Below are 144179 nucleotides of genomic sequence, written 5' to 3'. Positions count from 1 at the left end.
AATGGAAAAAAGGCTACAGTACAAATATATTTAATATCCTAATAACGTAACAGAAAAAGCACTGTGTGGCATGTTAGAAAAGAATATAAGAATACTAATTCCATTTCTCTCCAAAAAAATACATTAATACAAATTAAGAGAACTTGAATAAAACTTGATAAAACTTGAATCAATCATAATAAACATAATAAGAAAAATGGAACAAACACTAGACCAACAGATCAAACCACATCAACCCACCAGGGCACATATCTATCTTGATGTTACAGTCTTATCCACCATTCGTTGCCTGGGTTTCAGATCCAAATAAGTATGGGTAGTTGCTATAGTGACAATATGCCACTTTTGGAACCAGGAGCTTAGTACTACTGAGTATTTATGAGCTTTATAACGTCAGTACTTCCTCCCACACTTTGAATCCGAATTCAGACATTATAACTTCATAAAACGCAATTTCATTCTGCTGTTTAGAAGTCAATTTTGTTGGTTTATCAAAAAGTTTATACTTTAGTATACATAAATGTCAAGAGAAATAATCTAACTTGTTAAATTAACATGTGAAGAATATACATTCCCAATAAATATTTGATTAATGTTAAAAGATGTTGCCTTAATAAAATAAACAAATTGTATCCCATCACTGGAATTTACTGTTTTATTATGGTAACTAGGCAAGAACCATCTTATTAATTCATGTCTTAGCTTATTTTCATTAATAATAGCATTGCTACCATTCTTTATTTAACATGAAAGTAAAAATAATTTTTAAAAAATGAAAAGCTTTTCAGGGCACCTGGATGGCTCAGTGGGTTAAAGCCTCTGCCTTGGGCTGGGGTCATGATCCCAGGGTCCTGGGATGGAGCCCCATATTGGGCTCTTGGCTCAGCAGGGAGTCTGCTTCCCTTCCTCTCTCTCTGCCTGCCTCTCTGCCTACCTGTGATCTCTGTCAATAAATAAAATCTTTAAAAATAATAATAAATGAATAAATAAATAATAAAAAATGAAAAGCTTTGGAGCACCTGGGTGGCTCAGTGGGTTGGGCCTCTGCCTTCAGCTCAAGTCATGATCTCAGGGTTCTGGGATGGAGCACCGCATTGGGCTCACTGCTCAGCGGGGAGCCTGCTTCCCCCCCTTCTCACTGCCTGCCCCTCTGCCCACTTGTGATCTCTGTCAAATAAATAAATACAATCTTTAAAAGAAAATGAAAAGCTTTTATTTTATAGCAGATTGATATATTTTTATTTCCTTTGGGAACAATGTCTAATAATTAAAAACTAAGTATCAATGGTATCTGAGAAAAATGCAGTTTCTAGCAAAATGCTAAGAATAAGGAAAAATAATCTCAATCAGAGGATATCTCAAGATCATCAGAAAATCAGAGCCCAGAAACTCTCATACATTGCTTCTGGGAAGGAAAATGATACATCCACTTTGGAAAACAGTTTGACAGTGTCTCAGAAAGTTTTACCTAGAACTACCATACAACCTACCATGCACTTTCCTAGGTATCTACCCAGGAGAAATGAAAACACATGTCCACAAAATACATTCAGAGAAATGTTATTCATAACAGCCGAAATCTGGGAACCAAATATCCATCAACTGGTGAATGGACAAATTTTATTTTTAAAGTGAGGGTTGGAGGAACGCCTGGGTGGCTCAGTTGGTTAAGCAGCTGCTTTGGCTCAGGTCATGATCCCAGCGTCCTGGAATGGAGTCCCACATGGGGCTCCTTGCTCAGCAGGGAGCCTGCTTCTCCCTCTGCCTCTGCCTACCTGTGCTCACTCTCTCTGACAAATGAAATAAAAACAAAACAAAAACAAAAACAAAAGGGGCGATACTATTCAGCAATAAAGAGTGAATTAACAACACATGCTACATCATGAATGAACCTCAAAAACATTATGCTAAGTGAAAGAAGACAAATCATATATTGTATGCTTCTATCAGTATGAAATGTTCAGAAAAGGAAATTTATAGAGACAGAAAGTGCACTTGTAGCTGTCTGAGGGTAACAGTGGTAATTAGCTGTAAATGGGCATGAGGTATCTTATTAAAAGGATGGAAATGTTCTAAAACTGACTTAGTGATGGCTGCACCATTTGTTAAAATTACTAAAAATCACTAACTTATATACTTCAAATGGGTGAATTTTATGATATGTAAAATATGTCTAAATTAAGTTTTGTCTTCTTTTCAAGTCAGAGAATATCAGAGCTGCAGGGAAACTTATCCAAACTCTCCATAGAGATGGAGAAAATACGGCCCAAATAAGTTAAGCAAATTGTTTAAATGTCACCTAGCTAGATCATAGCAAAACCAAAAAAACGATAAAAATCTAGCCTCATTCTCCAACCCAGTCCAATGTAGCATCTATTAAAAATGCTCAAGGAGTTTTATTATTATAATAATAATCACATAGAATTATTTGAAAGGTGCTCTAAAAGCATCAAATTTGTGAGGGGCGCCTGGGTGGCTCAGTGGGTTAAAGCCTCTGCTTTCGGCTCAGGTCATGATCTCAGGGTCCTGGGATCAAGCCCCACATCGGGCTTTCTGCTCAGCGGGGAGCCTGCTTCCCTCCTCTCTCTCTGCCTGCCTCTCTGTCCTCTCTCTGTCAAATAAATAAATAAAATCTTTAAAAAAAAAAATTGTGAATCAAAAATAACTAGGGACACTTGGGTAGATCAGTGGACTAAGCTTCTGACTCAAGTTTGCTCAGGTCCTGATGTCAGGGTTGAAATCAAGCCTCACGATGGCTCCCACTTAGCATGGAGTCCACTTGAGACTCTTTCCCTCTCCTTCAGCCCCTCCCCCTGCTCACACTGTCTCTCTTTAAAGAAGTAAATATTTAAAAAAAAAAAAAGTAAATATTTAAAAAAATAAATAACCAATTAAAATATACCAAAAATCAATGAGTACATGATATTCAAAAAAATAAATAAAAGCTAGAAAAACTCATTTGTTGCTCCTTGAGGTCCTAAAATTTACTTTCAAAATTGGTAATAAAAGAAAACTAAGCATTTTTTTTTCTAACTCTCCAACAGAAACTGTATTTTGGAGTAACTAAATGTTGCCAGTTTATGAAAGAAAGCTTCTACTATTCAGAAGAATGCAAATTAATAAATATAGATGAAATTAAAGAATTAGAAACTACCATTTTGTAACCCATAATAAAATTGTGATTCTGGCAAGAATTATCAATTATTAGTAAGGACGTTAAGTGAATGGTTGATAGGAGAGTTAGACATTTTTAGGAAGCCAAATAACACCTTAGAGATTAGTTTTAACGAGAAAAACAAAACATAAATTTAGGAGGGAGCTTAAGATGTCACCAACGTAATCAAACCTGTACCATTAATGTTAAGGTTTATTAGAAATTCAAGGACTAGAGAGGTAAGCTAAACACCAAGAGAAAATAGTCAAACAATTATAAAAGAGAAGATATTTTATGGGATAGTAAGTCTCCTCTCTTCAGCTAATCAGAGAGGAAAAAAAAAATGTGTCAGGGGATGACTATTCTAGATTAAAAGACTTGAAATACATAAAAACAAATGTCTTTAACTGGATTCTAGGTTGGATAAAACAGCTGTGACAGTCATTTGGGAGATAAATGGATAAATATGAAGACTTATTATATTGGATATTAGATACTAGATTACATTAAGGGGTTATTTAAAGTGTGGTAATATTTTTGTTATATAGTCAAGTACGGTTTTATGGAGATGTACAGTGAAGGTCTTAGTATTATCTAGAGGTCTATGGTTCATTTCAAAATACTTCAGTGAGTTTAAGAAATAAAAAAATTAAAATCCAAGTCTCAAATTCCTAAATTCACTGCTGCTCCCATAAGTGCTAATTATTCATAAGGTATAATAATTACACAGAACACCTGCAGGCAGAGGTTCAGAGAACTGACCTACCATGAATGATGGCTTTTTTTTTCCTTACAGGTACTTAGCTGATGAGAACTTACAGGTAACAACACAATATCGTTTGGTACATGCACACAGGCACCAAAAGCCGTCTTAAGCAGCATGAATGGAGAGTTTTTACCCACAAAGAGCTAAAAATATCTAGAACAGCTTCTCGATGTTCACTAAAAGAACAAGGCTTTTCCAAGATCATAGTGAAGGCTCTGAAGGGGCCAGCCTCACTAAGGCAATCCTCGATTATTACATAAAAATCACTTATTCCTTTCTGACTTCACCGTCCTTTACAATCAGTTAACTACTTCCCAAGTTGTGATCAAGTTAAGGACATTGTTTTAAAAATCCTTCTCTGAAATTACGGGCGCCAAACTAAGAAAACCTATACCATAACCATCAGCTTCTTTTCAACTAGTGCCTTTAAATCTCAGAACCGGGCACTCAGAGCCTCCCCCTGAAATCCCGGGGAAGAGGTTGATAGTCAACCCTCCGGAGATAGAACTCATTTGCCTTCACTTCCCTCTCTCCCTCAAAATCCAAAGGGTGGCGCTGTCCTCACTCCTTCCCCACAGACCAGGTGCGCGCAGAGGTCATTCGCACGGGCGGATCACTGAAGATGGTCCTCCTGCGGCCTCGGTCTGTGCTCTCGGCAGCCCAGCGCCGCACTTCTCATTTCCCCACACTGCCCGTCCGAGTTCGTCCGCCCGCTCCCTCTCCTTAGTGGCGCCCTCCCTCTCATAAACTCTTTAACAGTACTCTGGGCGGGTGGGTCCGCTCAGAAACGCCGCGCACGCCGACACTTTGGCTCTGAGTCCTCCGCCCAGCAACTGAGAAACTTCGAGACCCCTCGCACTGACCCGAGTTCCGCCACTGCCACCGCCTGAACGTTCAAATTAACTAACTGACTTACACATCTGAGGGGACTCAGCCGCCACTAAGAGATGGGATGAGCCGCCTAGCGCCGGCACCTACAGCACTTCCCGCCCCGCCCCGCCGGCCTGCGCGCGTCCAAAGTCACGTGCCGCGTCTCCCTTCCCTACCGGCAACCTGGCTCTCCTCTCTTCCGGAAGTCGCACTCCTCCTCTCAGGGCTCCTCCCACCACCGGTGACGTCAAACTCAGCTTCTACCACTGCTCTGCCTCCGCCTCTAAGCGCGGGGAGGTCTGCCGTTTCTTTACGATAAGTTCTGCCACTTTCTGGGCTCTAAACATTACAAGCGAGGGTTTTGAAGTTACTGAGTTTGTAGGCCTTGGACTCGCTTGAGTACAGTTTAGGGGGCCAGAAGCTGGCTATCTGGAAGCTACCCTTTCAGAGACCATCCCCCCTCTTAACAACTTCTGCTGCACTTGGTTCCGCCAAGACCCACGACGGTTCCGCCCCCTTCTTCCTTGTCATTGATGTTGTTGTTCTTGTCAGTGCCGCAGCCCCGACCGCCGGGAGCTCGAACCCGAGCCGGGGCCGCCCGGGTGGCGCGGTGGCGGCGGCAGCGGCTGCGGCTGCAGCAGCTGCGACGGCTGCGGGGGCTGCTCCGGGGACTGCGGGGGCGGTCGGGGGCTGGCAGCCGGCGGCGGGGCCGGATGGCTCTGTGCGGGCAGGCGGCAGGCGCCGCGTCGCTGCCCAGCGAGCTGATCGTGCACATCTTCTCCTTCCTGCCCGCGCCCGACCGGCTGCGGGCCTCAGCTTCCTGCTCGCACTGGCGGGAGTGCCTCTTCTACCCTGCTCTCTGGCCTCAGCTCCGCATCTGTCTCCGCGTCTCCCCTACTGAGCAGCCTCGGCTCGAATTCCTCATGCGTAAGTGCGGCTGGTTCGTGCGAGAGCTGCGTGTTGAGTTCGCGGCTGAGAATTACCTGAGCGGTGGCGGCGGCCCAGGCGACGGAGGCGGCGCGGACACCGGGACTGGCGGGGAAGAAGTCGAGGCCCTGCAACTCTCAGCCCGTTGGCTGGAAGTGCTACGCACCTACTTAGAGCTTCTGCTGTGTGTGCTGGTCAGCATCCGGAACAACAGGTAGGCTTATCATGGACCTTCCATCCATCCTCCTTTCCCCTGTCCCCTTCTTCCGGGCCTTCTTATCGCTTCCTACCTCGCACCCCGAAATAGATTCAGTGCGGATACGCCCGGCCAGATTTAGCGTTGCTTTCTTCAGTGACTGCGGGTGTCAGTTCCAACCCGGCGATTTCCTTGAGGTGGGAGGGCATAACGGGACCCATAATACTTTATAATCAGTGATGGACTTGGTGTTTGTCAGACACCACTCCTGGTGCCTTTCAAGCACTGTCTCGTTCATCCTCTCTGTGGCCATGGGATGGAGCCGACAGGCACCGTCTTTCTTCATCTTACAGATGAGAGAGCTGAAGCTTGGGGCAGGAGGAGGGGGGTGGGAGTTGAGCCCTGAGAGTCTTGAGAGAAACAAAATATAATCTGGTTTTACTGACTCTGAACCTGTCCACTCAGAATAGTTCGTGATGGGGGGAAGAAGTAGGTATGCTACTAGTATCTCATAGTTACAAGACTCTCCCTAAAAGAAATCTTTGACAGCCATTTTCTTCCGAGGAATAGTTTTCATTAACTGGGCCAGGCACGAAGAGTAGGAGTGTTTGTTAAAGGGGTGGGGGAAGAGCCTGATCATCGGGGTTGGAAGTCCCTCCCCTTGCACCTCCAGACTCAACTTGTCTCCAGTGATTCACCTAAAAGTAGCACAGTACAGTTTAGTGTTTGTGCTGGGCACAACGGGGGGTGCTGGGGGAACTGCCCAGTGTCTGCAAAGAGTAAGCACGTAACTTTGTTTTGCATTAGGACTTTATTGTAATTCTGGGACTAACGTCCTATGTTCTGACCTGTTGTCTTTATCAATATTGTCCTTTATTTGTCATCCTCTCCAAAATCCTATTAATTTAATTTTTTTGTATCTGGATGTTCTAACTAGCCTTACAATTGAACTGTTCGTCGGGGAAAAGTTCTAAAAGGAGAAACTTTTAATAATAGTTATTATTATATAGTAATTATTATATAGTAATAATAGTTGAGCAGTTTACAAGTACACTATCTTATTTGATCCTTTCAGTGACCCTGTGAGTTAGGCAAGGCACCTATTATCTCTATTTTATAGAAGGAAACTGACACTTAACAGGGTCAAGTGATGTACACATTGTCATACAGCATCATTTTTGTACAAGAGCAGTGTTTTTCCTTTTGCAATACATTGTGTTGAATATCATGCATTATATTGAACAGGGTTTAGAGAAGGTACTGATTTAATATAAATTCTGTTTCTGAATCAAAAGAGTGAGAGATAAGCATGTAGCTCCAAGTTGTACCTGGAGCACAGCTCCATCATTCCAATGGCCTGTGTATTTCCTGTTGAATATATGACTAGAGGACCAAATGACCCAGAGTTTAAAAGATTAAGAGTCACTGAGCCCTTAAACTACTGATGAGACCAAGAGTGGGAGTGAATTCAGTGAGTACTAATTAGATTTTTCTGTTCTGAGATCAGATGGTCCCTCTGAGCAACCATCCAAAAAAAAAAAAAAGAGCATGACTTTGGTCCAAGTACGAACAAGCCTTATAGAGTGCCTAGTCCCTTGTATGTGTTTTAATAACTGGTTGGTTGGATGGATAACGTTCTGTAGGCAAAATAGTGGTATATCACCTCTTTCCTTTGTGTATAATTCTTCTCTTCCTCCTTTCCTTACTCCTACCACTTTTTTTTTCAACTTTATTGAGGTATAAATAACAAGTGTATCTACCACTTTTATTAGCATCCCAGTCTACCTGTCTATAATGTCACCTTATGCCTGCCCATTTGGGTCAGCTATTACTTCTATACAAATACAACACACTGTTATCTCTGATTTTAAGGTTTTCTTGTCTTTTATAGTAGAGGTGGTACTGCTTTGGTAGCACATTCATTGTGTGTGTCTGAAATTAAAGTGTTATTATATGTATTCTAATTATTATATAATAATATATATAATAATTATAATTATTATATGTATTATAATATGTGTTATTATATGTATTATCTGTACTAGTGATACTTCAAAGGGTTTTTAAAATAGATTATATGTTTGTAAATAAGTTAATTTAACTTTTATTTTTGAAAATGTCTTGAGATATTCTAAGAATATTGAAAGTGCTACCATGAATATTAAAAACATAAGCGGGAGTAATTTTCTTTCAATTTTAACAAATTTAAAATGTTTTAGATCAAGTGGTTTATTTGGGAATTTTGTTAAAGCCTATACCTGTTACCTTCCATAAGCACTTAAACCATAGACTCAGGTTCAGTGAAAAAAAAAAACAATTTCATTTAGTGTTTTTTGGGTTTTCCAGAACCATTGAATTTACTAACTAATGAGAAAAATGAACATTAGATACTGTTTTTTTACACTGACAAATTAAATTTACGGTAATTTTAGTTTATGATTTCTGCCATTATGTCTAACTACTAAGGAGGGTATGAAACCTAACAGTTCACAAGCCTGAGGCTTCCAGGCTTTGTGGTAATTTCCTTTATATAATCTATACAACTCAAGACTGTTACTTTGTTGTGTTCCAAATATTTTCATGTCCCCCAGGAAAAGAACTAAAACTATAACCTTGGATTGTGGGAACTTTTCAACGGTACTCTTCCAAGAGAATAATCTTTAGTTTTTGCTTGATTCCTCGGTTTCATATGCACATGTACTCTTAGAATGACTGTAGCTTCTTTACAGATATGTTAGATGTTAGGAACAACTGATGAAGACCAAAAAGGTGCAGAAATGCCTCTCAAAGGACAAAACACAGTCCTCTAGGTTTCAGTTCCCTTCCTTACGGGAGGCTGCAATATCTGCCTGTATTATAAGAAACAGAAAGTAAGAACTGAAATGCAATAGATATTTCTCATTCAACTGTATTATAAGTTAAATAGGCTGAATTTCTTCTGCAATTGTTCCATAAGAAATTGTTCTTAAAAGTTCAAAACAACACATGTAAATACTCATTTTTAGGATTTAATTTGGTCGTTGAGTACTGCCTATTGAAATGCTGTATTTGACTACCTAAGAAAAATGAATTTGTGGATAATAAGATTTATGATAAGTTAATAGACTCAATCACTAAAAATACTTATTTTTTTCAAAGATTTTATATATTTATTTGTCAGAGAAATAAAGAACAAGCGGGAGAGTGGCAGCCTGAGGGAAAAGCAGGCTCCCCACCGAGCAAGGAATCCAATGTGGGACTCAATCCCAGGACCCTGGGATCATAACCTGAGTCAAGGGACCCTTAACGGACTAAGCCCCCAGGCGTCCCTTAAAATACTTATTTTTAAACAGCAGACATAGGTACATTGTCGTCATCCAGTTTATGCTTTTCTGGACTGTGTAAGTATTTTTACATTGAGCTTTATTGGATGAAATTCTAATTTGGGGACTGTATTTTTTTTTTTTTAAGATTTTATTTATTTGGCAGAGAGAGACACAGCGAGAAGGGGAACACAAGCAGTAGGAGAGGGAGAGGGAGAATGAGGCTTCCTGCTGAACAGGGAGCCCAATGCAGGGCTCAATCCCAGGACTCTGGAATCATGACCTGAGCTGAAAAGCAAACGTTTAACTCACTGAACCACCTCGGCACCCTGGGGGCTGTATTTTTATTAAAGAAAAATACTGCAATAGGCCAGAGAGATTTTGTACAAGGGAGATTTTCTTGTTAAAAATCTGGGCTACATCTCCCAGCTACATATATGTACATTGACTATTTCGTGGCTATGCCTGCTTACATAACCTCTCAGTAGTATAAGTTATATTAGTAATTCTTAGATTTTGTCTTATTGATTGTCCCGTGCAATGAAGAAAAGTCTTACCTTTTTATTATTTTCTCCGCATCAGTCTACTAAGATCCAAAAACAGATAAGGCCATTTAGAAATGCATCTTAAAATAGATTAAAAATTCTTTGGACTTTTCGTATTATTATCTAAGATGGTAGGAAGTGCCTGGAAGATGTTGTATTCAACAACTCGCAACCTTATTTTTCTTGAAATACCTTCCTCTCTCATAATGTAGTCAGTACATGTAATAATAGCATCTTTTGAGAGCTTTCATTATTTGTGTAAAAAGCCCATTTGGAGAAGAAATATTAAAATATATTTGGGCTCTAGGGCATGTGGGTGGCTCAGTTGGTTAAGCGGCTGCTTTCGGCTCAGGTCATGATCCAGGGTCCTGGGATCAAGCCCCGCATCAGGCTCCCTACTGAACAGGTACTCTGCTTTTCCCTTTCCCTCTGCCCCTCTCTCTGATCATGTGCACTCTGCCTCTCTCAAATAATAAAATCTTAAAAAAAAAAAAATCTACTGGGACCCTGACCAGTGTATACTATCCAAGAGGTGATTGCCCATAGAGAGGAAAGGTGAGATCATGCATATGCAACAGACTCCTTACCTTATATCTGACAATATAAAGTGGTTCCATAGGCCATTGAGAAAGGAGGAGATCCTAACCTGTTAAAGAAACTAACCTCCTGGAAGGGCTGCTGAGAAGAATTAGGGTTCTCTGTAGTCCATAGGTACATTCTTACAATGACTGAGAACTGATAGATGGAGAATATGAAATAAAACTCAGCAAAAGATTGGCAAAGTAAGATGTTATTTTTTCTGTGTTAAATGAAGCTGTGAAGTAGCTTTTGAGTGAAGTTATTAAATTATTTCCATTTTACTATGCTAGTTCTAAGGCAGCCTTGAAAGAACTCACCCAACTGGATTGATTTACTTAGGGCCTAAAATGATAGTTATAAAAAAAAAAATCTGTTTTTTTTCCTCCAAATATTAAGAGCCTACTATCTGCCAAACAGTGAAGACAAACTTCCCATTCTCATGGAGTCAGCGTTCTAGAGGGGAAGGAAAGAAACAAGTAAATAAATGAAAGAAAGATTATTTCAGTTGTGAAATAAAAGAGGACTATGTAATAGTGACTAGGTGGCAACATTAGAGTAGCAAGGGAAAACATGTATGAAAAGGACACTTGAGCTGCAATGTGAATGATACAAGTCACCCACCTAAAGATCTGAGCAAATACCATTTTAAGCAGGAAAACAAAACAAAACGCTAAACACCAAGGCCTTGGGCCAGACAAACTTTTGCCCCGTTGGAGCAGTAGGAAAGAAAGTATGGCAGGACCATGAGAATGAAAGTGGGAGGGGTGTCATGATGCTTTCTGAAATGTAGAAGGAGGAAGGAATGGGATTAGTTACGTGGGCTTATGGAAGTTTATGAAGTTTAAGCTACATTCTAAGAATAAATCACTGAAAAATATTTAAGGGCAAGAGTAATCTAACTTGCATTTTAAGACACTCAACTGTGGTTGCTATGTAAAAAAATGAATTATAAGGGAAGAAAAGAGGACACAGGGAAATTTGGGAAACTTTCAATAATCTAGACAGAGATGATGGTAGTTTAGAGTATGGTGGAAACAGTGGCGATAAAGAAAAGTGGATAGATTCAGAATATATTTTGGAAGTAGAGACAAAAGGACTTGCTGCTTAGATGTAGAGAAAAGGGAAAATCAAATATTTTTTCTCATTACTCCGTAAGAATCACTCAGTTTTCTTGCCATTAGTAATGTTAAGCATGTTCAATAAAAATCTTAAATGTCAGTCTTATTTAAATTTTTTTGTGTAATCTCTGGGATTGGAGAAGATAATGATGTTTCTTAGAAGGCAATTAAGTAAGTGAACTGTAAACCAAATGCTAGGAGATTGCTTTTAGTTACCAGATCCTAATAAAACTAATAAGGAATACTATGAGAAGCTGATGACTTATTTCTGATCCCAAAAATTCTGCTGTACAGTTTGGTAGCCACTAGTCATGCGTAGTTTTTGAATTTTTAATTTCTTAAATAAAATTAAAAATGTTAGTCACACTAGCCACATTTCAAGTACTCAATAGCCGAATATGGCTAGTGGCTTCCGTTAATAAACAGCATGGAACAGAATATTGCTGTCATGGCAGAGAGTTCTATTGGACAATATTTCTCTAAAGTGTTTGTTTTTATTTGTTTCATTTGGCTGTGGTAATTCATTAACATTTGTTAGAGTAAATATGTTATCAAAAGTGTTACGTAGATGTAGACACACTTGGTATTGAACATGGACTGAGAATAGAATTTACCTGAAAGAATTTCTTGCAATGATGTAGATTATTTTAGCTTTTCTCAGTTTAGAAAGTGAAAACATTACATTTTATGAGCTCCTTTACAGTACTGGGAAAGGTATTAACCTTTTTAGGAACATTCTTTTGAAGTACCAAGTTTTCATGTATGTACTTTTCCATAGGTAATTAGACTTGGCTGTATTAACTTTAGTTCAGGATGGCTATGTTTTGCATTTTTCCACTGATACTACTTAATACATCAAAGAAATAATTTTGGGTCATCTGAAATATAAGGAAACATGCCAAAGTTACTGCCACAGATAAAGTTCCCCAATTCTGAACCACAAAAGAGAGAACAAGGTCATTATGATCAAGATACCAAACTTTTGGGTCCCAGTTGTACTAAATGGTCCAGCAGAATCCCAGAAAAAGATGAAAGGTCTTTAGCCTTCTGTAGTTAGAACTTAAAGCATATTTCTTAGGTTCATAGGTGGTTAGTATTTTTTCAAAGAACTACCAAACTAACTCAATGAATACCACAGGCATACTTTGTTTTATTGTGCTCTGCTTGGCAGATAGGTTTATTTGCGAATTAACGTTTTGTGGCAACCCTGCATCAAGCAAATCTGTCAACACCGTTTTTCCGACAGTACTTGCTCACTTTGTATCTCTGTATTGTGTCTCATATTTTGGTAATTCCCACAGTATTTTAAACTTTTTCATTATTATTAGATTTGTTATGGTGATCTGCAGCCAATGATCTTTGATTTACTACTGTAATTATTTTGGGGTGCCACAAGCCATTTCCACATAGGATAGGAAATTTAATCAGTAAGTGTTGTGTTCTGACTGCTCCAATGACCAGCCATTCCTTCATTTCTTTCCTTTTCCTCATGCCTCTCTTAATCTCTGAGATACAACAATATTGAAATTAGGACAGTTAATAACTTTGAAATGGTCTCAAGTGACAGGAAGAGTCACATGTCTCTCACTTTAAATCAGAAGCTTAAAATGATGAACCTTAGTGAGGAAGGCATGTCAAAGGCCAAGACAGGCCGAAAGCTAGACCTCTTGTGCCAAATAGCCAAGTTGTGAATGCAAAAGAAATGTTCTCAAAGGAAATTAAAATTGCTGGGAACCTGGTGGCTCAGTCAGTTAAGCAGTTCCCTTTAGCTTAGGTCATGGTCCAGGGGTCCTGGGATCAGGCTCCAGAGTCAGGCTCTCTGCTCAGTGGGAGTCTGCTTCCACCTCTCCCTTAGCTCATGCTCACGCGTGCGCACTCTCTCTCTCTTTCTCTCTCTCAAAAAAGAACAAATAAATAAAATTAAATTAAAAAGTGCTACCCCAGAAAACACACAAATGATAACTGGAGCAGCCTTATTGCTAATATGGAGAAAGTTTTCGTGATCTGGATAGAAGATCAAACCAGCCACAACGTTCCATTAAGCCAAAGCCTAATCCAGAGCAAGGCCCCAACTCTCTTCAGTTCTGTGAAGGCTGAAAGAGGTGAGAAAGCTACAGAAAAAAGTTTGAAGTTAGCAGAAGTTGGTTCATGAGGTTTAAGGAAAGAAATTGTCTCCATAACATCAAGATACATGGTGAAGCAGCAGTTGCTGATGCAGAAGCAGTAGCAAAATATCCAGAAGATCTAGCTAAGATAATTAATGAAGATGGCTGAACTAAGCAACAGATTTTCAATATAGGCAAAACAGCCTACTGTTGGAAGAAGATACTATCTAGGACTTTCAAAGCTAGGGAGGAGAAATCAGTGCTTCACTTCAAAGCTACAAAAGACAGGTGGACTCTCTTATTAAGAGCTAGTGCAACTGGTGACTCTAAGTTGAAAACTGCTCAGGGGTGCCTGGGTGTCTCAGTCATTGGGTGTCTGCCTTTAGCTTGGGTCATGATTCCAGGGTCCTGAGATCAAGCCCTGCGTTGGGCTCCCTGCTTGGGGGGAAGCCTGCTTCTCCCTCTCCCACTCCCCCTGCTTGTTTCCCTCTCCTGCTGTCTCTTTCTGTGTCAAATAAATAAATCTTTTAAAAAAAAGAAAGAAAACAGTGCTCATTGACCATTCCCAAAATCATAGGACCCTTAAGAATTGGGTTAAATCTACTCTGCCTGTGCTCTGTAAGTGAAACAGCAAAGCCTGGATGACAGCACATCTGTTTACAGCATGGTAATATTTTGAATATTTTGAGCCCACTGTTTAGACCTAGTGCTCAGAAAAACAAAATCCTTTTAAAATATTGTAGCTTATGACAATGCACCTTTTCACCCGAGAGCTCTGATAGAGCTGTACAATGAAATCAATGTTGTTTTCATGACTGCTAGCACAGTATCCATTCTGTAGCCCATGGATCAAAGAGCAATTTTGACTTCTAAGTATTATTATTGAAGAATACATATTATGAGGCTATCGCTGTCATAAATCATGATTCCTATGATAATGTGGGCAAAGTAAATTGAAAACTTTCTGGAAAAGAATCACCATTCTAGATGTCATTAAGAACAGTCATAATTCACTTGAAGAAGTCAAAATACCAACATCAGAGGAGTTTGGAAGAAGATTCCAATCCTCCTGGGTGATTTTAAGGGGTTCAGGATTTCAATGGATGATTTTAAGGGGTTCGGGATTTCAGTAGTAACTGCAGAGGTGGTGGGAAAATAGCAAAAGAACTAGAAATAGAAGTGGAGCCTGAATATGTGACTGAATCACTGCAGTCTCATGATAAAACTTTAATGAATGAGGAGGTGCTTCTTACCAATGGGCAAAGAGAGTAGTTTCTTAAAATGGAATCTGTTTCTGATGAAGATGCTGTGATGATTATTGAAATGACAACAAAGGATTTGGAATATTACATAAACTTAGTTGATAAAGCAGCAGGCTGGTTTGAGAGGATTGACTCTGCTGTGGCTAAAATGCTATCAAACAGCCTTGCATGCTACAGAAAAATAATTTGTAAAAGGAAGAGTCAATTGATGTGGCAAACTTTATTGTCTTATTTTAAGAAATTGCCAAATCCACTCCATCTTTCAGCAACCACAGTCCTGATCAGTCAGCAGCCATCAACATGGAGGTAAGGCCCTCCACCAATTTTAAACAAATAAAATAAAAAGGTAAATGCTCAGTTGATGGATTTTTAGCAATAAAGTATTTTTTTAATTGAGTTAGGTACACTTAGATGTGATGCTATTGTACACTTGACAGACTACAATATAGTGTAAAACTAACTTGTATATGCACTTACTGGGATACCAAAAAATTCATTTTGACTTGGCTTTATTATAATATTTGCTTTATTGTGGTGATCTAGAACAAGACCCAGAAAGTCTCAGAGGTATGCTTATATGTGTATAGGTTTTTATAAAAGGCTACCAAAAGTTTAGATGGTTGTTTAATTCACAGGGGAGTTTTTATGCTAAAAAGCAAAAAGATAAATCTTTTTAGTGGAATTGTAATATACATATTTACAGTATACATGCTGCAAAACATACAACTTAAATATGTCTTTGAAAATTATATGTATATTGAAACTGTTGTTGAAAAGATAAGTGCACACAATCAGTTTGAGAAAAAGAAGGGAAGGAGCAGCCTTCTGTGTCTCTCTGGAAAGTGATTCCTAGAGTAAGTAGCAGCTCTACTGTGGGACTTTGACCAGGGGCATGCTTAAGTAAAATAGCAGGAAATGCCCTGGGTCGTAGAACACTGCCTACCACATAAAGGGAAAGATGAAGTAGTAATCAGTTGTAAGGATTTTGACGTTTACTGTGAGTGAGATGAGGAGCCATGAAAAAGTTTGGAACCAAGGAGTGACAGTTTCTAATATTTCAAAAGGAACATTCTAACCGAACAAACTAATGGTTTCCAGCGGGAAGGGGAATGGAAGGATGGGCAAAATGGGTAAAGGGGAATAGGAGATACAGGCTTCCAGTTGTGAAACGAATTAAGTCATAGTAATAGGCACAGCATAGGGAATATAGTCAGTAATACTGCAATAGCATTATGTGGTGACAGATGGTAGCTACACTTGCGGTAAGCATAGCATGATGTATAGGGAAGTTGAATCTATTTTGTACACTGGGAACTAATGTAACATTGTATGTCAACTGTACTCAAAGGATTAAAAAAAAAAGGAACATTCCAGATGCTGTTTTGGGAATAGTTTGTAGGGAATAGTTGTAGGACAAGCGAAGAAGCAACAGGCTGGGTCAGGAGGCCTTTGCAGTAATCCAGGCAAGGGATGATGTTGCTGTTGACTAGTATGGGAACAGTGAAAGTGATGAGTAGCCTGATTCTGTATTTTTATCTGGAGACCTTCTAGAAATAGAATGTACGTATAAAAAATTAGACAATTATTTAACTGATATTACAGTGCCCTCTTAATTACTCCCTAAATATGTCTAAAAGTATTTTTTCCATTGGCTATTTCTATTCATTTTGTTTTCCTTTTGTGTTAAAGATTTATACTTTTTTAAAAACATTTTATTTATTTATTTATTTGACAGAGAGAGAGCGCACAAGTAGGCAGAGAGATAGGTAGAAGGAGAAGAAGCAGCAGGCTCTCCGCTGAGCAGGGAGCCCAATGCAGGGCTCTATCCCAGGACCCTGGGATTATGACCTGAGCCGAGGGCAGCCGCTTAATCAACTGGGCCACACAGGGGCCCCGATTTATACTTTTTTTTAAAAAGAAAATACCTAGGGTTTGAACAGTTTGTTTTCTGAAAACATGGCTTATCTTTGCTATTTAGTGCCTTGTATCACAAAGTACTTTCAAACAGTGCCCTGTTCACATAGGCCTTATATAAATTTGTATCAGTTTGTTAAATAGCCCCCAGAAACTTCCTGGTCTTCCTTTCTGCAGACACTTGGAATTTTCCTTTCACTCTTTTCTCCTTCACTTCCTGCTTCATATAAACCCTTTACTTCTTTGAATATGCTTCAGTCTGGCCCATATATGAATTACGGCCTCAAAACGGTGGGACTAAGTGGAAAGGAAGAAGCAAGTAGTACTCTGCACAAGGATTCTTTGCTGCATATCATTGGTCTCATCACCTGTAACTGTAAGCCCGGATAAATCTGTTTTCCTACCCAGACATTCATCATGTGTACTCTTCTATTACATCTCTTCAGTGGACAAGGAACAGGGGAAGAAACAAGGGCAGAATTGAGCTACCTTTTATTTAGGTGTTGCTAGTTACTTCAAAAAAGACTCAGAATCTCACTCTTAGAAACCTCAAAGGGACAGTCTTGATTCAAGGCTAAGAAGAAAGGTCACCTGAGGCAAGAGACTTTGATCTTCCATGGCTTAGACTCACCTTTTCAAGCCATCACCCTTCTGATACCAAACTCCAGTTAGCGTCACCACAAGAGTCATGGGGCTGAGTAAGGTCCAGGCATATTGCCAGCACTGCAGAGAGCTAAGTAAATGTGTTCTTCACAATTCCTAAAATGCTAAACTAGTTTTCCCAGAAAAACAGCAGTATTAAACAACCATAAGATAGGTACCATTATTATTGCTATTTTACAGATGCTAAAACTGAACCACAGAATAGTTAAGTTAACTTGCCAGTTATACAGAGAAATGACTGCCTGGTTTTCTTATTTGTTTAATGAAATTTTCTAACACACACAAAAAAAATAGTTAAAATGGACAACCTATCACCCAGATTCAGTAATTTAAGGAATTTGTCACATGTGCATTGTTTTATCTTTACTGAAGTATTTTAAAACAAATCCAAGATACCAGAATCATTTTATACTATACACTTCAGTATAAAGCTCTGAAAATTATGTAGCTTTTTATATAAACACAGTGCTTTTAATATGCATTAACAAAGTTATTAATAATTCCTTCTTCTCATCCATTTTTTTTTAAATGAGTCCTTTTAAAACCTTTATTTCTATGCCAAGAGACTAAACCCATGGACTCTGGGAGCTTAACTGCCATAACTTTTCACATAACTTTTCACACTGACACATAATACATATTTTAGTATTTGAATGAACAAAGAGTAGGAGAGCAGTCTATAGGCTGAGTTTCTAAGTTGTAAGTACTTAATAATCTGACAGCTCTAGATCTAAAACTGATGGCTTTTTGAAATAGGATTAAAGAAGAATGCAGTGAGGTTGAAGAAATTCATTCTTTTTTGGCAGTAGTATAGCCTATTACATGGTTCAGGAGATTGATTATCAAACATTGTTTATGATTTTGTGCTTTCACAACATATGTAAGGTGTGTTTCAGAGGCACCTGGGTGGTTTAGTTAGTTAAGCATTTGCCTTCAGCTCAGGTTATAATTCCAGGGTCCTGGGATCAAGCCCTGCATCATGCTCCCTGCTCAGTGGGGAGTCTGCTTCTCCATCTTCCCTGCCCCTCCACGACTCATACACATACTCATATATGCCCTCTTTCCCTCTCTTTCTCTCAAATAAACAAAAAATCTTAAAAAAAAAGAAAAAGAGCTAAGATGTGTTGCAGAGGGACTAGTAATAGTAAGTAGGTTGTATTCTATTAATACTACCTTAGCAACAGAGCTAAACTAATTTGAAGAATTGAGATGACAGAAAACTTTGTAACCAACTGTAATGTTTTCCCAGTATGTTTTTATTACATACCTTTTGAGCAAGTACATGTTATGGACATTGTGCAGGAAAGAACCCTGTTTATCTCTTTAGTTCACTTGAAAAAGTAGGTCACAGATTTCATATTTAAGTAAAAGGATTTTGGCACAATTCCCTTGTTACTGGTATTATCTCATGGCCTCAAAATAAGGCATCTGTTTATTGTTATGGTTCAGTATATTCAATTCTAGTGTTGCCAGATGTTCTTTTCAGTCCCATTTTTACCATCTGAAACAATGGTGAGTCACCTGGAGGCTATATGCAGTTTTCTTGGCTTCACTATATTATCTATAATCCTATTTCAACACAATATATTTGAAAACTGCCATTGAGTTGTCAGTGTCCCCCCCTCCCCCAGAGGGAATCAACAGTAATTTAGAGGTTGCAGAAGAAAATATCAGCAATCTGGAAGACAGGATAATAGAAAGCACACAAGCCAAACATCAAAAAAGAGGGGGAAAAAATTTTTTTTTAATTAAAAAAATTTTTGGAACGAGTATCGATTGAGAGATCTCTTACACAAAATCAAGTCAACAAATGTTCACGTTATAGGGGTCTCAGAAGAAGAGAGAGAAAGGTGTAGAAAACATATTTGAAGAAATAGTATCTGAAAACTTTCCTAACCTAGGGAGAGAAATAGACATCCAAATCCAAGAAACAGAGTCCCAAACAAGATGAACCCAAGAAGGTCCACACCACAGCACATAATAATTGAAAAGTCAAAGGTTAAAGATAAAGAGAGAACCTAAAAACCCACTAGAGAGAAACACAAAGTTACTTAGAAAGGACAACCTATAAGAATATCAGCTGATTTTTTCAGCAGAAACTTTGCAAGCCAGAAGAGAGTGGCAAGTGCTAAAAAGAAAAACCTTCAACCAAGAATACTCTACCTGGCAAGATTAGCATTCATAATTGAAGGAGAAATAGTTTCCCAGAAAAGAAAAGATAAAGGAATTTATCACAACTAAACCAGCCTTGCAAGAAATGTTAAAGTGACTTCTTTAAGTGGAAAAGAAATGGCCATAATTAAACATAGGAAAAATGAATAAAAACACACAAAATATGACAATATATACATAAAAGTGGAGAAGGGAGTAAAAAGAGAAAATAAGGGGAAAAAATCTTTTTTTTCTCTTTTTAAGAACGTGTTTGAACTTAAAGGCCATCAGATTAATATGGACTGATATTTACATCAGATGACATATATGAACTTCATGGTAACCATTAACCCAAAACCTGTGATAGATACACCAAAAGTAAAGAGAAAGCCAAATAAAACACTGTAGATACTAATCAATCACAAAGAAAGAGAGCAAGAGAAGAAGAACAAAGAAGAACTACAAAAACAGTCAATAAACAAAGTTTTTAAGTGGCAATAAGTACATACCTATCAGTAATTACTTTAAATATAAATGGCCCAAATGCTCCAACCCAGGGACATAGAGTAGTGGAATGGATTAAAAAAACAAACAAACAAACAAACAAAAAAAGACCTATCTATATGCTACCTACAAGAGACTCACCTCAGACCTAATGATGCCTACAGACTAAATAAAAGTGAAGGGATGGAAAACACTGACCATGTAAATAAAGTGTAAAAAAGCTGGAGTAGCAACACTTATGTCAGACAAAACAGACTTTTTTTTAAGATTTTATTTATTTATTTGACAGACAGAGATCACAAGTAGGCAGAGAGGCAGGCAGAGAGAGGAAGCAGGCTCCCTGCTGAGCAGAGAGCCTGATTCGGGGCTCAATCCCAAGACCCTGGGATCATGACATGAGCTGAAGGCAGAGGCTTTAACTCACTGAGCCACCCAGGCACCCCCAAAACAGACTTTAAAATAAAGATTGTGGTAAGAAACAAAGAAGGGCATTACATAGTAATGAAGGAATCAATCTATCAAGAATCTTTAACAACTATAAATATCTGTGCACCTGATACTGGAGCACCTATATACATAAAGCAAATATTAATGAACATAAAGAGAGAAATTGATGTGATACAGTAAGAGAACATTTATACTCTACTTACATCAATGGATGGATCATTCAGACAAAAAAATAAGGAAATATCTTTGTTTTTGTTTTGTTTTAAAGATTTTATGTATTTATTTTAGAGAATGTGCATGAGTGGGAGGGGCAGAGGGAAAGGAAAAGAGAACCTCAAGCAGACTTTGAGCTGAGCGCAGATCTCATCTCATCTTATATGGAGCTTGGTCTTACAACCCTGAGATCATGACCTGAGCTGAAACCAAGAATTGAACACTTAACCAACTGCACCACCCAGGCACCCCTCAGGAAGTAAGGTCTTTGAATGACATATTGGACCAGCTGGACATAACAAATATATACAGAACATTCCACCCAAAAACAACAAAGTACACATTATTTTCAAGAGCAAATGGAACATTCTCAAGAATATATCACATATTGGGCCATAAAACAAGTCTCAATAAATTTAAGAAAATTGAAATCATATCATACCTTTTTTTCCAACACATCAGTATAAACCTAGAAATGAATCCCAAGAAAAAAAAGAACAAAACAGGAAAAACCACAAACACATGAAGACTAAACAACCAATGGGTCAATGAAACAATCAAAGAAGAAATCAAAAAAATACATGATTACAAATGAAGATGAAAACACAATGATCCAAAATCTTTGAGACACATCAAAAGCAGTTCTGTAGCAATACAGGCCTAAGAAATAAGAAACAAGAAAAAACTCAAAAGATCAATCTTACACCTAAAGGAACTAGAAAGAGGCGAACAAAACCCAAAGTGAATAGAAGAAAGGAAAAGGAAATAATAAAGGTCAGAGCAGATGTAAATGGCATAGAGACTTAAAAAAAAAAAAAAAAAAAAGGAAAAAAAACTCAATGAAACCAAGAGCTGGTTCTTTGAAAAAATAAACGAGATTGACAGACCCCTAACCAGATTCATTAAGAAACAAAGAGAAAAGACCTAAATAAATAAAATCAGAAATGAGAGAAAAATTAAAATAAAGAAATGAGAGAGGAAAAGTAACAACTCATACAACAGAAATATAAAAGATTATAAGTGAATAGTATAAACAATTATATGCCAACAAACCAGACAACCTAAAAGAAATGGATAAATTCCTAGAAACATAATCTTCCAATACTGAACCAGAAAGAAATAAAAAATCTGAGAGACTGATGACAAATAATGAAATTTAATCAGTATTCAAAACAACCAAAGAATAAAAGTCCAATCCACATGGATTCATAGGCAAATTCTACCAGACATTTTAAAAAGAGTTAATACCTATTCTCAAAGTACTTCCAAAAAAAAAAAAAAAAAGAGGAAGGAAAACTTCTAAATATATTCTATAAAGCCAGCATTACTCTAATACCAAACCTGTACAGACACCACAGAAAAAGAAAACTACAGCCCAGTATCCCTGACAAACCTAGGTGCAGATATTCTCAGCAAAATGTTAGCAAACTGCGTACAATGATACATTAAAAAGATCATTCAGCACAATCAGGTGAGATTCATTCTCAGGATGCAAAGATGGTTCAGTATTCACAATCAATCATCATCATAAACCACATCACAGAATGAAGGATAAAAGTCATATGGTCATTTCAGTAGAAAAAGATATTTGACAAAATTCAACGTCCATTCATGATTTAAAAAAAAAAAAACTTTCAACAAAACAGTGTTAGAGGGAACATACCTCAACATAATAAAGGCCATATATGAAAAGCCCATAGCTAACATCATCCTCGGTGGTGAAAAACTGAGAGCTTTCCCTCCAAGGTCAGGAAGAAGATAAAAGGTGTCCACTCTCACTGCTTTCTCCAACATAGTACTAAAAATCCTAGCCATAGCAATCAGACAAAAAAAAAAAAAAAAAAAAAAAAGAAATGAGGCATTCATATTGGTAAAGAACAAATTAAACTGTCAGTACTTGCAGGCAACATGACACTATGCATAGAAAATTCTAAAGATTCCATCAAAAAACTACTAGAAGTACTAAATGAATTGAGTAAAGGGGCAGGATATAAAGTTAATGCCCCAAAATTGGTAGAATTTCTATATACTAACAATGAAGTTGCAGAAAGAGAAATTTTTTTAAAAACAGCACCATTTATAGTTGCACCAGAAAGAATAAAATACATAGGAATTAACCAAAGAGGTGAAAGACCTATACTTTAAAAACTATAAAACAGTGATGAAAGAAATTGAAAATGACTCAAAGAAATGGAAAGATATTCCAAGCTCATGGATTAGAAGAATATCAATATGTTTTTACCCCAAAACAATCTACAGAGTTAATGCAACCCCTATCAAAACACCAACAGTATTTTTCACAGAACTAGAATAATACCAAAATCTGTATCAAACCACAAAAGACCCTGAATAGCCAAATCAGTCCTGAGAAAGAATAACAAAGCTGGAGGTATCACAATTCCAGATTTTAAGTTATAATACAAAGCTGTAGTAATTAAAGCAGTATGGTACTGGCACAAAAATAGATACCCATGAAAAACCCATAAATAAACCCACAATTATATGCTCAGTTAACCTTCAGCAAAGCAGGAAAGAATATCCAATGGGGAAAAGGTAGTCTTTTCAACAAGCAATGTTGGGAAAACTGGTCATCTACATGCAAAAGAATGAAACAGGACTATTTTCTTACACCAGTCACAAAAATAAACTCAAAATGAATTAAAAGACCTAAATGTGAAACCTGAAACCATAAAAATCCTAGAAGAGAACACAAGCAGTAATTTCTCTGACATTAGCCATAGCAACGTTTTTCTAGATGTGTCTCCTAAGGCAAGGGAATAAAGGCAAAAATAAACTATTGGGACTACATCAAAATAAAAAGCTATTGCACGGGTAGGGAAGCCATCAAGAAAACAAAAAGACAACCTACTGAATGGGAGAAGGTATTTCAAAATGATACATCTGATAAGGGGTTAATATCCAAAATATATAAAGAACTTAATAAAACTCAGCACACACACACACACACACACACACACACACACACACACACACACACACAAATCCAATTAAAAAATGGGCAGAGGACCTGAATAGAGATTTTTCCAAAGACATACAGATAGCCAAGACACATGAAAAGATGTTCAACATCACTAATCATTAGGGAAATGCAAATCAGAACTGCAATGAGATATTACCTCATACCTGTTAGAATGGCTAAAATCAAGACAAGAATGATAAGTGTTGGTGAGGATGTGGAGAAAAAGGAATCCTCTTGCACGATTGATGGGAATGTAAATTGGTACAGCCACTGTGGAAAACAGTGTGGAGGTTCCTCAAAATACTAAAAATACAAATACCATATGATCAAATAATTCCACTTTGGGTGTTTATCTTAGGAAGATATTTTTTTTTCTATTCATTCCCCTTTGTTTATTGCAGCACTATTTACAATAGCCAAGAATTTGAGGCATCAGAAGTGTCCAGCAATAAACAAATGGATAAGGAAAATGTGATGTGTGTGGGTACACAGTGAAGTATTTCACAGCCATAAAAAAGGAAGAGATCATACCATTTGAGACAACATGGATGAACCTAGGGATATCATGCTAAGTGAAATAAGTCAGACTGAGAAAGACAAATACCATGTGATTCTATTCATAAATGGAATCTAAAAGAAGTGCATGAGGAAACAAAAGGCAAAATCAGAACTGTAAATACAGATGGTTGCCAAAGGGGCTTGGGCATAATGGGTGAAGGGGAGAGAGAGATAAAAGTTTACATTTATGGAATGAGTAAATCACAGGGTTAAAAAGTACAGCATAAGGAATACAGTCAATGATATTTTAATAGTGATGTAATGGGACAGATAGTAGCTATACTTGTGGTAAACATAGCATAATGTATAAACTTGTCAAATCACTAAGTTGTACACCTGAAACTAATGTAACACTGTGTGTCACCTATACTCAGATAAATATATTTCTTTTGTGAATTCCCAAGTAATGTTTGTTTGTAAAATAGGATATTTGAAAAATACAAGAAAAATAAAGTAAAACAATTGACCGGCAAACATGATGTATCTTTTGCAAAACTGGAATAATAATCCATGTGTGGTATTGTACCTTTTTCCTTTAATATTATATCTTGTTCATTTTTCACATCATCAAAATTCTGTCATGCACTACAAAGGTAAAAATCTAGAATACTGACAATACCAAATACTGGCAAAGATGTGGAGTAGCAGGAACTCTTGTTGCTAGAGGGATGCAAAATGGTATGGCTACTATTTAAAAAAAAATGTTGACAGTTTCTTAAAAAACTAAACATACTCTTACCATACAATCCAGCATTTGTTCTACTTGGTATTTACTAAAAGGAGTTGAAAACATACTTCCACACAAAAACCTGCTCACAGATGGTTATAGTGTCTTTACTCATAATTTCCAAACTTTAGAAACAATCAAGATGTTGTTCAGTTGGTGAATGTATAAATTAACTTTAATACATCCAGACCGTGGAATATTTAGCATTAAAATGAAATGAGCTATTAAGGCATGAAAAGACATGGAGAAACATTAAGTGCGTATTACTAAGTGAAAGAAGGCAATCTGAAAAGTCTGTATCCTGTGTGGTTCCAACTGTTTGATATTCTAGGAAAGACAGAACTGAAGACAATAAAAAAAATCAGTGTTTGCAAGAGGTGGGGAGAAGAGAAAGACGAATAGGCAGAGCACAGAGGACTTTGAGAACAGTGAAAAACTCTGTACGATATGATAATGATGGATATGTGTCACTATACATTTGTCCAAACCTATAGAATGTACAACACTAAGAGTGAGCCCTAAGTTAGACTATGGACTTTGGGTGATTATGATGGGTCAGAGTAGGTTCATCCTTGCTAAAAAATGTACCATTCTCATGAGTGATGTTGATAATGGGAAAGGTTATACACATGTAGGGTAAGGAGGATATGGGAAGTCTGTACTTTCTGATCAGTTTTACTATGAATCTAAAATTTCTCTAAAAATAAATTTTAAAAGATAGGCATATGTGTGTTTAAAATTCTGCTCTAAAATATAACAGTATCAATAAAGTATCTTCTGGTTCCAGAGAAGTAAACTCCATAACCCAGAGGATGATTAGCCCTAAAATTGTTTATATTGCAGATACTTTGTGTATTCGTCCATAGCATGAAGAATTAGTTGGTTTTATTTGAAGGAAAAAATCAGATTTTAAAATGCCGGGATGTAATTATGACTGTACTCTTAATAAACAACAACAACAACAAAAATTTAAAAGTTTTACAAGATTTCCACCCATTTCCCAACTGGAGTCTGAAACAAATGACCCTCAACTTCAGTTATACTTCTTCACGTTTATAAATATTTTCATATGTAAAGGGCTCCTAGTCAGAAACCGAGAAGACTCTTCTTCATTACAAAAAAAAAAAGCCAATATTGTTAAAATGTCCATGCTGCTCAAAGCAGTTTACAGATTTAATGCAACCCCTATCAAAACACCAAAAGTATTTTTCACAGAATTAGAACAAATAATACTAAAATTTATGTGGAATCTTGAAAGACCCTGAAGAGCCAAAGCATTCGAGAAAGAATAACAAAGCTGGAAGTATCACAATCCCAGAAAAAAAGATAAACTACAGAACTGTAGTAATCCAAACAGTATGCTACAGGCACAGAAATAGACATGTAAATCAGTGGAACAGGACAGAGAGCCCAGAAATAAACCCATGATTTTAAGGTCAATTAATCTTCAACAAAGCACAAGGATATACAGTGGGGGAAAGACGGTCTCTTTGGCAAGTGATGCTGGGAAAACTGGACAGCTGCCTGCAAAAGAATGAAATTGGATCACTTTCTTACACCGTACACAAAAATAAACTCAAAATGGATTAAAGACCTAAGTGTAAAACCTGAAATCATAAATCTCCTAGAAGAAAACATGGACAGTAATTTCTTTTCAGCCACAGAAATAGTTTTCAAGGGGCTCCTGGGTGGCTCAGTGGGTTAAAGCCTCTGCCTTCGGCTCAGGTCTTGATCCCAGGGTCCTGGGATTGAGCTATGCATCAGGCTCTCTGCTCATTGAGGAGCCTGCTTCCCTGTCTCTCTCTCTCTCTCTCTCTCTCTGCCTGCCTCTCTGCCTACTTGTGATCACTTCTGTCAAATAAATTTAAAAATCTTAAAATATATATATTGTTTTGAATACGTCTTCTCAGGCAAGGCAAACAATAAACTATTGGGACTACACCCAAAAAAGCTCTTGCACAGTGAAAGAAACCATCAAAAAACAAAAAAGACAACCTCCGATAATGAGGATATTTTCAAATGATACATCTGATAAGGGGTTAATATTCAAAATATAAAAAGAACTTATTGAACTCAACACCAAATAACCCCAGATAATCTAATTGAAAAATGAACAGAGGACCTGACTAGACATTTCTGCAAAGAAGACATACAAGTGACTAACAGATACATGAAAGGATGCTGAAAGTCACTAATCCTCGGGGAAATGCAAATCAAATCCACAATGAGATAGTCACCTTACCCCTGTCGGAAAGGCTAGACTTAATAGGACAAGAAATAACGAGTGTTGGTGAGCATGTGGAGAAAGTGGAACCTTCTTGTACTGTTGGATGAAATTTCCTTAAAAAATTAAAAAACAGAATTACCATATGATCCAGTAATTCCACTACTGGGTATTTATCCAAAGAAAATGAAAACACAGATTCAAAAAGATACATGCCATCCCTGTGTTTATTGAAGCATTATGTACAATAACCGAGACATGTAAGTAACTCAAGTTCCCCATCAGTAGATGAGTGGATAAAGAAGTGATGCATACACACAGCCATAAAAAAATGGGATCTGACATTTGCAACAACATGGAGGGAACTAGAGGATGTAATGCAAAGTGAGAAGTCAGAAAGACCCATACCATGATTTCACTAATATGTGTTTTTAAGAAACAGAACAAATGAGCAAAATAAAAAGACAAAAAAACTCAGATTCTTAAATACAGAAAACAAACTGGCAGTTGCCAGAGGGCAAGTGGGTAGGGGAATTGGTGAAACTGATAAAGGGGATTAAGAGTGCATTTATTGTGATGAGCATAAGTAATATATAGAAATGTTGAATTGTTTTGTTATATACCTGGAACTCATATAACACTATGTTTTTTTTTTTAATTTTTAAAATTTATTTATTTGAGAGAGGGAGAGAGAGCATGAGAAGGGGAAGGGTCAGAGGGAGAAGCAGGGAGCCAGATGTAGGACTCCGTCCCAGAACTCCAGGATCATGACCTGAGCCTAAGGCAATCCTTTAACCAACAGAACCACCCAAGCCCCCTAACACTGTATGTTTATTATACTTCAGTAAATAAAATGGTTTTCTCAAATAAAAGTAGAAAATACTTAAGACTTCCATTATTATGTTAACCTTATATACTGAGTTATCTGTGAGAGAACCCAAGAAAGTAAATTTGCCCATTTGCTTAGATTTTTACATAGGTATTAATCAAGAGTTTACCAAAAAATACAGCCTGAAAATATAAAAGTAAATTGTCTTAGGGGCGCCTGGGTGGCTCAGTGGGTCAAAGCCTCTGCCTTCGGCTTGGGTCGTGATTCCAGGGTCCTGGGATGGAGCCCCACATCAGGCTCTCTGCTCAGCAGGGAGCCTGCTTCTCTTCCTCTCTCTCTGCCTGCCTCTCTGCCCATTTGTGATCTCTGTCTGTCAAATAAATAAATAAAATCTTTTAAAAATAAAAAAGTAAATTGTCTTACAAAATCCTAAATGAAGGGGAAGGTATGTGCTATGGTGAGTGCTTTGAAGTGTGTAAACCTGGAGATTCAGACCTGAGCCCCTGGGGCTAATAATACATTGTATGTTAATAAAAAATAAAAAATTATATTTTAAAAAATCCTAAATTAAGCTTATCTTGTGAGCTAATGTGAATATCAAAACAACAACAATATAACCACCTTAAAGTACTATATTTAAGAGGTCTTATTTTCTTTGAGGGGTTAACTGAGAAGACAATAGACAGTCCAGCATTTTTGTAAAGAAAAGGTATGGCTAGGATTTTTTGAGGATAATAAAATCTCATATATATATATATATATATATATATATATATATATATATAATCAAAGTTCTTTAAGAATTTCCAAAGTAAAACATTTTAATTTCCACCCAAAACTGGGAAACTCCTTAAGCTGAACATTTTTGTTGTGGTAGTGGTAATTGATAACTAACTGTGACATGGGTTGATTGAAAAGTGGCATTTATGATAGAAAAGTCCTTTTACTGGAATTTGAAGACTTACCAACAAAATTGACAAACACTCAGCACTTTAGGCTCAAAATAAATTAGGTATTGGTTCTAACATAAAAGTACTTAATTTTTCTTCTCCTTTTACCTACTTTTGTGGGCAAGATTTCAAATATGATTAAAGTATCACCATGTTTAGAAGAAGAAATTAGGTGTTGCTAATAGGATTTTGTCTTTTTAAATAAGTTAAAAACTTTTATTTCACACATAAGAAAATTCCAGTCAGTGGATTTTTCGCATTGCGGACACTTGATTTCTCACTTAGTGCTCTATCAACACTACTTTTATTTCTCCTGACCAACCCTTTAAAAATTTGGATAACATTATTCTTGCTGATTATAATGTTGTTTATGTTGATTGTCTCAATAAGTGACACTAAGTACTTCATTCAGACCAGTGTGGATAATACATGAAAAAAAGAATTATAAATACTTAAATATATGTGCCAAGCAAATGTAATATTTAACATTTTTGAGCATCATTACTTAACACTGTGAGCTTCACAATGAGCATTATTTGGTAAATAGTTTCCAGCTAGGGAAAGCTATTGGGCTGAGAAGGGTAAGTGTGACGCGGGACTTAAAATGAATGGATAAAATCTTTCATATACAATTTTGTAGTGGAATTGTCAAGTTCATTTTCAGGTAATATTATCTAATTATTTGATTACATACGGAAGCACAGAGTTGTGGTCTGAATGATAAGGAATTTTGAATGGCTTTGTACCTGAAGAAATTCAGTGCTGCTTGTCAATAAAATTTAAGTGCTTAAGAAAATGACATTATATGTTTATTAAAAAAAAAAAAATTTGGAAGGGGAGGCGATCCATAAGAGACTATGGACTCTGAAAAACAACCTGAGGGTTTTGAAGGGTCAGGGGTGGGAGGTTGGGGGAACAGGTGGTGGGTAATGGGGAGGGCACGTTTTGCATGGAGCACTGGGTGTTGTGCAAAAAGAATGAATACTGTTATGCTGAAAAAATAAATAAAATGGAAAAAAAAAGAAAATGACATTACAAGAATATCTTAGTGACAATTGAAAAGGAAAGCTGAGATAGAGAAAACTTTTATGTTCTAGATTCAGTAAATCTAAGTACCAGCTGTGAAACAAATTATTTGGGGCAATGTTTTATTAAACTCTACTTTTAATTTTATTTTTTTTTTTAAGATTTTATTTTTATTTATTTGACAGCGAGAGAGAGATCACAAGTAGGCAGAGGGAGAGAGAGAGGGAAGCAGGCTCCCTGCTGAGCAGAGATCCCGATATGGGACTCGATCCCAGGACTCTGAGATCATGACCCGAGCCGAAGGCAGCGGCCTAACCCACTGAGCCACCCAGGCGCCCTACTTTTAATTTTAAATGCTAGTAGCTATAATGAAGATATCATCACCATTATGCCAAGAATTGTAAAAATGTCAAAACTTTTTATTAATAGTCTTGGCTATTAGCCGTGATCGTGAAAGACCATTCTTCTGCTTTTGTTTTTTTAATTTATGAGGACTTTAGTATTCCATGACTAGGAGATAGGTGCATTTTATTTACCACATATAGTTCAGCAAAATTAAAATCACAGTTCATTAAGTGAACTCTGTTCCATTGTGGCACCTTGATAAGTAGAAGTCTTTGATATTATACTTAAGGAAGTCTGGGGACTAAATGGATTGAAGGAGTAGAAAAAAGAAGAGATTAGAAGACAAAAGAGAGGATAGATGTCTTGGAGAATGTGGATAATCTCTCTCCACTGTAGCAGAGACAGCACAATGCAGGAAAAAAGGAATTACCCAGACCTTGATGTCAGTGATGTAGATTGAAATATTTGGGAAAATTTAAAAAACAAACAAACAAAAAAAAAAACAGCATAGTATTCTTAAATTCTGCAGGCCTAACTTATAGTAAATAAGTGGAGAAAACTCGCCATTTAGAGGAAATATATAATCCATGGTTAATTTCATTTCCCCTGCCCATATGTTTTTCCATTCCTGTTTCTCTCAAGAGAATGAGAAAATGAAGATTCCCTCCTCCTAGGGTAGGACTTGGTTGTGAATCAGACATAGCTGGCAGGCTGCATAGGTCTGAGATAGAAACAGTGGGGATTAAATATGATGTCTTCAAAAGAAATGAGTTACAGTAAATAGAAAGAAATGACATCACGGGTGGAGAAAGGTGGCTTATTTGCTCTATTCATTCAAAATGGTTGTCCTCTTGATCATTTTACTTTTTTTCAGGTTGTTGGATTTGATTTGTATTTGAGTTAATGGGAGAAATGGGGGAAGACCGTGGGTTTGTCTATGTCTACTTTATATCTGTAACATATATTAGCAGTATAACCACAATGTGTTTGGAGTTGTAGGATTTTTGCTTAATTATGGATAACATTTTCTTAAGTCAACTCCTACTTTTTTATAGTTAAAAACTAGTCATTGGTCTTAGAGTTAGAAAGAAAGAAAGCTGAAAAATGGTGTGGACCTTCTATTAAGTATTTTAACCATAAGAGCAGTAGTATTAGCTGTATACCCTTAATTATATTTCTGCTGATGACAGTATGTTTTTAAATGAAGCTAACCAGCATACTAGAATATGCATATTATAGTCTTTAGAGCAGTACTGTCCAATAAAAATATAATATAGATTACACATGTAATTTAAATTTTTCTAGTAGTCACATTAAAAAATTAAAAAGAAATTATGAAATTAGTCTTACTATATTTAACCCAATTTATCCAAATATATATAACCAATATAAAAATTTAATGAGATTTTATATTTTTGTACTGTCTTCCAAATAATTTTTTATACTGAGAACACATAGGTGGGTAGTCAGAACTGACTTCCCAAGTATTAGTAGCTATATTTCCTATATTGAATGATGCAGATTTAGAATATGATAGGAAGAATATTACTACTATGATAATAATAATTTAGGTTGGTTCCCATCTATCATGGGTCCCTTAAAAAGTCTTTGTATTTGTGAAGATTTTTTTATCAATATCTTTTCATAAATAATAAATTTAAATACTTTTATGGGAGTATCTTGGTAGTAAATTTAGTGAAATATTTTCTGCTCACCTGGTATTTATCGTCTTACTAGTCTGTGGGAATCTATGAAGAAGTGATTCTAAGCCCTTTGAGGTGCTAATAACCTTTTACTTAGTCTTTTTTTCCCTTTAAGGCAGATTTTGTTCTGTTTCATAAAAGAACTCCTAATAGGAAAAACAAAGTATTGGAGGACATAATTACTTGGAATAGCTGTCAATATCATAAATTCATCTTTAATTTCCCTTTACAAAGAAGATCTATCCCGAAGATAACTGTGTTATTTTTTTTTTTTTATTGAAAACATTACCCTTAAAATAATGTCCCACATGATGTGATTATCTTTCCAAAATCTATCGCAGGCCCACCTCCCCTTTTGTATCCCTTTTGTATCCCATTATTCTCATTTAATTATGGTCTTGATTACAATTTGTATCTAGGTAACTCTTGAAATTACCTTCTCAAAGTATTCATTTGTTTAAAAAATACTCATTCAACACCTATCTTGTGCCAAAAAGTACTGCCAGGTTCTTAAAAGAAACAGGAGTTTACCCCTCTCATGAGAAAGGTAAGAAATCACAGTAAAGCATATTAGTTTAATAAAAGCATTTTACAAGGTGCCTGGGTGCCTCAGTCACTAAGTGTCTGCCTTGGGCTCAGATCATGATCCCAGAGTCCTGGGATCTAGGCCCACATCAGGTTCTCTGCTTGGTGGGAAGCCTGCTTCTCCCTCTCCCACTCCCCCTGCTTGTGTTTCCTCTTTCTCTGTGTCTCTCTCTGTCAAATACATAAATCTAAAAAAAATTGTGTTCTCTTGTGTTCTCTCTGTCAAATAAATAAAAATAAAAATCTTAATTAAAAAATAGTAGGTAGCCCAGTATAACTTCTTTTGAACCACATTTTGAAGGATCTCATTGTACCAAGCTAGCCATTTGCTTTTTTCTTGTAGCCAATAGGGTGTGATCTCTTAGGGATTTTTAATCAAGGCAATACTCAAGTTTGTGTACAGCTATGATCCAGGAGCATTTCTACCTGCCTAGGAACCTTTGGGAGATAGCTGTTTGTACCCTGGGCAGACACATTAACATTGGTCTAAATGGATCCTGAAGCAGCCCTGTGAACCACCTCCATCCCCACTCAGCCATGCTCTAGGGCAGTCTCATCTAGAAACCCAGCAGGTCGCATATCTGTCAGTGCCCCTGGAGACAGACCTGCAGAATGTGGTCCCAGCTCTGGACCCTGAAACAAGTCTGACACTCAGTTCTAGCCCCTCTCAGCTGCAATCCTGGGCACTCCTGCCCTTCCTGGGATCCACCCAGTGGCAGAACAGGGATCTGACAAAAACCACTCCTGCCCACACACCTAGTAATAGGCCAGCTGTCCGCGGAACTAATGACATTGTCCCAGCACCAGCCCTACTGACCAAGGACTCAGAGGCAATCCTTACCACTAGGACACCAGACAGGATCCACGCCTGCCCAGGTGCCTGGTAAGAGGTCCACAAACCATAGACCCCAATGCAGGCCCAGCAGCAGCCATGTGACCCGGCCTCCGTCCAGCTTGACTGTGGTCCTAGAGGCGATCTCATCCGTCTGGAGACCCAGTAGGAGGAGATCGTTAGCAGCAGAAACCTATCTATAAAAATTCAAAGAAGTGTTTGTTCCTCCAAATAAAAACACAAATTCAAAGCTACAAAGATCATTGAAAATCAGGTACACGTGGACCCACCAAAGGAAACTAATAAAGCTCCAGTAACCAACCCCAAGAAAATAGAAATCTATGAATTGCCTGCCAAATCATTCAAAGAAATCATCTCAAAAAAAGCTCAGTTACATGCAAGAGAACACAGACAACTAAATAAAATCAGGAAAACAATGCATGAACATCTTTCCATGGTCATTGAAATACTGATTTTCTGAACTGAGCATACAGCTTAATGTAAAACCTCAGTACTCATTCTGTAAAGCTTTTACTACTCCTGTATTATGTTGCTTTTCATTGTATGTTAAAGCAATCTGAAAGTACTTAATTGGATTTTAAATGAGTTATAAGGTGGAAACTTTTGTAGGTATCCCTTATACAGTTCTATTTTTAATATTTATATTTGTATATATTAGACAGTCATTTTAAATTGCTTTTTTTTGTAGGAACCTCCAGAAGTTTAGCCTTTTTGGAGACATAAGTGTTCTACAACAGCAAGGAAGTTTGTCAAATACATACCTCAGCAAGGTGGATCCTGATGGCAAAAAAATTAAACAGTAAGTTATATGGCTAGTGGAAGGGGGCTTATATTAATAATAATTTAAGTTCTTTCTGAGAAATTGTAAGACACAATCAGGAGAGTAATGATATTTTTCCCAAAAAATGTGTTCTGTAAACTGAAAGTGTTTTAACTATGAAATATCCTATTCCACATCATAAATCTTTAAGATAAATCAAAGACTTTGCTGGGTAATTATTGCTATTTAACAATGTTACTTCTCTCCTTGCCTTCATTGTAACATAAATTGTATATCATCACTCTTTTCTACCATAGTGGTACAAAATGCTGCTTTCATTGGTTGAAGAACTTATTTTTGGATGTCTAATACAGTTTATTCATTATATTTTAATGTGAATTTAAGTAGTATGTATGATAATGTTACTTGTGGGTTGAATTGAGAGAAAATGAATCTCAACATTCCATGCCATTTCATTGCCCAGTTTCAGAAGTCAGTGTTAAAAGATTAGCGCTAAATGTTAACAGGATCATTGTGGCATGTGTTTTCCATACAGAATTCAGCAGCTGTTTGAAGAAATACTGAGTAATAGTAGGCAACTGAAATGGCTGTCCTGTGGGTTTATGCTGGAAATAGTAACCCCAACATCACTGTCATCTCTCTCAAACTCTATTGCCAACACCATGGAGCACCTGAGCTTGCTAGACAACAATATTCCTGGTAACAGCACCCTTATCACCACAGTCGAACTGGAGCGATTCGTGAATCTGCGCTCACTTGCCCTGGATTTCTGTGACTTTACAGCTGAGATGGCAAGAGTCTTAACTGATAGCAACCATGTGCCTTTGCAGCGACTGTCCCTCCTGGTCCACAATGTTTCCGTGATGCACAAGTCTCTGGACAACATGCCAAATGATGAGCATTGGAAAGCCTTGTCACGAAAGAGCACCAGCCTTCGGGTCTACATAATGGCCTTTGATATCAAGAGTGAAGATATGTTAAAGATTCTGAAACCCAGTATACCACTAGAGAGGATTCATTTTGACAGCTACATCACTTGTGTTTCAGGAGCTATTGTTGATCTTATATCCAGGCAGTATGATAAGTTCCTCACTCATTTCATACTAATGAATGATGTGATTGACACGTCTGGTTTTCCAGATCTTAGTGACAACCGAAATGAAGATCCATTGGTTTTATTAGCGTGGAGGTGCACAAAGCTCTCTCTTCTGGCAATTCACGGTAGGTGATTTTTGTTCAGTTTGTTATTTATATCTAAAACATCTTAAACCAGCAAAAAGCACTGACATTTGTAGTGTTGAGTAATCTAACAAGTTGAAATGCAGGCTTTTATACTTTAAAAAATATATATATTTTATTTATTTATTGGGCAGAGATCACAAGTAGGCAGAGATGCAGGCAGAGAGAGAGGAGGAAGCAGGCTCCCCACAGAGCAGAGAGCCAGATGTGGGGCTCGATCCCAGAACCCTGGGATCATGACCTGAGCTGAAGGCAGAGGCTTTAATACACTGAGCCACCCAGGTACCCCGGCTTTTATATTTTTTAACTTATAAGATACACCACTTACAAGGAGAAGGTCATATTTGCACTCTAAGTGTTCTGAGCCACCCAGGTACCCCGGCTTTTATATTTTTTAACTTATAAGATACACCACTTACAAGGAGAAGGTCATATTTGCACTCTAAGTGTTTTGTTCCAGCTTCCGTGTTGGTTTTTTCTTCCACCATGGGATTGATGGTATTTCATGAGAGTGGCATTTGAAATTAATTTATCTAAGAAAAGTTACATATCTACTTGCAGTAGATACATTTCTTCCTCTTATCACAAGATCTCTTAAAAACATAATACAGAAGGAAGAGAAAGTATGATTTCTTGCTTGCTTGCTGCCTCATCTTCTAGATTCTAGATATTAACATATTAATTTGTATATTTTTTTAAGTGATGATTCCATTGATTGGGTATATGCCTTTTTCTTACTGGTGCCTTTCATCTTAATATTAACTATCCTCATTTAGAGAGAGTTTCTCTTCTGCAGAATACTTTACTTCCTTTTCTGGAACATGTAAGACATTTACAGCATACAAAATGGACTATTAGTTGTGTTTCCTTATTTTTTAAATATCTTTTAGCCGGCATTAGCGCAGGAAGGTATGTGTCTTGCTTTTCAAGTTTTGCTTTATAATTTGGCCAGTCATCAGAGATAGCAGCAGAGAAATGCATTTCAACTTTTATAAGATTCCTCAACACTATATATTAAAGATTAATTTCAGCCAATCTAAGCTCTTTTTTTCTTACAAGAAATACAAAATGTTACAATCAGCTAAAGCTCCTATATCCATTCCCCTTTATTCCTTCCCAAAGTTTATCCATGACTCTTTAATACTTTACATATTTTCTATTGGCAATTAACTGTTTAAAGTTTTGCTTCTTTCTTTCAGCATCTACCAATTCACCAGCCACAGTGATGTTGTTGGAAACAATAGCAAACTTAGTCTTTTTTTTTTTTTTTTGGAGCTAAACAATCATACTTCCTTTTCCAATCTCGGTATATTTTTAAAGGAAAAGGACCAAAGTGGTCAGTGAGATACAAGTTTGTGGAAAAGACTAACTTATCAAATAGAAAAAATAAATTACAAGGAAATGACAGTGCTTGTCTTTTATTTTGAAGGTTACACAGTGTGGGCGCACAACCTCATTGCCATTGCTCGTCTTCGTGGCTCTGATCTAAAAGTACTTGAAGTCACTGAAGAAAGCATTGATTTTGACCAAGGTGAACTGGCCGACCAGGATGTGGATCCAGTGCATAACCTTATTGAGCAGGTATCCCTGGGCCTGGGTCAACCTTGGCATGCGGTCATGGACATCGAATCACTCAGTGTCTTCACTGAACCGAATCGTCATTTTTACAGAGAGATGCAAAGCTTCAGCGAAGACATTTAGCTTTTTTTTAAATGTACAATTCCTGTGGTTACATATGCAAGTAGGGTCCTATTATGTTTTTTTTTTCAGTAGTGTGACTTAATCCCTTTGTGCTGTGTTTAATCAGTATTAGCTTTATAGAATTATATATGTATATTCTACTTCTTGATCAAAGAACGTAGTCGGGTATTGGTTTAGAAGTTCAAAGTGACAATGTGTAGGGCTTTCACGGTTAATGGACTTGTTATCAAACCTTAAGGATATACAACCGAAGGTTGTCTGAGGTTGCTGGCTAACTTTATTTTTCACTGAGTTACTCTGCCTTTTGATGTTTTTATTCTGTGTGTGTCAGAGTTCAGAGCTCAGGAGCCAAAATATTTTTATACATATACAGATATATATCCATAGCCTGGTGGATTTGTATGCAATGCACTGCATTCATGCTTGATAGCATTTCATTAATTTTTTTTGAAATGGAAGAAGGAAGGATAATATGATCCCAAATGAGTGATATTTAACAGAAAAGCCAAGACTTTAACTTTTATTACATATATAATAGTTGATATCACCAATTACCATTCTGAATTTTGTGTATTAGGTTAGAATACTGCTTAATCCTTTTTTTAAAAAATGCATTTACATAAACATGAATACTGTTAGACTTTTTTTTTAAACTGTATCTGACATAATTTTATTCATCAATTACATTATACATTCAAGTTAGCTTTTTAGCCCAGATTTCAAATAGTGGAGGAAGAAACTGTATTCCAGGGTAAAACCTCCTTAAAAGAAAATAAAAAAACAGAGCCGTAAACACACATGCTTGCAAACAGACATTAGTCGTGAAATCCCTAGCAACGAGTCACTGGATTTTTCTCTGTCAGCGCGCGTGTCAGCTGCCAAAGAATAGACTTAACTGAAGAAGTGCCCACATGCTGGCAGGGGCCGGCCCACTCTGGCCAGCCAGATACTGCTAGATTGTAATATTTAAGGTCGAATTTCGACCTGTGGTACACAGCTGTGCTGTGGCTCAGTCAGCAACCTCAGAACTCTGAAAAAACAAAACAAAAAAAAAGAAAAAAAAACCATGCACCTGTTTCACTGTGAATAGTGAATGTAAAGGAAAGAAAGGAAGAACTGAAAGCTTGTTCTATCACAGGTATGAGCTGCTATGATACATGAAGAACATTCCATGAAGTATGTTTTAAAACCTTGTTATATCTGAGAGGCTTTAAAAGCCGACTTAACTGTTTCAGGGCAACCGCGGTACAGACGTGGTCTCTGTGAGACTTCCACCTGACCCCAGTTTTAAGTGGTACGAATGTTGTGCATTTAATGTTAAAGGACAGTCTGCAATAATAAAGTAAGTAGCCAACGTGGGTGCCCAGCAGTGCTGAGACCTGGCTGCTCTATTGTAAGCTTTGGAAACACAATTTATGCAACAGATGTCCAGATATGATTCTATTTATGGAAAAAGTTTATATGTATTTTACAAATGGTTTTACCATCTTATATTAAAATGACCTTTTGACAGGTGTGCACTGTTTTGTCTCCAGTGAGCACATACCATGAGGATTTTATATGTACATCAGTAGTGTGAATCCACTGGCACAGTGTGTGTAAATGCCAGATGTGGTGAGATTTTATCTTATAAATGTGATCAGATAAAATAAATCCTGACAGAAACTGTAAGGAAACCAGCTGAATGTTTGACCTGATGACTGATGTTGTATGGTTTATGTTAAATGTATATTCTTTTAATCAATGAATAAAGCATTAAAAAGTGACCATTGTAATATATTTTATTGTATACAAAGCATGACAACTTTTAGTGTTAAACTGTAATAATCCTTTATAATCATGTTAGCTACTATTTTAGTCTGGTGCAGCAAAGCTTAAATTTGGCAATATTTCATAAAAAGTCCTAGGTTAGGGGCACCTGGGTGGTATAGTCAGTTAAGCATCTGACTCTTGATTTCGGCTGAGTTCATAATCTCACGGTCCTGGGATCGAGCCCGAGTTGGGCTCCATGCTCAGCAGGGAGTCTGCTTGAGATTCTCTCTCCCTCTCCCTATGCCCTTCCTCCCCCTGTTCACTCACTTTCTCTCTCTCAAATAAATAATTTTTTTTTCAAAAAAGTCTCAGTTTAAATAGTTTGAAGGGTTTTATGTGTTTTAACTAACTCTGGCAAAATACAAGCTTAAAAGCAAACAGTAGACTGGTTATTGCAAAATTCAAGTGTATTATGCATTAGAACATTATTGATATAGTAAAACATAATTTATAGGCTATAAGAACTTTCTACAATTCCTATACTGGATGCAAAAATACTTTAGTATGCCAGTATTAAATAGTTCATAAACTCCCATATTGCTTTAGTTTGGCTTTGTAATCTCTGTTCTTGGTTGTTGAGACAAAAGCTATCAGTTATAAGATAGAAAATGGCTCTTTTCCTTCATCTGTCTTTCCCTAATCATTGCAGACACTGACTCTTCTTCCAGACACTGCCTCCTCACCTTTAAATAATCTGGTATCCGGGGCGCCTGGGTGGCTCAGTGGGTTAAGCCGCTGCCTTCGGCTCAGGTCATGATCTCAGGGTCCTGGGATCGAGTCCCGCATCGGGGTCTCTGCTCAGCAGTGAGCCTGCTTCCTCTCTCTCTCTCTGCCTGCCTCTCTGTCTACTTGTGATCTCTCTCTCTGTCAAATAAATAAATAAATAAAATCTTAAAAATAAATAAATAAATAAATAAATAAATAATCTGGTATTCATCAGCTTCCTTGTTTCCTAGGCATATCTAACTCCTTTGGGTGAATCAACATGTTTGTTATGTAAAATACAAAAATAGTACCCAAAATGTATGAAAAAAGAAAGCCTATTAATGTGTGTGAATAGTATACAAATGACGGTTGGTACAGTAAAGCACTAAACTGGGAGGCTCAGCATCCGTTACACTCTAAGCTCTAACTCCAATGCTATAGAGCTTTAGCATTAGAGTCATCTGTAAAATGAGGAATTGGACTTGATTACCTAAAACTCTACTTTAGATTCAGTTTCCTCATCTGTAAAATGAGGGATTGGACTTGATTATCTAAAACTCTGATTCTTCCCTAAAAGTTTTAACTGTTGGCCTAACGGCTCAGAGACATACATAAGATCATCTTTGAAGAAATGTATTAAATAAAACATTTTCAAAACATAGCTCACTAAACTATATGAGGTTTACATAGCTAAAACTGCTTTCCCATTTCCCCCACCACCCTAGGAATAAAAAAGATAGGGAGTCAGTGAGGTGGATCTTGGGAAGGACAGACAGTGTGCTTATGGCTAAACACAGATTCAGAAACTAACTTGCTAGGGCCTTACAGCATGCATCAGATGGGATCTTTATGAAGCCAGTAACATAAAGTGATCCTAATGGAGTAACACACAAGCAGGGATGAATAATATACAACCATCAAACTCCATCATCTTTATCAAGGCTTCCCAACCTTTTCCATCCCCTGACATATACCGAAAATATTGTACAGCACACTGGTATAAACTGGAAAAAAAAAACTGTGCAGGGAGAAAATAATTGTTTTGTTTATTACATAACTGATGAGACAAAATGCAGAGAATTGGGGGAAATACTAAATTTATATAGAACTTTAAAATAAAATCTTGTCAGTTTTAACTGATAACCTCTTCAAATTTTTAACATTGCCACCAATGAGAAACACCCCACAAATAGGTGGTAATTTTTAAATTTTTCACAGCCATTCAAAAATTTATGCTGCTGAAATTATACTTAAGAAGTCTTAAAAAAAAAAAAACTAGAGCCGCCTGGGTGGTTTTTGTTGGTAAAGTGTCTGACTTCAGCTCAGGTCATGATATCAGGGTCCTGGGATCAAGTCCCATGTCGGGCTCCTTGCTCAGTGGGGAGCCTGCTTCTCCCTCTGCCTCTGTCTCTCCCCTTGCTTGTGCTCTTTTTTAAGTCTTTAAAAAAGGTAACATCTCTGAACAAAATGGTAAAGTTAATGTTGAGATTTCTTATAATGTGAATTAATTTCAAATTCAAGTGATTTTTCATTAAGGTATTTCAAAATCATGATGAAGCTCCCACACAACCCTGCTGCTAGTTTAGCCACCACTCAGAGCACACATCAGTCACCAACAGACAGAAATACCTGATTTCTGTGAAAGTAGTTTAGAAGCCTGCAGGGTGCCCTCCTCCTACCCCTCAGGTCCAAGCCCCTCACAGCCAACCAGCTACATCTGGAAATTCACACCTGGGCCTTCTTACCTGCTCCTTGGACACCTAGGACATACTTCTCTAACAGCTTCATAGACATTCCTTGCCTGTGATGGACAATGGAGTGTCTGCCTCTCACAGGTGAGTAGTGAGTGCCCACAGCTGCTGTGTGTGCAAGGCACAGGGTCAGACTAGGGTCCACTCTATCTGCGCTCCAAGAAGAAAATGAAAGCATCAGGAGGCACCCAGCCAGGGATCCTAGCCACCCCAGATTTTATTTGTCAGAGAGAGAGAGAAAGAGAGCCTAAGCAGAGGAAGCAGCAGGCAGAGGGAGAGGAAGAAGTGGACTCCCTGCTCACCAGATGCGGGACTCCATCCCAGGACCCTGGGATCTTGACCTGAGCCAAAGGCAGATGCTTAACCGATAGAGCCACCCAGGTATTCCTGTAATTTTTTTATTTTAGAAAGTTGTGTTCAAATTTTTTTCTCCTACATTTAGTTTTTATACAAGATAAATATGTAACTGATCAAAGATATGTCATTGGTCAGGAAAATACATTATCTTCAGAACATCTGTATACTCTAATGGAACATTTAATATGTTTTAGAAAAGTTTTCATAAAAGTTGGTTAAAAGAAGTCTGTGTTTAAAAAAATGGACTTTAGGGGTGCCTGGGTGGCCCACTCAGTTGAGTGTCCAACTCTTGGTTTCAGCTCAGGTCATTATCTCTGAGATTGAGCCCCGCATCAGGCTCCACTTTCAGTGCAGAGTCTGCTTGAGATTCTCTCCCTCTGCCCCTCCCCACCATGCTCTCTCTCTCTCTCAAAAATAAAAATAAAAAGGAATGAGCTTTAATCAGAAACATCCACTTCAGTGAAATTTTCTGAGAAAACACTAAATAAATTACCTAGGAAATACTATGATTGGCATGTGCTGAATTGTGTGCCAACCATTATTTTAATCATTTCACTAGAAAGTACTCTATTTAATCCTCACAGCAACCGTGTAGTATGTATCACCCCCATTTCACATATGAGGAAATGGAGGCACAGAAAGGTTAAGAATCTTGTCTAAGATCATAAAATTAGTCAATGGTAGAGCAAAATTTAAACCTAGGTGAAGGGACCCCAATATTATACGACTCCTACCACTCTTTTTTTTTTTTTTTAAAGATTTATTTATTTGACAGATAGAGATTACAAGTAGGCAGAGAGGCAGGCAGAGAGAGAGGAGGAAGCAGGCTCCCAGCTAAGCAAAGAGCCCGATGCGGGGCTCGATCCCAGCACCCCGGGATCATGACCTGAGCTGAAGGCAGAGGCTTTAACCCGCTGAGCCACCCAGGCGCCCCTCCTACCACTCTTAAATACTACAACTATACTATTATTTGACAGATAATTCGGTTTTCAACTTAGTTTTTCAAATATATAGACATCAAATTTTAAAGTCCATACTCTTCATGTATCAGTATTCTTGCTGTATTTCTTGAATTGTGTTAACTGCCCTTGGTATATTTCAGCAGGTGTGTGTGTATCACCAATTCTATTGAATCACAAAGCAATAGAATAATTCATGCAGGAGGTATAGGATAATTTATGTCTGGCACATACAACGTATGTGGTGTATATGTGTGAAAAGACACTGAAAATGTAAATGCACTATACAGTCTGTGTATAATTTTTATTTCACTCTTCTTTTTAAATAGAATAATTATACAGTTAATATACAGTTAGCCTTCGTACTAGCAAGAGACAGGTAGGATCACTACAAAATTAAAGCATTCACTACCTTGTAATTCTAATTATTTGTGGAAGCTAAGAACTTTACTTACCTGGGAATATGAATATACATATATCTATCTCTGTCTATATATATATACACACACACATTATCTTAGCTATGTTTGTGAACCAATTAAAGGCTAGTTGTAGGTTTTTTGTTTACATGTTATTAGTTGCAGACTCAATCATGTTTTCTACTGAATTAATAAAATCAACAGACTATTTTGATATCTTGCAGTTGAAGGGATCATCAAATTAACAGACCCAAATTTTTCAGACTCATTTCTTCAGATTAATATTGTTAAAATGTCCATACTACCCAGTGATCTACAGACCCAATGCAATTCCTAATCAAAATTCCAATGGTATTTTCCATACAAATAGAAAAAAAAATCCTAAAATTTCTATAGAACCACAAAAGACTCCAAAAGGCCAAAAGGAACTTGAGAAAGAACAAAGCTGGAAGCATCACACTTCCTGACTTCAAACTATTTTACCATGCTATAGTAATAAAATTAGTATAGTATTGGCATACAAATAAACAACATATTCCAATGGAATAGAGAACCCAGAAATAAATATATTCATATATGGCCTATTAATTTTCCTCAAAAGTACCAAGAATATACAGTGGGGAAAGGACAGTCTCTTCAAAAAATGGTGCCGGAAAACTGGATGTTACCATGCAAATGAAGAAAACTGGGCCTCTGTCTTGTACCATAGATAAAAATCAACTTGAAAATGGACTAATAACTTGAACATAATACACCTGAAATTATAAAACTCCTAGAAGAAAACAAAGTGGGGTAAGTTCCTTGACACCGGTCCTGCAGTATTTTAGATTTGACACCAAAGCAAAGGCAACAAAAGTAAAAATAAACAAGAAAAACTACATCAAACTAAAAAGCTTGTGCACAACAAAGGAAACCATTAACTAACAAAATGAAAAGACAACTTATGGAATGAGAGAAAATATTTGCAAACCAGCCATTTAATAAGGGGTTAGTATCCAAAATATATAAGGAACTCATACAACTCACTAGCAAAAAACCAAATAACCCAATTAAAAAATGGGCAGATTGGGGCGCCTGGGTGGCTCAGTGGGTTAAGCCTCTGTCTTCAGCTCAGGTCATGATCTCAGGGTCCTGGGATCGAGCCCCTCATCAGGCTCTCTGCTCAGCAGGGAGCCTGCTTCCTCCTCTCTCTCTCTGCCTGCCTCTCTGCCTACTTGTGATCTCTGTCAAATAAATAAATAAAATCTAAAAAAAAAAAAAAATGGGCAGAAGATCTGATAGACATTTCTCCAAAGAAGACATATAAGTGGCTAACAGATACATGAAAAGATCCTCAGCATCACTAACCATCAGGGAAATGCAAATCAAAACCACAATGAGATACCACATCTGTTATCCATTATCAAAAAATAGGTAACGAATGCTGGTGAAGATAAGGTAAATAGGGAACTTTGTACACTGCTGGTGGGAATGTAAACTGGTAGAACTGCTATGGAAAAATAACACAGAAGTTCCTCAAAATATAAAAGCAGAACTACTATATGATCCAGCAACCCACATCAAGAGTTTATTTTTCTAATGACTTTTCCATTTCTAGACATTTTATTTGATTCTCTACAATTACATCTTGGCCCTTTTTATACTCTTCTTTGTAAAGTCTTTCAGTCATTCTTTTCTCTCTCATGTTATTTTAAAATATACCATAAAATCACATTCAGATTCTTTTGCTCATTTATTTGGGTTGCTAACTTTCCTGTTGTGTCTATTGGTTTTCCCTCAGGGGCACACGTATTTTTTTATTGTGAGCTCAATTTGGGTAGAAAGTATAGGCCTCCACAAGTCATGGACAGTGAAAGTAACCCTACAGTGCAGCTTCTGTCAAGTCTTCGGAAGATTTTATATGCAGTCTGTAGTGCTCTTTTAAGAGTCCTAGCTTTTGAAGGAGTCTCTATACCCAATTAGACATCGAAACACTAGTCCTTAGGATTTATATCTGGTCCACTATATTAGTACAAGCCTTTCTCAGGTTTTAAAATCCCACCCCCCCCCACACACACAGATATTTCCCCTTTCTACACTCTAAGATCTCTCTTCTTAACTAAACACACCCTCAAATCATTTAATATTTACTAAGCTGATAACTGCCTACAGGCACATTTAGTGAATGACATCCAGAATAGAACAAAGTTATCAAAAAACTGCTTAGTCTAATTTGGATACTGGATGTCTTTTATATAAATCCTCAATTTATTCTAGTAACCTCATCATAATATTATGCTGCATACACACATGCTACATTCATTTAAAACTGATGGATCCTTGACATAGGAACTAATGCCAAAACAACTTCTGACATCTAAAGATGCTTCACATTTATCCTACATGAATTTTTGTTTACATTTTTCACACAAAAGTGAGTCAGTACTATACAGCAAGTTAGAAACCTTAAAAGTGAAAACAAAGATAAACAAACAAACAAAAAAAAACCCCAGCTCTCTAAGAAAAGAGGGGTAAGACTGTTCCTGTGTGTGACAGACCCTATTATTTCTGCCTGTCCAGCAATCCATACAGAATACTTCTAATAGAAAATTTATTCCTTGTAATTCAGATGGGAATTATCCCACCCAAACACAGGCCAAGAGCTCCTGATCCTATGTTCCAGCCACAATGGACTGGTTTGGAAATTGGATTTACTCTAAGCCAGAGAAATAAAAGCCATCTCTAGGAATCTTGCTGGAAATTTGAAAATAAGGGTTCTTTCCCTTTCTAAGATTTTAAGCACGAAATATACCAACCATGTAAATCTAAGATACCTCAACTACATGGACAGATAATATATCTGAGAATGAAACTGACAGAGAACAATGGAGCTAAGAGATTAGAAGAGAAAGACCACATTTTGGTCATATAATTAAAGCCACTAGATATAACTGAAATTCCTAGTTACACAAACCAGTATTATTCCACTGATTTTCTCAAACTGGGTTCAGCTGCTTTTCTGTCTTGCAAGCAAGAAACATAGTACAATGTAGTAAGCTTAACTGCTCTTTATAGACAGTTATCAAAGAGTTCCCATATTCCACACACACACAAAAATCTCTTTTGTAGCACTTCTATCAAATTCTTTCACAGTAGCTACTACCTGGGGGGAAAAAATCCGTTAGTTTGCAAAGCTTATAAGGCTAGATGCTTTTTTAAATAGATTCATGGTAAACCATGAACCATACCTATAGAAGCAGAATAATTATCAACTATACTCACAAAATTCTTTTGTAGCATCTCCCCATGTCTACGAATTGTCTGGCTTTAAAAAAGAAGTCTATTTTGTTTTCAACTAACCTGGTTCCAAAGAACGTGATTTCTTTTCCTCTTAACCTTCTGTCCCCAGTCCCAAATTCTGACCCCCGAATATATTTTAGGAATATAGCCCTAAAAAATTACCCTAAATCTAGAGGGGGAATGTGTATGTACAAAGCTATACTATCATACGTAATTCTTAAAAATTCCAAAAAAAATAAATATGTAAGAACAGCTTAAGCATTCAGCAAGAAAAGAACAATCAGGTAAATTATATTCACAAAAGGGAAGGTAAAATCATGAAAAATGAAGTTTACAGGGGCACCTGGGTGGCTCAGTCAAGTAGCATCTGACTCTTGGTTTTGGCGCAGGTCATGATCTCAGAGTCATGAGATTGAGCCCCACTGGGTGTGGAGCCTGCTTAATATTCTCTCTCCACCTCTCCCTTGGCCCTTCCCTACCCTCTCTCAAAAAAAAAAAAAGTTTACATCATTTATATTAGGAGATTACACTTAATATAAAATTAAAGACACACATAATTATTCTTTTTTTTTTAAACATTTTTTTTAAAGATTTTATTTATCCACTTGACAGAGAGAGAGATCACAAGTAGGCAGAGAGGCAGGCAGAGAGAGAGAGAGAGAGGAGGAAGCAGGCTCCCTGCGGAGCAGAGAGCCCGATGCGGGGCTCGATCCCAGGACCCTGAGACCATGACCTGAGCCGAAGGCAGCGGCTTAATCCACTGAGCCACCCAGGCGCCCCACACATAATTATTCTAATACAAAAGATATGTGAAGGATAAAAAGGCTAAAGGAAGCACAATCTAAATGCAAAAAGTCATTTATGTTTCTATGGTGACCCTGGATTTTCTTCGGCTTTTGACCATTTTCTAACTTTTCTTGTAGGACTGTGTATTATTTCTATTTAAAAAAATCAGAATACCAAAGTGGAGGGAAAAGTTATCCAACCAGGACCAAGAAGTACTCTTTCTTGAAATATCCAAGCCTACTGCCTATCAGTCCAAAATAATGCTCAGGTCATAATCTTGAAGTCTGCCCTCCTCCTTTAACTACCCTTTCAAATGGTGACAACAGCAATAACAAAAACTTCAGCTTCCAGGTAGCAGACTAAGCAGATGCTGGTCCCCTGCCCCCAAGGCCCCACTGAGATAAACATAAAGAAGAGCCAAGAGAAGTAAACCCCATAACGCTGAAAAGAATAAAAAAGGACACCAACAAATGAAGTTTCAAAATTTTCTGGGGGACAGAAGAACAGATTGGATTAGGTTGGAGGATAAAAGAAGTCGAGAAAGCTATGGCCTACAATCTGTTTCAGGAACTGGGAGTCAGCAGGCCTGGTAACAGTCCAAAACTTGGCTCAGAGCCAGTTAGTATATCATGTACAGAACTGAGGTGTGGATGTGAAAATAGGGAGACTACTTGAAGAACTGCAAGCAAAACAGCTCAAAGTTGGTGCCATCATTCCCCTGCCACAACCCCAAGCACAAGGCAGTGAGCCTGGTTCTGCCTCCAGCTAAAATACTGGAGAGATATTCCCTAAAGAAATTAAACTGTTTGGAAAAAGCAAAACTTCTAGCGTGAATGGTGGTATCCCAGATGAAGCCCTTCTCATTCTGGCATCTGGAAGGCCAACACCCAATCAGCCAACATCTTATGAGTCATCCTAAGGCAAAGCCTGTCAGTCACAGATTCTGTCTCAGTCCCCACCCTCCATCTCTCACCACCTGTGCGTCCCCCCAACACACACACACACACACACACACACACACACACACCCATCTCCCAGGAAGAAACCAAACAAGAAAACTATCCTTGTTACACAGAAAAAGGTATAAGCTAGAATCAGCTAACCAATTCATCTTCATTAAACATGAACAACTCAAGGTTGACCAAACATGTAAGGAGAGAAAGCCCAAGTTAATAATTATTAATCCTAGAGAAAACAGATAATTCAGAAAAACACTTTTAGAAACCACTAATTGGCTATGGAGAAATTAAAAATATTAGATCTTTAAAAAAAGGATAGGACCTATTAAAAAAGAATAAAATACAATAAAAAATGCTCTCAAAGATTAATGACTGCTAAAAACAAAAACATTAAAGTGAATGATTTAGAATATATAGTTGACAAAATTTTCCAGGGGGGAAAAAAGAGAGAGAGAAAGAGAGAGATGAAAAATATGAGAGGGACACCTGGATGGCTCAGTCAGTTAATTGTTTGCCTTCGGCTCAGGTCATGATCCCAGGGTACTGGGATCAAGTCCTGCATTGGGCTCCCTGCTCAGTGGGAATTCTGCTTCTCCCTCTGCCTGCTGCTCCCCCAGCTTGTGCTCCCACACACTCTCTCTCTTGCTCTCTGACAAATAAATAAATAAAATCTTAAAAAAATACGAAAGAAAAAGTAGATAAGGAACTTACCAAAGATTAAAAAAAAAAAAAAAAAAATTCCCAGAGTTTTAGGACGCCATAGTTTAAGTGCCTAATATGATGTGGTACCCGTCATATCCCACCTTCAAGAGAGAGGATGCCGCTCAGGGAAATACAAATCTAAACCACAATGAGCTATCACCTCACACCAGTCAGAATGGCTAAAATTAAGTGAGGAAACGACAGATGCTGGAGAGGATGCAGAGAAAGGGGAACGCTCCTACACTGTTGGTGGGAATGCAAGCTGGTGCAGCCACTCTGGAAAAAGCATGGAGGTTCCTCAAAATGTTGTAAATAGAGCTACCCTACGACCCAGCAATTGCACTACTGGGTATTTACCCTAAAGATACAAATGTAGTGATCTGAAGGGGCACGTGCACCCGAATGTTTATAGTAGCAATGTCCACAAGAGCCAAACTATGGAAAGAACCTAGATGTCCATCAACAGATGAATGGATAAAGAAGATGTGGATAGAGAAGATGTGAATGGATAAAGAAGATATTGTATTTTATTCAAAAGAAATGAAATTTTGCCATTTGTGACGACATGGATGGAACCAGAGGGTATTATGCTGAGCGAAATAGTCAATCAGAGAAAGACAATTATCAAATAATCTCCCTGATATAAGGAATTTGAGAGGCAACATGGGGGGTTTGAGGGGTAGGGAAGGAAAAAATGAAACAAGACTGGTTGGGAGGGAGACAAACCATAAGAGACTCTTAATCTCACAAAACAAACTGAGGGTTGCCGGGGGTAGGTGGGTAGGGATAGGGTGGCTGGGTTATGGACATTGGGGAGGGTATGTGCTATGGCAAGTGCTGTGAAGTTAGTCTGACGATTCACAGACCTGTACCTCTGGGGCTAATAATACATTACTTGTTTATAAAAAATTAAAAATTTAAAAAAAGAGAGAGAGGATGCTGAGTATAGTCAGCTGCCAGCTTCTAGCTGCTGCACCTTCAGCATTCATGCCAAGTCCAGGTTCTCCCTGGGGGTGCTCCCAGCCAAAGACAGAACATGGAAGGGTACTAGAGCAGAGCTGTTCCCACCCAATGAGGGACTCCTCTCACAGGCAATCTTTGCCCCGGGGAACGCCATGGCTCCAGCTCAGGCTTTCCTGGAGCTGCACCGTAATCAGATGCTCTGCCTACCCAACTCTTCTTTCCTTCCCTCTCTCCTATACACAGATGTCAATCTGAACCTCAGTCTGAAGATTCTCTCTACCTACTTTCGAACTCTCTCCCCTTAATCCTTCATAGGTGTTCTCCCTCAATAAATCTCTTCAAAATCTACTTCCATCTTGGAATCTGCTTCTCAGAGGACCTGGACTAACCAGAAATGAATGAAAAAGTCTCACATGTAGCTACATCTAACTACGATTTTTAGAAGACCAATGATGAAAAAACCCTAAAAATTTTTATAGGAAAAAATCAGGTTACCAACAAAGAGAACAGAATCAAATTCCCCTCAGACATCTCATCAGCAACAATGGATATTAAAAAACAATATATTGGGGGCACCTGGGTGGCTCAGTGGGTTAAAGTCTCTGCCTTCAGCTCAGGTCATGATCCCAGAGTCCTGGGATCAAGCCCCACATTGGGCTCTCTGCTCATCGGTGAGCCTGCTTCCTCCTCTTTCTCTCTGCCTGCCTTTCTGCCTACTTGTGATCTCTGTCAAATAAACAAATAAAATCTTTTAAAAAAACAATATATTGGCATTAGTTGTATTAAATTGATACTAAAAGCACAACATATTCAAAATTCTGACCTAGAATATCATACCCATATAAACTAATACCAAAAAAAGGACTGGGGATGCCTGGGTAGCTCAGCTGATTAAGTGTACAACTCGATCTCAGCTCAGGTCTTGATCTCACAGTTTTACTTATTTATGTTTTTTTAAAGATTTATTTATTTATTTATTTGACAGAGAGAGAGATCACAAGTAGATAGAGAGGCAGGCGGGGGGGGGGGGGGTGGTGGGAAGCAGGCTCCCTGCCGAGCAGAGAGCCGATGCAGGACTCGATCCCAGGACCCTGAGATCATGACCTGAGCGGAAGGCAGCGGCTTAACCCACTGAGCCACCCAGGTGCCCTTGATCTCACAGTTTTAAGTTCAAGTCCCACACTGGGCTCCATGCTTGGCATGAGATTACTTTAAAACGAGGGGGTAGGAGAGTAAAGGATTGGGATTTTAGGCATGGGGAGGATTCAGATTTTACATTCCCTAAATCCTTAAGGAAATAACTTGAGAGTGAACACCAATAAAACAAGACTTGAATTCTAAAAAACAAAAACAAAAAACCCCCAGCAAGATAGAAGCTCTATGAAACAAGAGAGTAATCCCAAGAAATCAGCAAAAGTGCAGGCTCTGTTCATTGGGCTAGAAACCAGCCAGTTAGTTTGCAACGGAAATACAAAGAACTCCAAGACTAAAGTGTTTAAAAGAAAGAATAAATAATATATCCAATAGAAAAGACATGAAGATTTTTTTCTTTTTAAGTAAGACATGATAATAGCAAATAATATTGGGGGTGGGGAGAAGTCACATTAGAAAAGTGGGAGGGAGAACTGTATACTTGGCCTAAGTATAAAGTTAAGCAAAATGTGTTGTTATATTATTTTAGGCTATTAGTGGTAGGGGAAAGAGAGTGAGCTTAAAAAAAGAAATCACTGATTGTCCTTGATACTTAAGAATATTCTCTTTAGGGGCATCTGGATGGCTCAGTCGGTTAAGCGTCTACCTTCAGCTCAGATCATGATCCTGGGCTCTTGGGATAGAGACCCAGGTCAGACTCTCTGCTCAGTGGGGAGTCACTTCTCCCTCTGCCCCTCCCCCTGCTCATGCTCTCTCACTCCCTTTCTCTCTCTCAAATAAAATCTTAAAAAATAAAATTTTAAAATCTTAAAAAAAAAAAGAAAGAATATTCTCTTTAGAGTGATGCAGAAATTATGATACTGGGATTCACAGAGAAGGATATGTAAATTTACTATATAATTTGGCCTGATAGTGAAAATATTTAAATAACAATAACAGTACAAATGCGCCTTATTGATTTTGAACTTTAGTTCAACTACGGACCAAGTATAGAAGATAGTTACACTTGTAGGCATAATATTATTATTAGCAACCTTGAAAACGTGATGTATAGCCAAGAGAAAATAGAATTTTCCCAGAGTAGGGGAAGAGGGGACAGGAATAAGGGGGAAAAATTTTTTTTTTTTTTTTTTTTTTTTAAAAGATTTTATTTATTTATTTGACAGAGAGAGATCACAAGTAGACAGAGAGGCAGGCAGAGAGAGAGAGGGGGAAGCAGGCTCCCGGCTGAGCAGAGAGCCCGACGCGGGACTCGATCCCAGGACCCTGAGATCATGACCCGAGCCGAAGGCAGCGGCCTAACCCACTGAGCCACCCAGGCGCCCCGGGAAAAATTTTTTTTAAGATTTTTCTTTTTTTGGTCAGAGAGAAAGAGGTGGGCAGAGGGAGAAACAGGCTCCCTGCTGAGCAAGGAGCCTGATGCAGGACTCAATTCCAGGATGCTGGGATCATGACCTGAGCTGAAGGCAGACACTTAACCGACTGAGACACCCAGCCTTCCCAAGGAAAAAATATTAACAAAGGTTTAAATATATAAAAATTACAAAGGTAACAAGAGCAAACATAATGTTTAAGTATCAAACATGAGGAAAGGAAAATGAGGATGGCAATAGTGTGTGTTAAGTCCTAATTTTTCATCTCAAAGAATCAACACACAAACTGATAAATTTAATCAATCAAGTTGATAAATCAAGGATTAGAGGTATAAGCATACCTTCTAAAATTCTAAAATCTTATCAGAATTAAAGAAATAAAAGAGAAACTAACTAGAAAGCATCACCGGAAATAAATAAATGTACAAAACTTGTTATTCATCCTAAAATGCTATTATTTGATTGATTCCCACTTGGTTATAGTTCTTTATTAAAAAAAATTTTTTTGTAAGCTAAGTATGTTCATTTGGAATCCCAAAGTATTTCAAACTATTCAGCCCATATCAAGTCTTTCTGTCTTCTGCTGTGCTCTCATTGACTGTTATCCTTGCTTCCTCTCTGATTCTGGCTTCTCACTTTATTACCGCTCTCTCTGAGGTTTGATTTGCCTTCACCACTCTCCTGTCTTCTGTCTTAAGTCAAAACAGGTCTCCTTCATCCTGGGGCAAAGAAAAGTTTCACTTGACTGGAATACTATCTGTTCACTGTTCTGTTTCTCTTCTTTCACTTTCCAAATTTCCAGCTTTAAAAAAGCAATCTATTTCCCCTAAAACCTGGCTTCTAATCACTAAGTATAATGGTGATTTTACAGTTCCCAATCTACATAATAGCTTATCCAAGCAATCCACTCCATGAAGTCCTTCTGTTCAACCTTCTCTCCTAATGTGAGGTAAGACTGGAGAAGGAGTAAGAATCCCTCACAAGAAGTGTTCCAGAGAATCTCTGCAGAAATGCTGGCAGGAAGCATTCCAGTTACAGTGCATGACTGCTTTGTTCAAGAATGTTTCATCTTCTGTCTTTTGGCACAGAGGACAAATTCCAAGTAAACAACTAAAAACAACAGACGTATTCTAAGACTTATTAGTTATACTTAATTATCTTTCCTTTCATAATCATATTAATGTATGAGAAGACTAATAACAATAGAATACAAGCCTGAGGAAACAAAGAAGGTTAAGGAAACGTTCTAAAGATATTGAGTCCAAATACAATATTCCTATAGCAAATTTCAACATTCCCCACTAAAAACAGTAAATATCTTGCAAATTGAGAAAAGCAAGCCAGATAGAAAACTGTCCAAAAGCTAGTAAATGAACTAAGAAGATCCAAACTCTGAAAAATTACCATTTAGACAATATCCTGGTTTTCTTTAAAATATAAGTCAATTAAAATATAATCAATATTGACTTTTAAGAGTGTATTAATTTGGGATGCTTGGGTGGCTCAGTTGGTTAAATGGCTGCCTTCAGCTCAGGTCATGATCCCAGCTTCCTAGGATCGAGTCCCACACTGGGGTCCTTGCTCAGCAGAGAGCCTGCTTCTCCCTCTGCCTCTGCCTGCCACTCTGTCTGCCTGTGCTCTCTCTCTCTCTCTGACAAATAAATAAATAAATAATAAATAAATAAAATAAAATCTTTAAAAAATCTTTAAAAAAAAAGAGTGTATTAATTTTGGCCATTCATGTCTACTTGCAAGAAAGAGAGCACAACCTTGGTAAGATAATCAAATGGGAAAAATTCATATAAAGCATTAGTTTTGAGCCTCAAAGCTATTGAGAAAAGTAAAAAACTAACTAATGGAGTCATATTTATGGAAAACTAGCTGATTTTATTATTATCAATACCAAACAAGTCTTTAAATCAATTAAAATTTATTTAATTAAGCATAAAGTTACCTTCACATTTGTCTACAACCATAGTAAATACAGTTCTTGGCAAAAAGTTCTTTTGAGTTTAAAACATCCCCAACTACAAGATGACATATATAAAACTCCCATTTGTTTATGTGATAGTGGATTTGTTAATCAAATTAAAATAATTATACTATCTAGAATAAAATAAAATGGAAATAATTTACTCATAAGATTCATATTTAAATCATCTTTATTTACAAAATACTATCCTGAGAGTTTTAATTCCATTAAGCTCTTATGTGAGCAAAAGTATAATAGGTTAAGTAACAGCCGTTACTTAAACTGAAAATAAGAGAGAAGTCAAAATTACTTTTGAAGAGAGATCAAAAATATGGTTAAGTTTCTTGCTGTGGTGCTGGATGTTCAGTAGTAGGCTCATTTGAAGGTGGAGTCAACCCTGATGGGAACTCATTTCTACTTTCAGCATGTGGGGGTGGTGGAAAAAATCCAGCTCTTGGGGGAAGATAATGAGGAAAAGCTCTCGGTGGATAGACATTTCTCACTGTTCAAAGAGATTGGTAAAAGACATTTTTTAACTTTAAGTACCTGTACTTCAGTTCTATTAAATGATTAGCTTATAACTTACAATACCTATCTTTCTATTCAAAAATTGACCCCAGAATAATTACTTGATCTAACAAATGAATTTTTACAACACTGAGTAAAAGCATATTCTCTTCAAATGCACATGATTGAAGGGAACATCATTAACTTTAGCCACAATTTTTGTCCTATGAAAACCTAACATCTTAATACTTTTCAAAAATTATTATTCCAAAATAGATAATAAAGCTTAAAAATTTTCATGTCATATAATTTCCCCAGATTTAAAATTCTGACTAGCAATTTCCAATTCTAATTTTATACTATCCTAAAACATTTAAAAGACTATCTTGAATTTCCCCCAAATTCATCTTAATTCACCTTAAACCTTAAACTAGAGGAGAAATAAGAGAAGAAATACCATGTCAGGCATATACTAGCCTTCTGCCTAGTGTTTGGTTTAACTATTTATTCTATAGAAACCTAGAGTTCTAAATGGCAATGTATAGATATAAAAGCAAAAAATTGTTTTTTTCTTATGTAAAACTATGAAAGAATTTCAATAAATTCAACAATTAGTCTAAACATGATGAACATATTTTAGGTTTTAAATAAGTAGGACTGTACAGGAACTACTTATGAAAAAAACTTTTAAAAATACTTTAGCCAGTAATTTCTTTTTTTTTTTTAGTGGTCCATGATTTATTGTTTATGTGTAACACCCAGTATTCCATGCAATACATGCCTTCTGTAACACCCACCACCTGGTCAACCCATCTGCCCCCACCCCAAACTGTCAGTTTTTTTTTTTTTCCATTTTATTTATTTTTTCAGTGTAACAGTATTCATTGTTTTTGCACAACACCCAGTGCTCCATGCAAAACGTGCCCTCCCCATTACCCACCACCTGTTCCCCCAACCTCCCACCCCTGACCCTTCAAATTTTAATGCTAAAATATAAGCTGTAATTATTTTTACTAATTGATACAGTAACCACTTTCTAATCAAATAAGATACAAATAATTTTAGACTTAATTTAAGACTGCTGCAAAAAAACCAATGATTTTCCCGATTACTGAAATACAAAAATAATTCCATATCACTAGGATGAATCATGTGGAAGCCTCATTACAGTCTACAAATGGCTGGCTGCCTTTCCAGTTTGGAAAAGTAATGGTATACTCACAGTGAGAAAAACTTACTATATGAATAAGAAGCAGAATTATATCTTTGATTTACTCTACAAAACACACACTAAGTTTAAAAAAAAAAAAAAAAAAACCAACGTACTTGCAAATGGAGGTGGCGGTGGGCCAGCAAAATCCCTTGGTGGAAAATAATCTCGAGGAGCTCCATACATGCTTCCTGGAGGAGGTGGAGGAAAAGGAGGACCTCTTCTCATGAATGGACCCCTTGGATCCATTGGAAATAATGGAGCCCTGAATGGAGCAAGAGGTGGAGGACCAAAGCCAGGGCCCATTGCTTCACTTTTGGTGGGGAGAGATGAATCAGGCACATTTAAATTCTGTAACAAATTCACATACAGCGGTCACTAAAACAACAGCAAAATTTGCAATAATCTTCCTGAAAAATCTTAGGTTTAGAAGAAAGCAGTCTATAATAATCTTAATAGTTTCTTCTGAAAGATTCTGTTTTCCACATCAGGTGGATTTTTGTGATCACAAATATTAACTGAAAAGAAAGTAATACTCTGGCTAAAGATAAAACACAAGAGTAGTCCAAGAGTACCAAAACATATATTCTTTTATCAAGTACATACTGAAAAACAGATGTTTGTTTGTATTTTCTTTTTTTTTTTTAAGATTTTATTTATTTATTTGAGAGAGAGACGGTGAGAGAGAACATGAGAAGGGAGAAGGTCAGAGGGAGAAGCAGACTCTCCGTGGAGCAGGGAGCCCAAATCGGAACTCGATTCCAGGACTCCAGGATCATGACCTGAGTCCAAGGCAGTTGCTTAACCAACTGAGCCACCCAGGAGCCCTATGCCTGTATTTTCAACATACAAAAAGTGACCAAAAGCAAAAATTATAAAGGTATTAACAAAAATATACTTTAAAAACATTCAAATAAAAATTGAAGGGGGAAATCCAAATTCCTGTTTAACTTTAGTAAACTAAATCAAGCCTTTAGTCTATAAGTTGTACTGTATCACCATAGTGTACAATCCAGAAAAGAAACAGCTATAATGCTCTATAGGGAGTGCATATATTTGTCAAAATGGGAGAAGCAGCTTTATATCAAGAACTAGATTGCCAGCTAAATTTCTCTTCTAATAAACCAAGAGTCTGGAAAGCTCCCGAACACATGGATAAAATTCCACTTTCAATACTCACACCAAGGTCGTCTTTGTTATCATTTCTACCGGATTCCATTTCTGAAGACATTGGCCCATCTAAACATAAAAGTTAAACCATGAAAAATACATGACTGATCACTCCATTCCTACCATATCTCCCAATCACAAGGGATTGTTGATATTTTCTCATTCTCCCATTAGTACATAAACCAGCCCGATACCAGCATCCTGCCTTGCAGCCACAGGAACAGCTTTAGGTCACTGGAAACTGTGGCACAATCAAAGTTCTGCAAAGGCAGGTGGCAGGAATTTCTGTGGCTTGTTCCTAGGCAACCCTGATGCAAGCACATCATTAGGAGACTTCTGGAAAGTGGCATCCCTCTCCCTTTTCCTTCTTTCCTTCCTTTCTTTTTGCCCTCCCTCCATTCTTCCTTCCTTTTCCTTTTCCTTCCTACTTTCCTAATTCTTCCATCAGGTAACATAGACTAGCATTTGAATTTAGCTACTGTTCAAAATAAATGTTCCTGGACTTTGTTTTCACCAAGAAGTGCTCAGTCCATGAGAAGGTAAATTCAAACAACCCTCTCTCTGACCACAACACTTATCCTTGCCTAGCTTTCTCATTTAGTTATTCTCACTACAGCTGTTCCTGTCACTGAAGCTTCCAGTCCTCTGGTCTCCCTCCATTTTCTTCAGGTTCCTCCTTTCTTCATTTCCACCCCTAATTAACTAGACTCCTACGTCCATCACTTCATCCAATCATCGATGTCCTTACCCAGTTGGCAATATTTCGACATGTACATGACAATATTCTAGCTCTATATTAATCCAACTCTCCACTTCCACTCTACCTATACCTGCAATTCAATACCTCTGCAAGTAAAACAAATCACAGATTTGTGTAGACAGAGCCCACTCCAAGCTGATGGATTTCCAGCCATACTTGCAGCTGCTCAATGACTAATCGTTCTGCATCTTCCAAACCACATTTCTCCTCATCAATTTTAAATCTCCATTCTCTTCAAACCTACTACACCAGTCACTTAGAAACTCCCTTAACTTTCTGTAACCAAACAAATAAATGTATCAGCAACCAAATTCATATGAGTTTTCCTCCTCTTATCATGGAGAAGGCTCCTTCTAGATGATCTATGACCCTGGTTCTGTGCTCTGAATCTCTCCCCTTCCTCTCTGTTGCTTCCCTCTTCCCTTTCTGTTAGACCCATTCTATCAGCAAGTCTCTTCCAACTACTACTTAAAAATGAGACAGAAAAAGAAAATTCCCCTACAGCTACCCCTCTCTTCTGTAATCAATACTTGTTCTATATATATTGTTCGGAATTCCTCTCATTTTGTCCTCATTTTACTGCAATCTATTTGCAACATTCACTACTCCACCGAAATTATTTTCCCCAACATCAAAAAAAAATCTTTTTTTTGCTAAACTAAAAGACAGTTTTAGTCCTTATTTTATATTATTTCTCACCATTATTGACCACTCTCTCACTCTCTAAATCCTCTCAGCCTTCAATTTTTGTGATGGTACCCTTCTCTATCTTCCCTTGCTAACCACTCCTTCTCAGTCTCTTTAGTGGGCTTCACTACCTCTGTCTATCATTAAATGATGGTCTCCATGGAGTTCCACCTCAGCCCCATTCTCCTTTCACTATCCCTTTGAGAAATCCCATCCACTCCTACACCTTTAATTTGATGTATATCAACTAATGACTTCCAGATGTGTGATTCAGATTGTTATTTCCCCTACTAGGACTTCAAAGCTTGAACTGCCTCTTTGAATATTCATGCAAGTGTATCACAGGTGCTGCTAATTTTGTAAGTTCAAAATGTAACTTATAATCTTTCCTGTTATATTTGCTCCTGTTCCTTGTTCTTTGTCTCAGAACGATGAATGGCCCAGATGCCATAGCCAGGAATCTAGGCATTAGCCAAGACTCCTTCTTACCCCACACTCCCAAATGCTTTCAATCCTAAATTCTCCCAATTCTCTTTTCTCTATGTCTGCTTACATCTATGTATCCCTATCCCCTCTGCTAAATCACTACCCTCTTATTGACGTAGATTCCTGTCACAGACTCCTAAAAAGTTACCGTGCCTCCAATCTTAACGGTTCCCTCCAATCTATTCACCATAACACAACCACAGTAATTTCTCTAAAATGCAGATCTGATTATTTCCTTCAATGTGTACCCATTCCCATTACCCTGTGAACAAGGTCCAAGTTTTGAACAGGTTTGCAAGGCCCTGAGAACTCTATGTACTGCTTAACCTTTTCACTATTTGCTTCAATACTCCCTGACTCACACTCCGTGTTGTAGCCATAATTTATCGGGACTTTGTAAGTTTTAATCTTTAAAACTCTTCTAGAACATTATTGCCTGATGGATATATAAGAAAGATATATCTGTATATATATAGAGAGAGATATATAGATACATATATATGAAAGATATATATATCTATATATATATGAAAGATATATATTTCTTTCTCCACATTTAATTATTAGCTTCTTATAGGCAGAAACTATACCTTATTATAATTATATTCTCTGCCATGTCACATAGGGCACCTTCTAAACAGTAGACACTTAAAAATTATCTACTTGGATAATTAGATACCAACAACAAAAAAGGACATGTAAGAAATGTTAAATAGCATTAGTTTAAAAATAGACATTCAATCACATATACACTGTCACTCCATAAAGTCTGAATTAATGGGGGAAAACAATTTCAAAATCCAAAATCCAAAGTTTAGAAAGAAATTATTTAATTAAAACTAATTATATTTAATCTAGGCCATAGATCTCCTTCTCTGCTTACTATTCGAAAAAGACCCCTTTTCTAAAATAATAAATATTTCAGCCAGATAATGCCTAAACCCCCCCCATTGTAATATATACCCTGTCCTTAAGAAACCTTTTACCAATAAATTATTTTACGTTTCTATTTGCTTTTAATCTTTTTAACATTACACTCTTCTGACTAATACACTGGATATATATATTTCCCAATTTTAGAGGGCTGCTGTGAGGTGGTTTAAGGAAAAGAGTGCCTGACAAATAGTAGGTTGCTCAATAAATGTTAGTTAAATCTATCTTGATATGTAATGTTTAAATAAGGTACTTGATTAAAGCAACAACAAAGCAAATTATTTTTCTTGTGGATTTTCACATGTCCATTCACACTAGCTTAACTTCCCTGATTACCAAGTAGGATATATGTAAGTGGACTGGAAAATTTTTAAAAATTAATCATGGAATAGAGTAAAATCAGACATCATAGCTAAATATAGTAAACCCATTACAATAATGCCCAAATCAACCATTAACACATATGCACATGCCATGGATACATACAATATAACAAGAAACAAACTAGAAAGTTTCAGGAAAGATTTTGGCATCAAGAGCTACCAAAGATGTCCAGTTATTAGTCCTTTTTTTCAGCTTCCAATTCTTTCATGTGTCACCATTATTAAAAAAATATACACATACACAGAAGTATTTCTTACCCACTTTATCCAAAGACGGCATATTAACACTTCTGAGTTCTGCTGGCCCAGATAATCTGCCAGAATTAGAATAAAATCTGTCTTGCCTTTGTGGAGGAAGAGCTGGATCAGGATATGGTTGGCCTAGAAAACAAGTTTGTAAAATATTTTCATTAGTATAAAAATAAATCATTTATTTAAGTTTAATAGATAGAATATAGACATCTCTCTTGCTTCCTAAAAAAACCGAACCATATTCTTGGTAGACAATAGTAAATAATTTGAGGAAATATCAAAGAAAGAAAAAAAGGAATATGATGTAAGTGTATCAGGAGATTTAGCAAAACAGACACTGATACAAGAAACAGTTAACAAAGCAGATATCATTCGGAGGTCATCAATGATCAAATTTTCAGTAACTTCAGTATTTTGGCAGTTAGCACCCCTCCAAAATTAAAGGGGAAGATCTTTCGCTCAACAGATGAACAGAAGGTTCACAATGCTCAGATTAAGGATGACTGGACAGACACAAATCTGGGCATGGACTGTGACTCAGGTGCTTCTGCAACCACCCTTCATTGTCCCCAGGGGTCACTTACAATGACAAAATTGTCATTCCTGGGTACTTGTAGAACTCATCATTCTTGAGAAAAATAAAGGTAGTCTATCTCATCTTTGACAGATGATGGCAGATTTTGACAGATTAGTTATGCATATGCCCAACTCCAAAAATAAGAGGAAAGTCAAAGGGGATAAACTGTGTGGCTCTTTCTTATCCATAGAAACATGGAAAAACAGCTGCAAACTGTCCTAAGCAGTGGTTCATAATGTGAACTCCACACGATGTTGGATATGTCATTCCTCATCTGACTCAGCCAGATGGGACCTTACTGACACACCTCTCCCACACAAAGCCAAGGAAACCACTCAGCATCAACCAGAGTTAATGGAAAGAATTATATTTAATGAGCTCCCAAGGGCCCAGGGGTGTGAATCAGGAAAGAAAGATCTGGGTGGATAGCCTCAGGCTCATTTCCTCCCTCTTTCAGAATCTTAGCAAAAAACTGTCTCAATGGGTCTGAATTATTAGCCCAATTAAAGGAAGACCAATACCAATGACTGAGATCTAAACTAAGTTTTCCCTTTCTTCTACAAACATGGGATTAATTAAATGGCAGAGCTGGGCAAGTGGATAAAGCGGGGAAGCCTGAAAACTTCCCAACTCTTTCTTAAGCAAGTCTCAAGATACCATACTATATCATTATTTTGCTTCTAAAATACATCCCCACAATATCAGCAACCTCAGAAATACAAAATCAAAAAGAAATAAAAAATTTTGCTACAAGCTTGCTATTTTATAAATCATATACCCATGATGCCCTCCACTGGCCAAAATAGTTTATTCCTGAAATCTACCAGGGCTTAATATGTACATGGCACTACTGATATAAAGTTGATTTTGATACAGTACACATTTTATAGTCTAATAGTGACAGAAATAAATACAATGTGGCCAATGCCTTACTAAAGAGGTATACAAATTATGAGTGGTGGCTTACTAAATTCTGACTGGAGGAATAAGAAATCATGGTGTTATGGAGGACGTAAAGCTCGCCCTGAGAGAAAAGGAAGGATGAACAAGTATTCTGGTCAAACTCAGATACACACACCGCACATGATGCAACAAGATAAAGCTATGTGGAAGGCACATGACCAATGTGACTGAAATACAGAAAATAAAGACAAATGGTTCCTTGTTTGCTTGCTTTCATACCTTTGTTTTCTACCATCCTTATAAGAGAAGACATGATTAAAAAGAAAGAATGGGAGAAAGAAAAGATCGGGGGGAAAAAATGAATAAAGGCTACAAATAAGTATACACAGCATTCTGAGGCAGTTTCATAAACTAAGAATTAGAATAAAATCCAAAATGCCTGGGTTAAACAAAAATATTATTTTTCTCTTTTCATTTCATAACAAATCTTGGACTGTAATAGCTCCCTGAGTACCTATTTTAATAATTCTGGATTCTGTCACACAACAGAAACAAAAGAGAATTATAAAGATGGATAAAGAACTAGAATTTTTTAGGATTAATACTGGCTAATAATCAAGTACAATAAACATCTTCCTTCACAACATGTTAATTCTAATAATTAAGGCATTTAAATGGAATGAAAAAGCAAAATTTCCAGAAAGTAGATGAAAGCAGCATGGATACAGATAGGTTAGGATTCTGCAATAAAGAGACCAATGGTATAGAAAGAATGCCTGAGAAACAGATGTATGCAAATATGGACATTTAATTTAAGATAAAGTGGTATTTCAAACTGATGAACCAATATATAGTATTGAAATAACTGTGTATTCAATGGGGGGAGGACTCCTCACACGAAACACTGAAATAGAAATAAAATCCAGATCTAAAACTTACAACAAAATTTTAAGTTCTTAGAAGAAAAGAGAATATCATTTTGATCTAGGAACAGGTCTTAAACAAAACAAAAATTCTACTAAAAAGGGATTAACTTACCTATAACAAAACTTGAAACTTATATATAACAATAACATGCATAATAACAAATTGAGAAAATATCTGGAAAAGACAAGATTAATATCCAAAATATACCAAGAATACTTATTGGGGCGCCTGGGTGGCACATTCAGTTGAGCATCTGACTCTTGGTTTTGGCTCAGGTCATAATCTCAGGGTCAGGAGATGGAGACCCGCATGGAGCTTGACACTCAGAGTAGAATGTGCTTATCCCTCTCCCTTCCCCTCTGCCCCTCACGCCACATTCTCTCTCTCTCTAATAAATAAATAAACAAAATCTTAAGAAAAAAAAGAATTCCTATTAAGCAAGAAATAAAATGGGCCAGGCAATTTACAGTAAATAAATATAGATAATATAAATTACCAATAAACAAGAAAAGATACTCAAGCTCACCAATCAAAGAACTATACATAAAAATGAGATAAAAATTTTACCTCATATCACCGGAGATAATTCAAAACAGTTTTACAACTGTTTTATAGAAATAACTACTGTAGTCAGTCTGTAGAAAAAACTACTGTAGAAATCAAGTACTGTAGAAATAACTACTCTCAAATATTTCATGCACAGCCACTCTTGAGGACAATATGACAGTATCTATTAAACTAAAAAATATGCTTATCCTATTATTCAGCAATTTCACTTCTTGGACTCATCTCTAAAGAATATATATGCGAGGGATGTTAACTTCAGCACTGTTAGTAATAGTGAAACACTGGAAACATCCTAAATGTTCAACAGAGGATAGTGGATAAATACATTGTGGTATGTTTATATACAGAATTACTATATAGCAATTAAGGTAATAAACTTTATATTAAAATGGGAAGAACTCAAGAACATGATGCTGATTAAAAAACTTGATAAAAGAGAAAAGTTAGATATATATTTATGTATTTTTTTAAATTATATATGGATCTAAGTTTACACACACTGGCCTCATGAGTAGTCACCTCTGCGAAAGAAGGATGCTAAGGGCTCCAGGAAAGGAAAGGAAATAGAATAGAGTTCAACTAATATATATAGTGTGCTACTTTTTTCCTTTTCTTGAGCAAAAGATAGAAATTTCGAGTTATAAGATAAATAAGTACTAAGGATATAATATATGGTATGGTGACTATTGCTAATGCTGCTGTATGACACATAGGAAAGCTGCTAAGAGAGATCCTAGAATTCTCATCACAAGGAAAACGTGTATATTTTTTTGGTACCTATATGAGATGATGGATGTTAACTTATTGTGGTAATAATTTCACAATATATATAAAGGCAAATCATTATGTTGTACACAAACTTACACAGTGATGTTTATTGATTATAGCTCAATAAAACTGGAAAAACATTAAAAATTTAAAAGTAATGAAATAAATACCTGAAGGCTCTGAGCATTAAAAAATAGATTTGGTAAAAGGGTGGGAACTTGGAAGAAGGTACCATTGTGGGGTGAATTTTCCATTTTTTATATCTTAGCCTGAAGGCAGACCACAGTCAACCTATAGCAGAGAGCAGTCAAACCTCATAGAAAATGCAGCTTGAAAAACCAAAGAAGAGAGTCCAGGAGAGCCAAAGAAGAGAGCCTAGATTCTGAGATTTTTGCCCCAAGTCAATGGCTAACCCTGAACCACATATGTATGAAGAAAGCTTAAAGCATTTTCAGCCAAGTCTAAAACAAAGCATTTTTAGCTAAGTCTAAAAACTGAACTGGTATTTGGACTGCTGTCTAGAGAAGAAAAAATCTAAGTTTGAGTTTGATCAACTTAACGTTTTATAAAACAAAACCTACGCTCTTCAGAGAAATACAGCAAAATCCAGAATCCCCGTAATTACTAGGATACAAACCAAATTACTCTATATAACAAGAAAATGTGACCCAGTTTAAAGAGAAAAGATGACCAACAGAGGCCATCCTTAAGATGACCCTGATGTTAGAATGATCATACAAGGTCTTGGAGCACCTGGGAGGCTCAGTCAGTTAAGCATCCGACTCTTGATGTCAGCTCAGACCATGATCTCAGGGTTGTGAGGTCAAGCCCTGTCAGACCCTGCACTCAGCCAGGAGTCTGCTTGGGATTCTCTCTCTCTCTCTCACTCTCCCTCTGTTCCCACCCCAACCCCACAGCCATGGGCATTTCACTAATAATAAATAAATCTTTAAAAAAACAAAGCCAAACAAACAAACAAAACAATTATACAAGGCCTTTAAAGCAGCTATTAAAAAACTATATTCAGGAGCACCTGGGTGGCACACTCAGTTAAATGTCTGACTCTTAGTTTCCACTCAGGTCATGATCTTGGGGTCCTGAGATCAAGCCCCGAGTCAGGCTCTCTACCAATAAATCTTTTTTAAAAAAAACTATACTTGGGGCGCCTGGGTGGCTCAGTGGGTTAAAGCCTCTGCCTTCGGCTCAGGTCATGATCCCAGGGTCCTGGGATCGAGCCCCGCATCGGGCTCTCTGCTTGGCAGGGAGCCTGTCTCCCCCTCTCTCTCTGTCTGCCTCTCTGCCTACTTGTGATCTCTGTCTGTCAAATAAATAAAATCTTTAAAAAAAAAAAAACTATACTCAATGAGATTCAGAAAATACTCATAATGAATAAAAAAAGAAGAAATCTCAGGAGAGATATCAAAAGTATAAAAAAGTGGGACGCCTGGGTGGCTCGGTTGGTTGAGCCGCTGCCTTCGGCTCAGGTCATGATCCTGGGGTCCTGGGATCGAGTCCCACATCTGGCTCCTTGCTCGGCAGGGAGCCTGCTTCCTCCTCTCTCTCTGCCTGCTTGTGTGTACTCTCTCTCTCTCTGACAAATAAATAAAATCTTTAAAAAAAAAAAAAAGTATAAAAAAGTGAAAATTCTAGAACTGAAAAGTACAGTATCTAAAACTTTTACTAAATGGGCTTAATATTAATAGCAGAATGGAGATGATAGAGGGAAGAGTTAGTAAACTTAAAGATAAATCAAGAGAAACTATTCAACCAAAAGAATAAAAGAAAAATTGGAAAAAATGAAAAGACTCAGTGATCTATGAAATAGTATCAAAAAGTCTAAAATTATAGATTTAAGGCAATTTTTAAAGGAAATGTAAAATATTTACTAATTTTATGAATGAACAACAACAAAGTCATTAGTGTCTGAACTCTAGTCTCTGCTATTTGCCTAGGTATTTTAACTTAAGACTGTCAGCTATTCTCTTCAAGAACTCAGTGTTCTTTCCAAATAATAAGGGCAATAAATAAATGAGTGGGGTTGGGGAGGGGGAAGATTAGTGGTTTTTAAATGCTCCTTAGAACCTCCAAGAGAGTTTTTTTAGACATACAGACCTTACCTCTGAAGTTCATGTTCAGAAGGCCCAATCTGAGGTGGGACCCAGACGTATCTGCATTTTCCTTGAAGTTTCCTAGGTTATTTCTGAAGATAAGTCAACTTTGAGCTACTACACTAGATTTTAATGAAGAGCTATGCAGTGCATTTGACAGGGACGCTTGGTACTAATAGCTTGTAAAGTCTCAAAGGAAAGTCCTCTATACAGATGTAGAGATATGATATCCACAAAAATCTTGTAACGAAGTCCTCTGAGAAAGGGACTGTGATTTATTATCTTTATTTTTATCACAGCAAAACTTTTTAATGAATATTAAAGGTATGAAAGATGTTGTATGCCACTCCCCTAAAAGATTCTTAAGTATGTACGTCACAGCAAAATAGATTTCCAAATATTAAAAAAAAATACTCAGCTTTGTCAGAATTATTTGGGTAGTCACTCAGTCGAGTATTTCCTGAGCAAATACTACATCCCTAGCATGGTGCTCAGTGCTGAGGCTATCGCAGTGAACAAAGTGACACAAATCTGTCTTAATGAAGCTGTATTTAGTGATCTCAAACAAAGCAAAACCACAGTATTGGCAGCCAACATGTCTTAGAACATACACATACTACTACAGTAAGGGCTGATTCTTGGAATTCAAGTTTTTTTCCTATAATACTCTTACTCACTCCAACTCCTCAGGAAGGAATCGGAAATAATATATATTTTTAAAATATAACTAATGTATACAAAGCAGGCATAGCTCACTACACATAACAGTGTCCCTGAAACACCATACCTAAATAAAATTTAGCTAACCAAGTAATTTTAATTACATTCCTTGGGAAAGTAAGAGCTATCAGAAAATAGCAGCTACCTGCCTTCCTTTGGGATATTCTTCTGTGACTCTTCCGGTAAACATATTTATTTTAGCAGTAAATCTAAGACATTTGTCCAATGAGAAAAGACAATTTTAGGGATCCCTCTTGTGTTCCCTCTTTCTTTAGGAGCTTTGTACTATAGTTCAATAAACTTTGCTTTACCGCCCACCAAAAAAAAAAGAAAAAGAAAAAGAAAAGACAATTTCAAGAAGGTGAACAGTATAATTGCAGAGAAGTGAAGGAATTTTTACATTTATGTTTATGAATGCATGCCAAAAAAAAAAAAAAAGAAGAAATAAAAACAAAAACCTCAAAACACAACATTCCCTAGAAGATATAAAACTAAATTCTTAGAAAGGCATGCTAAGATGATGATTGAGATTTTTTTCACTTTCCTAATTACACATTTCTCCATTGTTTAGATTTTAAGACTTATTTATTATTTATTTGAGAGACAGCGGGAAGGAGGAGCAGACAAAAAGGAGAGTGAATCTTAAGCAGACTTTGTGCTTAGCGTGGAGCCCAGTGAGGGGCTCAAACCCACAACCCTGAGATCATGACCTGCGCCCAAACCAAGAGTCTGAGGCTTAACTGACTGCACCACGCAGGCACCTCACAATTGTTTGGATTTTCTAAAATAAATATATATCCTTTCTGTGAGAAATAAAAACAATAAAGATATTCCACAGGAGGGCTGGAGGGGAGCAAAGAAGATTTCTGTAACCTGAACAATTATCCCTAATTATCACATTTGGAAATTTATGTTACTATTGTTTTCTAATATATATCGTGGTTTTTCTTAAGACAGGACGTACATGTACTCCTCTTTTCTTCCATTCCTCTATGTTGCACATACTGGTTGCCTTTCAAATATAAATAATTATACTCTTTCCATACCTGATGGTGGGATCATCATCCTACGATCCTGCTCCCATGGAGGTGAAAGGGATCCAGTGTCTGAAGGCGCTCTACGAGCATCAGTTAATCTATCACAGCTTGAGTCTCCTCTTTCATTGGTATTCTGATGGTCCAGAGGATTCCCTGGGCCTCTTAAGCCTAATTAAAGAAAAAAATACAATTCTGTTTCACCTAAAAAAGTATTATAAAACATATCGTCAAATGAAATCCAGGCACCTTGTAAAAAGTGAGAACAATGAGATTCCACCAAAGTTTCCCTAAGACACATTAGACTACAATTCTATCCTACCAAAGCCTAGGACAAAGTCTAGGACAATGAAGAAATAATAATTTTGCAATGTGTATAAACAAACAACTGTCTATTAAAGTCATTTAGAAATGTTACCACCATCATCATTTATACATAAAATCAATGGCTAAATTGTGAATTGTAAATACTAAGTCTGAAAAATAGGAGTATAAAGTAAATTGCAAAGTAGAGATTTCTATAACAGAATAGAATAAAATGGAATAAAATAATTATAAAATGAGGTTTTTGTTGCTTACACTAATATGCCAATAGTCAAAAAGAGCTTGATTCTTTTAAAGCTGTCATCCTAGACTCTATATACCTATTTCAATAATTCTACAACTACTCACAGTATTTTTTAGAACAACCCTTTTAGAAATGTACTCAGATTAACTTAAAAGCCACTCAAAAAACTGCATCTCAATGTTGAAACAGGACTCTACTTCTGTCCAAAAATGATTTTAACCAGTCTGATTACAAACTTTATACCCACCAGATAAATTTGGCTTTAAAGGGCTTTTAGCAATTTCTGAATATCAAATTCACCTTCAAAAAGAGCTCACAACTCTGAAGGCAAGTCTAAAACAAGAGTTTCAAAAACAACAGCACAGTTGGAATAAACACTTTGAACAAAGTAACACTAATTTGGATAAGGAAATCAGCATGCTTACATTTATAAAAGATCATCATCATTATAACGTTCCCTTATGATCACAAAAAGGACAGTACCTCAATTAATAACATGTTCAATTAAAATGGAAAAAAACAAATACACAGTTTTTTAAACACTAAATAACAAAATATGTTAATACTTTACTTATCTATCACTGAGGGGAGAATAAGATCTTCCCAAAATTATATTGCCCAGAAAACAAAAGCTTTTTCCTTTCAAGGAATACCAATTATTTAAAAAACAACAATAACAACTTTTTTATAGAAATCTAAAATGTTTTCCACATTTCAGTACACCTTTAAGAGACTAAAACAAATTTGACGTTTTCTTGGTAACCTGTTCAAATCAGTATAAGAATCCTTTTATATATAAAAAATATAATCTTTTAAGATTTTTTTATCTACTCCCTTTGTACAGTCAAGAGGTAAACTTTTATATTCAGAAGGTCAACTATCTCTTTTCCTTATACTTGTACATTCTATTAATTTCCCTCAATCTTCCCTTCCAGCCTATTCATCCTTCTTATAAGTTCATTAGAAGAAAAAGGCTGGAAAAACAGAAAATTAAATTGGTAAAAAATGAGCAAGAGTCAATTAGGCTGAGTTCATCTAGAGTGAAGCACAGATCTTTAAAGGAGACAAAGGCCTTCTTTTGATTGCTTCCTCTCAGAGGACCAAAGCATAGGCCAAATGACTACCAGGTGAAAAATTACAAACTTGAAAATGCTAAATGTTAAAATTTGCATTCAGACCAAAAGTTACATTAAGGTTACTCTAAAAAGAAATTATTTTCCTTATATTTCATCTTATTTGAACATGTATCTCACCCAAACTTTCAATTTTAAAAAGATAATAAAACAAAGGAAAAGGGCACTAGTCTTCCTTCTTTGATGGGTCACAGGAACTTTACTTCAAAGCAACTCTTTTAAGACCTACTGATAACTTACCTAAAACTTCTGTAGCTTTTCTAAAAAATAGCAAAACACCCTTGCAAATAATCTAAACACATCATTCCTTGAAAGTAATTAAAAAGGAAAGGAAAGTAATTTAAATAGGAGAGGAGAAATCAAAGGTAAATTTCACTCTTATTCCAAATATTCAATTGACTACAAGCAATCCTTGACTTATGTTACTCAACTTCCAGTGATTCACATTTGCAGTTTAGCCAATTATACCCTTATTTCTAGGGCACTGTTTGTCAGACAGCTGGCTGCAACCCATCGTGGTGCATAAAATCAACTTACTCTTAAGCAGCAATTTTTTTAATGAAATGGAATAGAAATGAATAGAAAGTATCAGAAAGCATAAAAAACATGTAAATGGTTTCTATTACATTTATTTTGATGGGTAATAAAATATGACCTAAAATATATTTCTTACTGTTCAAAGTTTAAAAAAAAAATTAGGGGGAAAATGAATTCTAGGGCATTTATTGCACACATGTGAATTTTGAAATTAGTCCCCTTCCTAAAGTGCTTAAGGCAAAGGTCTCCCAGGACTCCAAGTATCAGTCTGCAACTCACTCTTTCCCTAGGAGTTTTCAGTTCAAAGCCACGACAAGAAAAGCTTCTCTCTGAAATGTCTCCAGGCTGTGGGCCCAATCAATAGTAGGACTGGGAGGTAGAAGAGACCAGTGCTAAGTCTACCAAACTGAGGATAAGGAAAGATCATGTAAACAGGAGATGCAAAGGGAAAACATCCCCTAACCATAAAGTAGAAAATTCGTTTTCTCATTCTTTGAAGACAATCCCAAAGAAAAAGCTCCAAAAATATTTAAAATAATAGTAGGTTCAATAGGGAATTATAGCCTCCATGAGAGACTATTTTGATAAGCAGTATCCATTTCAATATATGAACTTTGGTAAGTTGAGTTTAGTTTGGTGTTTTGATTTAGTCAGAGTCAATATGCTAAAATCACTAATAAAAGGAGCAGAATGAGGGTCACAACACTGATGAAGAATGCTATCAGCTCTCATACAACATAGATGAGGCTAAAAACCTGAGACTTTTGATTTGGGAATAAACAGTATTTTCTAAATCTTTGCATTGTGCCACAATTCAAGGGAAAATTTTAAAGCAACCTGACAAAGTGAAGAAAGTATGGTAAAAGATCAAAAGAGGAAAAATCCAGGTACATAGGTAACACAAGGGTGAGTGCTAAAGTAAATGCAGAAAGACCAAGAACTAATGCATAGGTTTGAAATAGCTGCTGAGATTCTCAAAAACCCATACAGGTAGGTAACAAAGCAGACAATCTTGGGTCAGTTTCTCAAAGTATTAAGAAATCATTTAGGTCTCCTTTAAGACTCTCATCAAAACTTGGCCTATAAGATAGTACTTCTGAATTACTCCACTCTAAAAAGAAGGTTCTTTCACTTTCTGATTTTCTACAATAAAGATCATGATAATAAAGTAGAAAAAGAATTTGGAATTTCTACATTTTAATGTTTCATTAAAATACAATTTTATGCCAGGTTAGATTGTTATCATATTTTATGTGTTCTTTATAAAGTGCTATAATATACAGTTTTTAAGAAGCCGAATGATTTAAAGAGATACACATCAAGTGCTTGATCAAAATATAACCTATTATAATCCTGTTTCTAAGAGAAAAATATATTAAAATTAGATATCACAGAGCTCCTTTTCCAAACAAAAGTAACCCACAATAAGTGCAAGGAATGCCTGTATTTTCCCAAGGTTTATTTTAAAGATAAGTTGAGATGAAAATATAAAATAAGGAAGAAATCTAGAGTAATAAAGATGTTTAAACAATATACCTCTTCCTCCTCCCCCTGGAAGCAAAGGTGAGAGTCTGAGTGGACCCTCCAACAAAGTTGGAGGGGAGAGAAAAGCTCTCGTTTCAGATGAAGGTCGACCCAATGGTGAGGGACCATATGGGGAATGCTCTGGAATAATTAAAACAGCATATTTAAATTCATAGTTTCAATTAGCTACACTATAGATTAGAATTCCATTTCAACAATTTCCATCAGGTCACCCTATTGCCAATTTAAGTTTAATCCACTTCTTGAATACTAACTATGCCTTAGGTTTTGCTAATATGGGACAGAATTAAATATGGAACCCTAGGTTTTTAAAGTCTGTGTACCAAATAGATACACTAGTCAATAAAAACATTATCCTCTTGGTAACTAATACACTTAAATAACCATACACTACTAAGCAAAGGATAATGGTGATATTTGGTGATATTTTAGAGGTATAAGAGGATTTGGGGGCTATGAAGTTTGTTTGGTTTTGCTTTTAATGGCAGTTTGCTTCCGGATATTTTGGCTGGTGAGGGTTGTACTATAGAAGGGCTCAGTTTAAATTAGAGCCAGATAGGCTATCTTGGGCCATGAATTATTTGAGTAAAGCTCAGATCTTGGAAAGTAGAAATGCAAAATCCTCTGAAGCATCAGAAATTACTTCTGATTCATTGCCACTGAAAATTCAGATTATATTTATTCATCAAATAAATCACATTATAAATCAAATAACCAAGAGCCCTATCATTTTACAAACTTCACCACTCCCAAGTAATGATTACACTTCCAAAGATCAAAAGTCAAGAACATCAAAAAACAAGCTTAAGTGCCACCAAAATAATACTTTTTAAATATGTAAATGTTATTATTACAACAAAAGATCAAAGTCTTATTTAATTTTTCTGAAACTTCTGCATTAAATCCAGAAGAGAATTCCTTCTATATAATTCTCACCACTCCAAACTTTATTACTGTTTGAAATTAATAATAATCTGCTATTTTTTAATATAAAAATAAAATCTCATTTTAATGAAATTAGACTCTCAAAAGTGACTTATATACCTTCAAAATAGTTATTAAAATGGAATTCCACCTATATAAAGCTACCTTTATTTTCACTGCCTTAGATGCTTAATTCCAATTCAACCAAAAATTATTTTGAAAAATTTAAACTATTTGGAATAGTATGAGATCATTAAAAATGCTAAGTCTTTAATGAGTGGACAAAAATATTAAATACATCTTCCAAAGAACTGGTCCTCACTTGGAGGTAGTTAAAGCAAAGAATGCTCAGACTGTTTTCTCACCTTAACTGATTCTTTTAAATAACTAAAAATGACTGTTCTATTCTTATTTTTATAATTCAGGCAAATTCCAAAGAGAGTGAATATAAAAAGTCACAACATTATTCCATTTAAGCACTCCTTATTCATTCGCCCTTAAAATAATTACGATTATTTATTATAATAAATAATTATATAATTATTATAAAATAATTATGATTACCTGACTATGTGCCAAGCACTTTGCTTTGCAAGGAGCTCAATGTACTAAATAGACATCATCTTACAAATGCCCACTGAGAAATGGGGGCAGCAATTATTTACATTTTTGCTAGGGAAACAAAACTCAGAAACCTGGGAGATTGTGCCAGAACTCGGATTAGAATCCTGGTTCCAAAATCTAAAATATTTATAAATAGTAGTATTAATTTATACTAATATAAAAGGTTATGTGCAATATATACATATATATATGTATTTTAAACAAGGGTTTAAAAAAAAAAAGACTACCTCTGCCAAATGCTGTATTTGGAACATCAAGTGCATAAGGATCTTTTTCTAAAAGTTCAAATTTAAACTCTGTTTCAGTTAATCTGCAAATAAAGAACAAACATCTCTAAGTTACTCATCCAAGAAAAGCACCCACATTTCAAGAAAAATGCCACTACCAAGTACAAGGTACTTTTCACTACCTCAATATCTATCTACATAGAAAAAACAGTTCTTTAAAATTATTCTGATGAGTAATATATGTAATTGTCAAATAACTATATTGTACACCTGAAACTAATAGAACACTGTGTGTTAACTACATTGGAATTAAAATTTAAAAAAGAAACCAAAAGAGGGGTGCCTGTGTGGCTCAGTGGTTTAAAGCCTCTGCCTTCAGCTCAGGTCATGATCCTGAGGTCCTGGGATCGAGCCCCGCATCGGGTTCTCTGCTTGGCAGGGAGCTTGCCTCCCCTCCCTCCCCTGCCTGCCTCTCTGCCTACTTGTGATCTCTGTCTGTCCAATAAATAAATATTTAAAAAAAAAAAAAAAGAAAGAAGCCAAAACAAACAAACAAATATTCAGAAACAAAACACCTTTCTATAACCCCACTACTTATTCTGGGGTAACGGGCTTCTTTTTGCCTAATGATAGTGATGTTTTATTGAGTTTCAAAATCACTTTATTTTGTTCTGTTTTCAAAACTGAACTACAGTGGGGGCACCTTGGTGGCTCAGTCTTTAAGCATCTGCCCTTGGAGACTTGAGCCTTCTGCTCAGGTCCTGTGACCAAGCCCAGCATTGCATGGGGCGGGGGTGGGGGGGTGGTCCCTGCTCAGCGGGGAGGCCTGCTTCTCCTCTCCCACTCCTCCTGCTATGTTCCCTCTCTCATTGCTTCTCTCTCTGCCAAGTAAATAAATAAAATCATTTTTTAAAAAAGAAAAAACTAGACTACAGTGAATACTATAATCCCAGAACACAAATTTTAGAAATAGCAGGGCTTTCCAAGGTCAACCAGTTCAAATCTATCATTTTACAGCCAAGGAAACTGAGCAAAAAGTTTACATGATTTATTCAAAATGAAAGTGCAAGGATTAAAACACAGGGCTCCTAGTTCTGAGTCACTTCTGCTTTCCACTGTAATGTTACCCCTGATTCCAATCAGATCATAATAAAGGAATCCAGTGAACTCATCCTACTCTTTCATTCCTAAGCCTTTTATCTGAAAAATGTGACATCTTAAAAGAATCGTATTTCTAGTTTTTGATCATCGGATCTGAAATAAAACATTTAATCATGTAGTTTTAATTTCAGAGTAGAAAAGACAAGCAAAGAGACTAAGCTAATACTGGATAATGTTAATAGTACACTCTGGCAAGAAATTTTAGCGCCTGGGAAGACTATTACAATCCTCTTAGAAAAGTATTTATTCTTCTCTTCGATTATACATTATAAACTTTTATTCTCCCTTTCATTTTATTTGTAAAGCATTGTCATCCAATGAAAGAAAATCAGAGAATGAAACAATTAACATTTATTCTACCCATTCACCTACTTAAAGATGCCAGTACTCTGAAAATTACTATATCAGAAATTTGTCCTTTCTCTTTCCATCCCTTGTAAATGCCTCTTCCTACTCTGATTTAAAAAAAGAATTTTTTTAAGTTATACTTTTTACAGAAGAACAAGTGAACAGTTTACTTCTGTTAAAATAACTTCTCTAAGTGTTTCAAACAAAAGAATCTAGTAACTCATAGTAAAACTAATAAATATTTCACCATCAGATATGCTGGATTCATGCATATTTATCCCTACAAAAGCATTATATAATACATAACAATTTAAAAAAGTACGAACTAAAGCTTTAAAGTGTTCCCACAAAGATACTTACTTTTGTCTATTGTAAGCATTTTCTTTCCTCAAATCATTAAGAGCTCTTTCAGCGTTCCGAGCTGCCAACTTAAAGAAAATAATACACTTTTTATCTTTTTTTGAAAATACATCTTAAAACTAACACAAACAAATGTAAAATGAAAGATAAGTATTCATAAATATCATAATCACTTACATATCCATTTCAGAAAGTCAATGTAAAAATGTTTAATTTAGGTAATTTTTTAAAAGGGAATGAGTTTCCTATAACCAGAAGACATGAGTCTCAAGGCTAGAGTTTGATCATGTACTTGCCAATGAATGCTGTTATCTAAATGTGGAGACAAGGATCAGCACCATTTGGTGCTGTAAAATCCAAATAATATGACAAAAGCAATGTAAGAGGACCCAAGCTTAGGGTGATGGGAATGCAGACTCAGAATCATTAGGCACATGTACGCTGGCTATAATATCATAGACAGCTGTCTTTGGAGAGGAATCACTATCATTTAGTGAAACCATAAAGGTCTATAACAGTTTCACAGCATGCCCATATAGGATATTTTTTTAAATGGCTAAATATAATCAAAGTGTGCAGCATGTCTGTTCAGCACATAGCACTATAAAAATCAATTCCTACAGTCTTACATTTGTTTAGTGAAATTCTTATGTAATAAAAGGTTAGAAAATCAGAGTACATATGTTACATAAAATAAATTTGCACTTATAATAAATACCAAGAACATATAATATTCCTAAACAGTTTGTGGGCAAAGGTTAAACATGTATGGAATACTGCATGTTTTCCAGTCATTCTGTGAACTCTCCAGTTAAGAAGCAAGAACTTCTCCAGTTAAGAAGAATATCAGACCTGGCCAAACTAATGCAATCCACTTGGGCAAATGTATTTATCATGCAAAGGTAGGCAAATTAACTCAATTTATAACCATAACTTGTTATAAGTAAAAAGATCTATCAAATGTATTCACTTAAAATTATGAACTACACATTAAAACTGACATTAACTGGCCAAAGAATAAAGTATGTTAAATATTCCTCTCACACACACACACACAGACACAAAATAAAGCTTAACCATTTTAGCATTATTATCAAAAAGATTTCATATATAAATCACTTTCTAACATGTAAGCATATAATCAACTTTATACTAATAAAAAGAATATTACACCATAACAATTTTAGTTAATAAAATACCAATTCATTTAATAATGCAGAACCAAAGCCACTTCTAAATGTTTTCCACAAATTTAGTATAACTATTTACTCTTGATTTTAAGGCATAAGACAATGAAAAGTTAATGTCAAAAGTAAATTTTACTATGATTACAATGCTATCAATATGAAAGACAGATCTACAAAAAATATAAATATAAATCACTGATGCTAAATGATTACAGGCTTTTGAAAAGCTTACACTTCAAAGGTTAGGTAAAACTGTATTTCACTGAATGATCACACCGTATTCAGATATTAAATACTTAAACTACACATAAAAGCATCTATTAAGTGTAAGTATTAAGGGAAAAGAAACAGTCCCTATCTTAAGAAGTTTAAATCTGTGGTAAGGACAACTGTAAACAACCACAGTACTTGCCACAGAACACATAAAAGCAAAGTATTATGTGAGTTCAGAGGAAGAAAAGATTAAATCTAATGGGATGGAACAAAGAAATGTTCAAAGGAAAAAGTAACATCTGAAATTGTGAAATTATTTTTAATAGTAAGAAAGTAGAAACAAAGGAAACATTTATCAAATGGGAAAGGTTTATATAGATATAAAATATTCATAGAAAAATATCTATAATGTATTAAATAAGGCAGAATATAAAACAGTAATATATAGTATGTTTTCATTTTTTAAAACATACCTGTGATTTATGTCTAAATATATTTTTTTAGGTATAGAATAAATGAAAGTGATATTGCTGATTACTTCTTTGTACATCTTTTCTATATAGTCTGAACTTTTTATTCAGTAAGTATGCATTATTTTTATAAAATCTTAAAAAAAAAAAAAAATGAGGGATGCCTGGGTGGTTCGTTGGTTAAGCATCTGCCTTTCGGCTCAGGTCATGATGCCAGGCTCCTGGTATCCCAGGAGCCCTACATCGGTCTCCCTGCTCGTGGAGAGTCTGCTGCTTCCTCTCGCACTGTCCCTCTCCCTGCTTATATGTGCATCCTTTCTCTTTCTCTCTCAAATAAATAAAATCTTTAAAAAAAAAACAAAACACTTTTAAGACATAAAGGATATTTTTTGCATTTTTTATTTTATTTATTTGACAGAAAGAGCACAAGTTGGGGAGGGGCAAGCAGAGGAAGAGGGAGAAGTAGGCTCCCTGCTGAGCAGAGAGCCTGACATGGGGTTTGATCCCAGGACCCTGGGATCATGACCTGAGCCGAAGGTAGATGCTTAACACCTAACCAACTGAGCCACCCAGGTGCCCCTTTTTTGTATGTTTTAACATGAAGTCAATGTCATTATTTACTAAACAAGAAATGCAATGTACAATAACAGAAAAAGCTCAGACTTGGAATAAAAAAGGTCAAAATTTCAATCTCTACCCTTCACTCTTTGGTCATGTGACCTTGGGCTGTTTTCTCATCTGTAAAATTTGAATTATAATGCCTATTTTACAGTTCTTATGTGGACTGAATGAGTTATATATGCAAAATGCCTTTAAGTATAGTGCTTAGAACACAAGACACTAAAGTTTTTCTCATCTTTTTTTTTGTTTGTTTGTTTTTAAAGATTTTATTTATTTATTTGACAGAGAGAGAGATCACAAGTAGGCAGAGAGAGAGGAGGAAGCAGGCTCCCTGCAGAGCAGAGAGCCCAATGCGGGGCTCGATCCCAGAACCCTGAGATCATGACCTGAGCCAAAGGCAGCGGCTTAATCCACTGAGCCACCCAGGCGCCCCTCTCATCTTTTTTTTTTTAAGTTCTTCTCATCTTTAAAAAATTATCTGTTCTTAGTATTCAGAAAGAAAAAGGGAGTGGTGAAAAAGACTAAATTCATCTCCCAAGCCCAGCTTAATTCAGTAACAAAACTTCACTTGAACCCTCAGTACAAAATCTGAGAAATGGGAAGAGCCCTGATATTCAACATGTCTAATTTAGAATCTATGCTGGAATCTCCACTCCAAGAAATATCCACATCTAAGAAATATCTCCCAAGTTACAGTGCAACAGTGTAGTAACAGTTAACATGTACTGAGTGCTTATTATGTGTCAGGCACCTGGCTAACAGCCTTACATGAGTTATCTTACTTATTCATCATAATAACTCTATGAAATAGGTATTACTGCTATATCTTTCCTTACAGGTAAGGAAACAAGAATGGTTTTTACAGGTGATGGAACCAGGATCCCAACCATGACAGGCTGACTCCAGACTCCATGAGTTCACCCGCTGTGCAAACTGTCTCCCCTTGAAGACTCCTAGGACAAACGCCAGCTATTGTAACATTTCTACATGTTAGACGGATCATTCCTATGGTTAGTAAAACCTGCGTCCTTATCATTTCCTCACACAGTGCTCCTCTGGGAGCATCAACATGTCATTTCTCACAATAATCTTTTTCTTGATGTGTATCAAGTAATTCAACACTGAGAATCAGATACCCGAATTGTATGACTTTTACGACTAGAAGAGGCTTTTAATATCACTTAGTTCAATCTGTTGTTTCATAGATGAGTAAACACGCCCAGTAATTTAATTTGTCCACAAGTACTAGTGGCAATTCAGGGCCCTCAAACAATTAATCCATGAACATTACATCACCTCCCACAGACAAAAAATAAGATCCTTGCAAAGTAAAAGCAAAGAGGGAAAAATCAGATTTCTATGAATAACTGTGTTATAACAAAGTATTTAGTTCATAAAGAACATAATTTCAGGGGCGCCTGGGTGGCTCAGTTGTTAAGCATCTGCCTTTGGCTCAGGTCATGATCCCAGGATCCTGGGATCAAGCCTCATATCAGGATCCCTGCTCTGCGGGAAACCTGCTTCTCCCTCTCCCGCTTCCCCTGCTGTTTTCCCTCTCTCACTGTCTCTCTCTCTGTCAAATAAAGAAATTAAAAAAAACAAAACAAAACACATAATTTCACTACCAGTAAAATTAAAAGAAACTGATCTTATTTAATACTAACTTAATTTGCAGTGTGGAAGTGTACCTTTTAAACTGCTCATTTAAATTAGGAAAAAGAACAACGTGACAGAGAATTTGATACTTACCCAATTATCATGTGCTTTTTTCTCATAGGAAATAATCTGAAAAAGAAATTCATTAAAATACTACTGATTTTCTTAAATAAAAAATTTTGCATCTCCCACTATAATTTGGTACACAACTCATAAACTCAAAAATAACTCAAGCATCTCTGAAAAGCAACATTTTTAAAGCAAATTTTCATATACACATAAAAGTATTAAAGTCTTAAATTTAAAATTTTTTAATTTAAATTTTTAAATTTAATTTTTTAAAATTTATAACATTCTTAAAAAACTGAATGAGTTTTTGTCTAGTAAATTTCTTTTATGCAATAATCAACTACAATGAGTTACCAACTAAGAGATAATTAGCCCAAGTGAATATGAGAGCCCAACGTGGGTATATGTTTATTCAATCCACATTCCCAAAGAAGCAGGACACATGGCAATTTTAAACAAGGTCTCTTATTCCAGAAATTTGGCTCCCTATAAATGTCCCACAGACAGGTGCAAAACCTCAAAAGAGGTATACAACTTCTCTTTGATTGATATATTCCTGTATCAAAATTGATACAAATATCAAAATTGATATATTCCTGTATCAAAATAGAGATAAACAACTCAAACAAATCATAATTGTTTTAATTTACACACACACACACACACACACACACACACACATACACACACATACATACCTGCCCTTGATAAGAATGAATGGTTCTCTCCAGTTCTTCCTCAAGATCTTTGGCTCGCTTTCTATAAGAAATAATCATTCTACTATTAACATATACTAAGAAATGAGAAAATATACTATGTCCACTGAAAGTATCAATTAAAACACTTAAAGTGCTTTGTTTAATATAAAAAATAACTCCAGAACTCCACACATCAATTACCTTTAAGACTTCTAAAGCAGTATATTTTTCTTGACATAATTTTAACATTAATTGTGCTTTAAGAGTACTATTACTTGGGTTTACCTAAACCAATGGTCATGCAAGAATTTATATGGTATGTTGGTTTGTGTTTATTTTTATGCAGCATGACCTTGGAAGACTTATTCAGATATCTACAATCTTACCAGAATTCTAAGAAATTAGCTGTCTGTGTGAAGTAAAATGTTACTTACTACCTTTACACAACTAGTAAAATAATTTCTTCTTTTGGATAAAACCCAAGCTTATCCTTCTAACACAAAATGAAATATAAGAACTATCTGGAACCCTGCTAAATCTTGCCCCTTATTTTCTCTAGGTTTTCTATTATTTCCATGGAACTAATGATGAGTGAACCAAGGGAAAAACTAGACATATAAACACTTCTTCAGACCTTTAGTTGTGGTTCACTCTTTTTGAGGCAGACTTCTCGAATTCCCTAATATTGTACACATTCTTCCCCATTTGAACCACAAAGAAAAGACCCTGAAATTAATGGCTATTCATAAAGTTATTCACATTAACATAAAATAGGATTTCCCATGTTCAAGTCAACTAATGTGAGAGATTTAAAATCATACACACTGAAAGGAAAACATTTTTTTCCTTCTTATATTTTCTGTGTAATTGCATGACAGCAAGATATCCAAATGAAAAAATCATCAAAAAAATGTTGGGTTTATTTTTGGTTGCTTTGTTACTTTTTCTGATATTGGGTGTTTTGATACCCTCCCCACCTCAAAAAGAAAGGAGTAAAATATATTTGATACCTGTATGTCTCTAGCTCCTCAAATGCATGACTGATCTTTTCATCTGCTTTGGAAAGTTTCCCCTCTTTCTCCAATCTGTAATTTTCCTCTACTGTTAATTTCCTTAAAACAAAAAATATCTTTTTTTACAGTATGTTATAAGATAATCAAATATATCTTTTTAATTATATGGCAACTGGTGCGTCCCATAAAGCAATTTGCATAATACCACTAAAAACATCACATGCAAGAAAAAAAGTACCTGTGTAAATATTCCGGATGTGGAACTTAATATTATAAACTGAAATTATAAACCATCTTGTCTAATATAGTGCTACTAATATAAAAGTTTTAAGAGTTTTCTGTAAGACTTTATCATAAAAATAAGACCAAAGGTAAATATTAGTAAAGACTATCTGACTATATATTATTTATCAAGACTTATCATATAACACAACATACATTTATTAGACAAGAAGTCACCAAGTAATGAACTATAAATCAATAATTTTTAAATTGGTTATTAAGTCATTAACATAGTAATTGGGCTTCCAGGACAGTTCACATACACAAAACAAAAACAAAAACCACTTTTAAAGAATCCAAAGTAAATAAAAGTAGTAGTAATAGTTGTGCTTACTACTCCTAGTTCTTTTAATAATAATAGCTAACTTAGTGAGCCATTAGTATGTGCAAGAAATTGTTCTTAGACTCTTACACATATTATTACCATATATAATTATCACAATAGCTCTACAAGAACAGAAAGGAAGCACAGAGAAACTAAGTAAGTGAACCTAGGCATAGAGCTAGCAAGTAGTGACTCCATTTATACTATATTACTCATGTTGTTTCACATGATATCATCAGTAACAATGGTCCTTCAAGAAATGCTTATTGAACACCACAGGAAAACATTTTCATGTCCTAAATGTGAATGTCTCCCTTCTTCATGAACTTTGGGGAGGAACATGACGAACTACTGAAGAAATTCAACAGGGCAGGAATAAATGTTTTATATGCCACAAACTACATTACCAATTGCTAAGAAAGCCTCGCTAGGTCAATCCTTTCATAGCTGTTAGAAGAAAATAAAAGTCACCCCTTCAGAAGAAACATGAAAATTATAATGGGTTTGGAGATGGAAGGAGGTGTATTTTTACAGAATCTAGATTAAAAATGGTCAGAAATTCTCTGACACCTCTGATGCTGAGAAATAAAGTCTATGAACCTTCCCCCTTGAATTTGGGTAGACTCATTAATGATGGAAATTGCACTATAAAAGCTTGATGATTTGACAAAAAACAATCACATCTTATTTTGCATATTTAAAGCAACATAATGGGGCATCTGGGTGGGTTAAGCATTGATTATGGCTCAGGTCATGATCTCAAGCTTGTGAAATCGAGCCCCGCATCAGGCTCCACACTGGGCATGGGACCTGCTTAAGATTCTCTCTCTCCCTCTCCCTCTGCACACCCCTCTATGCTCATGTGCTCTCTCTCTCTCTAAAAATAAGTAAAATAAAAATCTGAAAAAAAGATTCTCTTCCTCTCTGCCACTCACTCTCTAGAAAAAAATATAATAATAAAGCAACATATCAAGTTTCTGTGTTACATTATTTCACTTCTCTCAAATATTAGACCTAGAAAAGTGCTAGCAATGTAATATTTCAATCACAGAAAACATCAATCGAGTATCTGGAAAATGACTGAATCTAAATCATACTGGTATGCAGGCAAAAAATTTAATTTAACATTTTACTAACACTATCAACTCTCTATATTCTACTCTAAAGAAAAAAGAGTGGCACAATTCACTGAACTTGAGTACTGAATATTTTAAGTATAAAAATGGAATATAGAGTATTTGGGGAATTCAAAACATTTCAGATTAATGAATGAAATCACAATGTCAACAATACACACAGAGCCAGGATTCTACTCAGCTTACCACCCTTGCTCTGAATATCTACAGAGAACGCCTTTCTCTTTGAAATTTTAAACATTACTCATTGAAATTCTATGATCAACCAATCAATCAAATTTTAAAAATACACTCAAATGTATTCCTTTAACCTCAGATAATCCCAATTTGGACAAAATGTCCAAATTTTACTCACAGTATCTTTCATCCTAACTTAAAATGAAGGGTCATCCATTCCTAAATTCACTGATGGAAACCATGAGTGTCCACTCTGTGGCTCTTCCATTTAGTCAAGTTTATTTCTCTTACATATCCTGAGCAGTCCCGAGTGGCCCAAAGGTACATGATAAACAGCAAGTTTTTAATTTTTGAATAGACTCCAAAGAATGACTGAAGTACACAGCTTGGCAATAACAGAGCTTAACAAATCCCCAGCATCCTGATGGCAGTGTAATGTTGGTAAATCTACCAACATTTCCAAATACATAAAGAAGAATCTCATTCCCATTAGTTACATTCTATAAGGTCACCACAAATCCTAAATTAGCAAATAACAAACCAGTGCTCTTAAGGGAATCAGAATTACGTTTCTGTATGCTCTAGTGATAGCATTTTCATTTACCAGTCAATACATAACCCTGTTTTATGTGTGTTGGTTTAAAGACACCTTATTTAACATCTGTTGTTAAATCTGACACTTGTACTTTCTCTGTAAGATATACCACAGCCTTTTTGCATTTAGGAACACTAAACTGCACTTCAGAAAATAGCGGGGGCCATTTTAAACCACTAAATCACCAACAAAAAGCACAATAATGTGGCACTATATATAATGTAAAAAGGACAACCATTGACAAAATTAGAGCTGAAATACAAAAGCAGACTGGGAACGTGCACATTGGACGATTCAAATTGTCAGCCATTCTGTGCATGTCTAAGAATGACCACTATAGCTCCATGAGTACTGGTCTGGGGTTAAAAGTAAGTTTTCACAAGTAGGTAAATTTGCAAATATAGAAACTAAGAATGATGAGATCAACTGTAATAACTTTCATTAAAGGGGCTTGAAATTAAATTAATTAAATCAAGTAAGATTTTATTTACTTTTATGAGGAAAAATATGTCTTATGGTGGTATTTGAAAATCTGGGCTCTCCAGATCAGTGTCTTCAACAGTCTCCTGTGTATCTATGCATTTAGGCATCAGTTGCCACATGCATAGAATCTTTCACTCTAATATATAAAGGTACTAAACATATTTATTCATATATTCAACAAATGTTTATTGAATAACTACCATGTGCCAGACAGAGTATTAGGCACCAAAAATACAGAAGAAAAGAGAATAAAGCAATTCTTTCATGGAGTTTACATTTGATGTTGTGAAGATTAAAAAAAAAAAAAAGACAATCATTCATCAGAAGACTATAAGGGCTATAAAGAAAAATAAAGCAAGACAAGAGGATAGGGATTGCAGGTATTATCTCAGGATAATCAGGGAAAGATTCTTTGAAGCAACATTTGAACCTAGACCCAGATGAAATGAAGGATTTAACCTTATACAGGGTAATACCAGTTCAAGGCAGAAAGAGCTAGTAGAAAAGGCCCTGAGGTACAGATGTGCTTGGCATACTAAAGATTATTGAGAAGGCCAGTGTGGCAGGAAGGTAATGAAGGAAAAAGAAAATGAATAAGCCAAAATTAAAGGCATAACCAGGAAAAAAAAACAAAAACAAAACTTGGCCAAAGTTCAGGTCTTACAGAGTCTTGTAGGCCACAGGCTTTGGATTAAATTCTAAGTGTCCTATGAAGGCACTTGGGAGTTTGCAAACAAGACAGAGACAATACCCATAATTTATGTTTTAGAAGGGGCATGCCACTGCAAACAAATGTGTAGGAAGTTACGTGGAAAGCAACTACTCATAAGGCTACTGCAATAAACCAGGCACTAATGATGATGGTTTAGATGAGACTCATAGTAGGAAACATATGAAAAATGGTCAGATTCAGAAGAAAAAGTGTTTCAAGATCAAATAACGTCCTTAAAAATAAACTGATGAGATATTACCCAATCATAAATTGAGCACTTTAAGTATCACATAAGGTGATTATGCACTATTTTTAAGCTATTTTACTTGCCAAACAGCAAACTTATCTATATAATTTTTATTACCTGTGAAGTGTCATTTCATTTTCTTGATATAATTCGGTCATCACTTTAAGTTTCTGCTGAAGCTTTTGATTCTCACTTTCAAATTGTATATTTTCTGACTGTAAAGATGCTTGTTCAGTCTGGAGATTTTCAAGATATTCTATAGAAAATTTTTAAAAATCACGATTAAAGGAGTAAATATTTGAGATGCACATTAACACTTCATAAAGATTAAAATTACCAAAAATAATAATTATTAATAAATAAAATTCTTTCCACAGAAAATGTATATTTTGTTCACCTAAATGCTTTTTTTTAGTATTTTAATTAAAGAACTAGAAAAACTGTTATGATTTTTTTTTAATACTCCAAGATTTCCCAAAATCTTCAATATTCTAATTCCAGCATCTAATTTTCAGTTAGGATGCCTAAAACCAATAAATCCTCAAGAAGGTTATGGAGATGAGAGTTCTAAAGAGAAATATTTTAGTTCAATATTTCCTCTGGGCACCTTTCAGTTGGTTAAGTGGATGCCTTGGCTCAGGTCATGATCCCAGGATCCTGGGATTGAGTCCCCTGTCCCACTCCCTGCTCAGCAGGGAGCCTGCTTCTTCCTCTGCTTGTTTTCCCCTGCTCGGGCTTTGTGAGTGTGTGCACACTTTCTCTCACAAAAATAAATTAAATCTTTAAAAAAAAAAACCATTTCCTGTGAAACTGCTTCTACATGATGAGCAATGGTATTTTTATCTAGTAAAAAGTTTACAAGTTAATACTTAACCTCTGGCCAGCCCTCCTTTTAAGCAAAATTTAGATATACGTTATAAGTCAGACCAGAAATTTCAATCTTCTGATAAGAAATGGTACAAAACCACCCTAGCTTAATCCAGATCAAGATTGGAGAGAAAAATAACAGTTTTAGCTTGTTTCAAATGCTAACCCACCTAAAAGAATTATCTATAAAACAAAAATTAACAATTTTAAGTAATTATGAGTGCTAGATAATTAGCACATTGTTATTAAAAACCTCATTTATCTTTCAACTTCGTAACTCCACCTCTGACCTTCTCTAAGATCGAGGTGCCATCTCCCAAAACACGTATATAAATCATCACCACAAATCTTTTTTGTTTAAGTAGATTCAACACCCAGTGTGGGGCTTGCACTCATGACTCTGTGATTAAGAGTCACATGTTCCACGAACTAAGCCAGGCAGGCGCCCCCACCACAAATCTTAATGCGAAACTTACTGCATGTAAAGAGGGCAGTTTCAAAAGTCACCAAATCATACTAACAAGCATTAAAATTTTAGCAATCGGGGCACCTGGGTGGCTCAGTGGGTTAAGCCTCTGCCTTTGGCTCAGGTCATGATCTCGGGGTCCTGGGATCGAGCCCCACATGGGGCTCTCTGCTCAGCAGGGAGCCTGCTTCCTCCTGTCTCTCTGCCTGCCTCTCTGCCTACTTATGATCTCTCTCTCTGTCAAATAAATAAAATCTTTTAAAAAAAAAATTTAGCAATCATATGTAATAGCATTCTAATTACTCTAAAGGCATATAATTATTCATCTATTAATCATATATATCAAAAGGAAAGTTTAAATATGCTAACATTAAATGATTTTAATGTGCACATGTCTTTCCACAGAAATTTTTAAATCTACATCACAAGAAAACTGTTGACCTAGGCTTTAAGCCAATGCGAAGAACAGTTATTTAACAGACATTAATGTTGGATACCATCTCTAGTAAAACTTGATCACAGGGATGATCTTTTAAAAGTTAACAGTTTTAATTTGCTACTTTTTAACATATAAAACCATATCACACATATAACACTGAAATCCAAGATAAGTGTGGTTTTACATTTTTTTAAATAATATCATTATTTTTATTTCATATGAATATGGAGGAAACTGATAATCAGGCTTTACCACCACAAGCAAAAAACTCAGTACTAATTTTCCACAAATCAGAAACAAAAGTAAAAGTTAAAAAAACAATCAAATTGGGCCTTTCTGTAATTGATTCAATTAACAGTACCATTCTGTATAAAAAGATACAGATAACCTACCTGTAAGCTCTTCTTTTGTCTTATCTACTTCAGATAATTGAATGTAAATTTGGTTTCTTTCTCCTTCTAGGGTTTTTAAAGAAGTATTTAACTTCAGAGAATGGAAGAAAGAAAAAAACAAAACATTAATCAGTTATACCAAAAAAGGAAAAACAAAAAATCTCAATATACCACCCCAACCTTTTGAAGTTCTTTTATCACTCTGATGAAATTGTCATCTAGAAAGCATTAACCAACAATGCAGCTTCCATCTTGAAAATTTAATAGTCATTAGTAGTTGTAAATGTCAGAACAGAGACAGAGAAGATCAATAACTGATCCTTAAAAAGTGGCTATTTTCATTATATTTACTTTCAACACAGAAGTTTTAATTAAAGCAACCTTCAAACTACATTACCAAGCCTTCACAAAGTTCAGTAAAGATCAAGATACCACTAGTACAATGGAAAAGAGAAGGGATAAACCAGAAGAAAGTGAACCTAGCATTTACTTCTCAAATTAGGATATGGGGCAACAGGAATATAGGAAAATACTGCTATCAGAGGAAGAAAAATGCTCAAAGATAGAAACATGAGAGAAAATACACTAAATATTTTTAATATATTCCTTATCCAAAAACATTAGTGTAGACTTTAAAAATCTATATTATGATACATTCTAAAAATTAACAATATGAATTTCTAAGCTTATTATAGAAAGAAAGAAGCAATTGATAAAGAAATCCTGATAACTTCTGAAAATTTAGATTGCTTCTATGGTGGTAACTATAAAATAGGCTTTTAAAATAATTACTAAGGACATACAGATTTAACCCAAGTTCTATTTCCTTCTCTATATTCTTTATATTTATGCAGTAATGCAAACCTTAGCAGCATGAACCAACGTCTTCAAAGCTCCTTTTGGTTGATTATCTATAGTAAAAAACAAAACAAAACAAAAACAATGAATTGGGGAAACAGTGCCACTCCAAAACAGACATCCAAGTGATTTTATTAGTTCATGCAACTAGAGCCTTATAATCACCCTTCTTGCTACAATAAAGAATATGATATAAGGCAGGATAGCCTTGGACATGCTCCCAAGAAGCTAAATAATAAGGCACTGAAAGTACCACAATTTCATTTAACGAGGTTCTTCACTACTCACTCCAAGAACAAATTTATAATAAGAAGGTTTCAACTATTCTTGAAATCTTTCAGCATATAAAATATAAGTGGAATTTTACTCCAAATTAAAAGGACATTAAACAAATTTGCATTTTCTCATTACAAAAGGAATTGCTTCTTGTAAGATAAAGCAGAATAAAACAAAGCACCTGTATTCACTTTAGGAACATAGTTTTCTTTCAGTGCATTAATGGTATCACCAAAGAAATTTCTAAAAAAAAAAAAAAAAAATCATACTTTCTGCTCCTTAATGTGTATTAACTATGCAGAGGGTAGAGGGAGAAAAAAGAGGACACAAAGGTCAGAAAAGTTACCACTGGGAGAAACTAGTAAAAGAGAAACAAAACATTCTGTACTCTTTTTGCAATTTCCAATGAATACAGTTACGTCAACAAAAAATTCTTTTTTCAAGTCAAAGAACTGGTTTGAAAATACAGTGAGCAGCTATAGCGAACCTAACTCCTAACTGAGTTTCCAGACCATAACCAGCAGTGGTGATAACAATTTGTGATGGACAGGATTAAAGTACTGAGCCATCTAATTAAAACATACAAACAAAAACCAATATCCTAAGGTATTCATATACATAACACTCATTTTTTAAACTACCCACCCATTCATCTGATTACCTGACATGACAGGGAAAAACAGGCACTGAAATTATCATGATGCAATGTGAAAATGTACAATATATAAAAAGAACATGGAGGAAAGAAGCTGTAAGTCTGTCTGAGGAGTTTGGAGAAATATTTACTAAAAAGGGAGTACTCTAACCGAAGCTTAATAATAAGGGATGGCAAGAGAGGGACAGAGTATTAGAGATAGATGAAGAAGATGTGCCAAAGCAGAATTGTATGAAGAACATGGTACACACAAAGAACAAATAGTCCAGTTAAGAAATGGGCAGAAGGGGCGCCTGGGTGGCTCAGTGGATTAAGCCGCTGCCTTCGGCTCAGGTCATGATCTCAGGGTCCTGGGATCGAGCCCCGCATCGGGCTCTCTGCTCCGCGGGGAGCCTGCTTCCTCCTCTCTCTCTGCCTGCCTCTCTGCCTACTTGTGATCTCTCTGTCAAATAAATAAATAAAATCTTTAAAAAAAAAAAAAAAAGAAATGGGCAGAAGACATGAACAGACACTTATCCAAGAAAACATCCAAATGGCCAACAGACGCATGAAAAAAATGCTCAATATCACTCAGCATCAGGGAAATACAAATCAAAACCACAATGAGATATACCACCTCATACTGGTCAGACAGCTAAAATTAACAAGTCAGGAAATGACAGAGGTTGGCAAGAATACGGAGAAAGGGAAACCATCTTACACTGTTCTTAGGAATGCAAACTGGTGTTAGCCACTCTGGAAAACAGTTTGGAGGCTCCTCAAAAAGTTGAAAATAGAGCTACCCTATAACCCAGCAATTGCACTACTGGGTATTTACACCAAAGATACAAATGTAGTGATCCAAAGGGGCACCTGCACCCCAAAGTTTATAGCAGCAATGTCCACAAAAACCAAACTATGGAAAGAGCCGAGATGTCCACTGACAGATGAATGGATAAAGAAGATGTGGGGTGTGTGTGTATATATATGTGAATATTACACAGCCATCAAAAAAATGAAATCTTGCCATTTGCAACAACATGGATGGAACTGGAGGGTATATAATACACTAAGCAAAATAAGTCAATCAGAGAATGACAATTATCATATGACCTCACTCATGTGTGAAATATAAGAAACAAAACAGGATCATAGGGGAAGGGAGGGAAAAATAAAACAAGATGAAATCATCGGCAGACAAACCATAAGAGACTCTTAATCATAGGAAACAAACTGAGGGTTGCTAGAAAGGAGGGGAGTGAAGGAATGGGGTATCTAGGTGGGGATGGACATTAGGAGGGCATGTGTTGTAACGAGCACTGGGTGTTATATAAAACTTATGAATCACTGAACTCTACCTCTGAAACTAATAATATATTTTATGTTAATTAATTGAATTTAAATTAAAAAAAAAAAAACCCTTGAAAGCCAAAAACAAAACAAAACAAAGACCATGGTGCACACAGGGAACTAAACGAAAATACAAGAGACTCATGATTTTTAGCAAAAGAGGATGAATCACACCTTGACACTCAATCGCATACCATTTTCTGATTCATTCATTTCCAAGTCCAAGTTATCATCATTTGTTATGTCTTCTCCCAGCACAGCAGTCCAATCTTTCATCTTTATCAGGCGCTCAGTCAGCGACTGGACGTTTAGTAAAAAAAGGGAGAAAAGAGAAGGAGGGTAATGTCTTTTGCTAACTGATTTACAACTTCTGAATGTGCAGTCACAGTTTAAAAATCAGTCTATATAGATAACAATACATGAGCCGTTATTCACCAGCTGATATTAAGATATGTTAATACCCTCAAAAACTGTAACATTTATTGACTATTAAACTCTACAAGTTATCATATGATCTCACTAATATGAGGAATTTGAGAAACAAGACAGAGGATTATATGGGAAAGGAAGGAAAAATAAAATAAGACCAAACCAGAGAGGGACACAAACCATAAAAGACTCTATCTCAGGAAACAAACTAAGAGTTGCTGGAGTGGAGAGGGGGCTGGGAGGGATGGGATGGCTGGGTGATGGACACTAGGGAGGGTATGTGCTATGGTGAGTGCTGTAAATTATGTAAGACTGATGAATCACAGACCTGTACCCCTGAAACAAATAATACATTATATGTTCATTAAAAAAAAACCTTACGAGTTAAAAACCAAACCTGTTTATTCCTACTTTTTAATGGTCTATTTTTGCTAAATACATCACATGACTATAAAGTAACAAAACATTTTCTTATAGGACATTCTTCACATGCCACAAATTAGAGTGGCCATTAATGAGTAAATTTTGTGTGAGGTCAACCAAATCTGCAAGTGGGACACATGATATATAAAAAGATCACAGATTTTACAGATCTGATTTTTTCAAGTTAATGACTACCTAAAGAGTTCAACTGAAATAAAGAAAAAAATATATATAACAGAATCTGAATTGCTATATTACAGGCTTTCCAACAGCCCTTTTTGAATTTTCTCAAATAAAGATTTTCTAGCATCATACATAATAAAATGACTGTACCATGTAATTCTATGGAAGGACCCACCTAAAAACCCATTCTGGTCTATAATTTCCACCCTCCAATCTCTTCCCCCTTGAGTGTTTCAGGCACAAATAACATGGCTTACAGCTTTGACTGAACTTGAGATTAGCATCTCATTCTTGTTTTGTTTAGGAAGAATCCCAAGTTCTTCAGTAGGGTAAGTTTAGGGAAAAAAATAAAACAATACACCAAATTATGCATACAACTCCTAAAGCTAGAATCTTCAAAACATTCTTAGTAACAACGTAAAGAGCCTAACTATGTAGGTTTCAAGATGGTAACCTCCACTTTACTGCATAGATTACAGAATGTTAGCTTTACATCTTATTACTTAATACTATTTACAGCTATTTACAGCTTGAAAGCACAAGATTTAAAAGAGCAGGCAAGAAAAAGGGCTACAATGAGGCAAACAAGGATAGGAAAAGGTGAACAAATACTACATAATATCAATTATTATATTCCTACCAGAGTCAAGTTTCAATTAGACTTATTTTTTTGAAAACTATTCATTCTCCATGAAAGTACATACACCAGCTAATCTAGGTATTACAGATATCCAGCCAGTACATATAATTTCATCTGTCTAATTTCTAAAATTCTTTCCAACTTCTTCTTAATAGAATTAGATATTATTAATATCTAATATATGATATATATTATAAAAGATATAATACATATTATTACATAATATATAATACATGTTACACATCTGTAAGTCTTCAAGAGGATTTGGGAGCAAGAATGACAATACTGGTACAAATTAAAATGAATGCCAAAGAAGTACACATGCTCAAATTTGACCAAATAATTATAAAAGTGAAAGCTGCTAAGACAAAATTTTCAAATTTCAAAATTAGTACAAAATTCCAGCTGACTCACAGTCACTAAAACCATCAAGGGGCACTTACCTTGATCTGATTTTCTTTATCACACAGAACTTGTTCTGCATCTACTTTAAAGTCTTCAAATGCTATTTTCTGTTTATTAAGTTGATTCACTTGTTCTTTCAATTCTTCAGCTTCTTGTAAAAGCTAAAGTTCAACCCCCCCCCCAAAAACAGCTCATTATTTTTCATACTTATGTGTAGAGGAATTTCTTTATATATTTAGATGTATCATTAATAGGTATTATACAACACAATGTGTTGCTGAGAAGGGAAGTAGGGAAGAATGAAAGAAGGAAAGAAGGGAATAAAGGGCAGGCTCCTGATTTCAAAGAATTTTCAAGAAAGACAATGTAAAATAAGAAACATTTAAACTTAAACACTGTTCAACTGATTTACATTATAAATTTATAACAAATAAAAGGCTTTTTGAAATATACATATATGTTAGATTTGGTCATTTCTTACCATCCCTTAAGTCCTATTTTTTTTTAAAAATCATGTGCTGTTTTATAGTTAAGATAACTAAACTTCCAGAGATACCATTAATCTGGAAGAGATTAAATTCTACATAATCAATCTTTTTTATGTACATGCTTTTATAGGAAATACTTTTTTAACATGACACAAAAGGTAAGTATAGTTATAAAACACAGATTTGACTATATAACACTTAGAAGCTTCACAAATCAAAAAGTAGCACAAAATCTAAAAACAAACAAGTAACTAGAAAGGAATTCTTATAACATATGCAACAATGACTAATAACCTTAACATGCAAAAAGATCTTAGAAGACAATAAAATAGGAAAAAAATGAATGAGCAAGCAATTCACAAAAGAAATGGCCCATATAAATATGAAAGTCCAAATTTATTAAATCTTTAAAACTCAATTCTATCAAACAGTAATTATTGGATTTCTCTATAAAACTAAGGCTTCATTAACATATTTCTCAGCACAAGAAAACAACTTTTTCTATACATGTATAACAGAATTAAGAGGACACCAACAGACTAAAAACAAATGATTGAAGACAAAATTTTAAATTTTTGATTAGGTGGACTCCAGTGAGTTACTAAAGAAACTGCATACCCAGGGGCGTCTGGATGGCTCAGTTGGTTAGGTACCTGCCTTCAGCTCAGGTCGTGATCCCAGAGTCCTGAGATGGAGCCCCACATAGGTGTCCCTCCTCACCATCTACTGCTCCTCCTACTCATGCTCACTCTCTCTAGCTTACTCCCTCTCTCAAATAAATAATGAATAATCTTAAAAAAAAAAGAAAAAAGAAAGAAACTGCATACCCAGCATGCAATCTTAAGAAGTTAGAGAAGGAGTGTTATTAGAACATGACATCAGTGAATATAGAATAGTTTATTTTAAAAACGTTTGTGATTAAAAAGGAATTACATGAAAGCAGGTTGAAAGAGTAAGACAATCTAGGGTTGCCTGGGTGGCACAGTTGATTGAGCATCTGACCCTTGATTTCCTCAGGTCATGAACTCCGGGTTGTGGACCAAACCTCGTGTCAGGCTCCACACTCAACGTGGAGTCTGCTTAAGTTTCTCTCTTCCTCTCCCTCTGCCCCTCCCAACCCCTCTCTCTCTAATAAATAATCTTTTAATAAAAAAGAAAAAAAGAAGACAACCTAGATGAAATTTTTTCAAGCTAGAAAAGGCCAGTTTTTATTATAACAGAGCAATTTTATACAAGGTTTACCACCACTTTCTCCTGAAATCTATTAAATTGAAAGTAAACCTACTAAAAGACTTAGGAAAAGGAAAAAAAGCAGCAGCACAAACCCACAAGGAAAAAGAAAATAGGCAATGAAAAAAAAGTAATTCTACAAGTACAAAGTAGAGGGGCATCTGGGTGGCCCAGCTGGTTGAGTGACTCTTGATTTCGGCTCCAGTCCTGATCTCTGGGACTGAGTCCTACATCACACTCCCCACTGGGCATGGAGCCTGCTTAAGATTTCTCTGTCTTCCCTCTAACCCTCCCTCCAACTCACTCTCTCTGGGAAAAAAAAAAAAATGTAGAAAGAGAATGAAGTATAGTAAAAGATTTAGCAGACCAGGGTCGCCTGGGTGGCTCAGTGGGTTAAGCCTCTCCCCTTGGCTCAGGTCATGATCTCAGGGTCCTGGGATCATGCCCACATTGGGCTCTCTACTCAGCAGGGAACCTGCTTCCCCCTCTCACTCTGCCTACTTGTGATCTCTCTCTCTCTCTGTCAAACAAATAAATAAAATATTAAAAAAAAAAAAAAAAAGATTTAGCAGACCAGCAAAGCTGAAATTTACTCAGAAGATGGGAAAGCCAAATTCAGGTTGATTTAATACAACACAAAATGCTCGTAATTTGGGGGCACTAATACTAGAGGTATAAGTGGGACTGAAAAGAGAAGGACTGCCTGAAAGTATGTACAAAAAAAGTTAGAAAGTCCCTCATGCTCTCCCTGCACATAAATAAATATACACACATACACACACATTCTTACTCTCCATTCATCCCTCCCTCCCACTCTCATCTTTCACATGCATGCACACATGCACACACACACATACTTACACATACATACACATCTGGCAAAGCTTAGGAAGTTATTCTCTAGAGAGGCAGAATATGAAACTCTCAGGCACATGCCCCAGGTGAAAGTGAGTAAAATATTGAAAACATACAAGTATTAAGTGAAAGATGACTTACTAAATAGTGACAAACCAACAACCCTTACCTCTCTAAGCTGCTCATCTCACTGTTGGCAAATGGGCTTCTACCTTCTCAAAATGAGAAGGTATCATCCCTATGGAAAATGGTCTTCAAATGCCAACAATTGGGGATCTTCCAACAAAACATCCTAGGCAGATTACCCTACAGAAGAGCCTCCCAATAACACACACAGAGCTTCCAATTAGACATGGAGAGTTTCACTATCAAATGAGCAGACTGCTGTGAATCACCTAATACTTGACTTTAAAAAGAAACTCTTAGATAAAAGACACAACCAAAACAGAAACTAAAGGAAACAAGACAACTCAGGGAACTGAAAAACACTTCAAAAAGAAAAAATAAAATAAAATAAAATCAGCAAGATAAGAACATGGCTTGCATAAATTAAGAAGAGGCATAAGCAAAACAAAAAGAACACTTAAAATTGAAAAATATAGAAGAATAAGTCAATAAAACTTCCATATAAACAAAGAAACCAAAGAGGACATCTTCAAATAATTATTGTATAATCATATAAAAATCCCCCCAAAAAGCAAGAAGTAATTTCTCAGAACTCAATCAAGAGCAAGAGTTTCTAAACTAAGAGTATCCAACAAAGGGGCACCTGGGTGGCTCAGTGGGTTAAAGCCTCTGCCTTCGGCTCAGGTCATGATCTCAGGGTCCTGGGATCAAGCCCCGCATCGGGTTCTCTGCTCAGCAGGGAGCCTGCTTCCTCCTCTCTCTCTGCCTGCCTCTCTGCCTACTTGTGATCTCTGTCTGTCAAATACATAAATAAAATCTTTAAAAAAAAAAAAGAAAGAGTATCCAACAAATGTATGAAAAAACACTACACATCATCATGACATTTTGGAGAAACAGAAACAATGAAAGATATTAAAAGCTTCCAGGGAGGAAAAGAGCAGATCACAAAGAAAGATCCAGTAATCCAAATAGTATGTAACTTCTCAAAAGCAGTATTGGAAAATGAACACAATGGATCAATAATGTCAGAATTTCAAGAAAAAAAAATATTTCAACTCAGAAGATATCCAAGCAAAATGAAGATGTTCTCAAGAAGATGTAAATTTTGGGGGTGCATGCGTGGCTCAGTGGGTTAAAGCCTCTGCCTTCGGCTCATGTCATGATCCCAGGGTTCTGGGATCGAGCCCCACATCGGGCTCTCTGCTCAGCGGGGAGCCTGCTTCTCCCTCTCTTTCTGCCTGTCTCTCTGCCTACTTGTGATCTGTGTCTGTCAAATAAATAAATAAAATCTTAAAAAAAAAGATGTAAAATTTTAAAAAGTTAGCATCTACATCTCTTTCTCAAGAAGCTTATCGAGAATTAACCACAAAAGAGCACATCTTAGATAGAGAAAATAAAAGATCCAACACAGAAGACAATGGGAGTGAAGTGAAATCTCGGGACAGCAGAAGCATTAACAGACCTAGAGAACAAGTTCCTATCAAACCAGGAGGATGGAAGACCCCAGGAAGGATTGCTTCAAGAAAAAAATAAAATAAAATCAGTATATTAACAAAGCACTTGAATGCATAAATAAGATATTCAGCATCTCCAGAAGACAGATATACAGACAAGTATATAGGAAACAAAACAATTACCCTAGAGCAAAGAAAATGTTGGGTAAAACAGAACATTTAGAGCACATCATGTGGCTCAGTTGTAAACATTTAAAAAAAAAAACCTGCAAATAATGTAATCAATGAAAAATTTTCTCACGGAAAAATTCTACTGCATTGGAAGAATAGTGAGACAGGAAATATATTTGGGTGTGTGAGAGTATCTATCTATCTATCTATCTATCTATCTATATAAAGAAGGAAAAGGTTAAAGCTAAATCCTCATTTGATCTACCACCAGAACTGCTTCTATCTTTAGGCCCCAGACCCATAGCTTCAACGATTCTCTTCCTTCCTTCAGTCCGGCTTTAAGGAGTTGGTACTAAATGCTATTTGCTGTGATTATTAAAATTTGCCCTGGATTACTTTAACTACCGGAAGAACAAGGTGCCAGGAGTATACAATTTGCACCCTATATAAAAGAGACACCAAAGGATATATGGGAGATAGTCCTGCTCTCCTGCTTCCCAGGAAAAGGCAAATCTTGCCCCTAGCATGGGTCAGTCATGAGTATGCCCAGAACATTTAAAATTATATATTCACAGTTTAAAAGTCCCTATAGAGTACAAACCTGTTTCTGGCTTTCCTGAAGTTGGGAATTTTCACTCAAAGCATCTTTTAGAGCTATCTTAAGTCGCTCTTCATTCATTTGAAATACTCTGAAGGTTGTTTTAGCCTAAGTAAAACACAATACATTAAGCTTATAAGAATTTATGTATTTATTTTTATTTATTTTAATGTATTAATTAAATTTTAAATTTATTTAAATTTAAATTTATTTAAATTTAAAATTAATATATTAATTTATTTAATACAATAGTTCTTTTTTACACATACTCCCTAAAACATGGAATTAAAGTAAAAAACACACCAATATTAATAGGAAAAGCAGTGTGGGGTAGCAGAAAAAAGGCCAGTTTAGAATCAGGGTCCAGACATGGCTCTGCCATGAACTTGTCATGTGGCCTTGGATAAAGGATTTAACCACTTATAATCTTTTATGTACTATGTAGAAAATTTTGTTAAATTTTTATTATCTGCCTCTCTTTTTAGAATTTAAACTATATGAGAGCTTTCCTGTCTATTTTGTCTACTAAAATTAAGTGCCAAGCACCTTCCAACAATGACCAGTACATAGCAAGAACTCAGTAAGTTTCTGTCCAATAAAAAAATGAACCTTCCTGAAGTACCTTCTACAAGGGACTATCTCAAATTCTAGTATTACATCTTCTTTTTTAAACATAAAACAGTAAAATTAAAATGATTTTCAAAAGCAACAGACCTTCTAGGCTAATTCAACTTACTTCAGCCATTTGTGATTTAAGAGAATTTGATTCATCTTCTAGGGACTGTATCCTTTTTGAAATATCCACCATCTGGAAAGACAACATCGATCAATAAATGAGTATTTATTTACTAAAATCTCTCCAGCTTCTAAGACACCACATACCTTAGCTATATTGTTAACCTAAATACATCTACTCAAAAAAAAAAATGAGGACTCTAAGAAAACTTGTCAGCCATATGCTTAGAAATTTTATATGAAAGACAGCAATAGTATTTCATCTCATCTTTAATATTTCATGATGTTTAAGCTATATAAGCTCAAGATTAAGTTCACTGACATATCTTACTAAATAATCACACACATTTAGATCTTCCTAATAACAGATTTTAAAATAAATGACAAATAAAGCAAAGTCAAAATGTTCTCAAAATACCTTTTGAATATAATAAAAAAAAACTACCATGTATGTGATTATTCAACTTTATTTATGTGAGCTACTTTATAGTGCACATAGAAAATCTCTCTAAAAATATGCAAGATACTTAACATGGTAATGGTACCCCTAACATATTAAAAAAAAAAAAAAAAAGCTAGTGAATCTTGAAAATTTTACTTTCTACTTAACAGCCTTCTGTAATTTTTGGATTTTTTTAGAATGCATGCAATACCTTACCTGATACCTTTTTTTTTTTAAAGTAGGCTTCATGTCCAGCACAGAGCTCAACACAAGGCTTGAATACATGACTCTGAGATCTCGACCAGAGCTGAGATCTGAGATCAAGAGTCGGACACTTAACTGAATGAGCCACCAGGCACCCCAATACCTATTAATTTCTTAAAATTCAGCAACCTTCCTTTTCCTACAGTCTCCTCATTTAACAAAAACCTTACCAATTCATCTTGTTCAGAATGTTTAGATTTCTCTTCTTCTAGTTGGTTTTCCAGAAGAAGTATTTCATCCTCAAGTTCAGATTTAGTCTTGTTCAGAGAATCATAGACCGTCTGAAAAAGGAAGCCAACTTTATAAGACAAGAATAGGACTTCTGGGTTATGATAAATCAGACAAGTATAATCAAACACATGTGTTATAAATCAAATAAATTTAGTTTACATATTTGTACATTTTTATACCATTTAAATAATAGCAATGCTAGCAGGGGTCAGCAAACTTTTTTCTCCAAAAAGCCAGAGAGTAAATATTTTAGGTTTTTAGGCCATGTAGTCTCCGTCCCAATATGCCTATGTAGTAAGAATGCAAAGACATGTAAATGAGCGAGCATGGCTGTGTTCCAATAAAATTTTATTTACAAAAACAGGTGGAGAAACCAAACAATTTGGTTAAAAATGGGCAGAGGACCTGAACAGACATTTCTCCAAAGAAGACATACAGATGGCCAAGAGACACATGAAAAAATCCTCAACATCATTCATCAAGGAAATGCAATTCAAAACCACAATAAGGTGTCATCTCACACCTGTCAAAATAGCTAAAATCAAAAAGACAAGAGGGACGCCTGGGTGGCTCAGTTGGTTAAGCAGCTGCCTTCGGCTCAGGTCATGATCCCAGCATCCTGGGATCGAGTCCCACATTGGGCTCCTTGCTCAGCGGGGAGCCTGCTTCTCCGTCTGCCCCTCTGTCTGTCTGTACGCTCTCTCTCTCTGACAAATAAATAAATAAAATCTTAAAAAAAAAAAGACAAGAGATAACAAGTGTTGGCAAGGATGTGGAGAAAAAGGAACTGTCATTCATTGCTGCTGGGAATATAAACTGGTACAGCCACTGTGGAAAGCAGTAGAAGTACTATATGATTCAATGATTCCACTACTTTTTATTAAAAAAAAAAACAAACACTAATCCAAAGAGATATATATATCTTATGTTTATTGAAGCATTATTTACAATAGCAAAAATAGGGAAGAAACATAACTGTTCAACGATGGATGAATGGATAAAGAAGAGATGGTATATATACACAACGGAATATTACATAGCCATAAAAAATGATGGTTTTTTTGTTTGTTTTGTTTTGTTGCCATTTGTGACAGTGTGGATGGACCTAGAGGGTATTTTGCTAAGTGAAACAAGTCAGACTGAGAAAGATAAATGTTAAATGATTGCACTCGTATGTGTAATCTAAAAAAACAAAACAAATAAACAAAAAGCAGAATCAGACCTAAAAATTTCGAAAATAAACTGATGGTTGCCACAGGAAAGATGGTGAGGGGGATGGGCAAAATGAGGGGTGAGCGGGAGATCAGGCTTCCAATTAATGGAATGAATTAAGTCATGGGAATAAGAGGTACAGCATAGGAAATACAGTCAATGAGACTGTAATAGCATTGTATGTTGACAGATGGTAGCTATACTTGTGGTGAGCAAAGCATAAAGTATAGAGATGTTCAATCACTATGCTGTATACCTGAAACTAATCTAACGTTTGTATCAACTGTAGTAAAAAACAAAACAAAAAAACAGGTGGAGAGAACATAGTTTGCCAACCTCTGCTTTAGAGCATTATAAAGGAAAAAAACGAGAAATAGGTCTGATTCAGTAAGATTAAAGACATAATAAAAAATAAACTCAAAAAATAATCAAGACTGCTTCATAATACTGTTCTGCATTGAATTATTTTCTGGGACCTTTTTAATTTTAAAGATTTTATTTACTCATTTGACAGAGAGAACAGTGAGAGCAGGAACACAAGCAGAGGGAGTAGGAAAGGGAGAAGCAGGCTTCCTGCCGAGCAAGGAGTCCAACATAGGGCTTGATCCGAGGAACCTGGGATCATGACCTGACCCAAAGGCAGCTGCTTAACAACTGAGCCACCCAGGTGCCCCTGGACCTTTTTCTTTTTTTCTTTTTTTTTTTTTAAAGATTTTATTTATTTATTTGACAGAGAGAGAGATCACAAGTAGGCAGAGAGGCAGGCAGAGAGAGAGGAGGAAGCAGGCTCCCTGCGGAGCAGAGAGCCCAATGCGGGGCTCGATCCCAGGACCCTGAGATCATGACCTGAGCCGAAGGCAGCAGCTTAATCCACTGAGCCACCCAAGCGCCCCAGACCTTTTTCATTTTAAATGATTAGTTACTGAATCATTCCAATTGGATTTTAAATACTGTAATAAACATACCTCTGATATTTGTGATCCTTCAACAAACTTGTTAAAAAAAAAAAACCAAAAGATTCAAAGAATTTTATAGAGACCAAAAAAAAAAAAAACAAACAAACAAGTACATACTATATTACAGTGGTTAAAAAACATGTTTATATGTATTTCCGAACTTCGGTTGTTTAATTATTTGAATTCCCTGACTTGAATCAAAATTACAGTTTAGATTTTATCTACTGATTCAACCATCAAATTTTTAAATTATATCATATATAGTTTATATTATGTCTACCAAGCTTAAAAATAAACATCACAAATTTTTTTAAATTATAAAAATCGGAGAAAAAGTTCTAAAATGTTCATTTAAATTTTCCTGCTAGATAATATAAATTCAATGTCTTAAGAATAAATTGGTGTGTTTTATTTTATCCACAATACTAACAAACTTGAGGGGCGCCTGGGTGGCTCAGTGGGTTAAAGCCACTGCCTTCGGCTTGGGTCATGATCCCAGGGTCCTGGGATCGAGCCCCACATCGGGCTCTCTGCTCCGCAGGGAGCCTGCTTCCTCCTCTCTCTCTGCCGCCTCTCTGCCTAGTTGTGATGATTTCTGTCAAATAAATAAAATATTTAAAAAAAAAAAATACTACCAAACTTGAGTAAATGCCTTTTTTGTCCAGTTTTTGCTCTTCTGTTACTAGGCTAGATGCCTTCTGTGATTTTTTTTTTTAAATCAAACTATTAAGTTACTGCTAGAAGAGGAGATAAAACAGAAGATCAGTAAATAAAACAATTTCAAACAAGTTCTTGAGGATATTATTAGGTAACAAATGAAGAAAGAAAAGATTAAGAAATTTATTCCATTTGGAATTCAATTTATAACTTCCTTTGGGCTCTACGGGAAATTCTGAGACATAATCTATAGCTTTTTTTCTTAATTTCTATTTTAATTCCAGTTAATATCCAGTGTTATAATAATAGACTTTCTGATGGTTACAGACATCAGTGATTGATAACAGCCGAGCTGGACTGTCTGAACACATATACCAAAAGTACAAAATCCATTGTTTTCTACTTTAGTATTTGTATGCTTCTGACAATACTTCCATCTCTAAATAATAACAAATAGCATTTACTCTAATCTATTATAGCTTAGCTAAATGACAAATTTTTATTATTTCCCTTATTACTAGCTATATCATACCTGGCTCAAGAGAGCTGACTATAAGTTATCTCTTCCAAACCCTACATGCAGTGACATCATGTTGGTACCTTGAAATTGGAAGTATTTACAAAACAGAACCAAGCAAATGCTACAAACAAGGATTCCTGCTTTTCAGTGAGCCAGCTATTAAACCTTTACCAGCACATCACTGCTTACAATATAAATCTTTGGTCTAATTCTAGTCAGCTCCTAATACAGTGGGGATGAAGTAAAGGCACATACTGCCACAATTTTCATAATTTATTCCTGCCAACTATTCCTAAATTTATGAAAATGAATCTTTCTATTTTTTCCTTTCTAGAGCAAAAAGAATCAAAAAAGGGAATGGTTACTTAATACATTTCATTCCCAAGAATGAAAAATAAGGAGCTTCTATAAGGCCCTAGGTTCCATAAACTGAATATGCCTCGCTCAAAACAAGTTAGCAAGCAAAGTTCAAATTTTTAAAAATATTTTATGTTACCTAATGTTCCATTTCCTATAATTAACTTTGTACCCCTAGGAATAAAAATACATTATACGTTTATTTAAAAAAAAAAGTTTTAACATCTAGAAATACTCTTTCACATTTCTTTTAAAATAATTTTGAGGAGATACATTTCCTTAAAGTTTATGATATCTAGCAAAAACCTTAATCCCAGCTTTTATAATTATAGATACTGTTTTTACCTCCAAACTTTGTGCTTCTGTTGACTCTTTCTCAAAACTGGCATCCTTTAAAGACGATTCTAAGTCTTCACACTGAAAGAAAGCAACACTGTAAGGAAAAATTCTACAAATTTTATTCTAAATTTATCTGGAGAGGTGTCTAAGATGCAGACAAAATCCATTTCCACATGTATGCTTAATTTACTTTGATTTACTTAGCTTTAAGTTCTTCAGATATGAACACTGTAATAGAGCCAGGGCAGCTAACATACCACAATACCCTAACCTGAGTAACAAATGACGGAACTTCACCTTTAAGACTAAGAGAACTGTCCCAAGTCTGCCTATTCATTAAAGAAAGAGAAATTAATACAAACTGGTGATTGGAACTTTTCACTTGTAATTCAAATCACAGAACAAATACAGCAAGCAGGCAATATAAAATCTTTAAACATGCAAAACAAAGAATATGAAACATACAATGCTATAAGATTTGGCAAAATACACTTAATTCAATGCCTTTTTTTTTTTTTTTAAAGTGATTAAGTGGAAAACTAGGCTATTTGGAAAAACCTTCTCGCCAGAACAAGAAGAGATGGACGGGGCGCCTAGGTGGCTCAGGTGGTTAGGTGTCTGCCTTCAACTTAGGACATAATCCTAGGGCCCTAGGTTTGAACCCCACAACAGGCTCCCAGCTCAGTGGGAGGCCTGCTTCTCCCCCCCTCACACTCCCCTTACTTGTGTTCCCTCTCTTGCTGTCTCTCTCTTTCTGTGTCAAATAAATAAATAAAATCTAAAAAAAAAAAAAAGAAGAAGAGATGGACAAAAACACACAGAAAAAAACAGGATATGTCGGAAGGCTTCAGACAGCTATCCACAGAATGAGATAGAAGAGGGAATTCTTAGAGAAGCAAGCCTAGCTTTTGACATTTCCTTCTCCCCGCCCAAAAGCAGAGGATGATAGGCCAAGAAACTGAGCAGAAACTAATACCAACCCACACTGGCTACCTTATAAGAAAGTCTAAACCAGAAACAGACCGATCCCTGAAGTAAGGCCCAAGTTCTAAACATTTTAATCTGTAATCAAAGTAATCTATGATTTCTGATGTCTTAACCTAGCTGCCTATGAGAAGCAACAGTAAACCCTCAAGGAGAAAAGATAACATCACTCACAGCTTCAAATTTTTCTCCAATATAACCTGGCACTGATGAACACAAGATCTGACTAAGAACCAAGAAAAAAATGAGCAGGAGGAACAGATTCTTGAAGAATACAAATATCGGGAATTTTCAGTCAGGGGCACCTGGGTGGCACAGTTGGTTAAGCTCCCCAGCTCTTAAATACGGCTCAGGTCATGATCTCAGAGTTTTGAGATCGAGCTCTGCCTTGGGTTCTACATTTAACACAAAGTCTGCTTAAGATTCTCTCTCTCTCGGGTGCCTGGGTGGCTCAGTGAGTTAAGACTCTGCCTTCAGCTCAAGTCATGATCTCAGGGTCCTGGGATCAAGCCCCGCATCGGGCTCCCTGCTCGGCGGGGAGCCTGCTTCCCCCTCTCTCTTTGCCTGCCTCTCTGCCTACTTGTGATCTCTGTCTGTCAAATAAGTAAATAAAATCTTAAAAAAAAAAAAAAAAAAAAAAAAAAGATCTCTCCCTCTCGAATAAATAAATTTTTTAAAAAAAGAATTTTCAATAAGACATTAAAATAAGGGTTAATATGGGACGCCTGGGTGGCTCAGTCAGTTATACGGCCGCCTTCAACTCAGGTCATGATCCCAGGGTCCTGGGATTGAGTCCCACGTCCAGCTCCTTGCTCAACATGGAACCTGCTTCTCTCTCTCCCTCTGCCTGTGCTCTCTCTCTCTCTCTGACAGATAAAATCTTAAAAAAGGAAAAAAAAATTGCCAACTTTAGCATGCAAAAAACATCATTACATAAAATGCACATTATATATTATCAGACAAACAAAAATTGAGAGAATTTATCAATAGTATACTCCACAAAAGGAGAGATTAGGATGGGGCACCTGGGTGGCTCAGTTGGTTAAGCCTCTGCCTTCAGCTCAAGTCATGACCGGGATCCAACCCCATGTAGGGCTCCCTGCTCAGCAGAGCAATCTGCTTCTCCCACTTCCTCACCCTCTCCTTTCCCTCTGCCCTGTTCTCTCTCTTACTCTCACTCACTCTCTCTCTCTCCTTTTTTTAAAAGGAAAGACTAGGGTATTCTTCAGAAGTAAGGAAAATCATCCCAGAAGGAAGCTGAAAATGAAGGAAAGAATAAATAGCAATGAAAATAATAAACATACGGGTAAATCCAAATAAATGGTCACGATTTCAAATAGTAATAAAATGACTTGGAAGTTTAAACAAATATAAAATCAAAATATAGTGCAATAGCACTTGCACAAAAAGGGACAGTGGAATTACAGTATTCTAAGATCTTTACATCATCCAGTAAGTAGTAACAGCATTCACTTATATTAGATTTTAGTAAGTTAAGGGTACATGTTGTAATTTCTAAGATAATCATTAAAAGAATACAATATAATCCATAAGTAACAAACCCACTGATCTAGAAACTATTGAACTAATAAAAAATAAACTATTTTAATAAAAAAAATAAGAGAGGAGAGAAAAAAGAACATGAAATAGGTGTCAAATAGAAATAGTTAAGATGATAGATTTAAGCCCTAATAAATTAGAAATTACATGGAATGCAAATGAAGTAATAGTCCATTAAATATAAAGATTTTTTAGACTAATTTAAAAAAGCAAAATCCAACTGTACACTATTTCTAAAAGAGACAACAGAAAAATAAGTACATAAAAAGGTTAAAAGTAGACTAATGGGAAAAGATCTACCATGCAAATACTTACCAAATAGCTACACTAATATCAGACAAAATCAAAAATTCCTAAAGATAAAACAGGGGTATTTCATAATGATAAAAGACTCAACCTAACCAGGAAGATTAAACAATTCCAAATCTGTAACCACCTAACATACCCTCAATATACAGAAAATTGACAAAATTATGAGAAAAACAAATGCATAATCATAATGGGAAACATACTTCGCTCAATAACCAATAGATAATATGAATTTTAAAAGTAACAAAAACTTAATTTTTATATCTATATACCAATAACTAGGGTAAACAAAAGTGGTATTACATCACAAGGGTAATGAATGTATGTATTTCTGTCATACATGAAACACTTACTAAAATCAATCTTATACCAAGTCATAAATTAGGTCTCAACAAAGAACAAAGGACTGAAATCATAGACCATGTACTCTGAATTAAATAGAATTAGGTAAAATTAAGCTAAAAATTAATTAAAAAGAAATTTTAAGAAATCTCTATTTATTAGGAAATTAATAAATACCCTACCAAATAACTAGTGTTTCTAAGAAGACAGCACAACAAAAATTTTAAAATATTTTATACTGAATGATCAAGAAAGCAGACATACCCAAACTGATGAGATGCTTTAATGAAAGCCAAAGTAAATTATAGCTTTAATGCAGAAAGTGTAAAGGAAGCATAAAGTAATACTCAATGATTTAAGTAACATCCCAAAAAAATGAACAAAAAAGAAGAGTAAAATAAAGCAAAGAAAAGTAGAGAAATAGAAGTAATAAAGAAATGAAATATAAAACAAAGTAAAAAGAATCAACGAAACCAAAAGATTGTTCTTGAAAGGCATTCAAAAGAGGCAACTGCGTGGCTCATTCAGTTAAGCATCTGCCTTCAGCTTAGGTCATGATTCCTGGGTCCTGGGATAGAGCCTCATGTAGGTTTCCATGCTCAGCAGGGGATCTGCTTCTCCCCTATCTCTGTCCCTCCCCAGCTTGTGCACATGTGCACACTCTCTCTCTCTCAAATAAATAAATAAAATCTCTAGGGCACCTGTGTGGCTCAGACAGTTAAGCTTCTGCCTTGGGCTCAGGTCATAATCCCAGAATCCTGGGATAGAGTCCCACATCAGGATCCCTGCTCAGCGGGGAGTCTGCTTCTCTGCCCCTCCCCTGACTGGTGCTTTCTCTCACTCATTCTTTCCCTCTCTCTCAAATAAATAAATAAAATATTTAAATAAATAAATAAAAACATTTAAATAAATAAATAAAGGCACTAAAAACATTGATAAAACACTGTCAACGCTGATAAAGGATAAAAAAGAGAGAGAAGTACAACCAACCAAGTATCAGGAATAAAAAGGTAGATACCTCACTAAAGGTCTCATAAATGTTTAGAAAATAACAGGAGAATAAACACTACTCCAGCAATGATCAAATAAAAGATAAAATTTTAAAAACTCATTTGTAATAGCATCAAAAAGAATAAAATATGTAGGATAAATTTAACCAAAAAAAATTGTAGGCCTTGTACTCTTTTTTGTTTAAGATTTTATTTTTAAGTAATCTCTACACTGAGTGTGGGGTTTGAACTTACAACACTGACATCACAAGTAGCATGTTCTACCAACTGACCAAGCCAAATGCCCCAAACCTTATACTCTAAAAACTACAAAACATTACTGAAATAGAGAAGACCCAAGCAAATGGAAAGACATCTCCTATTCATAGATCAGAGACTTAATATTGTTCAGACAGCAATATACCCCAAAATGATCTACAGATTCAACATAAGCCCTATCAAAATTGCAGCTAATCTGGGGTGCCTGCCTGGCTTCGGCAGTGGAGCATGTGACTCTTGATCTCAAGGGTCATGGGTTCAAGCCCCATGTTGGATGCAGAGATTACTTAAAAGTAAACATTTTTAAAAATTAAGATTTATTTATTTCGGTGGGGGAGGGAAAGCAGGGGGAGAAAGAGTCCCACGTCAACCCTGAGCTCAGTGTGGAGCCCGATGCAGGGCTCAATCCTACAAACCTCAGAACACGACCTAAGCTGAAACCAAGAGTCAGACACTCAACCAACTGTGTCACCTAGGCATCCCAAAAATAAAATCTTAAAAAAAAAAAAAAAAAAAAAAATAATAATAATAATAATAATTCCGGTTAATCTGTTTGCAGAAATTCCAAGCTGATTCCAAAATTCACAGAAAATACAAAGGACCCAGAATAATCAAAATGATCTTGAAATAAAGGAACAAAGTTAAAGGACTTATATTTCCCATCAAAAAGCTAACACTGATAAGACAGTGTGGAACTGGCATAAAGACAAACATAACAGCTAATCCAAAAATGAACCCTCACAACTATAGTCAACTGATTTTCAATAAAGGTGCCACAACAATTCAATGGGGGAAAGAACAAACCTTTCAACAAACATTGCTAGGAAAAACTGGATATCCACATGCCAAAGAATGAAGTTGGACCCACCCTTACCTCACACAATTTATAAAAAATTAATTCAAAACAGATCAAAGACCTAAACATAAAATCTAATCCCATAAAACTTTTTTTTTAAAGATTTTATTTATTTATTTGACAGAGATCACAAGTAGATAGAGAGGCAGGCAGAGAGAGAGAGAGAGGGGAAGCAGGCTCCCTGCTGAGCAGAGAGCCCGATGCAGAACTCGATCCCAGGACGCTGAGATCATGACCTGAGCCGAAGGCAGCGGCTTAACCCATTGAGCCACCCAGGCACCCTAATCCCATAAAACTTTTAAGAAGAAAATACAAGTGTAAATCTTTGGGAGCTTGTTTTAAGCAACCATTTCTTAGATACGACACCAAAAGTGTAAACAACAAAAAAAAAGTAGATAAACTGAGCATTATTAAAATTAAAAACTTTCAGAGACCCTTAGGTGGCTCAATCAATTAAATGTCTTCCTTCAGCTCAAGTCATGATCTCAGGGTCCTGACATAGAGCCCCACATCGACATCCCTGCTCAGTGGGAAGTCTGTTTCTCCCTCTCCCTCTGCCACTCCCCACTGCTAGTGTTCCCTGTCAAATAAATAAAATCTTTTAAAAAGAAAATTAAGGGGCGCCTGAGTGGCTCAGTTGTTAAGCGTCCGCCTTGGGCTCAGGTCATGATCCCAGGGTCCTGGAATCGAGCCCCACATTGGGCTCCCTGCTGGGCGGGAAGCCTGCTTCTCCCTCTTCTACTCCCCCTCTCTCTCACTGTGGCTCTCTCTGTCAAATGAATAAATAAAAATCTTAAAAAAAAAAAAAAAAAGAAAGAAAGAAAGAAAATTAAAACCTTTAATGCCCCAAAGATACTACCAAGAAAGTGAGGAGAAAGCCCACAGAAATGAGAGAAAATACTGGCAAATCAGATATTTAGAAGCTCGTATCTATAATATACAAGTTACAACTCAATAATAAAAAGGCAAATAACCCAATTTAAAAACAGGCAAAGGAAGTAAGGAGAGATTTCTCAGGAGAAGATAAATAAGTGGCCAATAGGCACATGAAAAGATAAATAATTACATGCAGACTAAGGAGAGGAGCCTCATAAGAAACCAAACCTGCCAACATTTTGATCTTAGACTATTAGCCTCCAGAACTATGAAAAAATTAATTTCTGTTGGTAAGCCAGCTGGTTTGTGGTATTTTGTTATGGCAGTCCTAGCAAACTTATACAAAGACTAAATGAGAAAAGTAAAACAAAGTTTCTAAAAGTAGCACAAAAGAATATCTTCAGGTCCTTGAGCAGTCAAAAGTTCTTAAATAAGAAACAAAAAAGCAGTCATCATAAAGACAAGATGGATGAATTAGAATAGGTTAAAATTAAGAACTTCTGCTTACCATTTGAAATAAAAAGGTAAACCACACAGTGGAGGAAAATATTTGCAGTACATATATCTGACAAAGGGTTCATGTTCAAATATAGAAAATATTCTACATATCGAAAAGCAAAAAGAGAGATGACACCTTCTCAAACATGAAAAAAAAAGCTAGAGCAGTCAACTTCACAAAAAAGAATATTCAAAATGACCAATAAACACATGAAAAAGTGCTTAACCTCATTATCAGGGAAATTGAAACCACAATGAGACACCATTATACACCTATCACAATGGTTAAAATTAATAAGATTGGTAATATGAAGAGCAACTGAACTCTCACACTTTATAAAGCATTAATAATCTTAAACATAACATTGAAGTACCTGCACTGAAGAGTATTAAGTCCTCTAACTCTAACATGAATGTTAACATTTTCAAAAATATCTTACCTCTTTTTGAACAAGGCTAAATTTTTCAAGTAGTTTACATTTTTCATCAATTAATGTAGAAAGTTCTACGGAAAGCTTATTCTCTCTTCCTGAAAAGAAAGTTCATATCATCATCATATGTAAATTGTTTTAAGTTTCAAAATTATAAATAATGATGAGATCTAGAAGAGAAAAAAGAGCTTACCCACGTAAAGCCGGCTTCTAACCTGAAACAAATTTTTAACAAAAATTTCATTAAGACAAATTCATATTCAAGTAAGACAAATACATATTAACTTCTACCAACTGAAAAATAACTGCTTTCTTATTGCCTTAGTATGAATATACATTATCTGAAAGTGTTCTTTTTCCAATGGGAAAAAATGTTACATATTAAAGTCTCTCTACTGAAGAATCACATTATTTATTAGCATATTAAAGGCTCTGAAATAACTCTACCTTAAAAACACCTGTTTCATTTCATTTATCCCACTGTTCATCAAATATATTTGGCCCTCAAACAATTTCAGGAAGCCCTTAGTACCATCTCCCCCACTGATAACACCCAAAATAACAGTTTGAGAAAATGTTACCATGGATTGAACTGAATATAAAATCTTTTTCTTCTTTAACCTCTTTCTCTCTCAAAAAATGAAGGAAAAATCCCATTTGAAAAGATAAGCAGGCTTAGAGGACTTAAATCAGCTACAGAAGATATATAGGGATAAATTTTTTTAAAGTTTTTAAGTTTTAAAGTTGAAGTACAGTAGAATCAGTATTGATATAGGACTATATTAGTGAATTGAATTATTGCATTGAGGACCTATCAAGAGGTAGTAAGAACCTATTAAAAAACTGAAAAACAAAAGTTAAGAGATATGGAAGGCAGAAGTAGAAAGGGCAATATCTAAAAACACAGTCCCAAAAGGAGAAAAATACAATGTAAAATGCAGACAGTATCTTCTAGGATTAAAAAAAAAAAAAAAAAAGATGAAAGACCTCATATTAAAAGATTCCAGAGAATTCTAAAACAGAAATAAGAAAAAACATTTAAGCCTAGACACATTATACTGAAATAAGAATATCAAATTAAGGGGCGCTTGGGTGGATCAGTAGGTTAAGCCTCTGCCTTTGGCTCAGGTCATGGTCTCAGGGTCCTGGGACGGAGTCCCACATCAGGCTCTCTGCTCAGTGAGGAGCCTGCTTCCCCCTCTCTCTCTACCTGCCTCTCTGACTACTTGTGATCTCTCTCTGTGTCAAATAAATAAATAAAATCTTTAAAATATATATATATATATAGAGAGAGAGAGAGAGATTCTAAAAGCTTCCACAGAGAACAGATCACTTATGAGTAACAGTCACACTGACATTAGACTTTTCAATAAGTAACATTAGACATAAAAAGACAAGGAACTAAGGGTTTAAAGTATTAAAAGGACAGACCTTTGGACCAAAAATGTTTATAGCAAACAAATTATGATTCCAATGTGGGAGCTTAATTCAAATATTCTCAAGCACTCAAAATAAAGTCTCAGAAGGTTTGCCATACAAAGATCTACACTAAAAACAACTCTGAAAGAAGTATTCAAATATGGGAAGAAGTAAATCTAGGCGACCCTGCAAGAATATGTCAATTAAGAGTAACCAAATATCTTGGTAATATTTTTGTTTTGTTGTAATATTTTGTTCGGCTCAGGTCTTGATACCAGAATCTTGGTATCGGGCTCCCTGCTCAGCAGAGCCTGCTTCTCCCTCTCCCTCTGTCCCTCCCCAGCACCCACCCCACCCCACCACCATTCATAATCTCTTTCTGTCTCTCTTGCGCTTGCTCTAAAATAAATAAAAACTTTTTAAAAGTAAATAAGCAGAGATCAAAATAAATAAATAAAATATAAATGTAAGGTTTTAATACTAGTGTAGTATACTTCTACAAAGAAAGTCTTTAAAATTTTTACACTTAAAAAATTCCTCTGAATTCACATTTTTAATAGCCACAAATTAACATGAGAAATGCACTTAACAATAAGCTAACTTCTTTCCTTAAAATAAAAGATATTAACTTTTTAATAGTTTTAAGATATTAACTAATTAATAAAAGATTAAAGTTTCTCATATTAACTGTTCAACCTTAAGACACATGAATATTCTCTTAGTACTGGTTACTTACCGACTGAAAACTTCTCCACAAAAACAAGAGAACAGCAAAAAATCCAAAAACACCTGCACATATCACCAATTCCCACGGAAAACCATAGGGATTTGGTCTCATATCTTCAGGCACTCCTGCCAAAACCTTCAAGACAAAAAAATTAACTTCTCAAAAATGCACATTTGATAAAAAGTATTGATTACAAACTGCTATACATGGAACGTGCTCCCCAAAATTCATATGTTGCAACCTAATCCCCAGTGTAATGGTATTTGGAAGTGGGGCTTTGGGGAGGTGATCATGAGAGTAGAGCCTTCACGCATGGTATTAGTGCCCTTATAAGAGGCCACAGAGACTTCCCTTGACCTTTCCACCATGTGAGGTAATAATGAGAAGAATGAACCAGGAAGTATGTCCTCACCAGACACAGGATCTGCAGCGCCTTGATCTTGGCCTTCTCAACCTCCAGAACTGAGAACAATGTTACTTGTTTAAGCCACCCAGTCTGTGGTGTTTGTATTATAGCAGCCCCCAGAAACTAAGACATAAGTAAGTACAAGTTTATGTGTAAACACTATTAACACTCTTTTCATGAAATGGGCTCCCAGACTACCAAACAGAAGGTATCGCAGTATATTTTTCAGGCAATTTTCAATCACCAAGTGATGAAAAATAGCACTATGGTAAAATGCAGTGACGTGCAAACTGGAGTTCTACAGAGACACCTCAGAGCTTCTGAGAGTAAGAGGCCAAAAGAAAAGAAAGAATCTGAGGTCAGGTCCTCTAAACCCGATATCGACCAGTTTAGGTTTTATGTGTAGAACAGTATACTGGATTCCATTTATGATTTCCCCCACAGTGAAGGGAAAAAATAGATCTGCAGCTTAAGAAAAAAAAAAGTTTGAAAACCACTGATGAAGCGTTGTGTTTGGAATCTGAGTATCTCTACCCTACTTCTGTGGCTCCCTTCTCTTACCTGTCATGAGAATACTGCTGCTTCAACATGCAGGGCAGGAACTCAGTAAAGGTAACTATTTCTATTAATCCTCCTTCAAAGACCATGATCCTGTAACCATGGCCTTTTCACACAACTTCTCTCCAGAGCAGGTCTTTGGTACAAAACAGCTTAAGGCTTTTACAGTTCCTCCTATATTTCATCTTTCACTGGGTCAGTTCATTACTCATCCTCACCCAATGGGGCTGTTCCTTTGTTACTAGGCCCCAGATACTACTCAATCACAGAAAAGAGAAATGGTAGGGGAAAAAAAGAAAATGTCCTTTTAAGAAAAACGTGAAATCTAATCAGGTTTGATTCTTTCCAGGGTTCAGCCCTTTTTAGGCCCTTTCTACCTAGAAAAACACCCTTTAACATCTATTCTCCTCTCCAAAGTCTGCTTTATAACTCTGATCCATATAAGTACTCCTTCCAAATTGCTATCTACAGTTCATTAACCTGCATGCCCAGGGGGGCGCCTGCTTTAAGATTCCCTCTCTAAGAAAGAAAGAAAACATTTCTACAGTACTGTTTCCTGTCCCCCTGCGACCCCTGGGCCAAGTAACCTTGATCACGCCTGAACTCACCGTACGTAGCTTTTCCAGGACCAGCCCAAAGTACGACTGAGGGCCAGTCCTGGGCTCCTCCATGGCGCCAACGTCGCCTCAACTGGAGTGGCCGCAGCCAGGGCCTGACGTAGCCACAACAATTGGTATAGAACACGGCGGTTTGGATCCGGAACCTGCACCCGGCAACCGGAGCAGACCACTGTGGAGCCGGTTGCGGGGGGGTTGCTGGAGGGAACCGCACCAACGAGCCTCAAGTGTCCAATGCTGCCCACCCGGAGAGCCTAGCCCCTGGTTATGCTCTACGTCCTGAAGATCCGAAGGTCCATGCCCGTCTCCCAAGGAGCCCGCGACCTGCCCTCTCCTCGCGGTCCACTCCTCGATTTGATTTCCGCCAGGCCGGAAATATGTACAAAATAAAATCATCTCTTGTTCCACAATATGCTTCTCTTGCTATAAACTCTACCTCTGTGAATGAATAAGCTGCCATAGCCACAAACCTGGCAGTCATTCTGGACTCCTCCTCTCTCTCACCCTTCCCATCCAATCAGCAAAATCCTACCCATTTTAGCTCTTAGCTACTAAATATTTCTCCCATTCAGTACCCTCTTCTTTATCCCTACTTAACTACTATGTCATCTCTCCCCTACGCCATTTCTAGTTCTGTTCTCCTTACATCTAACTCACATGACACCATCAGGAAGCTACTTAAACCAAATGTCTAACCACTGAAATTCTTCGAATGCTCTCCAGCACCTACATCAACTGGAATCTACTTATGTCTCCAACAAGCATCACTGCGCATCTTTCCCTGACCCTACTCTGTATTCGAGTAAAACACTTCTCTGTACACACAATGCTGTTTCCTGTCCCCTCTGCTTAAGCTATTCAGTTAGCCTGGAAAGGCTTTCCTACACACTCAAGTGGATATAACCTCTCCCACCCCTCACTTTCTCTAGCACTTTCTGTGTATGATTTGGTAAACAGTTCATACACTATTTCTTTTTTCTTTTCTCCCTTAACAGCATTACACCAGTGGCCCAAATTCAGTCCATTTAAATTCTCCACAGAACTGTCTCTCTCACACACGCAAACACACACACACACACACACACACACACACACTCACTATATGTACTTGATTGACTGATTGAACACCATGACAACAGTACTTTTAATTTCGGTAACAAAAAGCCAATCCTCATAACTGACCCAATATTTTAAAAGACTTGATTTTTAATGCAATTTTAAAGCATGGGCATATAAATACTCCTCAACGTGTCAACAAAGACACATAAACACTTAAGAGAGAAAAATCTACGCAACTTGTTACACAAATTGACCTTAAAAAAAAACTAAAAACATTTTGAACACTGGGAGTTCAGGATCTCCAGATTTTACCCTAGTACGACCTTTTACATTAACAACACGCAGAAAGATGCGAAGAAAAATGTCACTTAGGGTAAAGTATCTCGAAAGAGCATTCTTTATTACAAGAAAACGCAGAATTACAATCCTAACTTTCCGTCCAGGTTTAGGTGTCCCTTCAAGACAACGAGAAGTTTCATCACTAAAAGGAATTCATTTCCGAGGATTAGTCCTCAAGTTTCTCACAGTCGAGAGAACCGCGTGTCATTGACCCCTGTTCAAAGCGAATAACGTGACGGAAAAGCTATTCTTTTTAGGAATCCGAAAACATTTGACACACCTTTGCAAAATCCTGCTAGGCAAATGCTCTCTTCACCTTCGGGATCTCCAAGTCCCTTTCCAACACACACACACACACACAACCACTAGGAACCTGGCTATTGCCTCGGACACACGCAGGAGCCCGACAGCAGGTGAGAGGACTGGCTTCAGGACCTCTAACCACCGCCACTAAGACCGCAAAGCCAAAGTCTGCTGCTTCCTTCCCCAGGAGGTTCCTGCGACCCCTGGGCCAAGTAACCCTGATCACGCCTGAACTCACCGTACGTAGCTTTTCCAGGACCAGCCCAAAGTACGACTGAGGGCCAGTCCTGGGCTCCTCCATGGCGCCAACGTCGCCTCAACTGGAGTGGCCGCAGCCAGGGCCTGGCGTAGCCACAACAATTGGTATAGAACACCGCGGCTCTGGGTCCGGAACCCAAACCTGCACCCGGCAACCGGAGCAGACCACTGTGGAGCCGGTTGCGGGGGGTTGCTGGAGGGAACCGCACCAACGAGCCTCAAGTGTCCAATGCTGCCCACCCAGAGAGCCTCGCTCCTAGTTATGCTCTACGTCCTGAAGATCCGAAGGTCCAAGCTCGTCTCCCAAGGAGCCTGCGACCTGCCCTCTCCTCGCGGTCCACCCCTCGATTTGGTTTCGGCCAGGCCGCCGCGGGGAGGCTGGGACGCGAGGACGCGGTTAGTTTCCCCTCCCTCTTCGCGCGACGTGTCCTTGCTTCGCGCTCTTAAAGGGGCTGGCGCGGTACTTTACCGTTGGTAGTCGCGGGGCTCGAGGCAGACACAGTGGGATCGGGCCTCGGGCTCTGCGCTGTGGTGTGGGCCGCACAGCCCATTAGACTAGGGCAGTGGCTGAGGACCCCCTTATGTCAGTTGGCCGCGGTAGCGGTGAGGCTTTTCTTAGAGGCCCCTAGGCGTGGAGCCCCGCGGGGTGAGCGCAGCGCGGCCCCCTCCACCCAAAGGTGGAGACCAGGTCTTGAACTAGCCCCCAGCGCTTTCCCCTAGCTGTCAGTCAAGAGCCTACCTGCGCCCGGGGCGCTTGGGTGGCTCAGTGGGTTAAAGCCTCTGCCTTCGCCTCAGGTCATGATCCCAGAGTCCTGGGATGGAGCCCCACATCCGGCTCTCTGCTCTGCAGGGAGCCTGCTTCCTCATCTCTCTCTTCCTGCTTCTCTGCCTACTTGTGATCTCTGTCTGTCAAATGAATAAATAAAATATTTTAAAAAATAAAAATAATAATTAAAAAAAAAAACTTAAAAAAAAAAGAGACCCTATCTGCACCCCACTGAAGCCCAGCGTACCCCTGGGAACGCTGCCGGCCCAAGGAAACCGGCCGTCGCCTTCATTCCAGTCAGAAAACGGCCTGCAGGGCCCGTGCCTGCGCGTCCTGCCAACCGCGCCCGGACTTCGGACTTTGGACAGGAAGGCTTCGCGGGTCAGCTGTGGTTTGGGCACAGTTTAACCTCTCCCGCGCAGGAGAACATCGATCGCGTCTCCTCTGCCCAGAGGAGGATTGCAGGGGTTTACTCACTTCTACCTAAGTTACCTGGGCACTTGCTAGGCAGAACTGTCTTAAATGCCAGGAGCTCCTAGTTACCCAAACGCTAAAGCAAACCACTGTGGACTTTGGCTAAGCGATTCCTGTTCTCCGAGAAGAGGAGCTAAAAGTAGGGCCTTACCGTCTAAATTTAGGACCCTATTCTTAGATCTGTTGAATAAGGTAAGGAGTGCTGTATTTGTTCATGGGAGACTTTCAGCTGACGTAGGTGTAAAGGATAACCCGTAAGGCTTATTTGCCAGCAATAATTCTCAACAAACTCAGCCTGCTACAAGTCCTCGGTGAAGTAACAAAATGAAGCAGATTCTTCTTCCTAAATAAATCACTCAAGAGAACTCAATAGTTGAACAAAATCTTAAATCCTTAGGAAATTTCCCAAATGTAATTGTCAGCAACAGAACAGTTGTCCCAAAGAGAATTTTTTAAAAAGGCCCAGGTTCACAGCAATTGATTTTTAGGACCAAAATGGGGCCTTAGTTGTTTGGAACTCAAAGTGCACTCTTCTGCCACATCAGCCTACGGAGTTTCCAAGAACTATCAGTATCAGAACATAGCAGAAATTGCTTAATAATTCTCCATTTTTAAGGTATTACACAACCTTCCTATATGTTGGATAGTGTGTATTGAAATTATGTGAATAGCTTATTAAAGTCAAAACAGAAGCATAACTAAAATTTTATATTTAAAATTTCAGAGTCATAGAACAATGTATATCAATTAGAGCACTGTATCGATACAAAAATTCTTCAATGTCTGAACATTTTCAGAAAACTCCAGAATCATTTTCAACTTTCAGGACTTATTTATAACCTAAAACATTTTTTTTTTTAATCCTTCTGCCCACCCTAAGACAGTCTGTGCCCTCTTCCAACTTTTCAATCATTACCATTCCAAATATAAAAACATAGATTAGGGACAAAATAATAAACGAAATTTTTAAAAAATCTAAAAGACTCCCCCATAACATAAAGCAGTAAAATTTCAACTTAGTGCCAGATTCAAACCTAATTTCTTTTCTATACACTTAATAGTCATATAGAAACTTACCTCTTCCTCTAGATCGTTCAATTCCATTTTTAAAAAAATTCATGTTAAAATATCTTAACGTGTAAATAAAGTTCTACTAAGCACCTCATATGCTTGAAAAAGATTTCAGATTCTCATACATCTGCTACACTCCTGTTTCCACACAGACTGTGATCCTGTTTTGACACTTGTGTGGTAAAGGGGAGCTGTAGGTGGAGTTGTGACTACCAACACAGAAGCCAATTTCATGGCCGTCACTCCTGAGTAAATATGGTTTTTTTTTCTAAACTATAATACACATTATTACCTCATAAAAATTGCAATTGAAAAGAGATATCCTGAATTTAATAACTGATAAAAATTAAATGTTTTGTTCGATAGTCTACTCATATAAAACACATGATTTTTACCATGTAAAAGATATTCAAAGATTGTTCTCAAGTAGACATGGGATTTTACTGTCTTATGTAGACCTGTTTTAAGGGAAATGGAGAGCAAATGTTTTCAGTGTTAGTGACAGCTACTAGGAAGCATCCAAGAACACTGGAAACATGCTAACAAGTAAACCTTGTCCACAACCCAGAAACTAATTTCCCTTAGGAAGGGCCCTGTTGCAAGTCTGTGGGTACTAGTTACACCCATTTAATTTAACAGGCAATGTCATGGGCTATAGCATCTAGTCCTTTGGAAGAAAACCAAACATGCTGAGCCACACTTTCATTCTCTGTACTAGTGATGTAAGAGTTGTTCTCAGAACATATTGAATCAGGAGTTACCTGCTGAACAAGGGCTGGGTAATTTCCTTTGTTAATTCCACATATAATTGAAGCATTCTAATTAAGAACAGATAAATGTTAGAACTCAAATAACTTCCTCAATTATAAAGTAGATAAGAAGTAGTATTAATTCCTATTATTTAAACAATTCAAAGAAAGTATGGTGTGTACAAAATCTAACTGAAATAACTAGCAAATACAATTACATGAAACATTTACTCAGAAGAAAAGGAAAACTTTTCACGTAATTTAACTGGAAAATTGCTCAAATTTTCCATTTACTGCAGCTATTCAAAGCTATATTATGGGAGCTTAGTAGGTGCACTAAGATTGTTAGAATTCTAGGTCTGGCAAGAATTCTTTAGAACATTTAGTCCAAACATTATGAACTTAAAGCCCTACAGAGGCCATACAGGTGAAATGAAGAATTTGTGTCAATTCAATGCAAGTACTATTCCTTGAGCTTCTTATTGCCATCTGAAAATGGGAGACTATATATTACAGTCTTCTACTTTTTCAAGAGAACCCAGAAATTCAGACTTTTGTATCAACTCACCCTTTAAATGTTGGTAACTTGTTCTTAATTTTTTAAACAACACACAAGTCCGTTTTGACCAGAAGCCTGTTGTCTAGTCTCAGCTTCTGATATTAGAGTTTTAAACCTGAGACTGCCCTCCAGAATAAGTAACTTCCCAAGGTCACAAGATAAATACCACAAATTTAAATTCAATATTCCCATGTCTAAAAAATTTCAACCAAAATGGTTAAAGTAAAATGTGTTTGACTATATTTACTGAGTCCACAAAATAAACATACTTCATAGCCTTTATTAAATAAGCACTTTATATGAGAAGTGAGTATGGCATACTGGTTAATAAATTATTATTTTTTAATTTAGTATCTTCACTAGTATAATTTGTGGGGGAAGGGATGAGAGGGGAGGGATGTGTCAGTAGGACATACCAGTACAGAATTAATTCCATGAGGAGCTGAAAGTTTTATTACGCCATTTTATAATCATCATTATTATTTGTTTTTCTTTTCTCTTATGATAAGCAGATTTCTAAGTAAAGTTTTTAATCAGTGTCTTTAAGACCAAATCATTTGGGGTAAATTAATTACTTCTCTGGGCTTATTTCACAGGTAATATCAACTCTCTAGAACCTTAGCAAAGAAATAAAGTGAGGAGGAAGCTCTGAAAGCAAAATGACACAGTTTTCACAGACTCTTATCACAGTCACCACCATCTACCTGGTCACCCAGACTAGAAACCTGGTAAGTTATCCATACTTTTCCTATTTTCCTCTCCACCCACATTCAATCAATCATTAAATCCAATTAAATCTATCTACAAAAGATCTATTTAGTTTTTCCTTCCAATCATTTTAACAACCACCATCAGCTATTAGACCAAAGGTTAAAAAATGTGGCTAGTGGGCCAAACTTGATCCACAGAACATTTTTTCTGACCTGTATGGTATTTCTTTTTAATCTGAATATTTGCAAGCATTCAAAATCAAGAGATTTCACACAAAATATCCAGATTCCCAACTTATCTTAAATATCAAAAGATCTGAGGGCGCCTGGGTGGCTCAGTGTGTTAAGCCTCTGCCTTCCTCTCAGGTCATGATCCCAGGGTCCTGGGATCGAGCCCCGAATCGGGCTCTCTGCTCAGCAGGGAGCCTGCTTCCTCCTCTTCTCTGCCTACTTGTGATCTCTGTCTCTCAAATAAATAAATAAAATCTTTTAAAAAAAAAAAGAAAGAAAAGAAATATCAAAAGATCTGGCCAATCCAGGCTAAAGGTAAATAGTAGCTACATCCTTTAGAGAAAGCATACACACTCTGTTGGTTACAATTCTCATCTTTACTTCATTCATTTCATTTGAATTTATATACCTTGATGTGGACCTTCACCATTTATTTCCTAAACTAATTCAGTAACTTCCTGACCAGGCCTGCATTTGATCTTTACCTGTTTGCTGAAGATTCAACAAACTTAAGGAAAAGTTAAAAAAAAAAAAAAATCCTTAACAACATCCATACAACAAAACGTTCATGTCTAAGAGAAATCTTACAGGTAAGATTTCATGGAAAGAGAAACATTATGTAACACTTGCATAGGGAAGATTCTCTCAAACATCATTTTCAACTACTGCTATATTTAGAAAAATAGATAAAATTATTACGAAAGATTTACAAGGTCAACTTACCCTTTCTGTAAGAATTATAATTGGTGAAAATGCAGAACTCATAAAATCACAAATGTCAATTTGAAATAAATATTTCAGAATCCAACACTCAGAAGCATCTTCTGTCAATTTATAAATAAAAATAAGTCAACACTTGACGTGAGGTAACTTTTGAATCTAATTTCTTCCTTAATTGCTGCATTAGAGAACAAATAACTTTTTTCTTACCTTCTTGAGAAGACAAAAAGTAATCAGTTGAAACCATTTGACTGTTTGGCAGGGTATTTTCCACAGATCTGTCTATTTCTGCCTGAGTAGATCCTTCAGTACCTAGTAATGTTTTTGATTTTTCATCATTATTTTTAGAAGATGGAGTTTTGAAAAGTACTTCTTTATGAATTCTCCTGGGTGATTCTATTTCAGAAGCCATATCTGCAAATAAAATTACAAATGTTTGGGTTTTTCTTTTAAGATTTGTTTATTTTAAAGGGAGAGAAAGAGAGCATAAGCATACATTGGGGGAGGGGCAGAGGGAAAGAATCTTCAAGGAGACTCCCCACTGAGCGTGGAGCCCCACAGAGGGCTCCACATGGGGCTCCACACAGGACTTAATCCCACAACTCATGAGATCATGACTTGAGCTGAAACCAAGAGTAGGACACTCAACCAACTGAGTCACCCAAGCACCCCTAGAGTTCCTTTAATACTTGCTTTGTTGTGGGCTTTCCTTTTGTTTTTTAGGCAGACCATTCTTTGAATTTTTGTGATCATTGTGACACTTTTTTTTTAAAGATTTTATTTATTTATTTGACAGACAGAGATCACAAGTAGGCAGGGCAGAGTGGCAGGCAGAGAGAAAGGGGGAAGCAGTCTCCCCGCTGAACAGAGAGCCCGATGTGGGGCTCGATCCCAGGACCCTGGTATCATGACCTGAGCCAAAGGCAGAGGCTTTAACCCACTGAGCCACCCAAGTGCCCCGTGACACTTCTTAATGGAAAGAATTCACTAAAATATAAACTGCAGCCTGCATTAGTTGCTACTGCTAATGTAATAAATAACCACACATTCAGTAACTTAAACAGTACAAATATATTCTCTTACAATTCTGGAGATCAAAAGTCCCAAAATCAAGGTGTTGGCAAGGCTGTGTTCCTTCTGTAGGCTCTAGAAGAGAATCTATTTTCTTGCCTTTTATACCTTCTGGAGGCAACCTGCATCCCTTAGCTCATGGCCCCTCCTTTCATTTTCAAAGATAGCACTCTCCCTTACTCTGACCCTCCTTCCTTCCACGTTTAGCAAACCTTGTGATTATATTGGGTACACTAGGATACTCTTTCCATCTCAGGATGCTTAATTTAATCATATCTTCAAGTCCTTTTGTCATGTTCAGTAACATAGTCACAGGGTCTGGTAATTAAGACATGAACATCTTTGAATGGTCATTATTCAGCCTACCATAATGCCTTTTCTTTATTCTTTTACCAAGGAAGAATTTTTAAAACTATATACAATTCTATTCTCTACATTGTTGTCTTGTCCTAAAAACTATTTTTAAAAAACTAACATAGGGCTGCCTGGATGGCTCAGTGGGTTAAAGCCTCTGCCTTCAGCTCAGGTCATGATCCCAGGGTCCTGGGATCAAGCCCCGCATCGGGCTCTCTGCTCCTCGGGGAACCTGCTTCCTCCTCTCTCTCTGCCTGCCTCTCTGTCTAGTTGTGATTTCTCTCTGTCAAATAAATAAAATATTTTTAAAAAACCGTAACTGTCACCAACTCTATTGTGCTATATAGGCTTGTTACTAAGAGTAAGATACTAAATATCTCCTTTAGAATTTCATTCCTCTTAGATACATTTATTACCTAAAGAAGTGTAATATTTAAATGTCATTGGAAAAATGCATATCCCTGCCATTCAAGAAAATTGGTAAGATAGATTACTCTTACTTTATCTGTTAAAGAACCAGAAGTCAAAATGACCAATATTATTTATACTATCTACAGCGTACCTTTTTTTAATATACAAAAGGATTTATTTAAAAATCAGTAAGACACTACCACATCATGACCCTGTCACACTGGGCTTTTAACATAAGACTCGCTCTAGAATACTGAAGGGACATAAAGCACAAATTGATTCAGAAGTATAAAAATTAAGAAATAAAACAACGAAAGCAAATTTCTTTTAGTGAGAACTCAGAATCAAACCTCAGAGGGACTCAACATGATACTTCCATTTGGGGACTTGATACAAAAAATTGTTTGAACTGCTATGAGCAGGTGGCAAGAGCCACCTTCAAATGAATCTTCAGATTGGAAAATACTGTTTCACCACCTGTTGGGGATAAGTTTCACCACCTGTTGGGAATAAGTTGCAAATGGAATAATTTAGTATGGTCAGTAGCTACTTCAATGACCACTTCTCCTGGATACTTTCCCATAACGACTCTGCTGATTGCTATAATCACCATATCCACAATAGTTGTTGTAATCACTGTAATCATATCCTATATAACCACCTATTCTGTTTAATAAATAGAAAAAACTGAGCCAGTTACACAAAGAAACTTAGAGCAATTATTTTGCAAGTTCTGCAATCTACTCCACTGGATCGTGCATATCTAAAACACGTATCTGCCGATATGAACTATTAAGTATAAAAGCCATTATCACTCTAACCTTTTTTTAAGATCTTATCTATTTATTTTTTTTTAAGATTTTATTTATTTATTTGACAGACAGAGATCCAAATAGGCAGGAGGCAGGCAGAGAGAGAGGGAAGCAGGCTCCCTGCTGAGCAGAGAGCCCGATGTGGGCCTTGATCCCAGGACCCTGGGATCAGGACCTGAACTGAAGACAGAAGCTTTAACCCACTGAGCCACCCAGGCGCCCCTTATCTATTTATTTTAGAGAGAGAAAGCATGCAAGCATGAGAGTGGGGAGGAGCAGGGGGCAGGGAAAGCAGACTCCTGGCTGAGTGCAAAGCCTGATATGGGACTCAGTCCCAAGACACTGAGATCATGACCCAAGGCAAAGTCAGACACTTAACAGATTGAACCACCCAGGCATCCCTTCTCTCAAACTTTAAATGAGATAGCTCCAAAGATGGAAGAACCACCCACTACCAAAGAAACTGTATTAGCCATTTGCACATAAAGATACCCATAGGCTTAAGATATTTGACAAGTACCAATCAGATGTCATGTACTTTTTCCACTCTCTTGTAGCTTTGTTAATTTCAAAGTCAATCTTTGCTCTCCCTTCACCCCATCTCTGGTATATTATTATATAGCACATCATATTATCCAGTAGATATATTAGAAGAAGCAATAAATAGAAGCATTTTTTTAAAAGATTTTATTTATTTGAGAGAGAGAGTGAGTGAGAGGGAGCAAACGCAGGGGAGGGACAAAGGGGGAGGGAGGAGCAGGCTCCTCATTGGGCAGAGAACCCGATGTGGGACTTGATCCCAGGACCCTGAGATCATGACCTGAGGCAAAGGCAGGCGCTTAACTGACTGAGCCACCCAGGCACCCCTAAACAGAAGCTTTTTTTTTTTAAGATTTTATTTTTATTTATTTATCTGATAGAGAAAGACAGATCACAAGTAGGTAGAGAGGCAGGCAGAGAGAGGGGAGGAAGCAGGCTTCCCACTGAGCAGAGAGCCCGATGCGGGGTTCAATCCCAGGACCCTGAGATCATGACCTGAGCCAAAGGCTGACACTTAACCCACTGAGCCACCCAGGCGCCCCTAAATAGAAGCTTTTTAAATCCTAAAATCAGATACATCTTTCATATTAACTGAAAATTCTGAATGATTGAGAGCAATCCTTATTGGCCAGTAATTATAGGATGTCTTATATTTTAAAGTACATTATTTATTAATTTATTAGAATGTATTGTGTAAAACAAATATAGGTAATGTAAGTTCAAACAATATTCTCGACATCATTATTTAAGTTATTTTAGCAATTAAGCAAAGATTAACACATTAAAATAAAGTTTTATTTGTTTATGTTGACTCAGTAGAGGGAAAATACAGATATTTTAAGTAGAATATAAAAGTAAAAAACTTCAAGATATTCTCATTCAACTGTTAGTAAAATACATGCTTCCATGAGTATACAGAGGTATAAGCTTGTTTTCTCCTTCAGACCAATAACAGCATAAAGTTGTGCTGAGAAATCAAATTAAAATCAATAGTAAATTGTATTTTGGATTTCATTCCTATGCTATGAATGTGTATGGCAAAGGCAAAATTACACATTTCCTTAATTTGGTGAACTCATGAAATTGACATCCTGCTTCAATAAGTGCCATAAATTTCTGAGAAGGAACTCAAGAAATTATAAATCTTATCACAGCTTTTTTTACAGAATTCATAAATCTATACTGGCAGAGAAAAATTTTATATTATCCAACTAATAATATGATCATTAGGGAAAATATAAGTTTTATTTTAATTTCAGTGTAACAAGGCTGATATTTATTTAAATGAATAAATACTGATATTTTATTCAAATAAAATATTCCTGATTTTTCTGATTTTATGCTACATATTAAATATTTAAATGATTTATACCTTTAAATGACAATATACCTAAGTTCAAATTAGGAATGAAAATGCACATGCACATCTTTTTGAGAACCCTCATTTAAAAAAGATTATCTGGGGCGCCTGGGTAGCTCAGTTGGTTAACCATCTGACTTGGGCTCAGGTCGTGATCTGGGGATCCTGGGATCCAGCCCTGAGCTGGGATTCCTGCTCAGTGGGGAGTTTGCTCCTCCCACTCTCTCTGTCCCTCTCCCCTGCTTGTGCTCTCTCTCTCTCAAATAAATAAAATCCTAAAAAGTTAATAAAATAAAAATAAAAAGAATTATCCTTCCCCGAAATTAATTGAAAAAATTTTAATTTGTACCATGGCAAAATTTCCCACATTTGTATTGTTGGATCATATATTCATAAGCATACCATACCTAATAGTCATTTATTTTAAAACAATTCAATTTTCAAACAGTTTTTTTTTCAAACATAGTTTAAACTGATTATTTGATTAAATTAACTAATCAGAGTTAAAGGGAAAAAAAAGTTTTAACAAGTCCTAGCCTGAAATACAGTATTCAGGTAAACTGTGGGATTTACTTCTCAGTTACTTTTTAAGATAAGAAGAAAGTATCCACCTGGGGATAAAAATACATTATATGTTTATAAAAAAAAAATTGGAAGGGGAGGCGAACCATAAGAGACTATGGACTCTGAAAAACAACCTGAGGGTTTTGAAGGGTCAGGGGTGGGAGGTTGGAGGAACAGGTGGTGGGTAATAGGGAGGGCACGGGTTTTTGTTTTTTTTTTTTAAAGATTTTATTTATTTATTTGACAGAGAGAGAGAGATCACAAGTAGGCAGAGAGGCAGGCAGAGAGAGAGGAGGAAGCAGGCTCCCTGCAGAGCAGAGAGCCCGATGCGGGGCTCGATCCGAGGACCCTGAGATCATGACCTGAGCCGAAGGCAGTGGCCTAATCCACTGAGCCACCCAGGCGCCCTGGGAGGGCACGTTTTGCATGGAGCACTGGGTGTTGTGCAAAAACAATGAATACTATTACGCTGAAAAAATAAATAAAATGGAAAAAAAATTAAAAAAAAAATAAAATAAAATAAAAATTAAAAAAAAAGAAGAAAGTATCAATGCAGTTCTGAAAAGCAGTATTAAAATTAGTAAGAGAATTATTCAATGTCTAATTTTGCACTTTCAATTACAAATTTAACATAACACTTTGACACTTTCATTTATCTGGCATTGTTCAAAAGATGAAAGTCCCAAGTAAGCAAACTTGTATCAGTAATTTAATAATGCCACCGGTGGACATTAAAGTTAAAAATGAACTGGGTGGCTCAGTTGGTTAAGTGTCTGCCTTTAGCTCAGGTCATGGTCTCAGGGCCCTGGGATGGAGCCCGGCATCAGGCTCCCTGCTCAGCAGGGAGTCTGCTTCTCAGGCTCCCATCCCCCTGCTTGTGTTCCCTTTCCCGTTTTCTCTCTGTCAAATAAATAAATAAAATCTTTTTTAAAATATTTTATTAATTTGACAGAGAGAAATCACAACTAGGGAGAGAGGCAGGCAGAAAGAGAGGAGGAAGCAGGCCCCCCGCGGAGTAGAGAGCCCGATGTGGGGCTCTATCCCAGGACCCCAGGATCATGACCCAAGCCGAAGGCAGAGGCTTTAACCCACTGAGCCACCCAGGCGCCCCAATAAATAAAATCTTAAGAAAAAAAAAAAAGATTTACATTAGGTACAGATATGCCTTTCTTACAACTGTTTATAAACAGAATTTTAAGTCAAATAAAATAATGAAGAACTTTTTTTTTTTTTTTTTAAAGATTTTTTATTTATTTATTTGACAGTGAGAGAGAGAGATCACAAGTAGGCAGAGAGGCAGACAGAGAGAGAGAGAGAGAGGGAAGCAGGCTCCCTGCCGAGCAGAGAGCCCGATGCGGGACTCGATCCCAGGACCCTGAGATCATGACCTGAGCCGAAGGCAGCGGCTTAACCCACTGTTCATATTTAACTGTATTTGGGAAACTCATTATTTAAATAAGTTCAATTGGAGTCTGTGGGAGGCCATGATAAGGCTTGAGACGAGGACCAAACCAGGCCCTGACTTGTGTCTCCTTTAAAGTCCGAATAGCCTAACAAAAGGTTTAGGATGGAAAAGTTGAGTAGCACTGAGAAAGGGTCTGTGCTATGTGTTGTGCGCTCGCCTACGCGATTTCCCACACGTTTACTTGTTAGATGAGAGCAGTTTTGTTGGGGTCATAAATTCATAACTGGTCCTTGCTGTTCCAGCACAGCTTATGAATCACTCTCAGGTTTGTTGTTACTTTTTGTATGTTTTGAGTTACTTTGGAGTCAGTACAGCTGGTTAAGGAATTATCTGAAGACAAGACCAGAGGCCTTGGAGAGAGTGCATTTAGACCGTGAGAAGTAGATAATGGGGAAGTCTGGAGGGTTTTTTGTGCATGTAGTAAATTCTTTTGTAATCAGTTAAAAGTAGTTATTGTTGGCTATATAATGCCTTGCTCCCTTGAATAAACTCGGCATTGGTGGAAATCATCCCCTATGCTCCTCCTGCCCCCATCTCTTTGTCTCTTTAATTTCTTTTCACCATCCTCTTACCCTCACGCTTCCTGCTCGATTTGTCACGTGGGCCGTGGCAGGAGTCCTTTTATAAAACACTTATTAATATTTTAATATAAAAAACTGTTCTCTAATTTATCTGTTTTGTAAATACCTATGTCAGTATATTAGTTTTTCTGTAAATCTGGTTATCTCGGGTCTCAGACTTTCATAAATATTGATTTAAGATCAGTAATTCATTTTTCATGAACTCTTTTGGAGTAAGGCAAATTTTCATTTGCTATTTCCTAAAAGAGTTGTTGAAATTATCTGAAAATTTTGGCTGTTGTAGCTATTTTCCAACAGCCAAAAAATAGGGCCTGTGGCTTTATCTGAATTTTTTTTAGTATTCCTTTTTAAAAACAAATTTTACATGACCCCAGGTTATTTTCTATTTAATTAATACCACAGTATTTTGGAATAATATACTTTGTTTATATAGAATGACATATCTTTTTTAAAAACTTAAAGGAATTTCTGAATATTTTCACAAAAGTCCCTCAAAACTAGTTATAATTGCAAAATTGTCCTATTCTCATTAGATTATTCTCAAAGTTTTCATATTTAGAAATTCTTTTAGTATCACTAATGAAATAATAAATTCTACTAAAGTGATATTCAGGCTGTCCTTGAGCTTCTATACATATGTTCTAAAATAGTTTCATGTATCTATATATATTTTTTTAAAGATTTTATTTATTTATTTGACAGAGAGGGAGATCACAAGTAGGCAGAGAGACAGGCAGAGGGAGAGGAGGAAGCAGGTTCCCTGCGGAGCAGAGAGCTCGATGCGGGGCTCCATCCCAGGACCCTGAGATCATGACCTGAGCCGAAGGCAGTGGCCTAATCCACTGAGCCACCCAGGCGCCCTCATGTATCTATATTTTGAATCTTCTTTATTTCTGGACCTGATGTTGTTTTGCTTTATTTTAGTCTCACTTATTCTTCCTAATTTCTCTTATTTGCTTTTTCATAAATATTCCTTTAGGAACTAAAAACTGTAGAACAAAATAACTTCCTCTTTAGCCTTTGGCATCATGTCTTTAATATTTTTAGTCATTAAAAAGCATCACAGGGGTGCCTGGATGGTTCAGTGGGTCAAGCCTCTGCCTTCAGCTCAGGTCATGACCTCAGGGTCCTGGGACTGAGCCCCACATCAGGCTCTCTGCTCAGCAGGGAGCCTGCTTTCCCCTCTTTCTGCCTGCCTCTCTGCCTACTTGTGATTTCTCTCTGTCAAATAAATAAATAAAGTCTTTAAAAAAAAAAAAAGCATCACACCTACACCTTTCTCATTTAGAAAAGGGTAAGACTCTAAGTCTACATTCTGACTAAGGATATTAAGAAAAGAGCTCACATTTTGGAGAATATTAAGAAATGACATATAGTTCTGGAAATTCAAGAAAATCAACCATTTCTGATGGAAATAAATGTGTTTTCTTCTGAGTTTGCAAAAGTGTTGATCTCTTCTTGTGAAAGGCTATCTGTCATTCTAGGGTTCAATTTTTCCTGGATTATTGGCCAGTATTTACAGTGTTTCTAATCTATCCATCACAGAGACATCAGAATGGAGATGTGGGAAAGTCATGTTACATAATTCTTTACTTAAAATAGAATCCACAGGTTTTTAATCATAGGAATTGCTAGATACCTAGACTTCTAGATCTAGAAGTATCCTCTGATACTCTGCCCTCTTCCATTGCCTACTGTTAAGCTCCCAGAATTGACAGAAAAACATTCAAATATAGTTATACTGGGATGTTGTTAATGAGCTAAAAAGTTAATGTAAATGAGCAAAAAGAAATCTTCATTTACCAAAATAGAAAGTCAAAGGACATCATCTAATATAAATCAAAGTGGAACAATATAAAGGTTTTATTCAGAAAATAGAGATAAATACTAAAAGAAATTGGCTAAGAAAGAAAGAAAGAGGGACGCCTGGGTGGCTAAGTGGGTTAGAGCCTCTGCCTTCGGCTCAGGTCATGATCCCAGGGTCCTGGGATCGAGCCCCACATCGGGCTCTCTGCTCAGCAGGGAGCCTGCTTCCTCCTCTCTCTCTGCCTGCCTCTCTGCCTAGTTGTGATTTCTCTCTGTCAAATAAATAAAAATTAAAAAAAAGAAAGAAAGAAATTACTGTCTTTGGAACAGAGGTGAGAGTAGAGATGGACACAGGGAAAAATTGTTTTTGTTTAAAAAGACAAAAAAAAAGCCTTAGTACTATTTATATTTTAAAACCTGTTTACATATATTACTTTAATAAAAATAAACACTTATTGCAAACTATCTTAAGATCTTCTTGGAATATCTGTATATCTCCAATCATTCCTTCTTCCTTGGTATTTTATTTTATAATATTAAGATCTAAGTCCCAGAGTAAACCAGAAGTTAATAAACGGTAGTTAATAAGATTATTGTTGATTATTGAGTATTTTGAGAAACATGGATTTCTGGACTTTTTCATCCAATTGGTACTTACAAAAATAAATTATGCTTAAAAAATTAATTGTATTGGGGCACCTGGGTAGCTCAGTCAGTTAAGCATCTGCCTTTTGCTCAGGTCATGAACCCAGGGTCCTGGGATCAAGCCTCATATCAGGCTCCCTGCTCAGCAGAGCACCTGTATTCTCCCTTTCCCTCTGCTGCTTCCTGCTTATGTGTGTGCTCTCTCTCTCTGTGTCAAATAAATAAAATCTTTTATAAATAAATAAGCATATGCCTACATACAGTTATAGATATTTTATACCAACCTGACTGACTGGATCTGCTTTTTAGCATCATAGCTTTCATATTATCTGTGTGATAATTTTCAGCTGAAAATTCTTCTGTTTCATCATTTTCAATTACATTATTTTCATCCTGTATCTGTTCGGAAAATGGCAATTCTGTTTCCTTTGGAATGTCCTGGAAGTTCCAAGGGCTGTCAAAATTATATAAGAACTTTTTAAAATATGGTAAGGTATCAGAATCATCTATTTTTTCTGGGGCTCTTCCCTTGTTTACTTGATCTTCAGTTTCCATAATTTCTGTTGTTTTTATTTCTTGTTCCTTATCAGGGTCAAATTTGCTTGTTGGCAGATGTTCATGTTCATCTCCTCCATATCCTTCTTCACTTTTTCCATCATCTGATATAATTTCATCTTCCTTGGTATATACAAAACCTAGCATACCAAAACCAAAATCAAACCAACTTGGCTTGAGAATTGAAGAATCATTGGCAATTGTGTCTTCTTTTTCTGTTAATATTTCTGTGCATGGAACTGTGGGTTCTTCTTCAGATGATATGGAATTAGGAACATCTTGTAGTGGTGGAATGCTTTCTTTTGACAATAATTCAAGCCCTGTATCCTCACCTCCAAAACCTAAATAACTTTTAAAACCACCCCCAAACCAACTAGTGGCTTCAGGACTGTTAATGTTCTCTGACTCAGAACCTAGTTCAGACTGTTTCTTTGGCACTAAATCAAATTCCAATTCAGGTTCTTGCTTTTGTTCTGTTCGGGGTTCATCATTATTTAATTCCTCTAGGTCATTCTCATCTTCTCCTGCTATTTTTCTACTTTGAAATGAACTTTCTTGTAGAGGTTCAATAACTGATTCAAAAGTCTTTCCTTCAGATAGTTCCCTTCCAAATCCAAACCATCCTTTTACTTCAGGTGAGGATGGTGGGATGTGATCCACTTCTGGAACAGAATCCTCTTTCATACTTCCAGCATCCACTCCTTCCCAGTCTTTTGATTCACTAGTACTTCTGATATCTTCAGGAGCTTCTGATGATGGAAATTGATCTTCAAACAAAGTACTTTCAGAAGCTGAATAAAATTCAGATTCTGTCTGAAAATCACTTTCATACACACTAGACTTTTGGTCTTTATCTTCTTCATATAGATATATATTTTTGCCATCATTACTGTTTAATTCACTGTCTTCATTTTCAAATGTGTAACTTACTCCAAGAAGACAAAGAAAATCAGATTCCTATAAGAGAAAAACTGATTGACATATATATACTAAAAATCCTTGTTTTTCCCTAAGTCACTTAAAATAGATGACTATGATTTTCCCAAGACCATACAACTAGCTCAACAACACAACAAAAACTAAAATCAGATCTCCTAATCTCAATCATTTATATCACAACTGACTCAGGGTGAATTATATAAATCTAAATGAAAAACAAAGGCTTTGAGTATATTCTGAAAATAAACTCTTGATGAAAAGGCCTACATGTCCACAAAATCTTGCTTCTTTTAAGAGTGTACTAACCAGACACATGCAGCTGTGTGGTGATTTGAGAGTGGAATTTCACAGCACATGGCCACAACTCAGACAGCCCAGACTCTAAAGCCTGGGCTTGTTAAAAAAAGTTAAAAGTTGCACTACAATATTTAGACTTATTTTATTGAGATACGGTAGATAGCCAATTGCGGTAGAGAATCCTCTTTTTCATCTCATAGAACAACTGGATCAGCAAGAAGAAAAATGGTGAAGTTAACATTTTTTTTTAATTTTACTTTAAGTAGGCTTTATACCCAATGCGAGGCTTGAACACATGACCTGGAGATCAAGAGTTGCATGCTCTACCAACCAAAGTTATTATTATTTTTTTTCAAAGTTATTATTTTTTCATCTGAAGGTATAAAACAGTGATATGTAGTTCTCTTTGGATACGATCATTATGAAATGAGAATAAAGTTCAGAATTTTTAAAGATTTTACTTATTTATTTGACAGACAGAGATTAAAGAGAGGCAGGCAGAGAGGGAGAGAGGAGGAAGCAGGCTCCTCGCTGAGCAGAGAGCCCAGTGTGGGGCTCAATCCCAGGACCCTGAGATCATGACCTGAGCTGAAGGCAGCGGCTTCAACCCACTGAGCCACCCAGGTGCCCCAAAGTTCAGAATTTTTAAAAAGTGAACTTCAAAATTGAAATTTTACAATGTTTTAGGCACTGCAGTATAATATGTGATTGAGAACAGATTCTGGAGCCAACCATTTGGGTTTAAATCCTGACCCTGACATTCACCTCTGTGAACTTGGGTGAATTATGACATTTTTATGTCAGTGAATTATGACATTTTTATGTCTCATTCTCCTCATCTATAAAATGAGGATAATGACATATGTTATCTTATATATCTATCTTATATGCGTGTTGTGTTGTGAGGATTAAAGGAATGAAGTGCTTAGAATAGTAATTGTCTGTAGTAAACACTAGCCTCACATAGATCAAGTTACACCACCCCAGATGAGCCAGTAATGTAAGGGTAAAAAGGCCCAACACCTCACCCTATTCAAGGCAACTCTTGAAAGGCCATCCCAGGTTCAGAGTTCCTTATGGGATCAACTGAGACCTTTGTAGCAACAGCATCACAGTTTAACTTCTCTGTCCAATCCTGCTTTTCCTTTTGATCCCTCACAGGTGTTATTCCTAAGAGTACTCCCCAGTAAACTTCTTGGGTGCAAAGGTCCCCCTCAGAGTCTATTTCTCAGGGAACTTGACTAAGAATGTAGGGCTTCTGTATGCTTCCTATGTGCTGTACACTGTGCTAGGTGCTGAAATTCTACAGTAAACAAAAGGAAAAAGTGAATTGTGATAAGTGCTGTGGAGGAAATAAACAGGAATCTGTGATTAAGATGCAGTAATTCCACAAGAAACATCATGGAAGTCCTCTCTGAGGCACTGATGTTTACGTGGTGATAGAAAGGATAAGAAGGAACTAGCTAAGTGAAGAACCTGGGGAAAGCATTTGAACCAGAAGGAGCAGCCTGTTTGGGTCTCTGGGGTAGGAAAGTGTTTAGCATGTTCTAAGAATAGTCAATAATTGAGGGTGGCCAGGAGCATAGTAAATGAGGAGAGAGCAGTGTCAGGGTTGAGAGGGGGGTGGAGGACAGGAGCAGATCATGTAGAGCCAGGGTAAGGAGCTGGGGGCTTGATTCTAGGTTCATTGGAAAGCCATTCACAGGCTTTAAACTAAAGGAATGACAGCTGAAGTTTTGTTGTTGTTTTTTGTTTGTTTGTTTTTGTTTTTTGGGATTTTTTTGTTTTGGTTTTGTTCTTATGAGATCCATTGCTATTTGGAAAATGAATTGGAAGAGGAGGTACAGGTAGAGTCAAGGAGATCAGTATTGCAGTATTTTAATCAAGAGATGATGAGGCCTTGGATTAGGGCTATGGGGAGAGTGCAAAAGACAAGAAGACGATGTATTCCAGATATATTTTGGAGACAAAACTGACAGGACCAGTAATTATACATTGAACTGACTGTTAATCCCAGAATTTATGCTGAGAAAGAGCCAGATAATAGACAGTTTGCTTGATTAGGCTGACTCACCTCACATTGACCATATTTAAGTTAAGTGTCCTTAACCTGGAATCTGAATTAAATAGGCTAATCAAACTTACATATTAAAAAGTCACATTCTGATACTTATTCTTATTATCAAGCCCAGCATTATCAAACCCAACACTATCAAGCTCATTTAAAACTCAATAGAAAAAGAAATTGTACAGATATGAGATCTAGAGAGAGTGATGGAAAATAAATTTTGGGGGCGCCTGGGTGGCTCAGTGGGTTAAGCCGCTGCCTTCGGCTCAGGTCATGATCTCAGGGTCCTGGGATCGAGTCCCGCATCAGGCTCTCTGCTCAGCAGCGAGCCTGCTTCCCTCTCTCTCTCTCTGCCTGCCTCTCTGTCTACTTGTGATCTCTCTCTGTCAAATAAATAAATAAAATCTTTAAAAAAAAAAAAAGAAAATAAATTTTGTCCCAGTAGGATAATAACACTAGTAATAATATCTAATACTTTTATAGCACTTACTAAGTGCTTTACATATGTTCATCTTTCCCCAATGAATTTATGAAGTAGCACTCTATTACAATCATCATCCTCATTTTACAGTTTAGAAAATTAAAGTATACAAGGCCACAATCAGTCTTTGAACTCAGTCCAGACTCTACCCTGCTCATAACCACTTTACTCTACTACCTGTCTGTAAATTTTTCAGAAAGTAGTATGCCTGTCACCAACTTTGTCTTACCTCATTTTATTCACATACTCAAACTATTCCTAGATTAAGTTCTCAGACCAACTATTTTATATATTCACTACACAAGATAATTAACCAATGGACACTTACACTACAGAAAGCTGTTTTAGCCAAGAAATTATAAATTAAATTAACAACTGAAATGTTATTAATACTCACTTTAGTTGATATCTCAACTTCCTCAGATATGAACACCTCTTCAATCTGTACTGCATCTCTGGGAAAATATCCAAAGTCCTTTCCTTTCTACCAAAATGAAGAATAAAGATTAGCAAGGAGGAGTGATCGAAGGTATAGTAACTATGGAGCCTAATTTTGCCCCACGTCCTTCGCTTTCATCTATCTCAAATCACAAACATTAATTGGCTTTCATTTGTCATCTAAAAGAAAGTGAGTGAAATCATATTCTTTTATTTAATTTTAAGTAATCTCTGTACCCAATGTGGAGTTCAAACTTAGAACCTCCAAGTTCAAGAGATGCACACTTAACCAACTAAGCTGGCCAGACATCCCCGTTATTCAAAAGAATAGTACTAAATAGAGGGAACATAGAGCCAAGTTGTAAAAAACCACTTTTTCAAACTTCTGAAGGAAAACCATCCCACACACCGATTTTGTTCCTTTTTATGCTTGTCAATGACCTTCCTTACCCAGGTGGCCCCCAGATTTACACTGTAAACCGGGGACATCAAAAGGCAAAGGAATGGTGGCAGTAGCCAAGCCAGATGGAGTTGTGATATATTCAACATTTTCAGGATGTCAAAATGAAGTAAGAGGTTTAAACACTGAAGGACCAAGATGGATTCATGAAAACAGCAGAGATCTATACATCCTCCTAGAAGGATTTGGTTCCATTGACCTTTTCTGCAGCTACCTTGATAATAGGGATCTTCTTCTTTTTTGTATTTCTTATTTTTTTATAAACATATAATGTATTTTTATCCCCAGGGGTACAGGTCTGTGAATCGCCAGGTTTACACACTTCACAGCACTCACCATAGCACATACCCTCCCCAATGTCCATAACCCCCCTCCCCCTCTCCCAACCCCCCCCTTCCCCCAGCAACCCTCAGTTTGTTCTGTGAGATTAAGAGTCACTTATGGTGTCACCACTCCACCCTTGGTCCATTTCCTATCCGCAGCAAAGTTTAAAGGCCATGTTTTGGTCCCTTGATCCAGCACCACTACACCTCAACAGTGGTTCTTCCAGCTCTGTAGCTGCTGCAGCTATTTAGAAACTGATAGGCTGTGGGTGAACTCTGCAGTGTGGTTTCTTGAACAGCTTCCTGCCTGGACTAAAACACCTAATGCATAGAACTCAGTATGCTTGAAACTTTACCCTGGCTCCACACATTCCATGCTGCTTTTGTGTGGAACTATCATTTTCACACACAGAAACCAAGAAAGAATTCTTTATTTTCCTCTTGTGATACCTAGGGTGTCATTTATCTTACAGCTGCATTGGTTGCCTCTAATGTGTTCAGGGACATACACTGGCATGTGTAAGAGACCATAAGCAGTAAGGAATCTTTGGAACTGCAGAAGTCAAATAATTCTGGCCACTGACAGTCAGGGGTTGAATCATATAGCTCCTGATGCTAAAAAGCAGGATAGATTCAAACAGAACCTGCTCCTTCTAATAGTGATCACAGAGGCTACACAACAGAAAAATCTGTTGCATGTTCAATATGGAAATGATGTATGCATCAGGTTGGTCACACTTGTTCAGCATGGGAGTAAAATTGCTTATAGCATCTTTTTATTATAAAGCATAATGATACCATCAGAGATATACATATGTTTCCAACTGAAAACATTAATCATTAATTTTCCTGTTACATATGTAGAGAGATTACTCAAGCTTCTAGGAATTTCCGTGTAATAGGACTTTGGGCCAAATAAAAGGCTCTCCCACTTGTTGTTGTTGTTGTTGTTGTTGTTTTTCATGAAAAATTCACACACATACCTTGATTCTCTAGGCTACTCATCTCTCTGAGGATCTCTTCAATAAGAACTCTATCCTTGGGGTGCCTGGGTGGCTCAGTCCATCTGCCTTTGGCTCAGGTCATGATCTCAGGGTCCTGGGATCAAGCCCCATGTTGGGCTCCTTGTTCTGCAGAGATTCTGTTTCTCCCTCTCCTTCTGTTCCCCTACCCTGCCCATGCTCTCTCTCTCAAATAAAGAAATCTTAAAAAAAAAAAAAAGTCCTTTATGTGCTCAGAAAGACATGTCTCTTAATCCGATTAACTAAAACTTCCCAGTCTCTATTAAACTTAGCCATTGGCAGCACCATGGGATCACTGGTGTTGCCTAGATATCCCATAATCTCCACCAGCACCTCTAAATTTTATTCACCAAGTAAATATAAAACTCAACTTCAAAAACTCTGCATGTTATGTAAAAATAATTTCAAGGCACTCTTAGTTCTCTATCCCAACCAGAATGCCTTGCCAAAATACTACTTTTGTATAAATTTTGGAACCAAGACTGAACATGACCATTTTTGTTTGTTTAAATATGTTAAGAGTGGGGTGCATGCTGGGTGTGGTGCAAAAACAATGAACACTGTTACACTGAAAATAAACAAACAAAAAAGAGTGGGGTGGCAAAATAAACAAACAAAAAAGCATGGGTGGCTCAGTTGGTTAAGCATCTGACTCTTGATTTGGGCTCAGGTCGTGATCTCAGGGTCCTAAGATCGAGCCCCATGTAGGGCTCTGCACCCAGCAGGGGAGTCTTCTTGAGGTTCTTTCCCTCTGCCCCTCCCCCAAATCATGCACAAGCACTCTCCCTCTCTCTCAAATAAATAGATATTTTTAAAAATATATATGTTAAGGGTTTAAAATATTTATTACATATATACTATATGTGTAAAATGCTTTAAAATGTATTAAAGTTCCTTTAGAAGTGAAAAGCAGGTATTCTGTACAAGCTAGTCATTTATTCTACATTCAGTTTTTAAAACTAGATACTTACACTTCCTGCCCACAAATCTTCCCTTTCTCCTGCAAGTTTAACATAAACAGATATCTCTTCTCCCTTAGTGAAGTTCAGGTATCGGCAGTCAGGTCCTCTGTAATCTCTCATGGCTAAGACTCTGCTTATTAAAGCTATGTAAACATGTGAGAAAAACACACAACTTAAATTAAAGTGATATTTCTCCCCTTCCCACATTGCCCTCCTCCAGTCTATCCTATGTATTTCCAAATGCTAATATCTTCGTATCATTTATCACCTCAAAAACCTACAAAGACTTCCCACTGCACACAGAATCAATTCTAAGCTCTTTGGCTTGGTATCTAAGGCTATCCATAACCTGATCCTCTTCCTTGTTTAAGATGACTTCCTCTTATTCCTTTATAGTCAAGTTCATCTATCCATTGTCCCTGGAATATGTCATTATCATTCTTATTAGAAAGGAAAGGTAAAGATAATTTGTTTTCTTCCTAGCACCTACTACAGTAGTACCCCTTATCTGTGGGAGATACGATCAAAGACACCTAGTGGTTGTCTGAAACCACAGATAGTACTGAACCCTGTATATACTATGGTTTTTCCTATGTATACGTACATATAATAAAGTTTAATTTCTAAATTAGGCACAGTAAGAGATTAACAACAATAATAGTAAAATTGAATTGTAACAATATACTATAATAAAAGTTATGTGACCAATCTTTCTCAAAATGTATACTGTACTTACTCTTCTTAAAATGATGTGGGATGATAAAGTGCCTCCCTAATGAGATGAAGTGAGGTACATGGGGTAAGCACTATGACATAGAGCTGGGCTACTACTAATCTTCTGGCTGCACATCAGAAGGATCATCTGCCTTTGGACCATGGTTGACCCCAGTTAACTAGAACCATGGAAAGTGACCCATGGATAAAGGGGACTTCTGTATATTCCAGGCATTATGGTAACTCTTTCCTATCTTTATTTTATTAAAACAGACCTATAAGGTCAATAATCTTCTATCAGTCCAACAAATGAGCCTTTAAATAAGTCTTAGAGAGTTGGTCACACACCTTATAAATGGTGGAGCCAGATTTGCACTGAGATTGTTACTTTCACTGCAATATGTCTTCCATATTCTGAGATTTTTCTTTCTGTTCTTTCCTAAGCCTAGAAACCCTTCAGTCTCTCTTTGTGATCAACTCATATCCTACTTCTTCTATGAGACATTCCAAACTGGTCCAGCTTGTTCTGCCCCTTTTCTGAACTTCACTATTTCCTATTACCCTTATGTTGCATTGTTATTTACTTTTTCATGTTGACCTAATTCCTGGAGGTCAAGAAACTTATCTGACATTTCATTTTATTTCTCTTAGATACATACTCTGACCCCTCCAGACTCAGCACATAATAGACCTTCAATAACTATAATCATAACTACATATACTAGATTTAGCCCTTCAATACATAAATTAATATACATACCATATTACCTATTATAATTATACTAACATATGTAAAACATTTTGATTAAGTCATATGATAAAGTTAAAATAACAATATAAATTACTATAGATTTGAACGTTCCCTTTCCATGTTTCATGTCTGGTCCTAAGGGAATTCAAATGAGGTTGTAAAGAGGGAAAGAAAGATTATTACTATTATAAAACATCATCTAGTAAATCTCTACATATCAAATTATATATCCAAATGATTAAGGAAAATGTTTACTCATAAAAAATTTACTTATAAATTATTACTTTTCTACTAATAATATTTTGTGGTTTTAATTTTAATTAAGTTAATTTAATTTTAATTAATTAAATTAATTTAATTTAATTTTTAATTTAAATGTTGCAAATCAGAAATAATTCTCACATACTGAAGAGAGAGAATATATTTAAAACAATTGTAATATATTGTGATACTATTCATCTTGCACCCTAATGCTAATAACAGAAAATAACTTCTTAAGCAATAAAATGAAAATTAGTTTTTCTTTGTAGAAGATAGGAGAAAGTTAATATTCAAGGATGTAAATAAAATTATGTACTCCTAACACTGATTTCATTATTTTTACATGATAAATGAACACAGAAATGATTAATGTTTGATAAAGCTTAGATAATAAATCATGGTGATACAAAATAAATGTATTTTTAGAAAACTCAAGGGAATCAGAAAGTTCTGATTGTGAAATAGAAACTAAAAAATATAAGAGCTTCATAAATAAAGAACTATCAAATGGTTTGAAATCTTTTTAATATAAATCAATTTAGCTATCTTCAAAAATAGTAAAAGCACTGATTTGTCCTTGAGGCCCGGATTAATATCTTTATAATTTCTCTTATATTTGTGTATCAGACTGATCTTTGCCCCTTGATACACTTACATTAAAAATTATTATGAAATGCTTTGCTTCAAACATTTTTTTATAGGGAAGTATATTTTATAATTGCAAATATTGCTCAATGATATTAATGCTCACTTCCTCCATACATGTCCACAATAACATATTATGTCATTTCAAAACCTTAGTTTAAGAGGAAAAGAAGGAAAAAAAGAAAAGCAAACTTACTTTCACATTCCAAGTCACCACATTTTTTAAAATCTGCCAGCAGTTTTGTGCCCTCAAAACACTTTGTCAGAGAAATTACCAAAAGAAGGGTTCTGTGAACTCCAAACTCCGCCATGCTAAAACAAGCAGGAATCCCAAACAAGGTTTAAGCCAATTGTTTAGCCCGTAACTATACCAGCCAAAACAAGAGATACCCCACCCTGTCTACTAAATTTAAAAGAAAAAGGTTTTTCTAAATCCCTTGATAATTACATTTTTCAAAAGGCATTTAGACTTAACTTGAGGGACAAATGCTCTCTATCCGCAATCTGCAGTGTCAGGTATCCAGATAATACATAAGGGTTTAATAATTAACAGAGATTTTTATTGGACTCAGGGCTTATAAAGGTGACCCATGTAAAGCTGTCTCACTTAAAGGCAACTTGCTTTCCCCAGAACCGTTCTTAAACAGGCCTCCATAAAAAGGGAGCTCATCTCTTTATGCTAAAGTCTTAGGTAGATCAGTCAATAAATACAAACTGAGTACTTCCTGCTACGAATACTAATATCAATGGAAAAAGTATATCGTTAGATGTAGAAGCAGTAATAATTTATACTAAAAGCATGACTTTGAAATATGATGAAAGTTGTTTTTTAAAAATCCCACTTTCATATTTTAAAACTCTATGAAATTGAAACTTGTATTTAGTTAAGGACAATAGTTCAGGGTGCCTGCGTGGCTCAGTCGGTTAAGCGTCTACCTTCTGCTCAGGTCATGATCCCAAGGTCCTGGGATTGAGCCCCACATGGGCTTTCTGAACAGTGGGGAGCCTGCTTCTCCCTCTCCCTGCTTCTCCCCTTGCTTGTGCCCTCTCTCTCTCCCTTTCACCATCAAATAAATAAATAGATTAAAAAAAAATTAATAGTTCAAATGCGGTAAGCATGTTCCAGGTATTAAACAATTATGCGATTTAACTCTTACATCAACTGTCTAAGGTAGGTAGTGTTATCATCCCCTATTTTGCACGCAAGGAAACTGAGGTACTATTAAGCTAGATAGATATCATCTACTGTTATTGCTGCTTAAAAGAGATCAAAGCCCTCTGAGGGTTTTGAAGGGTCAGGGGTGGGAGGTTGGGGCAACCTGAGGGTTTTGAAGGGTCAGGGGTGGGAGGTTGGGGGAACAGGTGGTGGGTAATGGGGAGGGCACGTTTTGCATGGAGCACTGGGTGTTGTGCAAAAAGAATGAATACTGTTACACTGAAAAAATAAATAAAATGAAAAAAAAAAAAGATCAAAGCCCTATATTGGGACATTCGGCATTAAACACTTGATCTTTGTAGATTTGGGAAACCACAGTTGTCCTATTTCAACTTCTGAGTATTTTTTCTAACGCCTTGTTTGCGGTACCTCTTCCCTATATTTGGCCATGCCACAGTGTGCAAGGCTTGCAAAATACCGCAGTTGTATGACACCGCACTCCCCCTAGTGCCTGACAGAAACAAAGCAAATATCCAGCACCTGAGCAAGCTAAAGTGAAGGACTTCTACTTTCAGGATCCTAACAACAACAAAACAGCGTGTTTGTTAGTTCTCCAAAAACAATAGTTTTTGGAAACTATTTGGAAAGTATTTGGAAACTCTCTCAAATTAAAGATTTTTACATCTTTAGAAAAAATCTGATAGAGCATGAATTTGAGGATCATTTGGCTGGCAATCAGAACACTGTATAGTTGTTCAGATGCACACACAAAAAACTGTAGTTTCTTGGGGCGCCTGGGTGGCTCAGTCAGTTAAGCATCTGCCTTCAGCTTGGGTCATGATCCCAGGGTCCTGGGATGAAGCCCCATGTGGGGCTCCCTGCTCTGCTGGGAGCCTCCTTCTACCTCTCCTTCTGCCTCTCCCCGCTGCTTGTGCTCTCTCTCAAATAAATAAATGAAATCTTAAAAAAAAAAAAAAAAGATTAGTTTCTTGAACACTTTTAAAAGTCTATAAACTATGTTGTCAAAGACATTTAAAGTATCAACTCTTCACCTTCAAAATTTGGTGCAAAATTATTTGCATAACTTATAATATCAAGATATTTAATAATTAACTTCCTTTTTCCTTTTTGCATTCAATATCAAAGACATTACAATTAAATTCTGAACTAATTAATTTTTTTAAGATTTATTTTTTTAGGCAATCTCTACACCCAAAATGGGGCTCAAATTCACAACCCCAAGATCAAGACTCACATGCTCTACCAACTAAGCCAGCCAGGTGCCTCAATTTTGTTTTAAGTTAAGAACCCAGCTAAATTTAAATTTGTTTATTGATTGGCCTATTTGCTTATTGATTGGAAATTTGGGTCAAGAAAAACAGGAGAGGGCACCGGGTGGCTCATTTGATTAAGTGCCTGCCTTTGGCTCAGGTCATGATCCTTGGGTCCTGGAATGGAGTTCCATATCAGGCTACCTGTTCAGCAGGGAGCTTACTTCTCCCTCTGCCCCTGCTTGCTTTCTCTCTTTCTCTCTCTACCTCTCTCTCGTAAAAATAAATAAAATCTAAATTAAAGAAAAACAGGAGAAAAATTTTTGCCTAAGATACCAGCCTGTAGATTTTCTTCTACTAGAAATGTTCCCACTTTCTTTTTACTTAATGCACTCAGATTATCTCACTTTATTTTCAGATCATCACTTAAA

General features: G+C 36.5%; 2 protein-coding genes across 16 annotated transcripts; one reads left to right on the top strand and one right to left on the bottom strand.

Annotated features, from left to right (window-relative positions):
- Positions 1-5323: 5323 nt before the first annotated feature.
- Positions 5324-38983, top strand: FBXO33 (F-box protein 33). Its single transcript, XM_046009476.1, has 4 exons — positions 5324-5931; positions 34185-34295; positions 34813-35498; positions 36946-38983. Exons 1-4 carry the CDS (start codon positions 5324-5326, stop codon positions 37215-37217), a joined length of 1677 nt encoding a protein of 558 aa, XP_045865432.1. The 3' UTR covers positions 37218-38983.
- Positions 38984-54303: 15320 nt separating this feature from the next.
- MIA2 (MIA SH3 domain ER export factor 2) lies at positions 54304-141841 on the bottom strand. Of its 15 annotated transcripts, XM_046007551.1 has the most exons (32): positions 141770-141841; positions 141518-141633; positions 138960-139093; positions 136143-136229; positions 131690-132917; positions 122007-122210; positions 121800-121900; positions 119589-119645; positions 112986-113111; positions 111024-111045; positions 110840-110928; positions 103713-103784; positions 101843-101869; positions 99605-99715; positions 98730-98801; positions 97997-98101; positions 93110-93232; positions 91186-91291; positions 88738-88784; positions 87874-87964; positions 85827-85965; positions 81750-81851; positions 80740-80800; positions 80066-80101; positions 75826-75893; positions 73957-74039; positions 72173-72301; positions 68411-68569; positions 60801-60923; positions 57304-57362; positions 56240-56474; positions 54304-54908 (listed from the first exon to the last, which is right to left on the bottom strand). In XM_046007551.1, exons 2-32 carry the CDS (start codon positions 141630-141632, stop codon positions 54742-54744), a joined length of 4278 nt encoding a protein of 1425 aa, XP_045863507.1. In that variant the 5' UTR covers position 141633; positions 141770-141841; the 3' UTR covers positions 54304-54741. The 15 variants fall into 15 exon arrangements, 14 of the variants coding, with proteins under 14 accessions (XP_045863507.1, XP_045863512.1, XP_045863508.1 ...); XM_046007556.1 differs by lacking the exon at positions 72173-72301 and having other exon boundaries at positions 141518-141830; XM_046007552.1 differs by lacking the exon at positions 101843-101869 and having other exon boundaries at positions 141518-141830.
- Between the last annotated feature and the right edge of the window lie 2338 nt (positions 141842-144179).

Source organism: Meles meles, chromosome 6 (assembly GCF_922984935.1).
Source record: "Meles meles chromosome 6, mMelMel3.1 paternal haplotype, whole genome shotgun sequence".
NCBI lineage: Eukaryota > Metazoa > Chordata > Mammalia > Carnivora > Mustelidae > Meles > Meles meles.
This window is presented reverse-complemented; position numbering and strand designations above follow the sequence as displayed.

Bases quoted from the DNA above. Each gene is read 5' to 3' on its own strand.
- FBXO33 (XM_046009476.1), top strand. From the start codon at position 5,324: ATGTTGTTGTTCTTGTCAGTGCCGCAGCCCCGACCGCCGGGAGCTCGA. The intron at 5,932-34,184 runs GTAGGCTTATCA...TTTTTTTTGTAG, and splicing joins GTCAGCATCCGGAACAACAG to GAACCTCCAGAAGTTTAGCC. The intron at 34,296-34,812 runs GTAAGTTATATG...TTTTCCATACAG, and splicing joins GATGGCAAAAAAATTAAACA to AATTCAGCAGCTGTTTGAAG.
- MIA2 (XM_046007551.1), bottom strand. From the start codon at position 141,632: ATGGCGGAGTTTGGAGTTCACAGAACCCTTCTTTTGGTAATTTCTCTG. The intron at 101,870-103,712 runs GTAAAAACAGTA...TTTTTTAACAAG, and splicing joins CAGAAGCACAAAGTTTGGAG to TTTGTTGAAGGATCACAAAT. The intron at 88,785-91,185 runs GTATGCGATTGA...TTTTTACTATAG, and splicing joins AATGAATGAATCAGAAAATG to ATAATCAACCAAAAGGAGCT.